Source organism: Natator depressus, chromosome 3 (genome assembly GCF_965152275.1).
Source record: "Natator depressus isolate rNatDep1 chromosome 3, rNatDep2.hap1, whole genome shotgun sequence".
NCBI lineage: Eukaryota > Metazoa > Chordata > Testudines > Cheloniidae > Natator > Natator depressus.
In genome coordinates, this window is record NC_134236.1 from 1,076,853 (window position 1) to 1,215,333 (window position 138,481).

The window sequence follows — 138,481 nt, forward strand, 5'->3', positions numbered from 1 at the left end:
GTACTCCAAAGGAGAATGTTGGCTATGATACCTGGTCATACATAAATCTTTAACTGTCCCGGGACCCCCACCTCCTCCTGGGACTCTCCCTTTCTCCATCCCCCTCCCTGCTGATGTGTTTTTTTGTTTGTCTCTCTCCTCCAGTTGTTGTTTTTTAATAAAAGAATTGTGTTGGTTTGAAAGCAAACCGAGCCCTGCAAAGCAATAGGCAATTTTCTTAAACCTTCCTAGTGCATCATCTGCATCAATCACAATCACCTCCTAGCATTACAAGCACTGCACTCCCGAGCATAGCAACAAATATCAGTGGCTATCAGCTTCAAATTGCTGCCTCAAGGCATCCCTGATCCTTATGGCCCCGCTCTGTGCCCCTCTAATAGCCCTGGTCTCTGGCTGTTCAAACTCAGCCTCCAGGTGCTGAGACTCTGCAGTCCAGCCCTGAGTGAAAATTTCACCCTTCCCTTCACCAATATTATGGAGCGTACAGCACACGGCTATAAGCATAGGAATATTGTCATCAGCCAGGTCCAGCTTCCCATAGAGACAGCACCAGCGGGCCTTTAAATGGCCAAAAGCACACTCAACAGTCATTCTGCACGTGCTCAGCCTGTTGTTGAACTGCTCCTTGCTGCTATTAAGGTGCCCTGTGTATAGCTTCATAAGCTATGGCATTAAGGGGTAGGCGGGGTCTCCCAGGATCACAGTGGGCATTTCAACTTCCCCTATGGTGATCTTCTGGTCCGGGAAGAAAGTCCCTGCTTGCAGCTTCCTGAACAGGACAGTGTTCCGAAAGATGCGTCATGCACCTTTCCGGACCAGTCTGTATTAATGTCCGTGAAATGCCCATGGTGAGCCACAAGCTCCTGGAGAAGCATTGAGAAATACCCCTTCTGATTAATATACTCAGAGGCTAGGTGGTCTGGTGTCAGAATTGGAATATGCATCCCATCTATCGCCCCTCCACAGTTAGGGAAGCCCATTTGTGCAAAGCCATCGACAATGTCACGCACGTTGCCCAGAGTCACAGTCTTTTGGAGCAGGATGCGATTAATGGCCCTGCACGCTTCCATCAACACGACTCTAAAAGTCAACTTTCCCACTCCGAATTGGTTAGCGATCGATCGGTGGCAGTCTGGCATAGCCAGCTTCCACAGTGCAATTGCCACCGGGGCGAGCTCATCACACAGTCCCATGGATGTGGCTTTCCTCATGCGAAAGTTCTGCAGCCACTGCTGTTCTTAATGTTTCCTCTGAATATTGTGGGTGTGCCTCAGTTTCCCCTAGGCAGTTCTTAAGTATGTAGGGGGTGGGAGAAGGGTGTATGATCCTTGCAGAGCCCTAGAGGGCAGGTGTGTGCAGGGGTCTGGACACAGAGAATGGCCGACACCCTGTTTCCTGGCCACTGATGGCCTCGTCCTTCCCCCCTGCAAAGCGAGAGCTAAAGGGTTGGAGAACAAAGGAATCCGGTGACCTCCTGGCCCGGGAAAGGGACAAAGCCCAGAGGAGGAGGGGCTGGAGGGGGAGTCATTTTGCGGCTGGCTGCAGACATGGACTGAAGTGCAGACACGGTTGTCTGGTTCACTGCCCCCCAAAATGGACCCGGCTGAGGGGTCCTGTTCTCTGCACCTACAAGCTCTGTGTTAGACCATGTTCCTGTCGTCTCATAAACCTCTGTTTTACTGGCTGGCTGAGAGTCACGTCTGACTGCGGAGTTGGGGGGCAGGACCCTCTGGCTTCCCCAGGAGCCCCGCCTGAGTGGACTCGCTGGGGGAAGTGCACGGAGGGGCAGAGGAGGCTGAATGCTCCGAGGTCAGACCCAGGAAGGTGGAAGCCGGGTGAGCTGTGTGTCCTGCAGACAGTCTACTCACAGAAAGGAGACTTCCCCAGAGTCCTGACTGGCTTCATGGGGAGCAGTTCCAGAGCATCGTCTGAGGACTCCGTGACAGTAATGGGCCCCGCTTATTGCTTTGAGACATTGATGGTGATTTTAAATGAGTTTTAAGTGTGTTGGCTAGAGAACAGACAAAGTGTTTCCAGGTTATTTTCTGTTTGCTTATTTTGGGCAAGGGAAGTAGGAGCAGAAAAATGAGTGAGAGTGAAGCTACCAAAGAGCTGGAGCTCTACAGATTTCAGGAAAGAAAATGAAAAGATGCACCAGAGACAGGTGGAATTTAGACAATTGCAGATAAAAGAACAGGAAGCAGAAGAAGCCAGACAAAAAGCAGTCTGCAAGAGGGCTATGGAAGCCCAGAAGCAAGTCATGGAGCTACAAGCCAAAGAAGAAGCAGCCAGGCAAAAAGCTGCCCTGGAACTGCAAGCCAAAGAAATGAAGGAGAGAGAAAAAGTGAGACAGCATTGTGACATTCCTCTCTGGTGTTATCTGGACCAGTGATCTGCTAGGTCACTCCAATCCTTGACTCTGGGAGCCAGCCTGACCCTGCTCTGCTGTGAGACCCCCACTCCTGGGCTGGTCACGCACAGCCTCTGGCATGTAAGCTGCTCCCAGCTACTTGCAAGCAAATGACACTAGCCAATATCTCCAGTCCCAGACACAACCCTAGGAACCTCCGTCTTGCAGTGTCCAGTTATGCCTCCTAGACGCAGCAAGCTTATATGACTTGGCCAATTTAACAAAGAAATTGATATATACCAGGCTTGTTATCCCAAGGGGAGCCTCTGACATACTTCAAACCAAACGCACTGCTTCAGGTAGAATAAAAAAAATAATTTATTAACTATAAAGACAGATTTTAAGTGATTATATGTCCAAACCTAACAAGTCAGATCTGGTTAAATGAAATAAAAGCAAAACGCATTCTAAGCTGATCTTATCACTTTCAGTGCCCTTACAAACTTAGATGCTTCTCACCACAGGCTGGCTGGTTGCCCTTCAGCCAGGCTCTCCCCTTTGATCAGCGCTTCAGTCACTTGGTGGTGGTGTCTGTAGATGTAGGTGGAAGCGAGAGAGAGCATGGCAAACATCTCTCCCTTTTATCATGTTCTTTCTTCCCTCTTGGCTTTGCCCCCCCACCCCTCAAAGTCAGGTGAGCATTACCTCATCGCAGTCCCAAACTGACCAAGGGAAGGGGGGTGACTCCCTCGAGAGTCCAACAGATCCTTTATTGCTGCCTAGGCCAGTGTCCTTTGTTCCTGTGAGGTTGGGCTGGGTTTGTCCCATCCATGCCCTGATGAGGTGTGAACTGCCTCTCTGTTCTTGGAGAGTTTTTGCCTGGGCTTGCTTTAAGCCATGAGGATACATTTTCAGCCTCATAACTACATACATGAAACTATAACCTATAACATCACTATAACAACAATGCTCAGTGCATCGTGAGCCTTCCGAAGACACCAGACATGACAAACCTTGCATTGGATACCACACAATCATTTTACAAGGATGAACATGTGGTTGCTGGGTGTTCCCCCAAGGTACAGAGCATCACAAGCATGAACTGGCCTTGTGTGACAGAGTAGGGAGTATTAACCTGGTAATATTGCATGGGAGTTTTACTAGTTTACTGTCTGTATTAACACTAGATGGTGATCGGAAATAAGGGTCTGACTTCACTGAGGGGGTGACACTTGATGGCCAGCATCTAAAGGATGCTGGTTGCCCTGCGTAACCTGAGCCCAAGAGGAGGTTGGGGCCACGTGACACCTGGAGGAGGAGCCGGGGTGTGTGGCTGGGTGAGATGGCTGGAGGGAGTTTCAGTTTGAAGCTGGCTGGGGAGACGGGGGGGAGGCCCAGAACCTTGGTCTGGGCTCCCCACCCCCCAAGATGGACCTGACCGAGGGGTCCTGTTTCCTGTACCTACAAGTTCTGTTTTAGACTGTGTTCCTGTCATCTAATAAACCTTCTGTTTTACTGGCTGGCTGAGAGTCACAGTGAATCACAGGAAGTGTGGGGTGCAGGGCCCTGACTCCCCCCACACTCTGTGACTCCTTGATAGAGAAGTGGAACCAGAACCCAACACCAGGGGGCCCCAGCTCTCCAAAAATCCACAAGTGCGAGTGGGTGTGTCCTGCTTACAGCGAGTCTGGGGACATTGCTGAATATTTCATCACCTCTGAGAGGCTGTGTGCTCCATGAGATTATCATAGAATCATAGAACTGGAAGGGACCTTGAGAGGTCATCTAGTCCCATCCCCTGCACTCAAGGCAGGACTAAGTATTATCTGTTCTAAACCATCCCTGACAGGTGTTTGTCCAACCTGCTCTTAAAAATCCCCAATGAGATTCCACAACCTCCCTAGGCAATTTATTCCAGTGCTGAACCACCCTGACAGTTAGGAAGTTTTTCCTAATCTCCAACCTAAACCGCCCTCACTGCAATTTAAGCCCATTGCTTCTTGTCCTGTCCTCAGAGGTTAACGAGAACAATTTTTCTCCCTCCTCCTTGTAACAACCTTTTATGTACTTGAAAACTGTTATCATGTCCCCTCTCAGACTTCTTTTCTCCAGACTAAGCAAAGCCAGTTTTTTCAATCTTCCCTCATAGGTCATGTTTTCTAGACCTTTAATCATTTTTGTTGCTCTTCTCTGGACTTTCTCCAGTTTGTCCACATCTTTCCTGAAATGTGGCACCCAGAACTGGACACAATATTCCAGTTGAGGCTTAATCAGCGCAGAGTAGAGTGGAAGAATTACTTCTTGTGTTTTGCTTACAATACTCCTGCTAATACATCCCAGAATGATGTTTGCTTTTTTTGCAACAGTGTTACACTGTTGATTCATATTGAGCTTGTGATCCACTATGACCCCCAGATCCCTTCCCACAGTACTCCTTCCTAGGCAGTCATTTCCCATTTTGTATGTATGCAACTGATTGTTCCTTCCTAAGTGGAGTACTTTGCATTTGTCCTTATTGAATTTCATCCCATTAATTTCAGACCAATTCTCCAGTGTGTCAAGATCCTTTTGAATTTTAATCCTATCCTCCAAAGCACTTGCAACCTCTCCCAGTTTGGTATCATCCGTAGACTTTATAAGTGTACTCTCTGTGCCATTATCCAAATCATTTATGAAGATACTGAATAGACCCAGACCCAGGACAGATCCCTGTGGGACTCCACTTGATATGCTTTTCTAGCCTGACTGTGAACCACTAATAACTATTCCCTGGGAATGGTTCTCCAACCAGTTTTGCACCCACCTCATAGCTCCATCTAGGTTGCATTTCCCTAGTTTGTTTATTGGAAGGTCATGCGAGACAGTATCAAAAGCCTTACTAAAGTCAAGATATACCACATCTACCACTTCCTTCCATCTACAAGGCTTGTTACCCTGTCAAAGAAAGCTATCAGGTTGGTTTGACATGATTTGTTCTTGACAAATCCATGCTGACTGTTACTTATCATCCCATTATTTTCTAGGTGTTTGCAAATTGATTGCTTAATTATTTGCTCCATTATCTTTCCAGGTACAGAAGTTAAGCTGACTGGTCTGTAATTCCCCGGAGTAACCATGCTGCTTCTGGTGGGACACAACTCAGAGTATTAATTCAGGACAAATTGCTTAGAGCAGGGCAGTTATAGCCCCAGGCTGAGTTTCCTTTACTATTAAGGCACACCCAACCAGCCAGACAGAGAGGACTTTGGTTTTACCCCACTGGGTAACCAGAAGTCATACAAGCAATTCCCTTAGACACCCATCCTCTCAGCCAGACATTCACCTCCAGGATGCATCTGTCTCTGCTGTGGCCCCTATCCTTGACTGGAAGGATCGAAGATCACAGAGAACACCACCTGCGCTCCCAACTCCCGCACCCTTACTCCCAGAGCCCTGCAGTCCCTTTTGATCCGCTGGGGGTCAGACCTCACAGTATCATTAATGCCCACATGGATGAGTAGCAGGGTTAGTAGTCAGAAGGCTGGATGATCCTTGACAATCCCTCCGTAACATCTCGGTTACGGGGCCCTGGCAGGCAGCATACCTCCCGGGATGCCATGTCAGGGCAACAGATGAGTACCTCCATCCCCCTCAGAAGAGAGTCACCAACCACCACTACCCTACGTTTCCTCCTGGGAGTGGCAGCTGTGATCCTCCCAGACTTGGGGGTACATGGCTTCTCCTCCTCCTCCTCCTCCTCCTCCTCCTGCTCTGGGGGTGATTCCTCATCGCTCGTTGCCAGGGCAGCATAACAGTTCTCCCTCACCATGGGGGGTGGGTTGGGAGTAGGGGGGGAGCACGGGGAAGGGGTTGGAATGGGGGCTGGGAAGAGGTGGGGCAGGGACGGGGCCTCATGAAAGGGGTGGAGTGGGGGCAGGGCCAGGGCAGCGGGGGGGGTCAGTGATGTGGCCCTCAGGCCAATGTACTAGTCCTCATGTGGCCCTCGTGGTCATTTGAGTTTGAGACCCCTGCTCTAGAATGCAGAGGGACATGTGTCCTACAGAGAAGCCCAAAGGAGGGTAGTGGAATCTAGAAACTTCCCTGGGCTCTGTAGCCAGAGGCAGACCCAATTCCAAGAGGGAGGAGGGTGAACCAGTGAACGGACTAATCCGGCTGTTAGCTGTGAGCTCATGGCTGAGTAGGGGCTAGACCCCACTCTAAAGAGCACAGAGATGTGTGCCTTAGAGGGGGGCCCAGAGAAGGAAGTTAGCAAGGGATGTGAGAAAGTACTGGAATGTCTCCTCACTGATTACATGGGAGGGTTTACCCAGGAGAAATTTGCTGGATTGGCACCCATGCTCCCAGGCACCCTACCGGTGGCTCAGGTCTTCAGAGGGAATTGTGTAACTGACCTCCTGGAGGGGAGCCGTCACACAACAGACCTCTCAGGGACAGAGAGAAGAGTCTCAGAGAGTACCCCAATCCAGTTCCCACTTTTGCAAAATGTTGTTCCTGATGCATTTGTGAAAACTAACTCTGTCTCTTTAAGGCAGGATGAGGGTCTTTCTAAGAAATGGTGTGTCAGTGAAAATGCTAATGACCCACCTGACAAAGGGGAGGAGGCAGCCATTTCCCGGGCAAGTAAACTCCTCCCAACAGCTAAGCATAGGTTAGCTGAGTAATGGGAGTGAGAAACACAAAGACACACTGGGCGGGGGGATTCTTCTCATGGGCTTAGCCCTGGAGATGAAATGCAACTCCACAGGGGGAGGGCCAGTAACATGCAAGGTCTCCTTACACCCTTTCCTCACCAACGCCCCAAAGATATGCAAGAATTAAGAACCTGTACTAAAGGGAAGAGAAAACCTGTATCTGAACACATACAATGGTACAGGAAGAGGTTGGAAAATGTAATGAATGCTGAACAAACTGGACTGTCTAAACAGAAGCCATGGTATGATCATCAGACTTGGAAGTGCTGCCCTGTCATGAATTTACTGGTAATTTTATGCCTCTTCATTCATGGGGGGGAGTAGCACTGTATGTAAGGGAGCAGTATGACTGCTCAGAGCTCCGGTACGAAACTGCAGAAAAACCTGAGTGTCTCTGGATTAAGTTTAGAAGTGTGAGTAACAAGAGTGATGTAGTGGTGGGAGTCTGCTATAGATCACCGGACCAGGGGGATGAGGTGGACGAGGCTTTCTTCCGGCAACTCGCAGAAGCTACTAGATCGCACGCCCTGGTTCTCATGGGAGACTTCAATCACCCTGATATCTGCTGGGAGAGCAGTACAGCGGTGCACAGACAATCCAGGAAGTTTTGGAAAGTGTAGGGGACAATTTCCTGGTGCAAGTGCTAGACGAGCCAACTAGGGGGGGAGCTTTTCTTGACCTGCTGCTCACAAACAGGGAAGAATTAGTGGGGGAAGCAAAAGTGGATGGGAATCTGGGAGGCAGTGACCATGAGATGGTCAAGTTCAGGATCCTGACACAGGGAAGAAAGGTAAGCAGCAGGATACGGACCCTGGACTTCAGGAAAGCAGACTTCGACTCCCTCAGGGAGCGGATGGGTAGGATGCCCTGGGGGACTAACATGAAGGCGAAAGGAGTCCAGGAGAGCTGGCTGTATTTCAAGGAATCCCTGTTGAGGTTACAGGGACAAACCATCCCGATGAGTCGAAAGAATAGTAAATATGGCAGGCGACCAGCTTGGCTTAATGGTGAAATCCTAGCGGATATTAAACATAAAAAAGAAGCTTACAAGAAGTGGAAGGTTGGACATATGACCAGGGAAGAGTATAAAAATATTGCTCGGGCATGTAGGAATGAAATCAGGAGGGCCAAATCGCACCTGGAGCTGCAGCTAGCAAGAGATGTCAAGAGTAACAAGAAGGGTTTCTTCAGGTATGTTGGCAACAAGAAGAAAGCCAAGGAAAGTGTGGGCCCCTTACTGAATGAGGGAGGCAACCTAGTGACAGAGGATGTGGAAAAAGCTAACGTGCTCAATGCTTTTTTTGCCTCTGTCTTCACTAACAAGGACAGCTCCCAGACTGCTGCGCTGGGCATCGCAACATGGGGAGTAGATGGCCAGCCCTCTGTGGAGAAAGAGGTGGTTAGGGACTATTTAGAAAAGCTGGACGTGCACAAGTCCATGGGGCCGGACGAGTTGCATCCGAGAGTGCTAAAGGAATTGGCGGATGTGATTGCAGAGCCATTGGCCATTATCTTTGAAAACTCGTGGCGAACGGGGGAAGTCCCAGATGACTGGAAAAAGGCTAATGTAGTGCCAATCTTTAAAAAAGGGAAGAAGGAGGATCCTGGGAACTACAGGCCAGTCAGCCTCACCTCAGTCCCCAGAAAAATCATGGAGCAGGTCCTCAAGGAATCAATCCTGAAGCACTTACACGAGAGGAAAGTGATCAGGAACAGTCAGCATGGATTCACCAAGGGAAGGTCATGCCTGACTAATCTAATCACCTTTTATGATGAGATTATTGATTCTGTGGATGAAAGGAAAGCAGTGGATGTATTGTTTCTTGACTTTAGCAAAGCTTTTGACACGGTCTCCCACAGTATTCTTGTCAGCAAGTTAAAGAAGTATGGGCTGGATGAATGCACTATAAGGTGGGTAGAAAGTTGGCTAGATTGTCGGGCTCAAGGGGTAGTGATCAATGGCTCCATGTCTAGTTGGCAGCCGGTGTCAAGTGGAGTGCCCCAGGGGTCGGTCCTGGGGCCGGTTTTGTTCAATATCTTCATAAATGATCTGGAGGATGGTGTGGATTGCACTCTCAGCAAATTTGCGGATGATACTAAACTGGGAGGAGTGGTAGATACGCTGGAGGGCAGAGATAGGATACAGAGGGACCTAGACAAATTGGAGGATTGGGCCAAAAGAAACCTGATGAGGTTCAATAAGGATAAGTGCAGGGTCCTGCACTTAGGACGGAAGAACCCAATGCACAGCTACAGACTAGGGACCGAATGGCTAGGCAGCAGTTCTGCGGAAAAGGACCTAGAGGTTACAGTGGACGAGAAGCTGGATATGAGTCAGCAGTGTGCCCTTGTAGCCAAGAAGGCCAATGGCATTTTGGGATGTATAAGTAGGGGCATAGCGAGCAGATCGAGGGACGTGATTGTTCCCCTCTATTCGACATTGGTGAGGCCTCATCTGGAGTACTGTGTCCAGTTTTGGGCCCCACACTACAAGAAGGATGTGGATAAATTGGAGAGAGTCCAGCGAAGGGCAACAAAAATGATTAGGGGTCTGGAACACATGACTTATGAGGAGAGGCTGAGGGAACTGGGATTGTTTAGTCTGCGGAAGAGAAGAATGAGGGGGGATTTGATAGCTGCTTTCAACTACCTGAGAGGTGGTTCCAGAGAGGATGGTTCTAGACTATTCTCAGTGGTAGAAGAGGACAGGACAAGGAGTAATGGTCTCAAGTTGCAGTGGGGGAGGTTTAGGTTGGATATTAGGAAAAACTTTTTCACTAGGAGGGTGGTGAAACACTGGAATGCGTTACCTAGGGAGGTGGTAGAATCTCCTTCCTTGGAAGTTTTTAAGGTCAGGCTTGACAAAGCCCTGGCTGGGATGATTTGATTGGGGATTGGTCCTGCTTTGAGCAGGGGGTTGGACTAGATGACCTCCTGAGGTCCCTTCCAACCCTGATATTCTGTGATTCTATGATTCTATGATTCATTATCTATGGGTTGAGACAAAGAATTTGGTAAATCCTTTAAAAATGTGTAACATGCATGATTTTTGGAAGAAACTTTTGTACGGGCTAGGAGTGGTAAGAGGGACATCCTGTAAGAATACTGCTTCTCAGCTAGTACCTGTGAACAGGCTTAGAGCTTGGCACAGCAGAGAAAGCATAACAAATCTAGACTGCTGGGTTGAAGGGAAAATGGAGGCACACCGGCTCATGGCATTGGTGGCTAAATGCCAAGACACCTATGTTCTATAAGGTATTAATATCTACATTGTGTTAACAATGCTGTCCATTCAAAGGCTTTCAGGCAACTTGGAAAAAGAAACCCAGAACTTTGTAAAAACATCTGTGGGTAACACTACATTTTTTGGTAAAACTAAGGGCTTGTCTACACTACCCGACCACCAGACCAGAAGTTACTAGATCGCAGGCCCTGGTTCTCATGGGAGACTTCAATCACCCTGATATCTGCTGGGAGAGCAATACAGTGGTGCACAGACAATCCAGGAAGTTTTGGAAAGTGTAGGGGACAATTTCCTGGTGCAAGTGCTGGAAGAACCAACTAGGGGCAGAGCTCTTCTTGACCTGCTGCTCACAAACCGGGAAGAATTAGTAGGGGAAGCAAAAGTGGATGGGAACCTGGGAGGCAGTGACCATGAGATGGTCAAGTTCAGGATCCTGACACATGGAAGAAAGGAAAGCAGCAGAATACGGACCCTGGACTTCAGAAAAGCAGACTTTGACTCCCTCAGGGAACTGATGGGCAAGATCCCCTGGGAGAATAACATGAGGGGGAAAGGAGTCCAGGAGAGCTGGCTGTATTTTAAAGAATCCTTATTGACGTTACAGGGACAAACCATCCCGGTGAGTCGAAAGAATAGTAAATATGGCAGGCGACCAGCTTGGCTTCACAGTGAAATCCTTGCTGATCTTAAACACAAAAAAGAAGCTTACAAGAAGTGGAAGATTGGACAAATGACCAGGGAAGAGTATAAAAATATTGCTCGGGCATGCAGGAGTGAAATCAGGAAGGCCAAATCACACCTGGAGTTGCAGCTAGCAAGAGATGTTAAGAGTAACAAGAAGGGTTTCTTCAGGTATGTTAGCAACAAGAAGAAAGTCAAGGAGAGTGTGGGCCCCTTACTGAATGAGGGAGGCAAGCTAGTGACAGAGGATGTGGAAAAAGCTAATGTACTCAATGCTTTTTTTGCCTTTGTCTTCAAGAACAAGGTGCGACGTTATTGACTTGAACTGGGATCGTATAGCACATGGTTGCAACCAAGGTCCTGTAGTGGCACCAAATCTTGTATAAAGGGGGGGGCAAATAAGGTGTCTCAGACAAGGTTATGGTTTGCTGGTTATTATTATGCTGTCTATATGTGTGTATCATTTTTGTATTTAAAGTTATAAGTATTGGCTCTGTACTGTCTGAAGTTCAAACTTGTGCTATGCTTCTGGGTGACACCCCAGACAAGTTGGTGTCAGCTCTGCCTAGCCTGCTTGATGGCCCATTAAGATATAGAGGGACCTAGACATATTAGAGGATTGGTCCAAAAGAAATCTGATGAAGTTCAACAAGGACAAGTGCAGAGTCCTGCACTTAGGACGGAAGAACCCCATGCACCGTTACAGACTAGGGACCGAATGGCTCAGCAGCAGTTCTGCAGAAAAGGACCTAGGGGTTACAGTGGATGAGAAGCTGGATATGAGTCAACAGTGTGCCCTTGTTGCCAAGAAAGCTAACAGCATTTTGGGATGTATAAGTAGGAGCATTGACAGCAGATCGAGGGACGTGATCATTCCCCTCTATTCGACATTGGTGAGGCCTCATCTGGAGTACTGTGTCCAGTTTTGGGCCCCACACTACAAGAAGGATGTGGAAAAATTGGGAAACATCCAGCGGAGGGCAACAAAAATGATCAGGGGGCTGGAACACATGACTTACGAGGAGAGGCTGAGGGAACTGGGATTGTTTAGTCTGCAGAAGAGAAGAATGAGGGGGGATTTGATAGCAGCCTTCAACTACCTGAAAGGGGGGTTCCAAAGAGGATGGATTTAGACCGTTCTCAGTGGTAGCAGGTGACAGAACAAGGAGTAATGGTCTCAAGCTGCAGTGGGGGAGGTTTAAGTTGGATATTAGGAAAAACTTTTTCACTAGGAGGATGGTGATGCACTGGAATGTGTTACCTAGGGAGGTGATAGAATCTCCTTCCTTTGAGGTTTTTAAGGTCAGGCTTGACAAAGCCCTGGCTGGGATGATTTAGTTGGGGATTGGTCCTGCTTTGAGCAGGAGGTTGGACTAGATGACCTCCTGAGGTCCCTTCCAACCCTGATATTCTATGAATCTATGAACTGAGAGCAGGGCTCTGTCCTGGGGAGCTGACAGTCTGGCTCGGGCCCATACAGGGCCCCTGGCTCTGCTCTGAGGAGCCCATAAGAATGGCCACACTTGGTCAGACCAAAGGTCCATCCACCCCAGTATCCTGTCTTCCGACAGTGGCCAGTGCCAGGTGCCCCAGAGGGAATGAACAGAACACACAATCACCAAGTGATCCATCCCCAGTCACCCATTCCCAGCTCCTAGCAAACAGAGGCTAGGGACACCATCCCTGCCCATCCTGGCTAATAGCCATTGATAGACCCATCCTCCATAAACTTATCTAGTTCTTTTTTGAACCCTGTTATAGTCTTGGCCTTCATAACATTCTCTGGCAGGAGTTCCACAGGTTGACTGTGCATTGTGAGAAGAAATACTTCCTTTTGTTTGTTTTAAAACTACTGCCTACTAATTTCATTTGGTGGCTCCTAGTTCTTGTGTTATGAGAAGGAGTAAATAACACTTCCTTATTTACTTTCTCCACACGTCATGATTTTATAGATCTCAATCATATCCCCACTTAGTTGTCCCTTTTCCAACCTGAACACTCCCAGACTTATTAATCTCTCCTATATGGAAGCCGTTCCATACACCTAATAATTTTTGTTACCCTTTTCTGTACCTTTTCCAAATTCAATATATCTTTTTTGAGATGGGACGACCACATCTGCATGCAGTATTCAAGGTGTGGGTATAGCATGGATTTATATAGAGGCAACATGATATTTTCTGTCTTATTATCTATCCCTTTCTTAATTATTCCCAACGTCCTGTTCGCTTTTTTGACTGCCGCTGCACATTGAGTGGATGTTTTCAGAGAACTATCCACTGTGACTCCAAGATCTCTTTCTTGAGTGGTAACAGCTAATTTAGACCCCATCACTGTATATATATAGCTGGGATTATGTTTTCCAATGTGCATTGCTTTGCATTGATAAACATTAAATTTCATCTGCCATTTTGCTGCCCAGTCATCCAGTTTTGTGAGTCCCTTTGTAGCTCTTCACAGTCTGCCTGGGACTTAACTATCTTGAGTAGTTTTGTATCATCTGCAAATTTTGCCACCTCACTGTTTACCCCTTTTCCAGATAGTTTATGAATATGTTAAATAGGACTGGGCCCAGAACAGATCCCTGGGGGACAGCACTATTTACCTCTCTCCAGTCTGAAAACTGACCATTTATTCCTACCCTTTGTGTCCTATCTTTTAACCACTTACCAATCCATGAGAGGACCTTCCTTCTTATCCCATGGCAGCTTACTTTGCTTAAGAGTCTTTGGTGAGGGACCTTGTCAAAGGCTTTCTGAAAATCTATGTACACTATATCCACTGGATCCCCCTCGTCCACATGCTTACTGACCCCTCATAATCTGGCTGCAGCCCATACAGAGCACACAGGGCCCCGGGCCCTGCCCTGAGGCCCTTGCAATGGGATACACTGGCTCCTGACTGTGTGGCGTTGCCCTGGGTGGGAGTAGCCTCTCGCTCCCTGCCCACATCTGGCTCCATGCCGCAGACCTACCTATCCCTGGCCACCCCCTCTAGGTCAGAGACTGCGCCCAGCCCTGCCTGCAGAGCCACCCGCGGGTGGGAAGGCCAGGGCCTGGATTCCCTCTGGGAAGCTGTGACCAAGTGGGAATTTTTCATAATGTTTTGTATGGCTATTGTGTGGGCCTCAGTTTCCCCTATGGTTGGTGGTGGGAAAAGGTGGGGAGATCCAGGTGTGACTGATGCCTAGCTGCCTGGGGTCCAGGCCCATGGACAGGCCCAGAAGACAATGGCCACTCATTGCCTGGACAGTTGGCACCCAACTAATGCCAGGGATGCCCCCCTCTGCAGGGCGCCAGCTGGGTGTGACCCACTGGACAATAACGAGCTAAGGAGGGGCCAGGTGACAGTGTTTGCCCAGGAACGAGGACAAAGGACCAAGGAGGGGCCAGGTGGGGTTGTTACCTGGGGGCTGCTGGAAGAAGAGGCTTCTGGGTACTGGGACTACGGAGGGGCCAGAGGGCTCTGGACTGATCCAGATGGACCAGGCGGTAACTTTCTGTTCTCCATGGTAACTAAGGACTTTCTACGCTATGGTCCAAACATCTAATAACCCTCCTGCTGTCACCCCACTGGCTGAGAGTCACTGCAGGGTGTGATGAAGTGGGAACGTTCTTAATGTTCTCTCTGAATAGTGTGTGGGTGCCTCAGTTTCCCCTATGCCTTTCTTAAGTATCCAGGTGGGGGGATCGGGGGTGAGATTGTGTCAGAGCCCTAGGGGGCCAGTGTGATGGTGTCTGCACAGAGAATGGCCGACACCCCGTCTCCTGGCCACTGATGGCCTGGGGCCCTCCCCGGCAAGGTGCCAACTGAAGGAGTTGGGGAACAAAGAGATCAGGTGGCCTCCTGGCCCAGGAAACAGACAAAGGAGAGGAGGGGCTAGAGAGTTTCAGTTTGGAGCTGGCTGGGGAAATGGAGGGAGGCCCAGATGGGGCTCTGGCCTCCCTGGCCCCCAAGACAGACCTGACTGTGGGGTCCTGTTCTCTGTACCTACAAGCTCTGTTTTAGACCATGTTCCTGTCGTCTAATAAACCTCTGTTTTACTGGCTGGCTGAGAGTCACGTCTGACTGTGGGGTTGGGGGGCAGGGCCCTCTGGCTTCCCCAGGATCCCACCTGGGTAGACTTGCTGTGGGAAGCGCACGGAGGGGCAGAGGATGCTGAATGCTCCGAGGTCAGACCCAGGAAGGTGGAAGCTGTGGAAGCTTCTTGCCCTGGAGACAGTCTGCTCCCAGAGAGGAGGCTCCCCCAGAGTCCTGGATGGCTTCAAATGGAGCAGTTCCAGAGCATCGCCTGGGGACTCCATGACACAGGGTACAGAATGTGGGGGTGCACTGCTCCTTCTGTGGGTACAAGTCTCCCTCGTGTCCAGCTCAGGTGGACTCGCTGCTGGGAGCTTGAGGCGTGACCCAGGGATGCTGAAGGCTCTGAGGTTTGGTCGTGGGAGGTGGGGAAGCCAAGGGGGCTCACCCCAGTGAGTGTGTGACCCTGACGGGGCTGACACACTAAAGGGGCCCTCCCAGGGACTAGGCCAGAGCCGTGCAAGAGCACCAGGCCTGGGGATCCGTGACAGACGTCCTTTGCCCCCGGGAGCTGGCAGGGCACGGAGGTAACATTCCTGCTGCAGTGTTGGCAGCAGCAGCGGGGCCCCGAGGGTTGGACCTGGCCACTTGCCCCACACTCACCATGCCACCCGTCAGGCCCACCTCCTGCCGGGATCCAGCTAATGCCACGTGCGAGCTGCCAGGCACCAGCTGCCCCAGCAGTGGCTCTGCAGACTCACCCACACACTCACATCCTGACGAGTTAATGCGCTCACTCTGCCCAGAGCGGAGAGGCCAGAGCGCAGCCTCTGCCCACGCGGGCACTGCCCAGGGCCGCTCCAGCTTAGCATCAGTAGCCCTGCTTCAGGGGAAAACTGAGGCACCCAGCAGAGATATGCTTTGCACGTCCCTGCCCAAGACCTTGTGCGCGGGGTGGGGGGAGGTGTAGCTCTCACACGGCACGGCTGGCCCCAGCGCAACCAGGCTGAGGGTAGCAGGGACTGGCACCCTCCTGCTGGCGCAAACGGCATGAGCATAGCTAGCAACGAGAGCAGAGACGTGGGGCTCCAGCCTGGGCTGGCAACCAGGTGTCTGCCAAGGCTGGTACAGCGACCCAGGCTGCAATGCGAGATCCCCAAGCCCGGAGGGACCCGTGTGGTCACCCGGGGTACGTCCACACAGAGTTCACAGCCCGGGTTCTGGCTGCAGGGCTTCTTCACTGCGGAAGAGATGTTCGGGCACGAGCTGGAGCTCGGGCTCGAGGACCCTATGAGGTGGGAGGGTCCCAGCACTTAGAGCCGAGGGGGCTGACTGGAAACCCCTTGGTGCAGCCCCTCGGGTCAGTGCTGCCCATGCGCGGGTGGCAGCGTGTGATGGGCCGGCCCAGGGGCATTGCCAGGTGGGCGCTCTGTGCTCTGGCCAAGGCCACAGCTGCCCCGTGAGGAGCAGGCTCTGCAGGAAGGCTGCATCCCATCGGCCCTGCCTGCGCTGTGGGTTATGACCATGGGGACCTGCCAGTGCCAAGCCTGGTTGCCGGGGAGCAGCTCCTGCCAGCTGCCCTCGGCTCCTGCGGACCCCATCCCAGCCCCTGGAACAAGGTTCCCCCCGGGAGGCCCCAGCCCCGTCCCCAACAGCAGGGCCACGGCAAGGCCAGTCACTGAGTTTATTTCTCCGGTTCCTTCCCAGCGTGCCTGGGCTCCATAGGCGGTGGCTCAGAAAGGCCCGTGCGGGCAGGGGCTTTCCAACCAGGGGTGCGGCTCAGTCTCCCCCCAGCGCCAGGAGTAGCCATGGGGCATGGCTCAATCACCTCCCAGCACCGCAGGCATCCATGGGCACGGCTTGGTCTATCCCAGGGCCAGTGACCACCATGGGGAGTGGCTCAGTCACCCTGTGGACAGCCATGGGGCAGGAATCAATCTCCCCCTGTGCTGGGGACAGCCATGGGGCATGGCTCAGACCCCCCAGCACCACGTCAGTGGTTCCCTTGCTGAGGCTGCCCAGGGGGGCCAGTTTGATGGTTGCTGTGTGATGTGGCCCCCTGGAGCTCCCCCAAAAGCCACTGCTGAGCAGTCACAGAGGAGGGTGCAACATGGGGGGGGGCCTGCAGCTGGGTAGGGGGAACGGGTCCGGCCCCATGGCCATTTGCTATGGCAGTCGCAGTGGAGGGTGTGGCATGGGGGGCCCTGCGGCTGGGTAGGGGGAATGGGAAGGGGGTCCGGCCCCATGGCCATTCCCTATGGCAGTCGCAGAGGAGGGTGCAACATGGGGGGGGCCCTGCGGCTGGGTGGGGGGAACGGGGAGGGGGAACGGCCCCACGGCCATTCGCTATGGCAGTCGCAGTGGAGGGTGTGGCGCGGGGGGGGCAGGCTGGGTGGAGGGCTCGGGGAGACCGGGCTGGGTGGGGGGCTGGGAGGGGCGCCAGCCCCATGGCCTCACAGCTGGTTCGCCTTCCAGGACAGGTAGGAATTCCAGACGACAGCCACCACCTGCACGACAGCCAGCCTGGGACAGAGGCGGGAGCCGGGTCAGCGACGGGCTAGGCCTGACGCGCACATGGCACAGTGGCCAGGCGAGGCTCTGCCCCTTGCTGGGCAGCCCCCATGCCTCAGGCCAGGCTGCCTTGCAGCTCCCATTAGCCGGGGCGGAGCTGGGCCCTGTGTCCGGGGCTGGCTGGAGGCTCCTGGCCAGGCCCCTTCCTCCCTGGGCAGCGGCTGTGGCCCCAGCAGGGGAAACCCCAAGCTGCACGCCCCACTCGGTGTCCCAGCCCCTGCTGTGCCCCAGCACACAGCCTCCCTGGGCTGGGACAGGGGCAGCCAGGGATATTGGGGCAGTTGGGAGGGATGGCACAGGTGTGGGGGGAAGGTGGGGACGGGGAACCAGAGCAGGTGGGGCAGGCGGTAGGATGACCAGATGCCCTGATTTTATAGGGACAGTCCCGATATTCTGGGCTTTTTCTGATATAGGCGCCTATTGCTCCCCAGCCCCTGTCCCGATTTTTCACACTTCCTATCTACAAAAAGAACAGGAGGACTCGTGGCACCTTAGAGACTAACACATTGATTAGAGCATAAGCTTTTGTGAGCTAGAGCTCACTGCATCGGATGCATTCAGTGGAAAATACAGTGGGGAGATTTATATACACAGAAAACATGAAACAATGGGTGTTACCATACACACTGTAACGAGAGTGATCACTTAAGGTGAGCTATTACCAGCAGGAGAGCGGGGGGGAACCTTTTGTAGTGATAATCAAGGTGGGCCATTTCCAGCAGTTGACAAGAACGTCTGAGGAACAGTGGGGGGTGGGGGAATAAACATGGGGAAATAGTTTTACTTTGTGTAATGACCCATCCACTCCCAGTCTCTATTCAAGCCTAAGTTAATGGTATCCAGTTTGCAAATTAATTCCAATTCAGCAGTCTCTCCTTGGAGTCTGTTTCTGAAGTTTTTTTGTTGAAGAATTGCCACTTTTAGGTCTGTAATCGAGTAACCAGAGAGATTCAAGTGTTCTCCGACTGGTTTTTGAATGTTATAATTCTTGACGTCTGATTTGTGTCCATTGATTCTTTTGCGTAGAGACTGTCCGGTTTGGCCAATGTACATGGCAGAGGGGCATTGCTGGCCCATAATGGCATCTATCACATTGGTAGATGTGCAGGGGAACGAGACCCTGATAGGGTGTCTGATGTCCCTTGAATAGATATGCGGACAGAGTTGGCACAGGGACTTGTTGCAGGGTTTGGTTCCTGGGTTAGTGGTTCTGTTGTGTGGTGTGTGGTTGCCGGTGAGTATTTGCTTCAGGTTGGGGGGCTGTCTGTAGGCAAGGACTGGCCTGTCTCCCAAGATCTGTGAGAGTGATGGGTCGTCCTTCAGGATAGGTTGTAGATCCTTGAGGATGCGTTGGAGGGGTTTTAGTTGGGGCTGAAGGTGACGGCTAGTGGCGTTCTGTTATTTTCTTTGTTAGGCCTGTCCTGTAGTAGGTGACTTCTGGGTACTCTTCTGGCTCTGTCAATCTGTTTCCTCACTTCAGCAGGTGGGTATTGTAGTTGTAAGAATGCTTGATAGAGATCTTGTAGGTGTTTGCCTCTGTCTGAGGGGTTGGAGCAAATGCGGTTGTATCGTAGAGCTTGGCTGTAGACAATGGATCGTGCGGTGTGGTCTGGGTGAAAGCTGGAGGCATGTAGGTGGGAATAGCGGTCAGTAGGTTTCCGGTATAGGGTGGTGTTTATGTGACCATCGCTTATTAGCACCGTAGTGTCCAGGAAGTGGATCTCTTGTGTGGACTGGTTCAGGCTGAGGTTGATGGTGGGATGGAAATTGTTGAAATCATGGTGGAATTCCTCAAGGGCTTCTTTTCCATGGGTCCAGATGATGAAGATGTGCAAGTAGAGTAGGAGCGTTAGGGGACAGGAGCCGAGGAAGCGTTGTTCTAAGTCAGTCATAAAAATGTTGGCATACTGTGGGGCCATGCGGGTACCCATAGCAGTGCCGCTGATTTGAAGGTATACATTGTCCCCAAATGTGAAATAGAATCATAGAATATCAGGGTTGGAAGGGACTTCAGGAGGTCATCTAGTCCAACCCCCTGCTCAAAGCAGGACCAATCCCCAACTAAATCATCCCAGCCAGGGCTTTGTCAAGCCTGACCTTAAAAACCTCAAAGGAAGGAGATTCCACCACCTCCCTAGGGAACACATTCCAGTGCTTCACCATCCTCCTAGTGAAAAAGTTTTTCCTAATATCCAACCTAAACCTCCCCCACTGCATCTTGAGACCATTACTCCTCGTTCTGTCATCTGCTACCACTGAGAACAGTCGAGATCCATCCTCTTTGGAATCCCCTTTCAGGTAGTTGAAAGCAGCTATCAAATCCCCCTTCACTATTCTCTTCTGTAGACTAAATAATCCCAGTTTCCTCAGCCTCTCCTCGTAAGTCATGTGTTCCAGTCCCCTAATCATTTTTGCTGCCCTCCGCTGGACTCTTTCCAATTTTTCCACATCCTTCTTGTAGTGTGGGGCCCAAAACTGGACACAGTACTCCAGATGAGGCCTCACCAATGTCGAATAGAGGGGAATGATCACGTCCCTCGATCTGCTGACAATGCCCCTACTTATACACCCCAAAATGCTATTGGCCTTCTTGGCAACAAGGGCACACTGTTGACTCATACCCAGCTTCTCGTTCACTGTGACCCCTAGGTCCTTTTCTGCAGAACTGCTGCCTAGCCATTCGGTCCCTAGTCTGTAGCGGTGCCTGGGATTCTTCCGTCCTAAGTGCAGGACTCTGCACTTGTCCTTGTTGAACCTCATCAGATTTCTTTTGGCTCAATCCTCTAATTTGTCTAGGTCCCTCTGTATCCTATCCCTACCCTCCAGTGTATCTACCTTTCCTCCCAGTTTAGTGTCATCTGCAAACTTGCTGAGGGTGCAATCCACGCCATCCTCCAGATCACTTATGAAGATTTTGAACAAAACCGGCCCGAGGACCAACCCTTGGGGCACTCCACTTGATACCGGCTGCCAACTAGACATGGAGCCATTGATCACTACCCATTGAGCCCGACAATCTAGCCAACTTTCTATCCACCTTATAGTCCATTCATCCAGCCCATACTTCTTTAACTTGCTGGCAAGAATACTGTGGGAGACCGTGTCAAAAGCTTTGCTAAAGTCAAGGAATAACACTTCCACTACTTTCCTCTCATCCACAGAGCCAGTTATCTCATCATAGAAGGCAATTAGATTAGTCAGGCATGATTTGCCCTTGGTGAATCCATGCTGACTGTTCCTGATCACTTTCCTCTCCTCTAAGTGCTTCAGAATTGATTCCTTGAGGACCTGCTCCATGATTTTTCCAGGGACTGAGGTGAGGCTGACTGGTCTGTAGTTCCCAGGATCCTCCTTCTTCCCTTTTTTAAAGATGGCCACTACATTAGCCTTTTTCCAGTCGTCCGGGACTTCCCCCGATCGCCATGAGTTTTCAAAGATAATGGCCAATGGCTCTGCAATCACATCCGCCAACTCCTTTAGCACCCTCGGATGCAGCGCATCCAGCCCCATGGACTTGTGCTCGTCCAGCTTTTCTAAATAGTCCCGAACCACTTCTTCATTCACAGAGGGCTGGTCACCTCCTCCCCGTGCTGTGCTGCCCAGCGCAGCAGTCTGGGAGCTGATCTTGTTCGTGAAGACAGAGGCAAAAAAAGCATTGAGCACATTAGCTTTTTCCACATCCTCTGTCACGAGGTTGCCTCCCTCATTCAGTAAGGGGCCCACACTTTCCTTAACTTTCTTCTTGTTGCTAACATACCTGAAGAAACCCTTCTTGTTACTCTTAACATCTCTTGCTAGCTGCAACTCCAGGTGTGATTTGGCCTTCCTGATTTCACTCCTGCAAGCCCGAGCAATATTTTTATACTCTTCCCTGGTCATTTGTCCAATCTTCCACTTCTTGTAAGCTTCTTTTTTGTATTTAAGAGCAGCAAGGATTTCACTGTTAAGCCAAGCTGGTCGCCTGCCATATTTACTATTCTTTCTACACATCGGGATGGTTTGTCCCTGTAACCTCAATAAGGATTCTTTAAAATACAGCGAGCTCTCCTGGACTCCTTTCCCCCTCATGTTATTCTCCCAGGGGATCCTGCCCATCAGTTCTCTGAGGGAGTCAAAGTCTGCTTTTCTGAAAGTGGTGTTGGAGAGCTGTGTAGCAGCCTCTTGTTCGTATTCTGACCTATTCATGATGACGACAGCACCTTCTTTGTCAGCCTTTTCGATTATGATGTCAGAGTTGTTTCTGAGGCTGTGGGTGGCATTGTGTTCTGCACAGCTGAAGTTATGGGGCAAGTGATGCTGCTTTTCCACAATTTCAGCCCGTGCGTGTCTGCGGAAGCACTCTATATAGAAGTCCACTCTGTTGTTTCTACCTTCAGGAGGAGTCCACCGAGAATCCTTCTTTTTGCAGTCTTACTTGCGGTACATTGATGACATCTTCATCATCTGGACCCATGGAAAAGAAGCCCTTGAGGAATTCCACCATGATTTCAACAATCTCCATCCCACCATCAACCTCAGCCTGAACCAGTCCACACTAGAGATCCACTTCCTGGACACTATGGTTCTAATAAGCGATGGTCACATAAACACCACCCTATACCGGAAACCTACTGACCGCTATTCCTACCTACATGCCTCCAGCTTTCACCCAGACCACACCACACGATCCACTGTCTACAGCCAAGCTCTACGATACAACCGCATTTGCTCCAACCCTTCAGACAGAGACAGACACCTACAAGGTCTCTATCAAGCATTCTTACAACTACAATACCCACCTGCGGAAGTGAAGAAACAGATTGACAGAGCCAGAAGAGTACCCAGAAGTCACCTACTACAGGACAGGCCCAACAAAGAAAGTAACAGAACGCCACTATTCATCACCTTCAGCCCCCAACTAAAACCCCTCCAACGCATTATTAAGGATCTACAACCTATAGTGAAGGACGACCCATCACTCTCACAGACCTTGGGAGACAGGCCAGTCCTTACTTACAGTCAGTTTCCATGCATCCGATGAAGTGAGCTGTAGCTCATGAAAGCTCATGCTCAAATAAATTTGTTAGTCTCTAAGGTGCCACAAGTCCTCCTTTTCTTTTTGCAAATACAGACTAACATGGCTGCTACTCTGAAACACTTCCTATCTGGTCACCCAACAGGAGGGGAGGAGCAGGGCAGGGGTGGGGCAGGGATGTTGGGGCAGATGGGAGCCATGGCACAGGCAGAGGGCAGGGTAGGGGGGCACTGGGGCACCCAAGAGGGCGGGGGGCAGGGACTGACCTGTGGTTCAGGGGGATGAAGTAGAAGTTGGCAATCTGCACTGCTGGCCAGAGCTGAAAGAGAGAAGACAGGGCAGAGTGAGGGCCCCTTAGGCACATGCTGATGGGGACCCTACAGCCCTGCCTCAGCCCCTCCCTCCAGCCCCCGGCACTGGGGGCACCCACAGGGGTTGGGACACTTGGCTAACTAAAATTCACCCAAGTTCCTGGTGGGTCAATAGATAATAGGGGGAGGGGGAGCCCTGGGCAGCCCCAGTCCCCCCTTGCCCCACGTGGGGCAGGAACGCTGGCTGGCCAGTTGGCAAGGCCCTGGTGCAGGGCACGGCCATGCAGACAGTGGGGTGGGGCCCCCACAGGAGATGCTCTGCCAGCTCATTAGCAAAGTGTGGGTGCGGGGCAGAGGGAAAGCCCCAGCCTGCAGGGCCGGACCTGGAGCACGTCTCTAGGTCAGGGACTTTGAGCACCTTGGGGAACCGGCTCGTGACGCTGGTGCAGCACCCGCACTTACGTAATAGTTGGCGAGCAGGGCATCCAGGTAATCCTGCAGGGAGTGAACAAGGCCAGTTATTCACAGGGTGCCCCCAGCCAGACATCAGGGGACATGGGCTGGGCACACCCCACTGCCTGGCCTGGGCACACAGGCTGCGCATGCCCCATTCTCCTGCCTGGGCATGCGGGGTGGGCACGCCCCACTCCCCCGGCCTGGGCACGCGGGCTGGGCACGCCCCACTCCCCCGGCCTGGGCACGCGGGCTGGGCACGCCCCACTGCCCCGGCCTGGGCACGCGGGCTGGGCACGCCCCACTCCCCCGGCCTGGGCACGCGGGCTGGGCACGCCCCACTCCCCCGGCCTGGGCACGCGGGCTGGGCACACCCCACTGCCCTGGCCTGGGCACGCAGGCTGGGCACGCCCCACTGCCTGGCCTGGGCACACAGGCTGGGCACGCCCCACTCCCCTGGCCTGGGCACACAGGCTGGGCACACCCCACTGCCCTGGGTTGGGCACACAGGCTGGGCACGGCCCACTCCCCTGGCCTGGGCACGTAGGCTGGGTACGCCCCACTGCCCTAGTCTGGGCACACGGGCTGGGCACTCCCCTGGCCTGGGCATGCAGGCTGGGCACGCCCCACTCCCCTGGCCTGGGCACGGGGGCTGAGCACGCCCTACTCTCCTGCCTGGGCACACCGGCTGGGCACACCCCACTGCCCTGGGCTGGGCACGAGGACTGGGCACGCCCCACTGCCCTGGCCTGGGCACGCGGGCTGAGCACGCCCCACTCTCCTGCCTGGGCACGCGGGCTGGGCACGCCCCACTGCCCTGGCCTGGTACCCGTGCGCTCCCAGGCGACCTTTGGCGCGGGCTCAAGGAGAAGCGATGGCTGTGGAGTGCAAAGCTGCTGATGTCACCCTGGCAGGGGGAGGTTCCCCTGTCACTTTTCTGGCTGGGCTTGGAGTGTATTTTTGTCAGGCTATTTATATCCCGGCGTGCGGGCACAGATCAGCCTCCTGCCCCTCGCTGGGCCACACCAGGCTCTGGAGCGGATCCCCCAGGGTGTGTGGGAGGCCGTGTGCCATGCCAGGAACCTGCCCAGTGCTAGGCAGCATTGGGCTGTGCCCCTGCCAGGCCAGCAGCCAAGGCCAGTGCCCGCAGGGAGCTCTTCTGCCCTGGGCAGGGATGCCCAGCAGGGAGCAGTTACGGTCGTGCCAGCCAGGGGGCCCGCAAGCTCCCTGACACACACCAGAAAGCTTGCCCTGGCCCAGGGCTACCAAAGGCCGGACCTTCACATGGGCCCGACGTGGCTGGAGTTCCCGCCAAGCCGGGGTGCTGGGCGGCACAGCCAGGCGGCCAGTGAGGGGCCAGGGCAGGGTAAGCCCTGGGGCAAGGAAGGCCATTTAGGGATGGATCCTCCTGGCCAAGCCCCCTCTGCACCCAGGCGTGCTCACAGCACTGGGCACCGGGCATGCGGCTGCTGAGGGAATGTGCCAGCCAGCAGGAGCAGGGGCCGCGGGCTCAGAGCCCAGCCTGGGAGCGCTGGGAGGAGAGAGGGGAGAGGGGTCCCTCGGTCCCCCCCACACGGAGCTTGGCTCCCTCCAGGCCTCTTTCAGCAACCCCGCCATTGTTGCAGAGGAGGGATGGGGCTCTGCGCCTGGGACCCGGGGCAAGCAGCAGGCACGTGGCCTGGTGCCCCCCGGGCAGCGGCATGGAGCAGCAAGAAGCATTTGCTTCTGAAGGAGGAAGCAGCCCGGGCAGAGTCTCCACGTGCCCTCAGGGCTCCCTGCAGAGGGGCTGGCAGCCCCGCTGGGCCCCATATGCTGGGCAGAGGGGTCCCAGCGGCCCCGCTTGGCTCAGCCAAGAGCCGGAGCATGCTGCCAAGCGGGGGAGCAGCCCCTGCCCGGCGTGGCTGGCCCCGTTCCCGGCGGTGGTGACTCATGGCGGGGGCTGGGCTGCGCGCTGACTCACAGCCGGGGAGCGGCGCAGGGCACTGGGGAAGGGCTGGGGCACCGGCTCGCCGGGTGATTCACACTCGGCCCTTGCTGACTCAGCCGCTTGCGCTGGTCTGAGACCACGGTGTGGACAAGCCACCTGCTAATGGCTTTAGGGAGCTGCCAACGCAGACAGGTTCCCCCACCCCCGCCCCGCCAACAGACGGGGTCTCGGCACCCTCGTGCCACATGGGCCCTCCGGGCGTCTTGCCAGGAGCCGGAGCCCGAAGGAGGTGCCTGCATTGGGCCCCAGCACCAGGGAGACAGGGACACATCCATGTGGGCTGCCCCTCCCCAGCCCAGGCCCCCCCCGCCTCAGCTTCCCCCGCCCGAGCAGCTACCCCGTGACACCCGGCCCCCCAGTGAACCCCCCCGGCTCCTGCCGGGCGCCTCCAGTAACAGCCCCTCCCCCCCAGGAACTGCCTCGGGGCTCCCACCAGGGGGCTCCAGTAACGCCTGCTCCCCATGCTTCCCCGGCCCCCCAGCGAACCCCCCCTGGCTCCTGCCGGGCACCTCCAGTAACAGCCCCTCCCCCCTGCTCCCCCACCCCCCAGCGACTCCTCCGGGGCTCCTGCTAGCCAGCTCCCCCACAGTTTGGGACAGGAAGTGGCGCAAGGGCATTGGGGAGCAGAACACAGCACAAGCTGCGGTCCCCAGGGGCTGTATTGCCCCGGCACAGCTTGGGACTCACCCGTCGGACCTTGGCCCAGCTCTCCTCGGTGGACAGGCCGTTGAGTGCCCCGGCAATGGCCAAGAAACAGCCCAGGAAGCAAGGTGCAAACCCCCCCTGAAAGGGAGCCAGGAGTGAGTGTCCTGCAGCACCCCGCTCAGGCCAGCTCTCTGCACCCAGGCTGGGCCCACTCGATAACTTGGCCTTGCTGAAAACCCGTGGCTCAGCCTGGCCAGTCCCTGGACATCGGCCGGGGGCTCTGGCCTGAGTTCTGAGGGGGCAGGAGGTGAGGGGCTGCACCTCTTTGCCCAAATGCAGCTCCTTGGAGGGCTCCAGCCCAGCCTGCCCCCATCTCTGCGGCAGAACCGCCCCGGGAGACCCCAGCCCCAGCATGCAATGCAGGAGGGCTGCTCCGAACATGGAACAATGCATGCTGGGACCCATTGTTCATGGCGCAGCCAAGGGGAAGGTGTGCCCGCGGCCTGTTCCCACGGCAACGGCCAGGGCTCTTGGGGGTGTACGGCCTGGGAAACACCTTCCTTCGGCTGGCACCAGGCGGGGGCAGGAGAGCCTGCGGGGGATCTGGGGGCGGGAAGCCCCAGGCAGCGCTGGAGCGCAGCCAGGCCCCAGCCCAGGAAATGCATGTGTAAATGCACCCGGCTGCGAGGGCACAGATGTACCCCTCTCCCCATGGGGACCCATCTGCTGCAGCCCCATCCCTCACCCCACCTCCTGGGCACCCACCTCTCGCAGCCCCACCCCCCATTCCCTCTCGGACACTCAACCTCATGTGCCCCCCAGGTACATCCTCTCCGCACACCCAGTCCCCAAAGTCCTTGCCCAGAAACGCTTCCTTCACAGACCTGATCCAGCACCATCTTCTTCAATGCCACCATCCTGGTGTTTCCCGGGATAAGCCGGTCCAGGAGCTGGTACCAGCCTCCCACCACAGGGCCCTGCAGGAGAAAGGGGGTCTGGCACTCTGTACCTCAAAGCAGCACCCTGGAACCCCCATATTCACCCTTGTCATATAATTATATTTTATACAAAGCAGGCCATGTAAGATATCATAGGAAAGATCACGATCTGCTGAAACCCACTGTTCTGTCCAAATACAGATATCGTTCATGTGTAAGAAGTTATGAGATATGCTTATTGTTGTTACTGAAATATGCTGTAAGTTTGCTAGAGACAACACATCCCCACTCAGGAGGATGTTAAACACCCATTAATCAGCAGGGGAATTGTAGACAAGGGATTTACAATGCTGTAAGATGGCTGCCCAAGCATCACCCAACAGGGGATTGCTCAGCTCCGTGACTCAGCAAAGACCACCAGGACATGTCTGGGCTAAAGTTTTCCAGGCACATGGACTGAGGGTATAAAATAAGGGACAGTGGGATCGTGCCTTGGCCTTTCTCCTCCCCCGCCTACACTGGAAGCAACAAGAATGCTGAGAAGACAAAGACTTCAACTGAGGAGACTGGTCCCAGGCTTAAGGGGAAGGCTGTGTATCAAGAACTGTAACATCCAGTGAAGTGAGAAAACTAATTTAGACTGTGTGCTCACCTTTTCTTTTCTCTGGTAACTCTCTCTGACCTTTGGTGCCAACCACTTATAATCACTTAACATCCGCCTGTAGTTAATAAACCTGTTTTAGATTTTACCTTAAACAGTGTGTGTTGCTTGAAGTGTTTAGGAAACCTCAGCTCAGGTTACAAAGGCTAGTGTGTGTCCTCTCCACTTCAAGGTATGGGTGGACCAGATAATGCACTTACACTCATCAGGCTTCTGACCAGGGCAGGATGGTACAGCTCTGAGGTACAAGGCTGGGAGCTGGTGGGGATTCGGCAGGTGCCTTTCTCTGTGTGATTCATGAGTGGCTCTGGGACCATTCATGCAATCTAGCTGGGAGTGGGGCTCCACATGTGGCTGTGCTGAGTAATCACAGTGCCTGGAGGGGGTTGCTGCTTGTCACTAGCAAAGCCTTGTGAGGGACAGCCCAGGCTGGAAAGTTAAGCAGGCAAAGAGCTACTCCAGTCCCAGGATCCCATCACGGGCTCAGCCCAGGAGGGGCCTGCTGTGGTCCCTGGAGCGCCGCCTCCTGGGCTCAGATGGGATTGCAGAGAGCATGGGTTCAAGACTATTGCTTGTGTTCTGCATCCGCCGTGCCCCACACACAGCCAGATGGATGGGCCTTCCCTACACATGCTCCCTACAGTGCGGGGGGAGGGGAAGCTGTCCTGTGCCAGTGCCCCCTGATGGGCATCACAGAGCTCCCAACAGCCAGAAAATGCCTCCCCTGAACCTGCAGGAGGGTCAAGCCACTCTGCCCTGGTGCAGAGGGGAAACCGAAGCACAGGGAATGGAGGAGGCTGTGCATGGCTACACTGCAAGCAAGTGGCTGGGAATGGAGCCCTCGTCTCTCTGAGCACAAGGCCGAGAGCCAACGTGGGAGAGGGCCTGGCGGGCGATGAGAACTCAGGCAGTGATCTGGAGGTGAGAGTGACTGGCCGGTATGGAGGGTCTGCATCCAGACCCTGGGGCTCAGTGTAGGTCCATAGCCTGGCAGGAGATCCACAGGAGAGCCAGCAAAGTCTTATTCATCTGCGGGTGCTGAGGACACAACGACCCCCATGATGGCAAAAGTGGATGGGAACCTGGGAGGCAGTGACCATGAGATGGTCGAGTTCAGGATCCTGACACAAGGAAGAAAGGAAAGCAGCAGAATACAGACCCTGGACTTCAGAAAAGAAGACTTTGACTCCCTCAGGGAACTGAGGGGCAAGATCCCCTGGGAGAATAACATGAGGGGGAAAGGAGTCCAGGAGAGCTGGCTGTACATCTGGAGTACTGTGTCCAGTTTTGGGCCCCACACTACAAGAAGGATGTGGATAAATTGGAGAGAGTCCAGCGAAGGGCAACAAAAATGATTAGGGGTCTAGAGCACATGACTTATGAGGAGAGGCTGAGGGAGCTGGGATTGTTTAGTCTGCAGAAGAGAAGAATGAGGGGGGATTTGATAGCTGCTTTCAACTACCTGAAAGGGGGTTCCAAAGAGGATGGCTCTAGACTGTTCTCAATGGTAGCAGATGACAGAACGAGGAGTAATGGTCTCAAGTTGCAATGGGGGAGGTTTAGATTGGATATTAGGAAAAACTTTTTCACTAAGAGGGTGGTGAAACACTGGAATGCGTTACCTAGGGAGGTGGTAGAATCTCCTTCCTTAGAGGTTTTTAAGGTCAGGCTTGACAAAGCCCTGGCTGGGATGATTTAACTGGGAATTGGTCCTGCTTCGAGCAGGGGGTTGGACTAGATGACCTTCTGGGGTCCCTTCCAACCCTGATATTCTATGATTCTATTTTAAAGAATCCTTATTGAGGTTACAGGGACAAATCGTCCCGATGTGTAGAAAGAATAGTAAATATGGCAGGCGACCAGCTTGGCTTCACAGTGAAATCCTTGCTGATCTTAAATACAAAAAAGAAGCTTACAAGAAGTGGAAGATTGGACAAATGACCAGGGAAGAGTATAAAAATATTGCTCAGGCATGCAGGAGTGAAATTAGAAAGGCCAAATCACACCTGGAGTTGCAGCTAGCAAGAGATGTTAAGAGTAACAAGAAGGATTTCTTCAGGTATGTTGGCAACAAGAAGAAAGTCAAAGAAAGTGTGGGCCCCTTACTAAATGAGGGAGGCAACCTAGTGACAGAGGATGTGGAAAAAGCTAATGTACTCAATGCTTTTTTTGCCTCTGTCTTCACGAACAAGGTCAGCTCCCAGACTGCTGCGCTGGGCAGCACAGCATGGGGAGGAGGTGACCAGCCCTCTGTGAATGAAGAAGTGGTTCGGGACTATTTAGAAAAGCTGGACGAGCACAAGTCCATGGGGCCGGATGCGCTGCATCCAAGGGTGCTAAAGGAGTTGGCAGATGTGATTGCAGAGCCATTGGCCATTATCTTTGAAAACTCATGGCAATCGGGGGAAGTCCCGGACGACTGGAAAAAGGCTAATGTAGTGGCCATCTTTGAAAAAGGGAAGAAGGAGGATCCTGGGAACTACAGACCAGTCAGCCTCACCTCAGTCCCTGGAAAAATCATGGAGCAGGTCCTCAAGGAATCAATTCTGAAGCACTTAGAGGAGAGGAAAGTGATCAGGAACAGTCAGCATGGATTCACCAAGGGAAAGTCATGCCTGACTAATCTAATTGCCTTCTATGACAAGATAACTGGCTCTGTGGATGAGGGGAAAGCGGTGGACGTGTTGTTCCTTGACTTTACCAAAGTTTTTGCCATGGTCTCCCACAGTATTCTTGCCAGCAAGTTAAAGAAGTATGGGCTGGATGAATAGACTATAAGGTGGATAGAAAGCTGGCTAGATTGTTGGGCTCAACAGGTAGTGATCAATGGCTCCATGTCTAGTTGGCAGCCGGTATCAAGTGGAGTGCCCCAAGGGTTGGTCCTCGGGCCGGTTTCGTTCAATATCTTCATAAGTGATCTGGAGGATGGCGTGGATTGCACCGTCAGCAAGTTTGCAGATGACACTAAACTGGGAGGAGTGGTAGATACGCTGGAGGGCAGAGATAGGATACAGAGGGACCTAGACAAATTGGAGGATTGAGCCAAAAGAAATCTGATGAGGTTCAACAAGGACAAGTGCAGAGTCCTGCACTTAGGACAGAAGAATCCCAGGCACCGCTACAGACTAGGGACCGAATGGCTAGGCAGCAGTTCTGCAGAAAAGGACCTAGGGTTTACAGTGGACGAGAAGCTGGATATGTGTCAACAGTGTGCCCTTGTTGCCAAGTTGGCCAATGACATTTTGGGATGTATACGTAGGGGCATTGCCAGCAGATCGAGGGACGTGATCGTTCCCCTCTATTCGACACTGGTGAGGTCTCATCTGGAGTACTGTGTCCAGTTTTGGGCCCACACTACAAGAAGGATGTGGAAAAATTGGAAAGAGTCCAGCGGAGCAAGGGGTTGGACTACATGACCTCCTGAGGTCCCTTCCAACCCTGACATTCTATGGGTCTATGATTCTCCCAAGGCCATAGAATCCCCAACTAAATCATCCCAGCCAGGGCTTTGTCAAGCCTGACCTTAAAAACCTCAAAGGAAGGAGATTCCACCACCTCCCTAGGGAACCCATTCCAGTGCTTCACCACCCTCCTAGTGAAAAAGTTTTTTCTAATATCCAACCTAAATCTCCCCCACTGCAACTTGAGACCATTGCTCCTTGTTCTGTCATCTGCCACCACTGAGAACAGTCTAGATCCATCCTCTTTGGAGCCCCCTTTCAGGTAGTTGAAAGCAGCTATCAAATCCCCCCTCATTCTTCTCTTCTAAGACTAAACATCCCCAGTTCCCTCAGCCTCTCCTCATAAGTCATGTGTTCCACTGCGCTAATCATTTTTTTGCCCTCCGCTGGACACTTTCCAATTTTTCCACATCTTGTTGACACAGAGTGTGGGGGAGTCAGGGCCCTACACCCCTCTTCCTGGGATTCACCGTGACTCTCAGCCAGCCAGTAAAATGGAAGGTTTAGTGGACGACAGGAACACAGTCCCAAACAGAGCTTCTCGGTACCAGAACCCCTCAGATAGGTCCTTCTGGGGAACAGGGAACTTAGACCCCGAGCTTGGGGTTCCCTCTGTTTCCCCAGTCCACTCCCAACTCAAAACCCCCTCCAGCTGACTCACCCAGCCTGTCCCCGGCTCCTCCTCCAGCCTTTGTCCAGCTTCCCAAGCAAAAGGTGTCACCTGGACTCAACCCCCGTCCTGGGCTCAGGTTACAGGCTCAGGTATCCTCCTTCCAGTGAAGCCACCCCCTGCTATCCCATCCCCAATGCAGACAGTCCCAGTAAAACTCCCCTGCAACATTCCCAGGTCAATCCGCCCCACTCCCTTCTGTGTCACATCTCTCCCCCCTTTCATACTGAACTGAGCGGGGTCACTCTGACCAGTGACCTGGGGAAGTTCAGGGCCCCCTCTCTGGGACAATGCATCCACTATCACGTTGGCACTTCCCTTCATATGAACAACGTCCATGACATAATGCTGCAGGAGCAGGCTCCACCTCTGGAGTTTGGCGTTGGCTCCTTTCATGGAGAGTCAGGGGAGAGTGGTCGGTGTACACGGTGAAATGTCGCCCAAATAGATATGGCTCTAGCTTCGTAAGGGCCCACACCATGGCCAGGCACTCCTTCTTGATGGCCGTGTAGTTTTGCTCCCCGGGTAACAACTCCTTGCTCAGGTACACAATGGGGTGTCTCTCCCCCTTTCCATCCTCCTGCATTAATACCACACCCAGCCCCGTGTCTGAGGCATCGGTGAACACCACAAAGGACTTGTCAAAGTCTGGGTTTGCGAGAACTGGGTCACGGACCAGAGCCTCCTTCAGCGCACAGACAGCCTCCTGGCACTGCTCAGTCCAGACCACCTTGTCTGGCTTCCCCTTCTTGCATAGCTCAGTGATGTGGGCGGTGATGGTACTAAAGTGGGGCACAAATCTTAGATAGTACCTGCCATCCCAATAAAGGCTTGGACTTTCTTTTTGGTGTGGGGAGCAGGCCAGTCTCTGATCACCTCCACTTTAGCTGGTTCTGGCTTTAGGTAGCCGCTCCCCACCCAATGGCCCAGGTAAGATACTTCAGCTATCCCCACCTTGCACTTCTCTGCTTTTACAGTCAGCCCAGCCTCCTGGAGTTGGTCCAGCACTTCTCTAACCTGGGACACATGGTCCTCCCAGGTCTGGCCAAAGACACAGATGTCATCAATATACACCATGGCAAAACTCTCCATCCCCCTCAGGAGCTGATCCACCAGGTGCTGGAAGGTGGCCGGCGCTCCCTTGAGGCCGAAAGGCAGGGTCAGGAACTCATAGAGCCCCAGAGGGGTGATAAAGGCCGATTTCAGCCGGGCATCTGCATCCAGCGGCACTTGCCAGTAGCCCTTTGTAAGATCCATGGTGGTAAGGTACCGAGCTCCTCCCAGCTTGTCTAGGAGCTCGTCAGGCCTGTGCATGGGCATCAGATACAGTGATGGCATTGAGCTTCCGATAGTCCACACAGAACCGGATCGACCCGTCCTTTTTGGGGACCAGCACCGCCGGTGAGAACCAAGGGCAGGCAGATGGCTGGATCACCCCCAAAGCCAGCATATCCCGGACCTCTCTTTCCAGGTCCTGAGCAGTTTTCCCTGTGACTCAGAAGGGGGAGCATCTTATCGGCGGGTGCGACCCTGTCTGCACCCGGTGGACAGTCAGATTAGTGCGTCCAGGCTGGTTGGAAAACAGCTGTGTGGACGGATGCAGCACCCCCCTGACCTCAGCTTGCTGAGCAGGGGTTAGCTGATCCGAGAGGGGAATTGCTTCCAGGGGGGAGCCAACTCCTGTCTCAGGGAATAGATCTACTAAAAGGTCATCTCCCTGCTCCTCCCACTGTCCACACACGGCCAACACCACATTCCCCCTGGCATAATATGGCTTCATCATATTCACATGGTACACCCGGTGGTGGTGCGCCCAGTTCGACAGCTCCACCACATAGTTTACCTCATTTAGTTGCTTGACGACCTTGAAAGGGCCCTCCCAGGCGGCCTGTAGTTTGTTCTTTCTCACGGGGATGAGAACCATCACCTGATCCCCGGTGGCATAGGAACGGGCCCGCGCCGTGCGGTCATACCAAACCTTCTGCTTCCTCTGGGCTCTGGCCAGATTCTCCCTGGCCAGGCCCATGAGCTCAGGAAGTCTTTCTCAGAAGGTCAAGACATACTCCACCACTGACTCCCCATCAGGAGTGGCCTTCCCCTCCCATTCGTCTCTCATCAGGTCCAGGGGCCTGTCACGGAGTCCCCAGGCAATGCTCTGGAACTGCTCCCTATGAAGCCAGTCAGGGGTTGTCCCGTTGGTCCCCTCGAGCTGGGCGGTTGGTCCTGACGCCGGATGTTCCCCTTGGGAGGGGGTTCTCCATGTTCCCCCTTTCGGAAGTCCTAGGGTAACTCTCCCTCTGCATCATGGTGGGCCTGTTCCTTTCGGACTCCTCCCTGCCAACCCCTGACCGACTGTTCACAAACTTGTCGGCCAGCTGCCCTTTGCATCGCGGGTCCTCTGGCTTTTTGTCCACCAACCACAGCCTCAGGTCAGATGGGCACTGTTCATACAGTTGCTCCAGTACCATGAGGTCAAGCAGGTCCTCCTTAGTTTGGGCCCCATCTGCCCACTTGTGGGCATATCCCTTCATCCGGAGGGCCAGTTCTAGATATGTGACCTCAGGGGTTTTACACTGACTCTGGAACCTTTTCCAGTACATCTCGGAAGTCAGCCCAAACTCGTGTAGCAGGGCTTTTTTGAACAGTTTATAGACCCCTGTCTCCGCCCCTTTCATTCAGCTGTACATACCCACGGCTTTGGGGTCCAGTAAGCGGGTGAGAAACTGTAGCCTGTCTGCCGGGTCAACCCTGTGCAGCTCGCAGGTGTTCTCAAAGGCAATCAGGAAGTCATCTATGTCCTCCCCCTCCTTACACTGGGCCAGGAAGCATTTATCAAAGCTCCATGCAGTCCTGGGTCCCCCATCACTCACCGCAGCCAGGGGCTCGCTGCTCCTCAGCCTGGCCAACTCCAGCTCGTGCTGTCTCTGCTTTTCTTCATGCTGTCTCTGCTTCTCTTGTTCCTCCCGCTCCTCCTTTAGTTCCTGCTGCCTCAGCTCTAGCTCTTTCAGTTTTATCTCCCTCTCCCATTCCAGCTGCCTCAGCTCCAGAGATGGGGAGCTCCACTGGGAGGATCCCCTGCTGGCTGTGGGGTTCACGGTGCCCTCGGTACTCCTCCCAGCCCTTCCCTGAGGCATAGGTAGGAGGGGTCCCAGGATGCCCTCGGCAGCCATCTGACCACTCCCAGCTGGGACAGACACTGGTGCCCGCCCTGCATCTGCCGGGCTGCTTCCCTCAGAGACAGGGATCGGTTCATTCGAGCGATCCTCCTCCTCCAGCTGGGCAATCAGCTGTTCTTTGGGGCACTTCCCACTGCGCAGCCCCCTCTGCCTGCACAGCTCCACCAGGTCGCTCTTAAGGCGCTTCGCATACATCTTCCTGCTGGCCACTCACGGGCCTGTGCGCTCGCAGCTCCCCACGGTTTCCAGGAGGAACCCCTAGTGTGTCAGCCCTTCTCCAGGTCACCACCTCTCTCCCAGGGTTGAGCCCAGACTCCTCCGCCCCTGAGTCTGCTCACCGCAGTTCTCAGGGGGACCTGCAACAGTCCTTCTCGCTGGTCTCACTCTCCCAGGGGTTAAGCGTAGCTCCTCCGCCCCCCGAAACCGCTCCTCTTCGACTCTTCAACACACCTGGTCCCCGTCAATCCTCCTTCGTTTTACTGCTCCCCAGTCACCTACTGCAGGAAGCGCCGTCCACGGGGTGCAGTAGATCCCACCGCTGCCACCAGTTGTCATGGAGTGCGGGGGAGTCGGGGCCCTGCACCCCCACTTCCTGCGATTCACCGTGACTCTCAGCCAGCCAGTAAAATGGAAGGTTTATTGGACGACAAGAATACAGTCCCACGTTAGGATATAGATATTGTAAAGGCCCAGACTCTAAGAGTTTAGGTGTATTCTTATCATTTGGCTAGTTCTAGAGGTATAAAGAAAAGAATCAAAATCACTGTCTTAGGCTAAGGCCTTTGGCTAAGCAGCAGAGGCAGCCATAAGCTGGGAAGCGACCGGTCACCTCCTCACATTCCACACTAGTCACATTGACAGAAGGTGCTATGGGGCTGTTAGGATACAATCCTGTCCTGATAGTGCCTATCGCCTCCAGAGAAAGGGAAGTGCCTAGAAGATGTAAAAGGAAACTTAGTTTGATAGCGTCCTGTCTGGCAAGAACTCACTTATCCATAGCTGGGATGTGAAATCCTCATTTCTGTGTTGTTCTATCACTGTAGTCCCCATTTCCCCATTGTTTGTCTGTGTAATCTCTGTCTGGTTCTGTGATTGTTCCTGTCTGCTGTATAATTAATTTTGCTGGGTGTAAACTAATTAAGGTGGTGGGATATAATTGGTTACATAATCATGTTACAATATGTTAGGATTGGTTAGTTCAGAACTCAAGTTTTACTACATAGCCTGCAGTCAATCAGGAAGTAAGGGGGGGGAATGGGAACGGAATGGGGGTGGGGAAATTGGAATCATGTTTTGCTAAGGGGGGGAATGAGAACAGGGACACAGGTGTAAGGCTCTGTGGTGTCAGAGCTGGGAAGGGGGACACTAAGGAAGGAAACTGGAATCATGCTTGCTGGAAGTTCACCCCAATCAACATCGAATTGTTTGCACCTTTGGACTTCGGGTATTGTTGCTCTCTGTTCATGCGAGAAGGACCAGGGAAGTAAGCAGGTGAAGGAATAAGCCCCCTAACATCCCAAACAGAGCTTCTTGGTACAACCAGGACGCCTCAGACAGGTCCTTCTGGGGGGCAGGAAGCTTAGACCCTGGCCTTGGGGTTCCCTCCGTTTCCCCAGTCCACTCCCAACTCAAAACCCCCTTCAGCCAACTCACCCAGCCTCCCCCCGGCTCCTCCTCCAGCCTTTGTCCAGCTTCCCGGGCAAAAGGTGTCACCTGGTCCCAACCCCGCTCCTGGCTCAGGTGACAGGCTCAGGTATCGTCCCTCCAGTGAAGCCACTCCCTGCTATCCCATCCCCAATGCAGACAGTCCCAGTAAACCTCCCCTGCGACATTCCCAGGTCAATCCGCCCCACTTCCTGCTCCGTCACACCTTCTTGTAGTGTGGGGCCCAAAACTGGACACAGTACTCCGGATGAGGCCTCACCAGTGTCGAATAGAGGGGAACGATCACGTCCCTCAATCTGCTGGCAATGCCCCTACTTATACAGCCCAAAATGCCGTTAGCCTTCTAGGTGCCCTGAGAACTCATGCTGCAGCCAGGGCTTGGCACAGACCTCCACCCCACAGGCTGGGGGCCACCCAGTGCAGCCAGAGAGCCAGGGGCATCTTCCCTGGGAGCCAGCAGGGCAAGGAGGAACCCTGTGGAGGGTACCAGGCCCTGGCGGCTGCGGCCAATACAGATCCCCAGGGCTCTCGAAACAAACACAAATGGGAGAGACGGAGCTGGATGCCAGGGTGCCAAGGTCCTTTTGTCACTCCATCACTGCCTGCCACTGTGAGCCTTGAGAGAATCCCCAGCTTTCTCTGTGCCTCAGTTTTCCCACCTGAACCTGCCTGAGCTCCTGGCTGGGGAGCAGGGGAGCTTATGCAGTATGTTGAGCTCTCAGGCAGAAGGCAAGGCCAACACTGACCATGAGAGGACAGTGCCCCCAGCTGAGTCCCTGCCCCTCTCCCTGCAGCACAGCGTCCCCAGGGCCTTGGGGCCAGCACAGGCTGAAAGTGAGAGCCTCAGTTTCCCCTGTGTGAGGCACTGTTCCCCAGCAGGTGGGAAGGTCTGGGGGCTCTGGGGCAGGTGAAGACACAGGTGTCGATGGCGCCTGGCAGCCTGGGCCCTTAGGTCCCATCTCCATGCAGCTCTTGAGAAGAGAAGGGCAGATCCATGGCCAGGACGTGGACACCTGGCGCCCAGCAACCCAGAGAGACGGGGATTCCCTGCCTCTCTGCAGGGTGCTGAGCCCCATCCCCCAGCTCGGGAGCAAAGGCTGTGGCGGGGGAGCTCTACGTGTGGGTTGTGGGGAGCAGTTGGAGGCACCCCGGGAGTCTGACAAAGGAGATCAGACAGACGGGGGGGACAGAGCTTGAACCCCAGGGGTCGCTGCAGCTGGGCTGGGCGCCGGCTGCCCAGAACGGACTCTGCTGGAACCTTCACTTCTCTGGGCGACCCCAGGGCTGCCTGCGCCTGTGTGCCAGGCCACGGACACACCCGCCTGTCTGCCCACGCTGGCTGGGCGGAGGCCGAGCTCCGGAGTGAGAACTGCAGGCTGAGTGGGAGCAGCTGGTGGGGGCAGGCGGGGATCTGAGTGCTGGTGACCCTCACCCACCAGCCTTGCTGGGCCCGTCCCTGGGAGCTGCTCCCTCTCCCAGGCTCCTCGGCGCTAGGACTCAAGCCAGGAGCTGTTCAACACAAGGGCATGGGAGCGGCACAGCGGCCAAGTGCCACATACTAGAATTGGCTCCTGGCCGGTTCCGGCACCACTCAGCACTTCGCCCGCCGCGGCGCAGACTGCAGGGCCGGGGACCAGCTCCGAGGGCCAGGGCCTAGGCAGTGAGCAGCCATGGAGCGCCCTCCTGCCCCAGAGGGGTGCTACACTGATGCCCCCTGCCCTGGGCTCTCCCCCCAGCATGGCAGAGTCCCATGGCTGCCAGCCAGGAGGCACTGACAGTCCAAGGAGCCTGCCAGCCGCAGGGGTAGAATTCTGCAGCCGCTGCCTGCTCCCGGCTCTGCTCCTCGCACGCCCGGCGCCAGACCAGCTCCGCATGCTGGCGTGCGCGCAGCCTGCTGCCATGGGTCCCCCGCTCTGCTCCCAAGGGGCCCTGGGGGGGACGGGCAGGGGGCAGCACTTACCACAAAGCAGAAGCCAATGGCCATCATCTTCAGCGTCCTGCGGCTGCTGTGCCCACTCAGGCCCCTTCTCTCCACCAGCTGCTGAGAGATCACGTCTCCGACTCCCACCAGGGACCCTGCACAAAGCAGCCCCCAGCTGGGTCAGGAGCGCGGACCCCTGCTGCCCTCCCCACCCCCTTCCCCAGTGCCCACAGCTGGGTCGGGAGCGCAGACCCCTGCTGCCCCCCCCCCGTGCCCACAGCTGGGTCAGGAGCGCGGACCCCTTCTGCCCTCCCCGCCCCCTTCCCCAGTGCCCACAGCTGGGTCGGGAGTGCAGACCCCTGCTGCCCCCCCCCCCAGCACCCACAGCTGGGTCGGGAGCGCGGAACCCTGCTGCCCCCCCGCCCGCCCCCCCCAGCGCCCCTGGCCCATCCATCCCCGTGTCCCATCTCTGACAGTGGCAGCACCAGATGAGAAGCAGGTCTGCGAATCCCACAGTCACAGAGGTGGGATAATCTGACCCCCCCCACATCTGCTGCTGGTCTCTCAGGGTAGGGCTACTTCACAGTAAACGACCAGCGGCACAACCGCGGCTGGCAGGTCAGCTGGCTCGGGCTGGAGCCCAAACATCTATTATAGCCCCCCAGGCTGAGCCCTGGGAGCCCCAGCCAGCTGAGCGGGGCCAGGGCGGGTCTCTTCCTGCAGTGTAGACACACCCACGTAGCATAAGCCTGAAGCAGGAGGTTTAGTCTCCTTGCCTGACGTTGTATCATTAACCATCACTCTGGATGTTTCTGTGACCCACAGAAAGGTCCAGCCCCTTTCTGAATCCTGCTAATCTTCTTGACCTCAATGACTTGCTGTGGCAGTGAGTTCCACAGATCCCTCATTCAGCTCCTTTCCAAGGTAACAATCCCAGTCTCATCACTCTCTCTGCACAGGACACCTTTCCAGGTCTCCAAACTCCCTCCAGCTCTGCACTATCCTAGGTGAGATGGGGCCTGGCACTGTGCAGTGTCCAGATGGGCTGGCGCCACTGAAGAATATTCTCCATCATCTCTATCCCATCCTTGTGCATCCGGACCTTGCAGTCGTGTTTCTGCCCAGAGCCGAGGTGCCCAGCACACGGCCCTGGTCTGGAGCTTGTGCAGACCCTGGGAGATGAAGGGCCAGTTGAAATGTTTCCCTCCATTACTCTGCATTTACCGACACTGAATTTCATTTGTTGGTGTATGGCCCAGTCCCCTAGCTTGGTTCAATCCCGCTCAGGGCCTTGCAGGCCTCTCTGGTCCTGACGAACCACGAGCTGCCCCTTCCCAGATCATTAACCACCACACGACCCGCGATGGGATCCAGTCCACCCCGTGCTGTCAGCCTTCAGCCACAATGAACACTGGCCGTTTCACCTGTCTCCTAGCCAGGCTCTGCTCTGTGACAGCCCTTGGCCTCTCACCCCCGGATACCTCAGGAGCCCCTACCGCGGGCCCTTGTCCAAGTCTGAAAGGCTGACGTGATCCTGTCAACCAGTTCTCCTTTATCCCGACACTACTGACACACCGGGGGGCACGAAGCAGCGTTCATGGCGGGCCCCTGTCAGTACCTGGCCTGGGCAGGGAAGCGAATGATCCAGCCCAATTCGGGGATGAATCCTGCTCACGTGCTACCTGAGGCATGCTGGGCGTACGCTAAGCCTAAATGTCCAGAAGCGGAGCGGGTGGAGCCTCTCAGAGCCTGACCTGTCGAGGGGTTGCTGCTCTGTTTTACTGATCGTTTCAACAGCTCCCCGGGCTCACCCCGGAGCCTTTTTCAGTACGGATACAACACTGGCTCCTCTCCAGGGCTCTGCAACAGAGCTGCGTTTAACGAGCATTTGGACAATTCTGCTAGCCACTCGTCCACCCCACGCCTCAGCCCTGGGGAATGGAGCAGACAGGCCTGGCCCCTTCTCCTGACCCCTCACTCTCTGACAGCGCCTCGTCTCTCCTAGCAGAACGGAGCAGCTCTGGGACCAGGATGTCCCCCCAGCCTCCTCCCTGCAGACTAATGCAAAGAAATCATCTAGCTTCTCAGCAACTGCCTTCCCTGCTAGCCTGCTCCCTGCAGCCCCAGCCCGCCAGCGCCCCAGCCTGGCTCTGGGCAGGCGTCCTGCGGCTGAGGACCTTTCCCCAAAGAGGCCTCTGTACCAGATGACTAAAGGGTAGCTAATGCAATGCTGACATTTACAAAAACTCTCCAGAGGCGACCCTGACAATTACAGGCCAGTAAAGCTAACTTCAGTACTGGGCAAAATGGTTGGAACATAGTAAAGAACAGATTATCAGACACACAGATGGACATGATTTGTTGGGGAAGAGTCAACCCAGCTTTTGTAAAGGGAAATCCTGCCTCACCAGTCTATTAGAATTCTGTGAGGGGGGTCAACAAGCCTGTGGACAAGGGGGATCCAGTGAATAACTTGGACTTTCAGAAGGCCTTTGACAAGGTCCCTCACCAGAGGCAAAGTAAGCTGTTATGAGATAAGAGGGAAGGTCCTCTCCTGGATCAGTAACTGGTTAAAAGACAGGAAACAAAAAGGTAGGAATTAATGGTCAGTTTTCATAGTGGAGAAAGGTAAAAAGCAGGGTCCCCCAGGGCTCTGTATTGGGACCAGTGCTGTTCAACATATTCATAAACGTTCTGGAAAAGTGGGTAGACAGTGAGGGGGCAAAATCTGCAGATGATACAAAACTACGCAAGATAATTACTTCCCGCAGACTGTGAAGAGCTACAAAGGGATCTCACAAAACTGGGTCACTGGGCAAGAAAATAGCATGTGAAATTCAATGTTGATAAATGCAAAGTAATGCACATTAGAAATGTCACAGAGTGTGGGGGAGTCAGGGCCCTGCACCCCTCTTCCTGGGATTCACCATGACTCTCAGCCAGCCAGTAAAATGGAAGGTTTATTGGACGACAGTAACACAGTCCCAAACAAAGCTTGTAGGTACAACCAGGACCCCTCAGTCAAGTCCTTCTGGAGGGCAGGGAGCTTAGACCCCAGCCTTGGGATTCCCTGCGTTTCACCAGCCAGTCCATACTGAAAACAAACCCCCTCCAGCAGGCTCTCTCCCCCTCCCCCCAGCTCCTCCTCCAGCCTTTGTCCAGTTTCCGGGGCAAAGTTGTCACCGGGCCCCAGCCCCCTCCTGGCTCAGGTTAGTCCCTCAAGTCAAGTCACCCTCTGCTATCCCATCCCCAATGCAGACAGTTCCAGCAAACCTCCCCTGCGACATTCCCAGGTCAAGCCGCCCCACTCCCTGCTGCGTCACAAGAAAACATAATCCCAACTAGACATATATAATGACGGGGTCTAAATTAGCTGTTTCCAATCAAGAAAGATCTTGAAGTCACTGTGGATAGTTCTCTGAAAACATCCACTCAATGTGCAGCGGCAGCCAAAAAAAAAAACAAAACAAAATATTAGGAACCATTACCGATAATAAGACAGAAAATATGTTGCCACTATATAAATCCCTGGGACGCCCACACCAGGAATGTGCGCGCAGACGTGGTCGCCGCATCTCATAAAAGAGATATTGGAATTGGAAAAGGTTCAGAGAAGGGCAATAAAATGATTAGGGGATGGAACAGCTGCCATATGAGGAGAGATTAATAAGACTGGGACTGTTCAGCCTGGCAAACAGACGACTAAGGGGGGGGATATGACAGAGGTCTATAAAATCATGACGGGGGTGGAGAAAGTAACTAAGGAAGTGTGATTTACTCCTCACACCATAAGAACTAGGGGTCACCTAGTGAAATTACTAGGCAGCAGGTTTAAAACGAACACAAGGAAGTATTTCTCCACACAATGCACAGTCAACCTGTGGAACTCCCTGCCAGAAGATGTTGTGAAGGCCAAGACTATAACAAGGTTCAAAAAAGAACTAGATAAATTCATGGAGGATAGGTCCATCGATGGCTATTAGCCAGGATGGGCAGGGATGGTGTCCTTAGCCTCTGTTTGCTAGGAGCTGGGAATGGGTGACAGGGGACGGATCACTTGGTGATTCCCTGTTCTATTCATTCCTTCTGGGGCACCTGGCATGGGCCACTGTGGGAAGACAGGATAGTGGGCTGGATGGACCTTTGGTCTGACCCAGTCTGGTCGTTCTTATGTTCACAGACCCCGTAGCGCCACACTGGGGCAGTGGGCCAGCACTGACTGCTGGGGAGAGCACCCCCTGCTGAGACCCCGCTGCTCCCTGCAGCGCAGTAACCCACAGCATGAGGAAGCAAGTGCAATCAACATCCACACACCCGTGTGGCCCGCTCTGCAGTGAGCACTGCCCATGCGCCGTGGGGCCAGCAGAGCAAAGCAGCCCTGGGGGGCCAGAGCAGGGCTGCTAGTCACAAGGGCTGCCGGGCGGCTCTTGGATGTTGCCCATGTCCCTTTAACACCAGATCCAGGCTCAGGGTCCCAGCGGCTGCGCGTACAGCACCCTCCAAGCTCTGCCTGGCGGTCACCCCGGCACGTCATGGGCAGATCAAAGGCAAACCGTAGCAAGCCCTGCCGCCCCCCAGAGGGGACGAGGGACAGACGTGTGTGTCCGCAAGGCTGGAGGCTCCTGGCGCTCAGACTAACGGCCATACAGGCATTGTTGGACCCAGGCCGGGGGGCTTTTATCGCCGTGCCAACGTACCCCAAGAGCGGCCGGGGGCTCCTGGCTCAAGCCCAGTGGGTGGTGACTCCACCTTCAATGCCGTGGAGCAGCCCTGGAAGGCCTGAGCCAGCGAGGGCTCATTCGTGGCTCAAACACAGCATGGGAGCACACCTCTGCTGGGGACATGCCAGGCCGGAGGCAGTTCTGGCCCCAGACTGCGCAGGTCCCCAGCCTGACTTTGAGGGGGAGCGCTGGTGTTCTCAGGGCCCCCTCTCAGCGCCCCGCTGTGCTCCCCTCCTGCCTGCTGACCCTACAGCAGCCCATGCGCCAACTCCAGCCATGGGCCTGAGCAGCAGCCAGCAGCCTGCGGGTCCCACTCGGGAGTACCCCAAGGGCATGAGCTGGTGGGCAGACTCTGCCCCCTCCCTGCCGTAGCCCCGAGTGCCCAGGTTCCGGAGCCCCTGGGGCCATGCTACCCGGGCTCTGCCGCAGCCTCTGCTGATGTCAGACCGTGCGTCTCCTCTCGCTCAGCTGGCACCGGCTCGCTGAGCTGGGCCAACTGCCGCGCGGGCCCGGAAGAGCCTGCGGCGTCATTTGGCTTCCAAAACCTGAGCCTCTAAAAGAGGTCACTGCCTTTGGCAGCTCGGGACAGGCTCCTTTCCCAGAACTGCTGCTTCTTTCACACCGTCTGCGGCTCAGGCCTGTGCCACGCAGGGAGCGGGCTCCCACTGGCACCATGCGGTTAGTGCCCAGCCCCGAGCCAGCTGCTGAGGCCTGCGGATTGGCGCTAGGGGCATGGACAGCGGCAGATAGGACCCCGGTCCCACGAGTGGGGCCTTAGTGCTCCGTGCAGGCTCCCCAGGGGCTCAGATGGCCAGGCCTGAGGTGGCCTGGCTCAGGCAGCGGCTCCAGGGAGGCTCCTGGCACCAGCTCCACTAACCCAGAGGTTCGGCTCACCCATTCTGTTCTGCCAAAGCAGGAGACTGCCCGGAGAACAGCCCGGAGAGGCACACCCCGCCGCACCAGCAGCAATCGGCACCTGGGGAACAGCTGGGGCAGATGTTTCCTGCCCCTCCCCCTGAAGGACCAGCAAGCCCTCAGCCAGCCGGGCTCTGGCTTTCCCGTGGGCCCTGGAGTAGGCAGAGCAGCCCTTAGCTTCCAGAGAAAGCCACAGGCTCCCTCCAAGGCCTTGTGACATGTGGAGCCAGGGCCCCAGCCGGGGCTGGGGCAGATGGTGGGGAGACAGCCTGCACTGCTGCAGACCTGGGGCCAGGAGCTCGGCTCTGGGCTCCGGCCTCCAGCAGAACCACCCCTTCCCCAGCCCTCCTGGAGCCCCACTGCTCGAGGAGAGACACGCTGGGACTCTCGCAGCCTGGCTGGCTCAAGAACCAGGACGTGTGGAAGGGGAATGGGGAAAGGCCGGCCAGTGGAAGCCTCTCTCACCCTTGTCCCCTGGGCGTGGCACAGAATGAGCCACTCCCGTCCTCGGTGCCTTGTAGCCAGAACCCCAACACAAGGGGACACCACAGTGCCCGGCCAGGCCAGCCCAGGACATGGGGTCCCGGTGCCAGCCCAGGACGTGGGGTCCCGGTGCCAGGCCAGCCCAGCACGTGGGGTCCCAGTGCCAGCCTGGCCCAGGACATGGGGTCATGGTGCTGTCCCCAGCCCCAGGACAAAGCCGTGTGTCACTGATCTGCTGGGGCTGGTCTATGCCCAGACTGTGACCAATCCTTTGGGAGCAACCCCTTTGGGCTCCCTCCCCACTTCCACAGGGGCAGGCCCACGGCCTCCATGATGCTGAGACTGGGCCTTGGGCCCCAGCTACCCCAGTCTGTCTGTGCGGCCCCTGCAGGAGTCTTTTGCAGTGCCCCATCCAGGTGCTCACGGGGTGGATCTGCAGCGACCTAGCCCCTTGGCCAAACACGGGAACCATGGATCAGCCACCTGCCTACCGCATCTGCCAGCCCCTAGCCCTGAGAGGCCAAGGTGGAGCCGTGGGCCAGCCCGGGCAAGCCAGCGCGAGGAGCCAGCCGAGCTGCTGTAGGAACCATCTTGCCTCAGTCTCTGTGTGTCAGACCGAGGTGAGAACTGCTGTGTCTCTGAGGCCAGATGGGGGCCCTGCTCCCAGGTGGAGTCTGCGCTGTGCCCAGCCCGATGGGGGCCCCACTTCCGGGTCGGGCACTGGGTCGGCTGCCCCATCCCACGAGCTGTGGCTCTGACGCAGACCCCCCAGGAGGGGAGCAGCGAAGGTTGAGGCCCTAGGGACCCTTGCAGACCCCCGCCCAGGACTCTCAGGCCAGCCCCCAGCGACACGCAGGCTCTGCAGATGCACCGGGGACTGCACGTCACTCACCCGCCTGAGCCAGCCTGGCACACCAGTAAGAGAGACGCGGTGCCGGCGCATGGACGAGGGATGAGCTGGGCGTGCCGTGGGCGACGGGGAAGCTGGTCCCCCACGGGCGATGCTAAGGGGAGCAGCCAGACTTGTGTGTGTGTCCCTGAGGATGGCCGGGGCGGGAGGCCCAAGTCACAGGAGGGCTTGGGCTAGCAGATCCCACCTGGCTGCGTCTCCCTGGGCAGCGCTTCCGACAGCTCCTTTCCAGCCCTCCATTGATAAATGTGCAGCCATTCAGCGCCGCCCCAGCAGGTTTCATTGATTCATTCCCTAGAGCAGCTGGGCCCCCTGCCCAGCCTGCGGGAGCCGGCCCGACTGGAGTGAGTGACAAAGCATCTCACCCTGCCAGCACCTGCCAAGTGTAATAGGATGAGCAGGTCCCTGTGCCAGGAAGCAGCCTGCGTCCCCGGGGAGATTAGATTAATCTTCCCCCGCGATGACTTCACTTGGGCAGCTGCCATCCCCCGTTAGCGCTCAGGTCCGCTCCCCTCCCCAGGGGCTGGGCCATAACCCCGAGCGATGGCCCAGCCCTAGGAACTCGGCCCAGCACACGGCCTGGAGGCGCAGCAGGCCGGCCTCTCCTGGGCTGCGCACACCCCTGCTCAGGGCATCAGGCCACATACATGGACTAGCAGCACTGATGCAGGCTGGGCCCAGCCTCACTCGAGCACTGCATGCCTGGCACCAAACCCGTGGGGCCACGTGCCAGCCTGCGGCACCCCTGGGGGTCTCCTGAAGGGCAGTGCAGAGAGCAACCAGTGCTGCTTCCTGCCACGTGGGAGCCCGACAGCGGGGGGCCGGGGCCCACAGGCACTGCAGCCTGCCCAGCACTTCCCCAGCTTTGGGCTGTCAGGCCAGGGCTCAGGGACCCCGGAAGCAATGGCCCTGGGGCAGTCCCACATGTCCAGACTGACCCAAGAGCTAGGACTCCCAGGGGCTTCTCGTGTGGCTCGATGGGCTAGCGGGACGGTTCAGGCCATCGGCCGCGGAGCTGGCTTTGGTGCCCTCCTTCCTACCCCAGCAGAGGGTGAGCCAGATGTACAGGGCCCAGCTGGCTGGCCGGGACAGGCTGGCTGGCTGGGGAGGTGGGCAGGCTAGGGCTGGCTAGCTGGCTGACGGGCGGAGCTTGCAGGCTGCTTTTCATCCTCGCCTTGGGACTTTGAAACAGGCCCAAGTCTAAGTAGGCCACAGTGTCTGCGGTTCCTGCGTGCCTCTCCAGCGGCTATTAATCCATAATTACACGATCCATTTACAAATTACACTCCTGCCTCCGAAGGCTCCTGTCCAAGGGCAGGGAGCAGCACGCTGCAGCCACAGGCCCCCGCTCTGCCCTCTGCCTGTGGGGCTCAGCAGAGAGCCCGGGCCGGGGCAGCCAGGAGCTGCTGCTGGCGCTGCGGGACACGCCGCTGTGCACGGAACTGACCCTTTGCTGGGCGTGTCAACAGCCCCCAGGGCCGGGCAGGGCCATCGCCAGGGATTCCGCTTAACATTACGGACAAAACCGGCCTGGCCCCACCCAGAAACCTGGCCGGAGATCTCCCCTCACCAGCACTGGGTCCTGTGAGACTGACAGCGGGACCGCAGCCACCACAGCTCCCCTCCACCCCACAGCACCCTGGCCCACAGCCTCTGCCTCAGTTTCCCACCTTCCCGGGGACAAATGTCTCCTTAGCACCCCACTGGCAGGGTCCTGTCTGCACGTGGCAAACTCCCATAGGCCACCAGTGCCTGGCCCCCAAGCTCAGCAGGGAGGTTACAACAGCACAGCACACGACACCGGCAGTAACCGCTCGTCACCCCACAGCCCAGACGAGTGGATGTAACCCATCGCCCTGGCCCAACGAGCGTCTCTGCTAACGAGCTCTGCTCAGGAATTCTTTCCTCCAGTTCATCAGTAGATGGCAGCAGAGAGCTAATTGCGCCGACTGGCAGAAACCTAAGTGCCCCTTTGTCCCGTAGGCTTCCCCCACCTCCTCCCCTTTTCCCCTCTCTGCCAACGTTCACCCAGTTCACGCAGCTGCCGCTTCCCGCTCTGCCTCCAGGGCCACTCCCTAATGCAGCCGCCTCCTCCTCTGGCCGCCCGCATCACAGCCGCGGAACATGGCAGCAATGACCTTCCGGCCCCACTGCTCATCCCACCGCCCTGGGAGAGCCTGGCGGGTGTCCTTCCCCTGCCGTTTTTTCATTCACCCCTCGGAGGCCCAACCCAGCTCTGCTGGGTAACATTATGGAGAGATGCCGTTAGCGATCGCAGGTCCTTGTGAAATGCTTACTGCTAGCTGTGGTGCAATCCTCTCCATGCTGTGCACACGGCTAGCGCTTGCCCTGGTCTCTCTGGCTAAACAGTCCCTTAGGTACTGCTGCCTGCTTGCTGTGACCCGTCACCGCAGTGCCTGAGCACCTCACACGCGCAGCACTCTAACGCCGCAGCACCCCTGCGAGGTGAGGAAGCCCAGGCCCGTCTTACGAGTAAGGTGCAGTGAGCTGACGTCCCTTGTCCAAGGCCACATGGGGACTTTGTAGCAGAGCTGGAAACTGAACCCGTTTCTTCTGGGTCCCAGACAAGTCGGTGCTCTATGCCCAGCCCCCTCGCCCTGCAGGACACCTGCCTGGGGCCATGACTCTGCAGGGTGTCAGCAGAGCGGGAGGTGCAGATGCCACCACTTCCCACCCGCCCTGGTCCGACCCGCCTGGCCTGCCCCGGCCCACCGCTCCCCATCCACCACTTCCCACGCGCCCTGGTCCGACCCGCCTGGCCTGCCCCGGCCCACCGCTCCCCATCCACCACTTCCCACCCGCCCTGGTCCGACCCGCCTGGCCTGCCCCGGCCCACCGCTCCCCATCCACCACTTCCCACGTGCCCTGGTCTGACCCGCCTGGCCTGCCCCGGCCCACCACTCCCCTACCCGGTCAGCCCGCCCTTCCCCACCCCCTCGGCCTGGTGACCACACTGCTCCCCACCACACACATAGGAGAAAAATAAACCAGGTAGAAAGCAGCTGACCACAGTGGCAGCTGCATAGCATGGGAGATGGAGGGCGGGGAAGCACAGCCACCAGCAGAGACCAGCCAGAGTGGCCAGCACACCCATGCGCAGCTGAGGTCTCTTAGCCAGCTCACACTCGCTCACACCCTCTGGGTGTGCATGTGTGTGTGTGTGTGAGTGTGTGAGCACACTTGCACAGAGCCCTCTGGGGCGCCTCACACTCAGGGTGTGTGCATGTAGTCCTCTGGGGTGCCTCACACTCGCTCGCACGCACACACAGACCCCTCTGGAGCGTCTCACACTCGGGGGTGAGGACGAGTGTGGGTGCCCTCTGCAGCCACGGGCCAGTTGTCTGGGCCCTGCACTCCCCAGCCAGGCTGCTGGGGAACGTGGCGGGTGCTCTGGTGGCTGCCGTGCCCCCCGAAGGAGCCAGGCTAACGGGCCCCACTGACAGCAGCAGCTCTCACACACATCCTGCCGCCTCCCAAAACAGCTGATGGCAGCACAAGGGGTGGGCGGCAGAGCGTCCTTGAGGCCAAGGAGCCATTTGCGGGATTGCGCTGGGTAAACATGGCCCAGCGCCAGGCTCGCGCCAGGATTTATGCCACCTCCCCCCTCAGCAAACAACACGTCACCAACCCTTTTAGGGAGATTAAATCGCTGCATCCCAGGGAAACAGCTGAGCAAAACCACCGCAGGGCAGCACTGCCAGGGGAGCCCAGCCTGCCCCCCAGGAACAGCCCCATGGGCCCCACACAGGCTGCACCTCTGCAGGGCACATGTGCCCGCCAGCCCCCCCCCAGCACATGGCACGGGGGTCTGGCTCATCGCTGGCTGACCGGTGCCCCCAGCCTGGGCACTTTGGCCAAACAAGCCTATGTGTGGTGGTGCATGGCAGGAGCCAGGGGCCAGCCCAGGCGCTGTCGGGGGGGATCTGGCTAGACCTGGGCAGAGCTCTTAGCACCTGCCGTACGTAGCAGCATCCACGGCGCACGAGCCCCATCTGACTGGGGCAGGGAGATGCTGGGGGGGGCCCTAAGGGTCACATGCCCCTCCCCAATCGCCTGGAAGGGGCAAGGGCCCAGCAGCACCCTGGAGTCAGAGCTTGAGTGTGGAATGTAGAGTTCTGTGCTGGGAAAACTTCCACCCTTGGTGCAGAGCATTTGTGTATAAACAGAGGCAGGGTGATTAAGATAAGAAAAGGCTGGTCATTAAATTAAATTAAGGATCCTGAGTTGATCCTGAAAGCATTCCCAGGCCCTCCAGTTAAAAGACAGGAAACAAAGGGCAGGAATAATGGTCCATTTTCAGAATGGAGAGAGGTAAATAGTGGTGTCCCCAGGGGTCTGCACTGGGACCAGGGCTGCTCAGCATACTCATGAATGGTCCTCAAAAAGGGGCGAACAGTGAGGGGGCAAGTTTGCAGATGCTACGAAACTACTCAAGATAGTTAAGTCCCAGGCGGCCTGCAAAGAGCTACAAAGGGACTCACAGAATTGGGTGACTTGGCAACAAAATAGCAGGTGAAATTCAATGTTAAATGCAAAGTAATGCACATGGCAAAATCCAATCCGAACTGGTGGGCCCCCCACTACAGAAGGGATGTGGACAAACTGGAGAGAGTCCAGCGAAGGGCAACAAAAATGATTAGGGGGCTGGGGCACATGACTTCTGAGGAGAGGCTGAGGGAACTGGGGATGTTTAGTCTTCAGAAGAGAAGAATGAGGGGGGATTTGATAGCTGCTTTCAACTACCTGAAAGGGGGCTCCAAAGAGGATGGAGCTCGGCTGTTCTCAGTGGTGGCAGATGACAGAACAAGGAGCAACGGTCTCAAGTTGCAGTGGGGGAGGTCTAGGTTGGATACAGGCAGGGAGTCCTTGGACTGACGACACAACTGGTTCCTGAAAATTGCATCTTAAGTCAAAAGATCGTAACTCGGAACCGATTTCCCATAGGAACCAGTGTTATAACTGGGTCATGGAACCAAGGCCCAATACGCTATTTTAACCAAAATAACCCAGACTTTGTACTCAATCAATTGTACACGAGTAATATAGCTACAGCAATGTGTTTATATTGTAAATAGCAATCATGCTGACATAAAACAATCACACAATAAGCTAAACATACATAAAGAAATATAGTACAGGCAGTCCAGTACAGACTTACGACACAATTGGTTCCTGGGCATTGCTGATCCTGTCATTTGATTTGTAGTTTAAGAAGCCTATGAAAGGAATGAAGAAGGAGATGGGACACCTTCTTCTGAGCTCATGGGTGGGTCTAATTGGGTGGGGTTTTTGAGGTGATTTGGAAGGACTAAAAGTAAGTGTCTGTAGTGGGGCGGCTGCCCCACTCCTGCAGAACAGGGGGTTAAAAGCAGCCCTGGAGAGGGCTGCAGCTGGAAATGGAGTGAGAACAGTTGGGGGAAGCTGAGGGAGTAGCTGACCACAGGTGTGGCCAGCAAATTCTGATAAGAGGGCTGGGGGCCAGGAGTTGAAGGAGTCTCACTCTAGCCCTGTATCTTGAGCTCTCAGGCAGAAGGCAAGGCCAACACTGACCATGAGAGGACAGTGCCCCCAGCTCAGTCCCTGCCCCTCTCCCTGCAGCACAGCGCCCCCAGGTCAAGGGCTAGCTGCCTGGGAACAAGGTACCTGAAGCGGAGCAGGGCTGCAGAAGGGCAAAGGGAGCTGGGGAGCTCCAGCCTGGTAAACCCCCAGGCCGCAGGCCTTGAAGGCCTACGAAAGGTACTGGGGCTGCAGAGGGGCAGCCTGGAAATAGGGTGGGGGTACTGCTAGGGCAGAACCCTGAGGGAAAGGGCACCAGGGTCCAGGAGGGACACGGGGCCAGCACAGGTTAGACACCGGCCTACAGAGGGTGCTCGGTACGCTGGAAAAGAGCTAGTTCCCCGATGAGCAGTAGGAGGTGCCGCACTGGTGAGTCTTCGACCTGACTACAGTGTCCAAGGAAGTGTGAAAGATGTTCTCCTCTTTTCCTGTACATGTTGGATATGCTCCTATTCACAGATGCACTACACTCAATGTTGGGGTCGTGTTCCTCAAACAAGGACATGGCAGCTTCCAAATGTTGAAATGCCTCAGCCAAGACTTTTGTTGTCAAGACTTTACGAGGAGGAGTCTCTTCAACAGTGGGTGCATCTTCTTCTGCCACTTTTTGCTTTTCCAAAGCAATGAGGTCCTCATTAGTTAATTCTTCAGAATGTGATGCCAGCAACTCATCAACATCCTCGGGTGCAATGTCTAAGTTGAGTTCTTTGCCCATTTCAGCAACAGTGTTGGTCACCTCCCCAACAGTGTTTGTGAATCCTTGGAAGTCCGACACAAAATCAGGTCACAATTTTCTCCATAACACCATTCAAACTGGATTGTTTGACTACATTCCATGCCTCACCAGTGTTCTTAACTGCATGGTAAATGCTGAAGGCCTTCCAGAATTCTTTCAGAGTTGATCCACCTTCCTCTCATTTGCCCTGATGGCCTGGGTGTCACAGAGTCACCGGGCGATGCTCTGGAACTACTCCATACGAAGCTGTCACGGAATGCCCGGGCGATGCTCTGGAACTGCTTTGTTCCTTTCCCGGGCCAGGAGGGCACCGGATTCCTTTGTTCTCCAACCCTTTAGCTCTCACCTTGCAGGGTGGAAGGGCCCAGGCCATCAGTTGCCAGGAAACAGGGTGTCGGCCATCCTCTGTGTCCAGACCCCTGCACACACCTGCCCTCTAGGGCTCTGCAGTGATCATACACCCTTTCCCCACCACCTAGATACTTAAGAACTGCATAGGGAAAACTGAGGCACCCCCACAATATTCGGAGGAAACATTAAGAACAGTCCCACTTCGTCACAGAAGCCAGTCAGGACTCTGGGGGAGCCTCCTCTCTGTGAGCAGACTGTCTCCAGGGCAAGAAGCTCACACAGCTTCAACCTTTCTGGGTCTGACCTCGGAGCATTCAGCATCTCCTCTTTACACCGTGCACTTCCCGCAGCAAGTCCACACCTGCGGGGCTCCTGGGGAAGCCAGAGGGCCCTGTACCCTAATTCTGTAGTCAGATGGGACTCTTAGCCAGCCAGTAAAACAGAAGGTTTATTAGAAGACAGGAACATGGTCTAAAATAGAGCTTGTAGGTACAGAGAACAGGACCCCTCAGTCAGGTCCGTCTTCGGGGCCAGGGAGGCCAGAGCCCCATCTGGGCCTCCCTCCATTTCCCCAGCCAGCTCCAAACTGAAACTCTCCCACCCCTCCTCCAGCCTTTGTCTCTTTCCCAGGCCACGAGGCCACCTGATCTCTTTGTTCTCCAACACCTTCAGTTGGCACCTTGCAGAGGAGGCGGCCAGGCCATCAGTGGCCAGGAGACAGGGTGTCGGCCATTCTCTGTGCAGACACCTTCACACTGGGCTCTGCAACAATCACCCAGCTTATCCCACCACCTAGATACTTAAGAACTTCATAGGGGAAACTGAGGCACTCACACAGTATTCAGAGAAACATTAAGAACATTCCCACTTCGTCACACTGGGATAGTGGGCCTTGAAGGATGCAATTACCCTCTGGTCCATTGGTTGCAACAGTGAGGTGGTGTTGGGGGGCAGAAACACCACTTTGATGTCAGGATGCAGGTCATCAAGGATGGTTGGATGACCAGGAGCATTGTCAAGGATTAACAATGCGTTAAATGCAAGATGGTTTTTGCTGCAATAATCCCCGACGCTTGGCATAAAATGATGATTAAACCAATCTTCAAAAATGTTCCGATTGACCCATGCCTTAGGATCGGATTTCCATATCGCTGGGAGAAACGCCTTGGACTATCCCTTGAAAGCCCTGGGGTTTTCCGAATGGTATCCAAGCAAAGGGTTAAGTTTGAAGTCAACTGCAGCATTTGCACCGAGGAAAAGAGTGAGCCTCTCTTTAGCAGCTTTGTCCCCTGGCACGGATTTCTCCTCTTTGGCCATGTCGGCTCTCGGTGGCATTTTTTTCCCCAAAAGAGCCTAGTTTCATCAACATTCAAAACTTGCTGAGCACAATCCTCCCCAGCCCCCTTCAATGCTCTCAGCCATTGTTTCAGGAAAAACACAAGCTGCCTCCCCATCAGCTGCTTCACCTGAGCCCTTGATGTTGTGCAAATTGGCCCTGGCTTTAAACCGCATAAACCAGCCCCTACTGGCATTAAAAGGCTCAGCATTGGAACTCTCCCCCTGTTGTATCTTTAGATCATCGTAAAGACTCCCGGCCTTCTCCTGAATTCGGCCTGAACTCACCAGAGCCCAGCATTCATTTTGATCTTCCAGCCAAACAGTTAACAGTTTCTCAACCTGGACGATAAGTCCAACGTGTGGCTTAGTTATCACAGTTGATTGCATAGGAGCCGAGCCCTTAACATGTTCCTGAATTCATACCTTGTCTTTCAGGAGGGTCATGATAGTTGTTCGGGGGATATCCAAAGCTTTACCAATTTCAGTTGGCATCTCACCTTTCTTGGACCTGTTAATTATTTCCATTTTTGTTTCCATAGTACTTGTTCTACGTTTCGTAGAAGAAGAAACATCACTTGCACCAGATTTTCGCTTTTCTGCCATTATTATGGGCAAAGAAACACTAACTTTTAAGGAAGTGTGGCAGCACAAAGGATCAACGTGTAAAGATGGCGTCGGGACGGCTACGGAGTTCTTGAGCCAGGGAGATGGGCGGCGCAGAATGCCAGTGCGTGCATGAACTCGTGCGCTGGCGTGGTGTTGCGCCAGCTCACGCATCGTAAAGTCAAAATTGGTGTCAGAAAGTCAAAGCAGGGTGTCCATGTATAAACGGCATCGGTGCCACTCGTCGTAACGCGAACGTCGTAAAGTCGAGGACTGCCTGTATTAGGACAAACTTTTTCACTAGGAGGGTGATGAAGCACTGGAATGCGTTACCTAGGGAGGGGGTGGAATCTCCTTCCTTGGAAGTTTTTAAGGTCAGGCTTGACAAAGCCCTGGCTGGGATGATTTAGTTGGGGATCGGTCCTGCTTTGAGCAGGGGGTTGGACTAGATGACCTCCTGAGGTCCCTTCCAACCCTGACCTTCCATGATTCTATACATACAAAATGATGGTGCCTAAATTAGCTGTTATCCACCAAGAAAGAGCTCCTGGACTCATTTTCAGTACTTTGGAAGCACTATCTTTCCAGAGCACTGCAGAGGTATAAGAATCCTTCTCATTGTGGCTGTATCATCCAGAACTCATTCGCCAGCTTCAGAAGACTTAAAAATTATCTCCAGGAACCAATGGGACAGAAGCACCTGAATAATGTAGCTGTCCTTCACGTGCAGGCCACATGGGGGGACATGTGCCCCCCCTTAGCTGGTGCTCCACTTTGTGTCCCTCCAACGTGTTGCCCCTGCCGGGCACTACATGTGGGTGAGAGCCAGCCCTGCCCCTCACAGCCATGTCAGCCAAAGGGGGCAGGGAGGGGAAGCAGGTCGCAGAGCAGGTCAGTAGGAGAGCTGGGGTAGAACACAGGGCTCCCTACCCCTGCACCTCACTGCCTCTGCCACGTGATGGGCTAGTGCCAGGAGCAGGGTGGAGCCGCTTTGCTGACTCACCCTGACAGCCAGAGCAGGAGGGGCTCACGGGGCCCCACTCAGGACACAGGCTGGCTGGCTGGCGCTTCGCACTGCCAGAGCTAGGAGAGGAGAAAAAAGCAGGCGGAAAGCCCCAGGGATGCTCAGAGAACAGCAAGCACAGGCCTGACTCACAGCTGCATTTTGTCACCGTGCTACAGGCTGGGGATCCAGCCATGCCCAGCCAGCAGGCGGCCCTGGGCAGCAGGCTCTAGCTTAGAGACGCCATGAGGGCTTGTTTGGAGGACGCTGCTAGGAGCCAGCTCCTCTTCAGCCCATTAGAACAGGGCTCTCGTCCCAGCGCTGCAGATGAGCGGGAGTGGACCTGACGGTCTAGGAATGCCTCCTAACTCTGCACCCGGATGGGCAGCCGAGTCACCCACATCCTTTGGGGTTCATGCCCCGGGAGTTACACAGTGAGCCAGAAGGCAGCGAGTCAAACAGGCTCAGTCACGGGGGCTTCAAACCCAGCCCACTGGAAATGTCTGCCGGGTCCAAGGGCTGGTCCCTCTAGCCAGAGAGCAGCTGGGCTGCAGCATCACCTTCACCGCTGGCCCTGTGCTGCCTTGCAGCGCCCACCCCCAGGCACGCCCCTGGTCCCGCTCCCCGCCAGACTCACCTTGCCTGCACAGCAGCAAGAGGCAGGACCCTGTGCTGCCCCAAAGCCTGGCACCTGGCCAGCCTTGCCCTCAACGCAGGTGAAAGCCAGGGGACGGGCGCCGGAGACCCCAAGGCTGAAACAGCTGGAGCGGGAGCAGACCCTGTCTCTGTGCTAACATGGCTCCCGTCACCCAGCTCCCCCCAGCGAATGTGCCCTGCCAATAACTGGTGTTGGGGGAGGGGGTGCTGCTGTCCGGCCAGGCTCTGGCCCGAACCCTCCTGGAGCCGGGAGGCCACAAGCCCAGGCACGAGAGCAGGAAATGCACAAAGACCCCCCGGCCGGGCACAACAAACTGCCAACCCCAGGTGCTGGGGGAGCATGGCACCAGGTATCACAGCCAACACCCCGGCCCCAACTCTCCTCCTGGGAAAGGAAAATATTTGGGAAAACGCAGGACCCCGACGTTGCATCAGGAAACCCCCCGCGAGCCCCGGCCGGGACGGCTGAGCAGCAGACACAGTGCTGCTGGAAGGTCGCGGTCCTAGCCCAGCACTCCGAGCACATCAGGATCCCTCCTCGCTAACGCCTCAGACATCACGGCCACGGCCCAGTGCAGCCTGTCCCCACTCAGCCTAGTCCCTCGCCTACCATCGAAGGGCTGCTCCCTGAGGCCAGCTCCACTGCCCACCCGTGACATTTCTAACAGGCTTTCGGTGCTCCCCCCGGCTGCCCCCATGCGTGGGGGGGGCTCCTAGCCCCTCCCTGCCCCCCCATTCACTTTGCCACGAGGCCTCCAGAGACCCAGCAGCCGGGCTGGCGGTGTGCAAAGACACTGCCCAGCTGTCCGTCTGTCTGTCTCTTGGGCCTCACTTGTGCAGTGCCCACAGCGGGTCCTGGGCGCTCCGGTAACACTAATGAGGAGCCCGCCCCAGGGGGCAGCTGCTGCTCTCCCAGGTCTTGTGGTCGGCCCCTGCCCCTTGGCGCTCTGAGCCCCGGGCTCCCACTGGCTCCGTGGCCTAGGAGACAGGAGGGAGCCTTTCGCCCCCCAGGATCGCTGCCAATGCAGCCTCAGCAGGGGGCAGTCGTACATCTGAAGGCCATAAGGGGCAACTGTGACCGGCCTGCCTGCTCTCCTGCATGGCCCAGGCCAGGGAGCCTCCTGCAGCAGCCCTGGGTCCAGCCCAGCCCTGCTGGCGAGCCAGAGCTGAGGCCGGATGTAAAGACCCCAAGTGCTGGAATTACCCCCACGGTGAGACCTCTGCGCCTTCTTTCCGTCTGGAGTTCTCTAGCTCCGTGCTTCTCGACCCGGGGGGGACGTGCACCCTGGGGGTACCCAGCGCTCGCCAGCGGGTACTTGAACTCCTTTAGATATCGCCATGGTCTTACAACAGGCTACATAAAAAGCACTAGCCAAGTCAGCTCAAACTAACATTTCCTCTAGCCAGTGACTTGTTTCTACTGCTCTACGGACACTAGACACTGACCGTAAGTACGGGAGTTCTGTTCCAGTTGGTTATTGTTCCGTGGTGACAGTGAGAGATCGGTAATTTGTCAGTAACAGTGTGGCTGGGACACTCCTGGATTTTTATGTCTGATTTTATTAGCAAGTGGTTTGTAAGTGAGGTGAACCTTGGGGTACACGAGACAAACCAGCCTGGGGAGAGGGGCACAGTCGTCTGGAAAGATTGCGAGCCGCTGGCCCTTGTTCTGCCTCTGGCTGCTAGGCTGCAGCGCCCTCTCCCCACGTAGGTACAAAATCACCCCCTAGCCATCTCGTGGGTAAGCTACCCAGCCTGTGCTTGTCCAGTTCATGCCCGCTGCCTCCACACAGACCAGGCCGCTGTGGGCAGAGGGGCACATCACACCTTAGCCTCGAGTCCAGAGATGCCCCCCCACTCCTGCCACGAGGCGGAAAACCCTCTCCAGCCTGGGCATCCAGCAGACCCAACCCCCTGCCACACACCACCTGCTCCACCAAACAGGCAACAGGGCACGGAGCATCCTGCTCACCACACCGGCGGGTCCGTCACTGCTCAGGGAGCTGCCAAGATCTGCACTAAAGCAGGGACTGAGTCTTCTTACGCATGAACAACCAAGCCCCCCATGGCCTCTTGTGCGCCGGGTGGGGAGGAGGGGTCGTCTGAGAGGTTACAGGCCCTGCCTGGTCTGTGCGAGGTCAGCCCACTGAGCTGACCTTGGCAGCAGGGGAGGGCCCGGGGGCAGGAATCTGAGCGGCTGTGCTGACTGGGTAAGAAGGGGCAGTCTGGTTCCAAGTCCACTTTCTGGCCCCATCGGCTGTTGCAGAGCCGCAAAGAGATGCCCCCCTGATGCCCCAGGTGGCTTTGGCCAATGGCCTGGTGTCAGCGTCTTGCCCCAAGCCCTGCTCCTGCTCCACGGCACAAAGGGGTTAATCCAGGGTGGCCAGGGAACCCTGCGCCCGGTGCCAGTAACACCCAAGCTTGTCCCAGGCACACAGCCTCACTCTGCTCCCTGCTGGAGCCCCCTGGTGCTCCGAGCCAGCTGCCAGGGTGGGTGCCTGCCCCCCCAGCGCCAGGCTGCCCCTCCGCTAGCCCACTCGGGGCTCCTGGAGCCTGGCCCTTATCGTCCTCCAGTTCCTCATACTCACGCAAGGTCCCTGCCCCCAGACTTGGCAGGGACTGGGGACCCAGGGCTGCAGCTCTGGGCAGGAGCCTGTTTCTCTGCAGGGGCTGCCCGTCTCGACCCCACTCGGGGCAGACCCAGGAGCAGCAGGAGGGCTGGTGAAAGGGGCCAGGGCTGCTCTCCCAGGTGGGCACAGATCCAGAGCCAAGCTGAAGGCACAGCACTGCGTAAAGGGGAACAGAGAGCTCCAGGGACCAGCCTGGCAGATCTCCGGGTGGGACAGTGCCCAGCCTAGCCAGGCTGTCTTGGGCCTAGCTCAGAACAGTCTTGTGCACATAGTCTGGGCCACCCAGCCTGCCTCAGGGCCGAGCCCGAGCCCGCCCGGCGCACATCCCTGGGGAGCTGCAGGACAGGAGTGACCCCTGTAGATAGCTGCAGCCCCAGCACAGCAGCTGAGCTCTGAGGAAGGGCAGGGGAGAGCAGGCAGTGCCTGGCCTCTCCCAGACGGAGCCAGAGACCCCCTTAGACGCCAGAGACCCCTTTAGACGTGAGCTCAGCCCTGGAGGGCGCCTCAACCTGAGCGTGTGCTGCCCTCTCCTGGCTGCAGCCCGACAGCTCAGGCCTGGCCTGGGGTGCCTAAGGGAGGAACAGTGGGGTGCTGGGGCTGGCAGGGAGGGGACACCTGTGACTGGCCAAAGCTGCTGCCCACCTCAGCGCCCCGCCCCTGCCACTCAAGCAGGGGTGGGGGGAATGCGAATCCGCCAAGGCCAAACACCCACCAGAAGGTGACTCCCTGCCCTGCTCACTGACAGGCCGGCAGCCCCGGCGCATGCAGCTGGGGGCTCCTGCCCTGCAACCTCCCCACCCCAGAGCATGGCCAGGCCCCACTGGGCACGGCACACCCAGCGCTCCAACGCGGGCTGGCCTCCAACCCCCAGCCCAGCGCAGCCTCCGGCAGAGCACTTCCAGCGCCCCAGCCCCACGTCTGCACCCACAGCAACACCCCACACACAGAGACACCCGCATGCATCCCCACACCAGCAACACACAAACGCACGTGCAGATAAATCTCTGCATTAAGCGTCTTCGCAGAACTTTCATATGACTTTGTATTATGCCTCTTCATATAACCTTGTATTATCTTTTCATATATAACCTCTATTTTCATACAACTTTGTATCTAGTCCTTTGGTATAGGAACTTGGCATCAAACCCTTATATAGAAACTTTGTATTGAGCCTTGGTATAATGTGATAGCCCCTAAGGATAGTTAAATTAGAAGAAACGTCTTTTCGCTAGGAGTAGAATAAGATCTCCCCCCTTTTAATCAATTGCCCTGTTGAATGAAGGAGGTGTGAATGAGTAAGGCGTGGAAGGCAGCACCTCCAGACCACTGCAACGGGTGGAGAGGGGATGGAAGCCAGACCCCAAAACAATGAAACTTGTCAAGTGGGCTCGCTAAAGATCAGACGTACTGACGGCCTTGGGGGTGAGAAGCGAGCACCCTCTTCTGAAAACACCCTCTTTGAAAATAAACATGGCAGCATGAAGACAACACCCAGAAGGAGGCGCCACAGGTGACCAGCTGACACAGACACAGATTTGGAATCTGGGGTAGATTTGCATGAGAGGGAAGCAGCTATAAATGTGAGCTGTCCTGCAGGGGACCCCGGGTCTCGTCTTCTCAACATCGGAGCATCGACCCAGATCGGCAGAAGCCCGGCTCCACCCCTCCCGCGTCTAACTCACCTGGCCAGTGAAGTTAAGGGGAGCAACTAGTTGGTAACAGTAACAAGCAGAGTGTGCTTCTGTGTGAGCGCAGGAGTGTGATATGGACCATACGCCTACGGCACAGCGCTGATTGATACATGGGTCACCAATAAATGCGGCGCTTTGCCTTATTCCCCCGAAAAGATCCTGTGCAGTACTTTAAGTACAACACACACACACGCACACACATGCACAGAGACACGCGCAGACACACGTCCCCCCCCAAAGTCACACACACGCGCGCGCAGACACACGTCCCCACCCAAAGTCACACACACACACACGCAAACACGGACACACGTACGCACAGAGACACATGCACACCACCCCACCCACAGCAAGACACGCACACACACAGACAGATGCACACGCAAACATCCCCACCCACAGCAACACACACACGGCCACAAGCTCCACCCACTTCCCCACAGAGCAGCTGCATGGGAAGGGGACACCCCTGCCCTGAAGCCAGGCTCCTTCTCAGGGCTCACCCTCCCCATAGCCCCTGACCAGCGCATTCTGCTCTGGGGCAGCGGGAGCCTTTGCCCCCTACCTACATGTAAGGGAACTGGATGGGCTCCAACGGGTAAGGGTGATGCCAGCCTCCCCCGCTGTCCTGTCTGCCGCCAGCGGCCACTGCCAGGGGCCCCAGAGGGAATGAACAGAACAGGGAATCATCAAGTGATCCATCCCCTGTCGTCCATTCCCAGCTTCCAGCAAACAGAGGCTAGGGACACCATCCCTGCCCAGTCATGATTTTATAGACCTCTATCATATCCCCCCTTAGTCATCTCTTTTCCAAACTGAAAAGTCCCAGTCTTATTAATCTCTCCTCATACGGAAGCTGCTCCAAACCCCTAATAATTTTTGTTGCCCTTTTCTGAACCTTTTCCAAGTCCAAAATATCTTTTTTGAGATGGGGCAACCACATCTGCACACAGTATTCAAGATGTGGACATCCCATGGATTTATATAGAGGCAATATGATATTTTCTGTTTTCTTATCTATCCCTTTCTTAACAATTCCCAACGTTCTGTTTGCTTTTTTGACTGCCGCTGCACATCGAGTGGATGTTTTCAGAGAACTATCTACAGTGACTCCGAGATCTCTTTCTTGAGTGGTAACAGCTAATTTAGACCCCATCATTGTATATGTATAGCTGAGATTATGTTTTTCCACTGTGCATTACTCTGCATTTACCAACATTGAATTTCACCTGCCATTTTGTAGCCCAGTTACCCAGTTTTGTGAGATCCCTTTGTAGCTCTTCATAGTCTGCCTGGGACTTAACTATCTTGAGTAGTTTTGTATCATCTGCAAATTTTGCCACCTCACTGTTTACCCCTTTTTCCAGATCATCTATGAATAGGTTGAATAGGACTGGGCCCAGAATAGACCCCTGGGGGACACCACTATTTACCTTTCTCCAGTCTGAAAACTGACTGTTTATTCCTACCCTTTGTTTCTTGTCTTTTAACCAGCTACCAATCCATGAGAGGACCTTCCCTCTTATCCCATGACTCCTTACTTTGCTTAAGGGCCTTTGGTGAGGGACCTTGTCAAAGGCTTTCTGGAAATCTAAGAACACTATATCCACTGGATCCCCCTTGTCCACATGCTCCCTCAAAGAATTCTAGCAGATTGGTGAGGCATGATTTCCCTTCACAAAAACCATGTTGACTCTTCCCCAACATATCATGTTCATCTATATGTCTGACAATTCTGTTCTTTACTATAGTTTCAACCAGTTTGCCCAGCAGTGAAGTCAGGCTTACCGGCCTGTAACTGCCTCTGGAGCCCTTAAACTGAACACTCCTGGTCTTTTTAATCTCTCCTCATATGGAAGCTGTTCCATTCCCCCAATCATTTTTGTTGCCTCTCTCTTTATTTTTCCAATTCTAATGTATCGTTTTTGAGATGGGGCGACCAGAACTGCCTGCAGTATTCAAGGTGGATTCCTAGAGTGACATTATGTTATTCATTGTCTTATTATCTATCCCTTTCCAACAGTTCCTAACATTGTTCTCTTTTTTGACTGCCGCTGCACACTGAGTGGATATTTTCAGAGAATTAACCATAAGGACTCCAAGTAAGCCTGTAATTGCCAGGATCGCCTCTGATAGTAGCGCATCTTAATTAATTAGCCTCTTACAGTTTGTTTGGCAACTTCCACCTTCTCTGTATGTATATATATATCTTCTTACTCTATGTTCCATTCTACGCATCCGATGAAGTGAGCTGTAGCTCACGAAAGCTTATGCTCTAATAAATTTGTTAGTCTCTAAGGTGCCACAAGTCCTCCTGTTCTTTTTGCGGATACAGACTAACACAGCTGCTCCTCTGAAACCTTTTTAAAAATTGGCATCACATTAGCTCCCAGTCATCTGGTCCAGAGGCTGATTTAAGCGATAGGTTACACACCTCAGCTGGCAGTTCTGCAATTTCATATTTGAGTTCCTTCAGAACCCTTGGGTGATACCTTCTGGTCCTGGGGACGTACTGCTGTGTAATTTCTCAATTTGTTCCCAGACCTCCTCTGCTAACACCACAGTCTGGGACAGTTCCTCAGATTTGTCATGTAAACAGACTGGCTCAGGTGTGGGGATCCTTAGGGAGGGTGGGGGGCCCAGCACCTGCAGGAGGCTTGTGAGCCTACTGAAAGGGTCCCTGGGCCCCCCACCCTCCCCAATACAGCCCAGCAGTCACCGCTGAAGCTGCAGTCAGGGCTGGGCTGGGTGAGTGACAGACGCGCACAGGACAGACATGTGTGTGAGCCATGCATACCTGCAGCCCCTCCCGAGGCTGGCTCACATGTCAGACTTGGAACTAGCACCTTCCCCAGCAACCCCAAGCAGAGGGGAGGCACGGGGGGAGGCCCTGGCTCACTTGCTGGCGAGGGGACATCCCAAATGGCTGCTCCTAGCCATCCACCAGCTTTGCTCTCGGCCCCGAAGCAGCAACTCTGCACGTTCAGCCAGGTCCTGGTAATACCAGGGCATCAAGGGTAAGGAGCTGGGCCAGCCCAGCCTAGGTAGGCCTCTTGCCTGCCCGTGCCCCTGGCTACGGCCAGCTGCCCAGCAGCAGCACTCAGCCTGTCCCCCTGCCCACCTCTCAAGCCCCTGGGGCGCAGCATTCTCTGTCCCCAGACCCGAGCGCAGACAGCAGCTAGAAGGATCCCAGCTCCGGAGCATGAGACCCAGCTCACTCCACGCACCTTTGCCTCACTCCACCCTGCAGTTCCCGGGCCTGAGGCCTGCCCCGTGCTCAGCCTCATAGCAACTCTCCTCCGAGAAAGCCCCAGGCAGAGCCACTCGAAGGAACAGCCAGAGGCTCTTACCAGCTGTGAGGATCTGCACCTTCCAGGGGTGCTGGGCCATGAGCCGCTGGTACGACCTCCACAGCGCTGCCATCCCGCCTGTAGCCAGCTGGATAAGAGAAGACAGAGGTAAGTCACACTGCCCTGTTCCCCCTCCTCGCCCAGCAGTCCCCTCTGCAGCCTTCCCAGTGGCCGGCATGGCAAGTGAGAGACTGCGTCTGTTTAATGGTGGCACAGACTCCCAGGGCAGGAAGTGGAGGAGAATCAGCCCCCGGCCAGTGTGAGAGCGCCTAGGGCAGGGCCCACATGTACACCAGGTCAGGCTTCAGTCCTGTGTCCTCCTGTAGGCCAGTGCTCACAGCACCACACTGGGCACGGGTGGGTAACTGCCCCACGACACACTCATCTCCAGCACCACCTGCTCCCGCAGCCCAGTGCCAAGCAGACCCAAACCAAGGGTGGAGAGCTGAGATATCCATGCCAAGGTGCCAGGTCACACACTTGGGGACTAACAACCAGAATCCCTGCTCTAAGCTGGGGACGTCTCCCTTGGAAGCAATGGAGGAGGAGAGACCAGGGTGTAGGGGTTGAGCACAGGGGGACTAGGAGCCGCCAGCGTGATGCGGCCGTGAAAAAGGCTAACACAGTCCTAGGGTGCATCAGGCGAGGGATTTCCCGGAGAGACGGGGCAGTGTTAGTACCGTTATACCAGGCACTGGTGAGCCCTCAGCTGGAGCACTGTGGGCAGGGCTGCTCTGCCACGGGGAAGGACGATGAATTCAGACTGGAAGAGGTGCAGAGAAGGGCGACGAGGCTGATCGGAGGAATGGAGAACCTGCCTTACGGGAGGAGACTCAACGACCTCGGCTTGTTTAGCCTGACCAGACGCAGGCCGAGGGGAGATGGGATTGCTCTCTCCAAATCCATCCCAGGGATAAACACCGGACTGGGAGAGGGGTTATTGAAGCAAAGCGCCCATGTGGGCACAGGAACACATGGCTAGAGACTAGCCATCAGCAGGTTCAGACTTGCAATTAGATGGAGGTTTCTCACCACCAGAGGAGTGAAGTTCTGGAGCAGCCGCCCAAGGGGAGCAGTGGGGGAAAACCCCGAACTGGCTTCCAGCCTGAGTGTGATCATTTTATGGAGGGGGTGGTGTGATGGGGCTGCCTACGATGGTATGGAGCTGATCTGCGACCGCTAGCAGGAAATCTCCCCAACAGCCAGTGATGGGGCACCGGGAGGGAAGGGCTCCGAATTGCTGCAGAGAATTCTTTCCCAGGTGTCTGGCTAGTGGGTCTCACCCACATGCCCAGGGTCTAACTGATCCCCAGATTTGGGGCTTAGAAGGAATTTTCCCCGGGTCAGATTGGCAGAGACCTGGGGTGGGGGGGGCAGGGGGGAGGTTCGCGTCCCTCTGCAGCCTGGGGCCCAGGTCACTCGCTGGTTTGAAGTTGTGTGAATGGTGGAGTCTCTGTCACGTGAAGTCTTTAAACCATGATTTGAGGACGTCAGTGACTCAGCCAGAGGCTCTGGATCTACCACAGGGTGGGGGGGGTGAGGTTCTGTGGCCTGCCATATGCAGGAGGTCAGGCTAGATGATCACAACTGGCCCGTCTGGCCCTAAAGTCTCTGAGTCCAAAAGCTGTGGCTGCAGGCAACAAATCCACCCAGCGAGGCACTTGCCCAGGCCGGCTGCCCTGGCTGCTGGGAAGCCTCTAGCAGAGATTTAATGAGAGCCGAAATGCCCTTCGCTGGTCTCTCCTCACTCCCCTCCCTGCCTGCGTGCCCCAGTGCTGGGGGCTGGGCGGGGGCAGGAGGAGAAGCCAAGGAAGAGGATTTTCTTTTCAAGCTCTTAATGGGAAAGTGTCCGGTGACTGGCCTTAAACTGCACCCCCTTCCTGAAGCTCGTTACATGGGCCCAGCACAGACGCCTCTCACCCCCGGATGAAGGGCTGGCCCTAGGCGGTGTGGGGTTGCCAGACTTCACCTGGTCTCTCCTCTCTGAGAGCGCCAGCGCCTACCAGGAAGAGGTCAGGCCCCTCGTGCCTGGCGCATGCTGAGCCCAGTGCTGGGCCCCCTGGCGCTCTGGGGCAGGTGCTGCCCCATCTCCTGCACAGACACACCCAGCGCCCCGGCCCGCTGTCACTGGCCGAGGACACACGAGGGAAGCGGGGCCACTGGGAGGAGGCACTTTCTGAGCTGTCCCGGTCTCTGGGCAGCTACGGGACCCCAGGGAGGGGTGCAGACTCGGGGCGTTGGGGCCAGTCCTGCTCCCCGGCGCTGGGGTGCTGCGCTCAGCTCCCAGGACCTCATTCCCAGCTGGACCCCCCAGCTCACGGGAAGCTCGGAGACCAGCCCCCCCCCCCGGAGTGCCGCCCCCCAAGCTGTGACAGCCCCCCCATGTGACCTGACCCCACCCCCCCAGCTGTGACAGCTCCCCTGTGACCTGACACCACCCCCTACTGCCCCCTGTGACTTGACCCCACACCCCAGCTGTGACAGCCCCCCATGTGACCTGACCCCCCAGCTGACAGCCCCTCATGACCTGACTCCCCCCCGTGACCTGACCCCCCCATGACCTGACCCCACCCCCCAGCTGTGACAGCCCCCTGTGACCTGACCCCACTCCCTACTGCCCTGTGACCTGACCCCCCCACTGCCTCCTGTGACCCCACCCCCCAGCTGTGACAGCCCCCCATGTGACCTGACCCCCCCCACGTGACCTGACCCCACCCCACCCCCCAGCTGTGACAGCCCCCCATGTGACCTGACCCCCCCCATGTGACCTGACCCCACCCCCCCAGCTGTGACAGCTCCCCTGTGACCTGACACCACCCCCTACTGCCCCCTGTGACTTGACCCCACCCCCAGCTGTGACAGCCCCCCATGTGACCTGACCCCCCAGCTGACAGCCCCCCATGACCTGACTCCCGCCCGTGACCTGACCCCCCCATGACCTGACCCCACTGTGACAGCCCCCTGTGACCTGACCCCCCCACTGCCTCCTGTGACCCCACCCCCCAGCTGTGACAGCCCCCCATGTGACCTGACCCCCCCACGTGACCTGACCCCACCCCACCCCCCAGCTGTGACAGCCCCCGGTGACCTGACCCCCCCCACTGCCCCCTGTGACCCCACCCCCCAGCTGTGACAGCCCCCCGTGACCTGACCCCCCCACGTGACCTGACCCCACCCCTACTGCCCCTGTGACCTGACCTCCCCACGTGACCTGACCCCCCCCAGCTGTGCCTGCGCCCCACGTGACCCCGCCCCGCTGACACCCCCGGGGTCCCCTGGTGAGAACAACGCCCGGTGACGTCATTAACACCGCCCATCCCCCCCGTACCTGTGCCACCGCCTCCAGCCCGCCCCTCCGCAGCCTATTGGCGCAGCGGGAAGTAACGTCCACGCACACTTCCGGTTACTCAGGCCCAAGAGCCCGATGACTTCCGGTCACATGCACAAGTGGGCGGGCCTTATACATCACGTGACACTCAGGGACCGGAGCTCCGCCCCCACCTGCTGGGGGGGCCCGTGACCCTCTGACGCTCCCCCCCCGCCGGGCTCCGGATCTGGCCGCGGGGCGGGACCCCGGGTGGGGGGAGCCAGGGCTGGTCCCCCCCCGGCAGCGTCACCCCCCCGGGGGGGCCGAGCCGCTCCGCCGCCTGCCCTGGGGACCCCCCGCCGGCCCCGCCCCGAGCCGGGCCCCGGCCCCCCGCCGCCCCGAGCCCTGCGGGGCCGGGAGCCGCCCTGGGAGAAGGCGGGGGGCGTAGCGAGCTCCGGGGGGCGGTTACGGGGGACGTGGGGGAATTTGCAGGGCAGGAGCAGGCGGGGGGGTGGGGGGGGGGTTGCAGGGCAGGAGCAGGCAGTGGTGGGGGGGGTTTGCAGGGCAGGAGCAGGCGGGGGGGTGGGGGGGGTTGCAGGGCAGGAGCAGGCAGTGGTGGGGGGGGTTTGCAGGGCAGGAGCAGGCGGGGGGGTGGGGGGAGTTTGCAGGGCAAGAGCAGGCAGTGGTGGGGGGGGTTTGCAGGGCAGGAGCAGGCGGGGGGGTGGGGGGGGGTTGCAGGGCAGGAGCAGGCAGTGGTGGGGGGGGTTTGCAGGGCAGGAGCAGGCGGGGGGGTGGGGGGGGTTGCAGGGCAGGAGCAGGCAGTGGTGGGGGGGGTTTGCAGGGCAGGAGCAGGCGGGGGGGGTGGGGGGAGTTTGCAGGGCAAGAGCAGGCAGTGGTGGGGGGGGTTTGCAGGGCAGGAGCAGGCGGGGGGGTGGGGGGGGTTGCAGGGCAGGAGCAGGCAGGGGTGGGGGGGGTTTGCAGGGCAGGAGCAGGCGGGGGGGTAGGGGGAGTTTGCAGGGCAGGAGCAGGTGGGGGTTGTGGAAAGTTACAGGGCAGGAGCAGACGTAGGCGAGGATCACTGGCAGGAGCTACCGGCACCCAAGCCTCACTGCTCGACTGGCACGGGGCCTGGGACTCCTGCACTCTGGGTTCAGAGACGTTGCTCGGGGGCTGCCCTGGCCCCCTGTGGTACTGCTGGGCTGGGGGTCCTGTGGTGGATGTAACCCCATATCACCGCAACCTGCCCCTTCACCCTGGTGCTTTTCTCCATCCATCCCTCTGTGAATAACTATTTCCCTAGCCCCTGCCCCTTGTACTCCACAGGGGGGCGCATTCACCCCAGGGCCTTTTCTTGGCCAGAGCCAGCGGCCACGTGAGCAGCCACGAGGTTACCCACAGCACTCGTGGCATCGTACTCAGCCCGGGCACGGCAGGCTCCAGCCGCAGGAACACGCCTGAGGGGGCAGCGTGCGAGCGCCACCCCGCAGCGGCTGCTCTGGACAGAGGACACGGGCCGAGGGTGCATCCAGCTCAGTTTATTCAAACCAAGGAAAGCCGGTCAGTTCACAGTGGCGTGTGTAGAGAAGTCGCTCTACAGGTGCCCCTTGCCCCCTTGCTATGGGGCCAGCAGTGCCCAGGGTGGAACACGCTCTGCCCCTGCACTGTGCTCGAGGCCAGAGTCACACCCAGGGACACAGCACTGGGGGGGACTAAACTCCTGCTACAACAGGCTGGGGCTGCTCGGCAAGTGGAGGAAAGGGGGAGGGAGAGAGACCTGGAGAAAAGAGCTCCCCACCCCCTTCTCCATGACCCCTGTCACTGGCGAGCCACAGCCTTGGGGGCTGAAGCAGGAGGGGCAGAGGAGGCCGAAAGGGGCTCGGGGTAGCTGGGGGCAGAGGGCACGCCCATGCTGGGAAGGGAGATGGTCCCAGGCCGGGCTAGGAACCGTCACAATGAACCGTGGCCGAGGAGGGCTGGGGAGCAGCCATCGCCAGAGACCCCTGTGGGGAGCCAGCCCCAGCCCCCGCGACAGGTACCAGGCAAGCCAGCAGGCGCCACCCCAACCCAGATACCAAGGAGCTTGCGAGCCCCAGAGTCTGGGAAGGGGATGGGGCGCCCCTGAGGTTTTAATGCCCCAGGGCAGTACACCCCACACCACTCCCTCCCCACAGCACATGCAGGCTAATCTGCCCCCTGGAATGATAAAAGTATGACCTGTTCTGAGCCTCAGCCAGCCAGCTGGCACGCTGCTGCCCCTGCCCAGCCCCAGCTGCCCTGGCATGGAGTGGGTCAGCAGGAGGCCTTGCTCAGTGCAGGCCCTGCTGCCAGGGGGGGAGTGGAGGGGGGGGGGGGGAGGAGCTGGGTCCGTCCGTGAGTCAGTCCGTCCATCGCTAACCAGGTCTGGAGCACTGGGGTTCCTGCCGCAGCTGCACTGCCCAGGCTGGGGGCTCTAGTATCTGCCCAGCACCGTGGCCAGCAGTGCCATCCGGATGTACATGCCGTTCTCAGCCTGGCGGAAATACGCTGCTCGGGGGTCCGAGTCCACCTCCACACTAGGGAGCAAGGGAAGAGTCACTGCTAGGCGCTTGGAAGCCCCCGCTGGGGTGAAGGGACCCTGGAGCCACAACCCCCAGCCCGGAGCCCCTCACCTGATCTCATTGACGCGAGGCAGCGGGTGCATGACCACCATCCTCTTCTTGGCTCTGGTCATAATGTGCGGGGTGAGGATAAACTGCCCGAAGCACTGGCCGGGGGGAGAGGCTGTTAGCACCCCAAGGATGGGCAGGACCATGGGCATCACTGCTCCTGCCTGGCATAGCCACCCTACCACCCCCAGGGCCTTGCCACCTCACTCCCCCCACCTGGTTGCCCTCCTGGGGTCCACGTGCCTGGCCACCCCCCACCCCTCCAAAACCTGGTCACCCTACTGCCCCTGGGACTCCCCACCTGGTCACCCTACTGCCCCCGAGGGCCTTGCACCCCACCCCGCAACCTGTTCACCCCACACCCTGCCCTGCCACCCCTGGGGCCCGGTCACCCCCAGGGCACTGTTACACTGCTCCACACTTTGCAATCCCCTGGACAGCAGTGAAGGGGGCCTAGAGACACAGCAAGGCTCCTGCAGCCAAGCCCCTAAACCTCGAGGCCTTGCCAGGGCCAGAGCAGCTCGCAGGCTGCCCGGGCAGCGGCCGCACTTACTGCCTCATACTCCTGCACGGAGTCGAATCGCTCCTTCTGGATGCGGGTGACATACAGCACGTCCGTGTCAGGGAGAGCCTCCTCGATGCTGTCGAACTCCTCCTGGGGAGGGCAGGGCGTTAGCGCGGGGCGGGGGCACTGCTGGGCGCAGGGGCGGGGTCCCCGGCACGCAGTGGCTCACCTGCTTGATGCCCTTGGAGGCCACGAAGTGGATGATGTCGGCGGGCATGCCGAGGTCGCGGGGCGTGACGTAGCGCAGGTTGACGCGGTACTGCGTCAGGAGGCAGGCCAGCGAGTGCACGGTGCGCCCGTGCTTCAGGTCCCCCACCATGGTGATCTGGGGAGAGACAGCGGCACGCTGGAGCCCGGCCAGCAGGGGGCGGCCCGCGCAGCCACCCGCTCACAGGGCTGCCGGCGACTCCCGGCGGGGTCCGGGGCCAGCGTCAGAGCCGAGACCCAGCGCAGCGACGGCCCCCGCTCCCCCGGCTGCACAGGCCTGAGCCCCCAGCCTGGGGCCCTGGAGCCAGGGCCGAGACGCGGCGCAGCGTGGGGGCGCCCGGCCCGGCCCCCTTACCGTCATGCCGTTGACGGTGCCCAGCTCCTCGCGGATGGTGAAGATGTCCAGCAGGGCCTGCGTGGGGTGCTCCCCGACGCCGTCCCCGGCATTGATCACCGGCTTCCGGCAGTGCTTGGCAGCCAGCTGCGAACGACACACGGGCTGGGCACAGGGGGGCCGGCTCACACCCAGCCCCCCGCCCCCGCCCCACGGGGCCGAGCACAGCCACAACCCAGCCCCCTGCCCCTGCCTCACGGGGCCGAGCGCAGCCACAACCCAGCCCCTGCCTCACGGGGCCGAGCGCAGCCACAACCCAGCCCCCCGCCCCACGGGGCCGAGCACAGCCACAACCCAGGCCCCCGCCCCAGGGGGCCGAGCGCAGCCACAACCCAGGCCCCCGCCCCCGCCCCACGGGGCCGAGCGCAGCCACAACCCAGCCCCCTGCCCCCGCCCCACGGGGCTGACCCCTGGGGCCCCTCACCTCCACAGCCCCCGGCCGGGGGTGGCGGAGCACCAGCACATCAGCGTAACAGCACATGGTCTGCACCGAGTCGGCCAGGGACTCGCCCTTCTGGGCCGAGGACGTGGACTCAGACAAGGCCAGGACGGAGCCCCCCAGGCGGTACATGGCCGCCGCGAAGGAGCTGCTGGTCCTGGTGCTCACCTCGTAGAACATGGAGGCCATGACCTTCCCCTGCAGGGGAGGAGAGACCATGAGCATGGCGAGGCCCCAATCCCCCCCATGCCAGTGCTCCGATCCCCCCAGCTCCCTATCCTCCACCCCAGCCCCCATCACGGCAGGGTCCTGATCCCAGCTTTCCCCCCACAGTGGGACCCCAATCCCCCCCAGCACCCACCCCGATCCTGCCCCGCAGTGAGGCCAGGATCCCCTTCCCTGCCTTTTCCAGCCCTGCCCAGATCCCTCCCCCTGCAGTGCCCAGCCGGCCCCAGCTCACCTTGAGGATGTCCAGGCTCCGCTCCTTCTGCACCAGCATGCGCAGGCTGTGTGCCACGTTAAAGAGGTGGGACATCTGGAACGAGACAGCCTTCAGCCGGGGGCCGCACGCACTCTGCCCCCCCAGGCCCTGCCCCAGCCCCTCTGCTCCCAGGGGAGAGACCCCCGCCGCCCCTCGCTGCACGGTACCTGCTCCTTGGTGAACTGCTTGACGGAAAGGACGTGCTGCCCAACGAGCGGGTGCAGCAGCGGGGAGGTCTGCGGGTGGGGTGCGCTTGGGGGCGACGTCTGTCTGGGCAGCAGCCCCGGCGGGTAGCAGCAGCTGTCCTGGGTCACCGCCAGATCTGCAGCACCAAGCGCAGGCATCAGCAAGCGCCAGGGCCATGGGGCGGGAGGCAGACATCCCCTACCTCTGCCCCATGGCACAGCCTGGGGCTCCCACCCACACCCCCATCCCAGAGCATGGCCCGCAGCTCCCACCTGCCCAGCTCCTGGGGCCTCCTCCGCTCCGCCAAGCCAGGGGGTGGCCCCGGCCAGTGGGGAGCTGCATGGGGCAGTCACCAATTGCAGCCTGGTGTGGGGGAGGGGGCCTTGTGACGCCCGAAGCACATTCCCAGGGACAGCAACAGCTGCCCTGACCCCCCGAGAGCAGCATCTGGCGACCCACGCAGGTCCCTGGGCAGAGATGTTTCAGACCATCTCTCCCTGGCCCTAGAGGCCCCAGCCTGGCACCACCCCGCTGGACCTCGGTCCCCAGACCCCACGCGGGACGGGACAAACCTGGCTCAGTGGCCTTCTTGGTGGCCTTTTCTCTCACGTCCTCAGCTGGCGACAGGCGTGCGGGAACACACAACACGGTTAGACACGCCGGCCACGAGTGCCGCACCACCCGGCCCCTGGGGAGGCTGCTCCGCACACAGACAGGCCGACAAGGGGCAGGGAGGCTCCCAGGGGCCCCACCCTTCTCTAGCCAGCGGGAGGGGGGCGGGCGTCCTGGCGACGCCGAAGCCTGCGTGCTCTGGCCCAGCTGGCTCCATGCAGGACACTGTGTGTGTGTCAACAGGAGGAGCCGCCCAGCCTCCCTGCCGGGGGGACACCCACACAGGGGCTGGCACAGTGCTGAGGGCCCCTCCTCGCGGTCCAGGGAGGGGAGTCTGCGAGGTACCGGGGGCAGAGCTCGATCAGGGACGTGGGCACAACGAACTGCCCCGTCTCTGCCACCTCCCCCTGGATCCCGTGGGAGCAGGAACGGCTGCAGCATGAAGAGGTGGCTCTGGGGGGTGACCACCCCCCTCCCATGGACACCCTGGGGCTGGGGGGGCAGATGGGACACGCACACTCATTGGTTGCTGCTCAAGTCACTCCGGGCAGGCCCCACCCCAGCACATTCCATGTGGCTGCAGGGGAGGGGCTGGGATGAGCCACCGGCTGGCTGGATTCACACAGGGGCCCTCAGCCCTCTGCCGAGCAAGGGCCCTGGGGCCGGGGAAACGCCTGGCCCCGCATGTGCCTCACCTGGAAGGCCGGGGTCCGAGGCCCGGTGGATGCGGGGCGGCAGGTGGAAGCGCCCGTCTCCCATGGGCCCCGCTCGCCGGGGGCTGGACGCTCGGCTACGCAGGGTCTCACTCTGCACCGTGTGCCGGGGGCGCTCCGGAGTCTGCAACGCCATGGGACGGTGGGGAGGGGTCAGCTCTGCTAGCACTGGGAACGCCCCCCCGGCACCGCCCCACCTCTCCCACCCCAGCCCCCCTCCTTTCCCGCACTGCCAGACCACCCAACCCCATGTGCGGCGCCCTCCCGGGGCCCTGGCCATTCCGCCCCCCACGCCTTGGCACACGGTGCCGCCAGGCCCGTGCCCATCACCATGCTGACAGGATCAGGGCACCGGCAGGCTCCTCCCTTGCACAGGGAGATGGTGAATGACAGCCAGGCAGCCCCCGCCCCCCTGTACCTTCAGAGTCTCCTTGGCTGGGGCAGGAGGTGGCACGGTCACTGCCCCCGTGGGCCATTTCCTCACGTCCTGGCCGTAGCCAGGGGGCACCAGCACCTGCAGGATGCAGACACTCAGTGGGGAGGGAGCCGAGAGCTGGGCTGAGATGGGGGGAGCGGGGGGTCGGGCTCTGCACCAGCTAGCTCGCCCCCCCACTCGGCAGCCCAGCCCAGTGTCTCAGGTCACCCCAGAGGCCTCCCGCCCTTACCTGCCCATCGATGTAGGCAACCTCCCCACGCAGGATCACCTTCCGCACCGTCCCCTTCACCTTTGTGCCCTCAAACGGCGTCCACTGGCACTTGCTGAAGGCCGTGTGGCTGGGGACGATCCACTCGTGCTCCAGGTCCACCTGGCCGGGGGGCAGAGCAGGTCAGGCTGGGGTGGGGAGCAGGCCCAGAGACAGTGGGTGGCACGTCAGGGTCGGGTCCGGGCTCTGGCTGGGAGCTCGCAGGCGCTCATGTCTGGCAGCTGTTCAGGGTGGGGCTGGGCCCAGGGAAGGCGGGCAGAACATTGGGGCCAGGCCCAGGAGGGCGGGTGGGGTGGGGCGGGGCAGGTGGCGGGGCAGGGGGGCAGCTGCACTAGGCCAGGCCCAGGCTCCGGCTGGGCACTCATGTCTGGCTGCTGTTCGACAGGGCCCAGCCATTTGCTCCTCAGCTCCCCCAGGGCCCGGCTATGCCAGCCCAGCACCGTTCCCATGGGGCACAACCCCCCATTGGGCACGCCTCCCCCCGCCCTCACCTCGATGTAGGTGTCGTCCTGCACAGGCAGGGAGAAGATCTTGCGGGGGTTCTCGTAGAGGCGCTTGACCACGTCCTCGATGGCGAGGCGCCCCTCGGAGACGGCCGTCAGCAGCAGGGGCAGCATGGTCTCCAGGCCGGGGTAGCCCGGGGGGGGCTCCTTCCCTTGCTTCTCCTCCACCGTGTGGGGGGCTACGGGCACAAAGGCGGTGCTCAGGGGGCCCGGTCCCTCCTTCCCACTCTGCTGCCCCCCAGGGAGGGCTCCACGGGGCAAGGCTGAGGGAGCTGGGAACCCCCTGCAGGGCCAGCTCCCCCAGTGCCCGGAGGCACCCAGAGGCGAGAGGGGCCAGCCAGGCCTCTGCCCAGATATCCACCTGCTCCATCAGCATCAGCTGGGAGGGACCAACGGACTCACTTGGTACCGGCCCAAGGCGCCAGATCCCATTTCCCACCCCTAGAGCGGGGACAGGCCCCGTGTCCCATTCCCCACCCCCCCGAGCCAGTCCCTGCCCTGGAGCCAGATGGGAGCCGGTGCCCCCTAGCAGGGACAGGCCCTGGATCCCAGGTCCCACGGGTACCAGGACGCTCCAGCTCGTGCCAGGGCCCCCCCTCACCATGGTCTGTGGCGAAGCAGTCGATGGTGTCCATGTTCTCCCACAGCGCCTCCAGGTCCTCACGGGTGCCCAGCATGGGCCGCACCTGCGCACGCCCCTCCCCGATGCGTCCTATGTCATCCTGGCACAGGAAGAGGTGGTGCGGCGCCACCTCACAAGTCACCTGGATGCCCTTCTGCTTGGCGGCCTTGATGATCAGGATCTGCAGGCCCAAGCTGAGGGTGAGACACCGTCCCCCCATCCCAGACCGCGCTCCTCCCTGCACAGACTCCCTGTGACAAAGCTGGGGATTTTCTTAGTGTTTTGCATGAACACTGTGTGCCTCAGTTTCTCTGGGCGCTGCGTGTGTAACGAGGGAGTGGAAGGGGGGGGTTGCGGAGGACCAGGTGTAACCTCGCCTAGCAGCCAGGACCCCGGACACAGTCTGGAACTTGGGGACCCAGCCCAGCTTGGGAGCCAGCCGGTCTGGCCAGCAGGAGGACCATGGGCTGAGGAGAGAGGGGCCGGGACCGGTCCCAGCCAGTGAGGGGGCAAAGGAGGAGGAGAGGAGGCTCAGGCGGCCTGTTTACCTGGGACCGAAGACAAAGGACAGGGGAGGAGCTGTTGGGGGAGGGGATATAGGGGGCTCAGCTGGAAGGAGGGGAGGGGGGGACTGGGGGGGAGAGAGCAGCCTGAGCCGCCCAGGAGGCAGGAAAGAGCTAGATGTTCTGTGCTGAGACTGGCCAGGCCCAAGGCCCCTGAGACTGGCCTGGGCTGGGCTCAGAAGCTCAATAAACCTCCAGTGTGACGCTGGCTGAGAGTCACTGCAGGCTACAGATCTGGGGGGGCAGGGGAGGGATTCCTCCCTTGGGGTGGAGGCCCCGGGGGCCCGGAGCAAGGGGGCTCCCTGAGGGGCCCATGGCAGAGCCAGGCGTGCTGGAGGCGCAGGGCCAGAGGGCCTAGCCTCGGCAAGAGCGTGCGACCTACCCGGAAGGCTGTCACGCTGATGGGGTTACTCCCAGGGGCCACACAGAGCCGAGAGAAAGCACGAGTCCTGTGAGTCCATGACACCCCCCCATGCCCCCTGCGCAGCCCCCACAGGGCCCAGGCCAAGGGGAAACACCGTCCCCCCGTGCCCCATCTGCGCTGCAGCCCACGCTACGCCAGGCGCACTGCCTTTCGCTCAACTTTTGTCCCTGGCACCTCCGCCGGCGTTTGCCATTTCCACACGAGCAAACACGGGGGGGTCCCAGCGTCTCTGCAGCGAGTGGGGAGTCGCTAGAAAACCCGCCCAGCCAGCGCCGAGAGCTCTTTGGGGCTTTCCCCAGGCCCGGGCTACACAAGGACATTGGGTCGGTTTAACTCTGTCACGAGGGGTGTAATACCCCCCCCAAGTGGGGCAGAGAAACACCCCCTCCATCTCGCCATTGAGTTGCTGGGGGCAGACTGCTGAGCCCGGGGGGGCACCGGCACGGGAGCGCTGCAGCCGCACAGCCGGGGCTTCGCGGGGCAGACGAGGAGCCATGGCACAGGGCAGAGGGATGTTTCTGGGAGCTCACAAAATTCACACTGAGGTTCGTTGTGCTGCTAAGACCTGCCTTTGCCTAGAACCTCCCCCGGCCCCCCAGCACAGGGGATGACGCTGCCTCCCACCCTGCCTGCAGCCCAGAGCCAGGTCGCCCCACCTCCTCCTTGCGAGCCACGTGGCAGATGTGCACGGGGCGCTGGTACAGCTGGGCCACCATGAGAATCGCCGCCACCGTCTGCTTCTCCGCGTGCGCCACGATGGGCAGGTGCCTCGGCCACTGCTCGAAGTGCTGTGGGGGGAGAGCAGTGCTGGGGGCACCAACAGCTGTACCGGGGGAGGGGCAGAGCCTGGCATGGGGTGGGGGGGACAGGACAGACGGACAGTGATGCTGGGGGGACGGGGCAGAGCACAGCAGGTGGGGTGAGGGGAGAACCACAGGACAGACGGACAGCAGGGGAGGGTTGGGGGGCAGAGCACAGCACGTTGGGGGCAGGGAGGGGACAGGACAGACGGACAGCGGTGCCGGGGGAGGGTTGGGGGGCAGAGCACAGCACAGCACATGGAGGCCCGGGGGGGCAGGACAGACAGACAGCGATGCCGGGGGAGGGTTGGGGGGCAGAGCACAGCACGTCGGGGGCAGGGAGGGGGCAGGACAGACGGACAGCAGTGCCAGGGGAGGGTCGGGGGGCACAGCACAGCACATGGGAAGGGGGGCAGGACAGACGGGCTGCAATGCAGGCTGGGGGAGGAGGGCGTCCCCACTGCAGATGCAGAGGGCAGGCTGGGCCCTCAGCCCCCGGTGGGCGCTGTGCACCCTGCCCAGGCTGGCGCCAGCAACATCGCTGGACAGACAGCGACACTGGGGGGGCGGGGAGGGGGGCAGCCCTTCCCCAGCCCGTCCTGCAGACCCACCTCCATCCACAGCGAGACATTGTCCATCTTGAGCTCGGAGAAGGTGTCATTCAGGTACATCTTGAGCCCAGCGGCTGCGCCAGCCACGGGGCCCAAGGAGCCGGCGTTGTCCGACGCGGCCCCCAGGTACAGGGCGAAGTCACAGCGCGCGCGCCCCTCCGCCAGCTGCAGGGAGACAGGCTCAGACAGGCCCGCGACAGGGGTGCCAAGCCGGGCCAGCACGTGGATCCCCCCCCCACGCCCCCGGCCAGGCCTGCAGCCCCAGCTCAGGCGCCACCCCCAGATCCTCCAGCAGCCGCAGGGCCCGTGCTGCCTATGCAGTCCCCAAGGGGCTGAGGCTGGCCTGGCGCAAAGCGGGTGCTGCCAGCTCCGTGCCCGGGAGCGTCTCTGAGTGGAGCCGGCCAGGGCGGGGAGGGTGTGTGGGCTGGGGCATCAGGGGGGACTCGGCGCGGCCGAGGGAGGGGCCTCTGCGTGGCAGCTTTTGGGGGAGCTGGGGGGGGGTCTCTTTGCGGCAGCCCTGGGGAGTATGAGGGGGCTGCCAAGGCGGGGGGGGGGGCTCTGCACAGCAGCTCGGGGGGGGCAGGGGCATTCACCTTCTGCACCAGGGCAAAGGAGCTGGCGTCAACAACGGCAGGGCGGGTGTTGGGCATGGCGCACACCATGGTGACGCCCCCCGCCAGGGCGGCCGCTGTGCCCGAGGCGAAGTCCTCCTTGTGGGTGCCGCCCGGCTCCCGCAGGTGTACGTGCACGTCGATCAGCCCTGGGGGGGAGAGGGATCAGAGCAGGGGCCACAGAGCCCCCGGCCGCAGCCTCAGGAGTCAACGGGGGCAGGCCAAGGGGCAGCGTGAAGCCAGACAGTCCTGCTTCTCTCGGCTTTGTCCGCTGGCTGTATGGTCGCCCCCTCGCACACACCGTACGCGGGAGGTCATGCCGGCGGAGGGGGGGGGTCTCGGCGTGTTTCACGCCACCCTGCAAGCACCAGAATGCCCGGTACCCGGGGTGCGTTAGTACCACCCCAGGTAACTGTGCCTGCGGGAGCCCGAGCCCGGCCAGGCTGGCTTTGACCCCCCACTCCACGGCGCAGGGACGCGGTGGGGATCCCAGGGGGCCAAGCAGCCCAGCGACCGAGCGCACAGGGCTCTGCGGCAACACCAGCCAGCAGCACCCCAGGGCAGGACAGGCCTGAATCTGCCGGAGCCGACAGGTGGGGCCCAGTCCCCGGCCCACAGGGCCCTGGCTGCGCAGATGCTTCAGGCCAGGGACCCTCACTGACTGGGGGGGCGCAGACACCTCCCCACCCTGCCTGGATTTACCCAGGATCTGAAGGGCCCTGCCCAGAGCCACCACATCTCCCTGCTAGAAGGGGAGACACACACCTTCCTGCCCCTCCCCTCTGCTTCCCTGCCAGGGGCAGAGCCCCCAGCCCCCCCTCCTCTTGCCGGGAGCCCCGGTACCTGGCAGGCGGATGAGCGTCTGGGAGGTCATGCAGTCCACGTGCATCTTCAGCGGGGGGGCCGTCCCGATCTGGCCCAGGGCCTGCGGGGGAGGCAGCTCAGCTGGGGAGAGCGGAGACCCAGCCAAGCGGGGCGGGGGGCTGGGACAGGACAGCTAGCTCTGGGGCTGGGCTTCCCTGGAGCAGCACCCAGGCGCCCGTGCTGCCCTTTCCCCAGGGCCCAGAGCCCCACAGCTCCCTGGAGCCAGGACACGCTCCCCTGGGCAACCGGTGCCTCTCCAGGAGCCCCTAGGCCAGGCAGCCTCCCCCCACCAGTGTCGTGCCCGCACATGGCCAGGCCACTCCTCACCAGCAGCCAGGCAGCCCCTTCCTGGCCAGTCCCTGCCCCCAAACAGCCAGGCAGCCCCCGCACCAGCGGCAAGGCAGCCCCCTCCTGGCCAGTCCCTGCCCCCAAACAGCCAGGCAGCCCCCCCACCAGCCAATCCCCTCCACCACACACCCTCCCCAGCTGGCCAGCCCCCACGCCACCTCCACGAAGAGCTTGGTGCACTTGATGTCGATGATGAGGGGCACGGAGTAGTCGACGGCCAGGCGCCGGGTGCGGTAGCCCTTGGTGACGAAGGACGAGAGCCGGCGCCCCCCGGCGTTGCGCATGGAGAGGTTAATGACCAGCTCAAAGTGGTTCTCGGCCAAGTAGTCCATGATGCTGCGCTGTGTCTCCTTGGCCCCGACCTCGCTGCTGTCCGCCTCCTCGAAGTGCCAGTCCACGGCCATCACCTGCCCAGAGGGCACAAGAGCCCCACTCCTGTGACCTGGGCATGAACCGGGGCAGGGGTGGCCCTGCTCCCGGGGTCCAGCCCAGACTGGGGGCGGGGAAAGCGGTTCCTCACTCCAGGGACCCGGGGATGGATGTGGGGGGGCAGAGGAGGGGTGGCCCTGCTCCCGGGGTCCAGCCCAGACTGGGAGAAGGGCGGGCGGTTTCCTAGCTCCAGGAACCTGGGGACGAACCGGGGGGCAAGGGAATGGTGGCCCTGCTCCCAGGACCCAGCACGGAAGGGATGTCACCCCATGCCAGCAGCCTGGGCACTGGCCCCACTAGCCCACGCCTCTGATGCAGGTCCAGCAGCCTGGGACACAGGCCAGGGAGCCTCACCCCAACCTGAAACCTGCCCCCCAGCCGCGCGGCTTCAGGAGTGGCTGGGGCCCCCCTCATTGCAGATCCCCCACCCGCCCTGTGCCGGGCACGGCAGCACAGACTGCCCCGGACCGCTACCTTGATGCCGTGCTCGGTGTAGAAGTCGGCGGTGCCCAGGCTGGCGTACAGGTTGTAGCCCAGGCTCTCCAGCGTCCGCACTGTGGGCAGCAGCTCGCTCTTGTTCTGCAACAGCCACAAGAGGGGTCAGAGCAGGCCAGGCCTGGGCAGCCCAGCACCCCCTTCCCCAGGACCCCTCCATCTGCAGGACCCTGCTGTACTGAGCCGTCACTCAGAGTGGGGATTCCTGGGCCTGCTCGCAGCCTAGAGGGCTGGGACACAGTGGGAATTATTAAAGCTTTTTGGGGTCCAGTGCGTGCCTCAGTTTCCCGTGTGCAGCACTGTTTCCCAACAGGTGGGAAGGTCTGGGGGCTCTGGGGGCAGGCAAAGACGCAGGTGTGGATGGCGCCTGGCGGCCTGGACCCTTAGGTCCCATCTCCATGCAGCTCTTGAGAAGAGAAGGGCAGATCCATGGCCGGGATGTGGACACCTGGCAACCAACCACCATGGATGGTCCCACCCCTCTGCAGGGGGCTGAGCTGCATCCCCCCACTTGGGAACAAAGGCCTGGGGTGGGGTTAAGTGTGGGCTGTGGGGAGCACTCAGGGGCACCCTGGAGTCTGACAAAGAAGATCGGACAGATGCAGGGACAGAGCTTGAACCCTGGGGGTCTCTGCAGCTGGACTGGGCGCCGGCTGCCCAGAACAGACTCTGCTGGAACCACTTCTCTGGGCGACCCCAGGGCTGCCTGTGCCGTGTGCCAGGCCACGATACACCCGCCTGTCTGCCCGCGCTGGCTGGGTATCCCCGCAGAAACTGGGGGGGGGGGCTGCTCCCCCAGATGGGACACGTCTCCCCCAGGGTCTGTCCGAGACTCGCTGCCCGGAGCTCCCGGGGTGGGGCAGGGGGCTGCAGCCCCAGGGGCCCAGTCTCAGGAGGCGGCGAGGCCGCGTGGCTCACCCTGGGGGAAGAGTGAGACCCCGGGGGGTCTGGGTCACTGAAGGACTCCTCCCAGAGACTGTTCCCAGGCTGGGGCATAGCCCAGCCCCGAGGGTCCATGACAGAGGTTCCTGCCTGTCACCAGTGTGACAAGGGACCTGGACCAAGTCAGTCTGTGAGAAGCCAGCCTAGAGCAAGGTGCAGGGCTTGGGCCTCCCTGCCCAGGAGCAGCCTGCTTCGTCTCCCACTGCTTTTGGCTGCTGCATGTTAGTGTTCTGGATTCTCAGAGCAAGTCACGCTGCGTTGCAGCCATGCAGCGAGAGAATTTAACTTTCGCATCCAGCGTCTCCGAGCACATGCCACGGCCCTGCCCCGTCCTCACCTTGTAGCTGCCGATGGTCAGCAGAATGTTCTTCTTGGGGATCTTGAAGCCAGTGCTCAGCATGGCTTTCAGGTAGGCCTCGCAGCGGTTCTCCCCAAAGCAGGCCACCTCACCCGTGCTGGTCATCTCCACGCCCAGCACCACGTCTGCCCCCGCCAGCCGCGAGAAGGAGAACTGGGGAACCTGGGGGTGCAGAGGGGGCAGGGTGAGGCTCAGCAAGCCAGACAGCCAAGGCCACCCCATCCACCGCTCCCCACCCACTCACCTTGACACCGACGACCCCAGTGCCTGTCATCAGCCCCACCGACTCCACCTCCTCGCCCATGATCACCTGGGTGGCCAGGGCCACCATGTCCACCCCCAGCGTCTTGGAGACAAAGGGGAAGGAGCGGGAGACGCGCACGTTGCACTCGATCACCTTCAGCTGGTCGTCCTGCAGAAAGACGGGAGTGTGGGGTGACCCATCCCGGAGCCCATTCCCAATGCCTGGTGAACCAAACCAGCCCTGCCCATCCTGGCTAACAGCCCCTGCCGGACCTATCCTCCAGGATCAGAACGGCCAGGCGGGTCAGAGCAAAGGTCCCTCTAGCCCACTCCCCTGTCTTCCCAGTGGCCAGTGCAGGTACCCCAAAGGGAACGAACCGAGCAGGGAATCAGCAAGCGAGATATATGGAGCACCAGGGCTCTGCCCCGGCTTGCTTCACCCTTCCCAGGGCACTGAGCACCCAGAGAGGCAGGGCAGGGCCAGGCCCCCATAGACCCCAGCACGCTGCTCCCGCTCTCCCACCGCATCCAGGGCCCAGGCCCCATGGGCCTGCCCCAGGCAACTCTGGCCTGGATGTGACACGGGCCTGGCTGCAGGAGACGCTGCAGAGCCCAACGCTATCAGCCGGGGAAGGGGTGCGGCCCCCCACAATGACCCCATGACCCAGGGCATTGAGGCTGACTGCTCCCCGGGTCCCTGCTGCCCGCCGGCTTGCCCCCACCCCCCGGCAGTACCTTGGCGATGAGCTGCAGGTTGAAGGGCCCCGTGACCTGCAGCTCCTGCCCAATGGCGTGCACAATGGCCTGGATCCGCTCCAGGGTCTTGGGCGTGATGTCCTGGGGCGGCGTCACCAGCGTGGCGTCCCCCGAGTGCACGCCCGCGTTCTCCACGTGCTCCGAGATGGCGATGGCCACCACCGTGCCATCGCAGGCCACAGCGTCCACGTCGATCTCCTGGGGGGGGGATGACCGGACCCCTGAGTGCCCCCAGCCCCCACTGCACCAGAGTGCACCCGCCCCAGCCTGCTCTCCCCGCCGGTACTGCCCTCCTCACTCCAACCCCCCCATGCACAGACCGCACCAGCGTGCGCCCCCCAGCCAATACCACCCCCACCACCCCCTACTGCACAGGTCACACCAGAGAGTGTGCCCCAACCCAGCCCCTGCCTGCGTTCCCCAGCCCCCTCCCTGCCGGTACCATCCCCCACACACACACACCCAGCCCAGCCCTGCCCTCCGTACCATTACGATCCCCACCCCCCAGTACCCCCCACTGCACAGACCACACCGAGTGCCCCCCCCAGCGCCCCTCCCTGCCGGTGCCACCCCCACACCCCAGTGCCCCTCCCTGCCGGTGCCACCCCCACACCCCAGTGCCCCCCAGCGCCACCTCACCCACCCAGCCCCCCACTGCAAACCTGAGTGATCCCCACCTGCCAGGCAGCGCCTGACCCCCACCCCTCCAGGCTCTACCCAGTCCCCGCAGCACAAAGAGCCAGACAGGCACCCTGCCCGGGCTGGAGCCGGAGCCCAGCAGCTCCAGAGGGGACAGTCGGGCGTCCCCCTCAGCGTGACCTGGGACCGGGCCCCGGGGGAGCCGAGGGGGGTGTGCCAGCCCCACACCCCAGGGCGAAGCTCTGCCAGCGGCTGCCCAGGAGGCGGCCCCTTGCGGCCAACCCCCCCACGGAGCCGGGGCCCACACCGACCTTAGCCTCCTGGATGAACTTGGAAATGACGACGGGCTGCTCCTTGGACACGGCCACAGCGCTGCACAGGAACTTCTCCAGGTCGCCGTCGGAGTAGGCCACGTTCATGGCGGCCCCGCTCAGCACGTAGGAGGGGCGCACCACGCACGGGTAGCCCACCTTGCAGCAGAACTGCTGGGCCGACTGCGGGCAGAGAGACGGGCTGGGCAACCCCTCCGCCGCCCCACGGCGCGCGCGGGGCACGGGCCCGGGCCACCCCTCCGCCGCCCCGCGGGGCCGGGGCCGGGGCCACCCCTCCGCCGCCCCGGGGCCGGGGCCCGGGCCGGGCAACCCCTCCGCCGCCCCACGGCATGCTTGGGGCAAGTAACCCCACCCTGCCCCATGGCATGTGCAGGGGGCACTGGGCAGCCCCTTCCCCGTTCGCCCCTCAACACACACACACACACACACACACACACAGAGCCCCCGCGGGGAGGAGGCCTGGCAGCCCCTCCCACCACACACCCCGGGGGGGTAACGGCCCCACTCACCTCCATGTCGGAGAGCTCCTTCCAGAGGGGCTGGCTGATGCCGATGGTGTCCAGCAGGCGGGAGAACTTGAACCGGTTCTCGGCCGAGTCGATGGCCTCGGGGGAGGTCCCCAGGATGCGGCACTGCTGCCGGTGCAGGGCCATGGCAATGTTGTTGGGCAGCTGCCCCCCCATGGACAGGATCACGCCCTCGGGGCTCTCCAGCTCGTAGATATCCATCACCACCTGCCGGGGCCAGGGGGCCGTGCAGCCAGCGGGCGGGGAGCCGGGGCAGGCCTCCTGGCTGCACAGCCCCCTCCCGGCTCGCCAACCCCCCCGGCTGCACGGGCCCACCAACGGCATAGGCCCCTCCCGGCTGCCCCCTGCCCCCAAAGGCACCAGCCTCAGATGGCACAGGCACCCGGCCAGGCAGGCCCCTCCCAGCAGCACGGGGCCCCCCACTGCACGGCAGTCCGGCCAGCAGAGGCATCAGGGCTTCATGGGGCGCTCCCCCCAGCCACCTGGGCCCCCGGCACGCACCCGGCCTGGCCCCGGCTGTGCCCACCCCGCGGGCGGCTCACCTCGAAGGAGATCTCGTCGAAGTAGAGGCGGTCGCACATGTCGTAGTCGGTGCTCACGGTCTCCGGGTTGTAGTTCACCATGATGGTCTTGAAGCCCATCTGCAAGAGAGGGGAGCCCTGAGCCGGCGAGGCCAGCCTGGGGGCAGGGTGCGAGGAGCCCAGGGCCAGCCCGCCCTGCCCCCTGACCTTGCGCAGCTCCTGGATGCAGCCCACGGCGCACCAGTCGAACTCCACGCTGCTGCCGATGCGGTAGACGCCGGAGCCGATCACCATGACGTGGGGCTCGCGGAAGGCCAGGTCGTGCTCCGTCCCGTTGTACGTCAGGTAGAGGTAGTTGGTCTGCGCCGGCCACTCTGCCGCCACCGTGTCGATCTGCTTCACCACGGGCAGGATCTTCAGGTCGTGCCGCGTCTTCCTCACGGCCAGCTCCGTGCTGCAGGGAGGGCAGGGCTGAGAGCAGGCAGAGACAGCCCCCCACCGCCCCACCGCACAGGGCAGCCCAGAGAGACGACGGAGCCCGGCACGCACGGCCGGGGCAGCAACTCTCTCATTTCTGAACACCAGACGTTGCAGCAGGAGCCCCGCCCCCTATGCCCCCCCAGGGCCCCTCCAGCCCTCGCCCTCCCACTCACTCCGCTCTAGGGCCCTCCACGCCCATGCTCCTCCAGGCCCCGGCCCCCCCCACTGCTCTCTCCCTTCCCCCCTTCCACTCTCCATCCCCTGCCCCCCCCTCAGTGGGCTCCCTCTGCTGCTGGCCGAGCAGGGGCTGGCGCCGGTTGATGACCCAGCACCACCACCCCCACGACCGGTTTGGTGTCCGGTCAGTACACTGGAGCAGATACCGGACAGGTCCCCTTTCGACCGGACACCCGGCACCCAGCGGATCCTGCCAAGCAGGCCGCAGCGCAGCCTGGGAGCTGTCGGCTGCCATCAGCTTGTGCCCACTCAGAGAAGCAGCTGCTGGAGGTCGCCACCATGCCCTGCCCCCTCCCTCAGTGCCAGGCTGACTCCCGCTGCCCTGCCCCGGGCATTACCTGAGCACGGCCAAGGCCACCTGCTTGTCGGAGAAGCCCAGCTGCTTGGCTTTCTTGAGCACGTCGGGGGGCATGGGGCTCTGCCCCTCGCGGTACGACTCCAGCCGCACCGCGTGGTCCGTGATGTTCTTCATCTTGTGCAGGAACCAGCGGTCGATCTTGGTCAGCTCGTAGAGCCGCTCAATGGGGTAGCCGGCTCGCAGGGCGGCCGCCAGCACGAAGATCCGTTTGTCAGTGGGCGTCTCTAGCTCCTGCCGGGAGGGAGCAGCTCCGTCAGGATCCAGGAGAGACCCCAGCCCTGATGGGGGGCCCAGCCCGGGACCCCAGGGCACTCGGGACAGCACGGGGAGCCGCTCAGGCAGCATCAGCTGGAGACATGCCTCCTGCCCCCAGAGCTCACGGGAGCGCCCCGCGCCCCAGAGAGCCCCCCCAGCGCCCCCACTCACCACATCGGAGGCTGGCTTCACGGTGTGGTCAAAGCCTACGCAGTTCTCATCCACCATGCGCAGCGCCTTCTGGAAGGCCTCCTCGAAGTTCCGCCCGATGGCCATGACCTCCCCTGCGGGAGGAGAGGGGACAGAGTGAGCGGCCAGGGCCCGGCCTCTGCAAGGGGGCAGTCCTCAGCAAGCTGCCCCCCAGCAGGAAGGGAGGGAAGCCCCCAAGGCACCGCCCGAGCCGGAAAGGCCGCGGGGAAGGCGCCCTGGGTCAGGGGGTGGGGTCCCAGGAGGCCCTGGCGTCTCTGGGTCCGCGGGGCCTGCTGTACCACGCACCCACGCTCTTCATGGAGCTGCCGATCTTGGTGCTGACGCGCAGGAACTTGCTGAGGTCCCAGCGCGGGATCTTCACCACGCAGTAATCCAGGCTGGGCTCAAAGTTGGCCGTGGTGGAATTGGTGACAGAGTTCCTGTGGGGTTGGGGACAGAGCAGGTTCAGCAGCCAGCCCCCACCAGCGGGCACCCAAGGGGCCAGACACCCAGGATGGGGCAAACCCCCGGGGGGAAAAGGGAGATGGAGGCCTCACTGGGGGAGGGGCAGGGCAACTAAGCCCGGGGACCCAGGATGACTCTCCGGGAGACGGGTCCAGCAGGGGTAGCCCAACGGCTGGTACCATCTGAAGCTGGACTGGTCAAAGCCCCAGGAGAGGGAACTTACCAAGCCCGGGGCTTTAGGGGGGGACACGGTCTGGAAGGGGCAGTGACTGCCTGAGGCGTGTCCCCCGCTGCCTGGTTGACCCTCCCAGCACCCCCTGAGGAGGCCTGGACCCATGGCCTGGCTACAGTGGCTCACGGCCCGGCTGCTGCCCTGCTCACAGGCCAGGTGAGCAGCGCCCACCCCGCAGGCCGGGAGCCTTCTGGAGTCTGCACCACGCCCTGCCAGGGGACGTCACGCTCAGCAGCTGGCCCACAGGCCCCACCCCAAAGCCATTACCTGAGGACGGGCAGGGGGATGCCCAGAGCCAGTTTGGCTGCCACATAGGCCAGTGGGTAGCCGGTCGCCTTGCTGGCCAAGGCGGAGCTCCGCGAGAGCCGGGCGTTTACCTCAATGATGTAATACTGCGGGCGAAGAGAAGGGCATGAGATGCTGCTACAGCTGGCCAGACCCCGGCTCCTCCCGCTGCCCTCCATCTGCGGTGCCGGGCAAGGGCACAGAGCAGGGGCACTGGAATGGGGGGAGGGTCAGGGGGCTATGCCCTCCCTCTTTTTACCGGCAAGGAGCAGTGATGGGGGAGGGCCTCAGGGGAAGGGGTGGCCCGGGGGCAGGGCCTCAGTTCAGGCACCAATGGCCCCCACTTTTAGGAAGTTTCGGCTGCTCCTGGCACAGAGCCGGGCCAAGGATGCTGGGGCGCTCTGCCAGAGCGGGGCGGTGCACGGGCAGCCGGCTGGGGCAGGGAAGGTGGGGCTGTCCCAGAATGCCGTGCTCCAGGCGATGCATGCTGGGGCCCGCTGGCCAGCTCTCACCTGCTCCGACTCGGGGTTCAGCGCGTACTGGATGTTGCACTCGCCCACGATGCCCAGGTGCTGGACCACCTTGATGGCCGTGTGGCGCAGCACGTTGTACTCTCGGTCGTTCAGCGTCTGGCTGGGAGCCACCACGATGGACTCGCCCGTGTGAATGCCCAGCGGGTCCAGGTTCTCCATGTTACAGACCTGCCGGAGGGAGCGTTTCACCCCACTGCCCCTTGCTGCGGGGAGGCTGCCCGCCCGCCCCAGCCTGGTGTAGACTGGGCCAGAGACGCGGGGCCCCAGCCCCAGGCTGGTCTCCAAGGGCCGCTGGCCGCAGGGCGCGAGCAGCCCAGTGCGCTCTGGGGCCTTTGCCTTCCTCTGACGCCCACAGCCCCAGCACGCTGGGCATGGGGGGCGCTGCAAGGGGCAGGGCGGCTCCCCAGCCCAGGGGCGTCTGTAACCCTGAGCTCCCCGCTGGGCGCATTAGGGACGCGCCAACTCCCTCCCCACCGCAGCGCCCCCCTCCTTACGGTGATGCAGTTGTTGTAGGCGTCGCGCACCACCTCGTACTCGATCTCCTTCCAGCCCTTCAGGGACTTGTCCACCAGCACCTGGGAGGTGTGCGCGAAGGCCTGGCTCACCAGCGCCGTCAGCTCCTCCTTGCTGTTGGCGAAGCCGGAGCCCAGGCCCCCGAGGGCGTAGGCCGAGCGCACCAGCACCGGGTAGCCCAGCCTCGAGGCCGCAGCCTGAGCCTGCCAGGACCAGAACCAAGGAGTCAGGGGGGCCGACTAGGGCTCGGGGCCGGGCCACACAGGGCAGCAGCAGGGCGAGGGCTGCACTGTGGGGGAGCAAGGGGCACTGGGGATGGGGGAACAGTGAGGGTGGGGGCTGTGCTGCAGGGGGGGAGAGGTGCTCTGGGAGGATGGGGGAGCAGAGGGTGTCAGGGTTCTGCTATGGGGGGGACAGAGAAGCCAGTGGCAGTGGGGGGGTCTTGGGACGGTGGGGGGGATGGGGGAGCCAATGGCGGGGGGGGCGGGGGGCCGTGAGTCTGCTCAGCTGGACTCGCTAGGCAGAGCTCACAGGGTGAGGCAGGAGCCCAGGGGCTCGCAGACATTGGGGAGCTGGCCCCGAAGGGACAGGGGGACCCCCTGGGGGCTGGCTCACTGGAGGGTTCCTCCGAGGGACTGTCTGAAAGCTGGAGCACAGCAGGGATCCTGGGGATCCCCAGCAACCGCCCCTCCAGGGAGGGACCCCCCGTACCTGCTCCAAGGAGGAGGCCGCCTCACTGGGTGCCACGTGCTCGTTGATCTCCTCCATCTTCTCCACAAAGACCTTGCGATCCTCCGTCATCTCGATGGAGGCCATGGGCGTGCCCAGCACCTGCACCCGGTACCGGGCCAGTACCCCGCCCTGGGTCAGTGCCACCCCACAGTTCAGCGCTGTCTGGCCCCCGAAGGTCAGCAGGATGCCATCCGGCCGCTCGTTCTTTATCACCTGGGTGCAAGGGAGGGGCTGTGATTGGGGGCCCGGCCCAGAGCCAGCATCCCCCCCAGCCCCCTGACTCAGGGGCAGCTCCTCATGGGCGGTGTGCCAAATGGTTTTCAGGGAGCTGCGGACTCCTGGCCACACCCTGCGCCCCACAGGGCGGCTCCCATCAGCCCCAGGCTAGTGCACAAGTCTCCCCACGAGGCTGGGGCTCACCTGCGTGACGTACTCCGGCGTGATGGGCAGGAAGTACACCTTGTCGGCCAGCCCCTTGGAGGTCTGCACCGTGGCGATGTTGGGGTTGATCAGCACCGTCTGGATGTTCTCCTCCTTCAGCGCTTTGATGGCCTGGCCAGGGGGGAGGAGAGCACCATGACAGCCCATAGTATCCCTCCCCCGTATCCCTCTGCCCCTTCACGCCAACCCTCCTGCCCCCTTATCCCTCCGCCACCCTGTGCCCCTTCACACCAACGCTCCTGCCGCCACATCCCTCCGCCACCCTCTGCCCCTTCGCACCACCCTTCCTGTCCCATAACCCTCCGACACCCTCTGCCCCTTCGCACCACCCTTCCTGTCCCATAACCCTCCGACACCCTCTGCCCCAACCCTCCCGCCCCATATCGCTCCGCCACTCTCTGCCCCAACACCAGGTCTCTCTGCCCTCCAGCCCCAACCCACATCCCTCCACCACCCTCTGCCCCTTCCCCCAACTTTCTGCCCCGTATCCCTCCGCCCCATATCCCTCCATCACCCTCTGCCCCTTCCACCAACTTTCCGCCCTGTATCCCTCTGCCCCTTCCCCCCCAACCCTCCGCCCCGTATCTCTCCACCACCCGCCCCAACCTTCCGCCCATATCCCTCCGCCACCCTCTGCCCCTTCACCCCAATCCTTCTGTCCCAATATCCTTCCGCCACCTTCTGCCCCTTCGCACCTATCCCCTCTCCCCCCTTTGCACTAACCCCGTGACACACTGTACCTCAAAATAACCCCCTCCAACCCCCACGGTTCACCACTTGTATACGATTGTGTGTGTGGCACAAATCATGCCTCGTGAGGTATCCTTTGAGAAGACCTGATCTGTTGAGCGTCACTCTCCTGCTAATACGTGGGTATCAGCATCATCTATGAAGTTGTGAAATCCGCTCAGTTACTGACCCGTGTTGTGAGTCTGGGGAAGGGACGCTGACTAGCCCCTGACAAACAAAGGGACTGAACGCAGGTGTTGAGAAACTCAACTGCTTAATCAGGTTTCAGAGGAGCAGCCGTGTTAGTCTGTATCCGCAAAAAGAACAGGAGGACTTGTGCCACCTTAGAGACTAACACATTTATTTGAGCATAAGCATTAGATGCATCCGATGAAGTGAGCTGTAGCTCACGAAAGCTCATGCTCAAATCTGTTAGTCTCTAAGGTGCCACAGGGAATCTCTGCCCAGGCCACCTGACCCCGGAAAGGCAAAGAGCTAATGCTGAACTGGGGGGAGGGGTCCCGGGCCGAAAGGAGACATCTCAGCGTACGGTGAAGCAGCTTGTTTGTTCTGCTCTTCCAATGACTCGCCTTGGCAAAGCGTGAGAACTAGATCGCAGCTCTGGCTTTTATTCCTGTTGTAACCACTTCCGACCTTTTAGGCCCATACTGCTCATAATCGCTTCCCCGCTATCGGGCCCCAGTTAATACACTTGGTTCAACGTTTGATCAAAAACAGCGTGAGCAGAGGAATATCCATTGCTCTGTGACGGACTAATTCATGCGCCCGCATTGAGCAGTGGAGATGCACATTTCTGGGGTGCAAGGCTAGACGGGTTTATGGGTGTCTCCCCGTATACTGGTCATGAGTGGCACTTCACTAGGGAGCCTCTCCATGCAGATGGCTCGAGAGCAAAGCCTGGAGGGGCTGCTGGTCACTAGCTGAGCAGTGCTAGAACCGGCCTGGGCTAGAGGGTTAAGGGGACACAGCAGTTCCAGTCTAGCTTGTACTCTGGGGGGTGTCACAGCCCCCCCACCCCCTTTGCTCTCATATCCCTCTGCCACCCTCTCACTCTGCAGCCCCACTGTGTCCCTGCACCACCTCTCCGTGCCTGGGGCCCAAGCAAGGCCGTGACCCAGGGGCTGGGAGCAGCCAGGGGACTCACCTGCGAGCCCGAGTAGTCGAACTCCCCGGCCTGCCCAATGGAGAGGCCCCCCGAGCCCAGGATAAGCACCTTGCGGGGCCGGGCTGTGTCCCCATCCGCCGGGGGCTCCTTGTAGGCCAGCCACTCCCGCAGTCTCTCACGCACTGGGGAGAAAAGCCAGGCCCGGCTGCCGTTAGCCTGGCTAGTGGATCGGGCGCATCCTCAGCATGGCCAAGGCTCGGGCCACGCTCCCACTGTGGACACCCAGCTTGGGCAGCACCCAGCCTCCCTCCAGGCCCCTCGCGCTGGGCTCTCCCCCCTGCTAGCATCACCACACCCCCTGATGGTGCCACCCAGCGGGGAAGAGGGGGCAGACATGCCTCAGCCTGAGACTAGTGCTTCTGATGAGGCGGAGAGGCCAGGAACCTCCATGGAGCTGGGTCTGGCTCCCCGGGGCAAGCAGCCCAGGGGAGCATCTGGTGCCTTTGCCCATGGCATCACGAGGGGCTCAGAAAGACATTCCCTAGAGGTGCCCATGTGGCTCCAGTCACTTCCAGAGGCCCCTCATCTGGAGCCTGCCCTTGCCTCAGAGGGTGGCATGGCATAGCAACACCCATGGGGGCAGCACCCTCCCCGCACTGCTCCGACACGAACCACCCGAGACCGGCTGGGCCGCAAAGCCCGGGGGAGTCTCCTCCCAGGGCACAGCCCGTGGGCCAGCACCCAGCTCAGAGCACCGAGGGCACTGACCAGCCACAGCCGCCCCCCAGAGCCAGGCCAAGCTCCCACCTGTTCTGGAGTTCTGGCTGCCCGTGCTCAGGTCCCGCACAGTCTCCAGGAAGACATCAAAGAGGCCCACGAGGTCTGTGGGGCCAGCCCGGTGCTCTGGGTGAAACTGAACGCTGCAAGGGAATAAGAGTTCCAGCCCGGGTCAGACATGCACCGCCCCATCCCCCCGCCCCCCTGGGCCAGACACGCACCACCCCGCCCTTGCTAAAACCCTGCCACGCGGCACCAGACCCAGGGCACCCCAAGCCATGCCACAACCAGCCCCCTCTGTTCTCTGACATCGCTGGGGGTCTGGCACAGCTGGGCCTGACACCTTCCCCTGGGGCACCCTGGGTCCCCCCCGGCACTCCCACCTGAAGAAGGGCTGGGTGTCATGCACCAGGCCCTCGTTGGAGTGGTCGTTGGCGTTGGTGAAGAGCGCGGCCCAGCCCGGGGGCAGGCTGCCCGGCTCCACTGCGAAGCCGTGGTTCTGTGAGGTGATGAAGCAGCGCCGGGAGTCCTCGTGGATGCAGGGCTGGTTGTGGCCTCGGTTCCCATACCTGGGGGCGGGAGGGGAGGGGTCAGCGAGGGCCCAGGCCCCACCAGGAGCTGCGGAGATGCGGCCCCTGCCCTAGGGAGCTCACAACTAGCTGGCGACAGCCCCCTGCCCTCAGGAATGGGCAGCTCGCCCGAGGCTCCGCCCAGGGAGCAAGGGGCGCGATGGAGCCTCCCCCCGCCGAGTGACCCCACGGGCTGGGTACAGTGCCCGGGGCAGACCGGAGACGGCGCTCCGTGCCAGAGTCTGGTGCTGCGCCAGCTCTCCCCCGGGATGCCCTATTCCTACATCCGGGACACGGACAGCGCTGTTACACAAAACCGGCCCCACAACAGACCCCTGCGGAAGCCCACGGGAGACAGCCCCCCTCCCCCCCCGCCATCCGACACCCTTCCGTTCACAGGGACTCGCTGCCCAGCTCTGCCTCCGTGTACGGCAGCTCTGCCGAGCCCACCTTGCTCCAGCAGCCCCAGCTGGCACGAGCAGGGGAGCTCCACGCCGGGCGCGCTGTGGGGCGCGGGCAGGGCTGCCTGCGGGGCCCAACCCCCACACACTCACTTCATCTTGTAGGTCTTGGCGCCGATGGCCAGCGCGAGCAGCTGGTGCCCCAGGCAGATCCCGAAGACGGGCTTGGGCTGGGGCTCGCCCAGCAGCCGGCGCAGGCTGGCGATGGTCTTCTGGCACGAGAGTGGGTCCCCGGGCCCATTGCTGATGAACAGCCCGTCAAACTCTGCAGGGACAGGACGGGTCAGCAGCAGGGCAGCACCCATGGCCCCCGCAGCCTCCCCGATATCCCAGCTCCCGCCTTCCCCCGTGGCACCGCAGCCCCCGCCCCCACCTTCCCCTGCAGCACCCCAGCCCCTGCCTGAGCAGCTCCCTGCCCCTTCAGCACCAGGGGCCCCCCCCTCAGCCATCCTCAGCACCCCACGCATGCCGGGCACGCCGCCCTGGTACCCCGCACTGGGCACAACACTCTCAGCTGCTCCCACTGATGCCCCCCCACCAGAGCCCCTCACCTGCGCTGTCCAGGGGGTGGTCCCAGGGCACCACGGTCACAGCCGCCCCCCGCTGGCACAGGCACCGGATCTGGTTGTACTTCAGGCCACAATCCACAGCTGTGATCCTGACCGAGCCGCCAGGGTTGAACACTCTGGGCTCCTGCGGGGAGATGGGACAAAGGAGGCCAGTGGCAGGCCAGCCAAGAGCCCCGCAGCAACCACTGCCCGCGCAGCTCCCTGCCCCACCCCGGAGCTGAGGGGAGAAGGGGATGGGGTGAGGGGAGGAGCCCAGTGTCACAGATCCACGGGACAGATACTACGCCCCAGCTTGGGAACAGTCTCTTATGGGACCCCCTCAATGGGCCAGAGCCCCCAGGGTCCCACTCTTCCTGAGGGTCGGCCACGCGGCCTCACTGGCTCCAGCCCCCGGCTTGGCACCGGAGCTGAGCCTGCGTGACCCAGACGCCTGGGAGAGACCTGCCCACCCCTCAGGGACACCCAGCCAGGACTTGCAGCGACACCACCGGGCGCTTTGCAAACCAAGCAGGGTTTATTCGCCGCCCGGAAGCAGCATCGGCAGGTCTCAGCTTAGCCTGGAGAAACCAAGGTTAGAACTGGTCCATTCTGGTCCAGCCAGAGCCACCCGCCAGCCAAACGGGAGTGATTCCGCTTGGGGCTCCGTCTCTCCCTCGGACACCTGCTTCAGTGCCCGCTTCCTCCGGCATCCCCCTCTTCAGTCCCTGCCTGGCCTGGTCTGCACTAGGAACGTCCCTGGGCGGAGCGGCGTCTCTCGGGGCGTGGAAAACCCAGAGACGCAGCTCTGCCGACCCAGCCGCCCGCGCAGACAGCGAAAGGCTTCTCCTGTCAGCCTCCCTCCCTGCCAGCCAGCACTGGGTTTGCAATGGTGCCCAGTGGTGCCCGGGCCAGACTCAGAAGGGCCCTGGCCCCCAGACCGGGGCCCTGGCCCACACTGAAACCCTGCCCCCGCTCAGCCCCTTTCGTGGCCCCATCCACCCCACTGCTCTCCACCACCAACCCCCCACCCCCACAAGCAGCAGGCAGGGCCTCGGGGCGCAGCACGGCGGGGCAGAGGGAGGGGACCGAGACCCACACGAGGTCAATCCGGCCCTGCTCCTGCCTGTCGGGCAGTGGCTTGGCCAGACCGAGGGAAAAGCACCACCCCGTGTGGAGCACAGACACTCCCTCAGCCCTTCCTTCTCTCCCGGGGGGCCTTTACTCAGGCGCCCGCTGGGGGGTGGGGGGGACCTTCCTCCAGGGCCATGCGTGTCCAGGTCACCGGGGCTTTCCAGCGTCTCCTACGGCGGGTTCCCCGCAGCCACGGGGTCACTTGCAGCACGTGCCAGCGGACCCCATTCACCACGGCCCAGCCAGCCAGGCGACGCCCCCCTCGCGTCCCGCGTGGCCCCAGGAGCCAACATGACGCACCCCGCAGGGGAACGGCGGACACATCTGTACCAGCGCAGCCACCGAGGGGTGGGGGGCTTCGTCCAACACCCGGTAACACCCTCCCCCCACAACAAGCGCCATACCTCGGCCACGGCCGGTCCCAGCGCAGGCCAGCCCTGAGCGAGGCCGGCAAACGTTACAGAAAACCGCCACATCGTCACCCCCGGCGGGGGAAGTCCTTGGCTCCTACACTGGACACCCCACGCCCCCCAGGAAGTGCCCCCAGGCTAGGCTCAGCCCTGCCCCATCCATCGCCTTCCCCCGGCCAGCCCAGTGCCCCAAGACCCAGCCCCATGCAGGGAGGGGCGACGGGGCGGGCCCAGCTGTACCTTCAATGACACCTCCTGCACCAGGTGCCGCTTGTTGGGGTCCTCGAAGGGCAGGCTCCTCTCTTGGCACCCATCCAGCACCAGCCTGCCCAGCAGCGTCCCCTTCTCCCGGATCCTCTTCGTCAGAGCCCTGGTGTCCACCCCTGCCAGGGATCCCAGCGTGAGCGCCAGAGCCCTCCCCAGCCGGGAGCCCCTCCTCCCACCACCCCCTGCCCCAGCTCCCCAGCCGGGAGCCCCTCCTCCCACCGCCCCCTGCCCCAGCCTGGCCCCTCCTCCAGCCGGGAGCCCCTGCCTCCTGTCCCCAGCCCCCCTCCTCCTCTAACCTAGAGCCCCTGCCCCCTCACCATCCACCCCAAAGCTCCCATCTCACCCCCTTCCCAGCCCCCAGCCTCCCCCCCGGCTCAGCCCCAGCCCTCGCCCCCTCCTGCTCCCCACCTTCCAGCCCGGGAATGTTCTGCTCCTTCAGCCACTGGTCCAGCGAGCACGCGGCGCTCCAGTGGCTGGGGATCTGCGAGCACTCGCCCACGATCAGCGCCGACACGTGGATCTTGCTGGACTCGAACCACTGTGGGCACAGAGAGGGCTGAGCTAGGTGGGTGCCAAGGCGAGCTCTGCAGGACCCCAGCAAATGCCCAAGCATGCAGGGGGCTGCCCCATCCCAGGCAAGGGCTGCCGTGACCGAGTACTCCCTGTCACCCACAGGCCCCACTCCCGCCTCGCAGGGGGCCGCCAGCTGGAGTGAGCGCCCCGGGGAGGGAGAACACCGCGTCACCGGGGGGCTCCCACCCACCTGCCCCTGCACGCTGGCCACGGCAGCCTCGGGGAACCCCTCCCCACGCCTGGCACACGACAGAGATGCAGGCTGGCCCTAGCCCCCTGCCAGAGGGCGCTCTGGATGCGGGGCTGCCCCAGGCCTGTGTTCTGTCTTGCTGGCCCCATGGGAGACGGGCAGGGCCCTGCTGCCGCAGAGCTGCAAGGCAGACAGCCATGGGCGGGGACTTGGGCTGCCTGGGGCAGCCCATTCCAGGCAGGCACCTCACAGGATGCGGCAGGGCCTTCCCCCGGGGCCCCAGCCTCTCCTGAGCAGCAGGCTGCTCTGGGCCCCAGCACAGCACGGGCACAGGGCGCCCACAAGCCCCACCCGCCGGGCTCAGTTGCCACAGCACCGCTCCCCCCCGGCAAGACGCTAGCCACCCGCCTGTCCCGGGAGAGTCCGGGGCCTCGCCAGCCCCCAGCCCCACCACTCAGCGCAGGGGAAGTCGGCTGTGCCGGCCGCCACGGGGCCCCTGTGGGAATCAGGACTGCTCTGCCCTATGGCTGTGGGCGTGGCTGCCCGGTCCTCAGCAACTTCCACCCGCCCCGCAGCTTCATCCGGGCACCTGCAGCAGCCCCCAGGTGCCAACCGCCCCCGCAACCGTCCCCGCGCCCCACCCCTGGCCCGGCGCTCACCCGGCTGAGGCCGTACTGGTCGGGCTCATCCTGTGGGACGCCGTAGTTCCCAATCAGAGGGTAGGTCAGCACCAGGATCTGGGATTTGTAGGAGGGGTCTGTCAAGGCCTCGAGGTAACCCACCATGCCGGTCTGGAAGACTGCAGCCCAGGGGAGGAAGGAGAAACTGCACTCAGCACAGCACGGCTCTGCCAAGGGGGCAGGGCCCCGGAGCATGGCACTGCGCCCCCCCGGCCGTATTGGCACAGCACGGCTCCGCCAGGGGGGCAGGGCCCTGGAGCACAGCACCGCACCGCACCCCCCCCCGGCCCTATTGGCACAACACAGCTCTGCCAGGGGGGCAGGGCCCCGGAGCACGGCACCGCACCCCCCTCCGGTCCTATTGGCCCAGCACGGCTCTGCCAGGGGGGCAGGGCCCCGGAGCACGGCACCGCACCCCCCTCCGGTCCTATTGGCACAGCACGGCTCTGCCAGGGTGGGCAAGGCCCCGGAGCCTGGCACCGCACCCCCCTCCAGCCCTATTGGCACAGCATGGCTCTGCCAGGGGGCAGGGCCCCGGAGCATGGCACCGCACCCCCCTCCGGCCCTATTGGCACAGCACGGCTCTGCCAGGGGGGCAGGGCCCCGGAGCATGGCACCGCACCCCCCTCCGGCCCTATTGGCACAGCACGGCTCTGCCAGGGGGCAGGGCCCCGGAGCATGGCACCGCACCCCCCTCCGGCCCTATTGGCACAGCACGGCTCTGCCAGGGGGGCAGGGCCCCGGAGCATGGCACCGCACCCCCCTCCGGCCCTATTGGCACAGCACGGCTCTGCCAGGTGGCAGGGCCCCGGAGCATGGCACCGCACCCCCCTCCGGCCCTATTGGCACAGCACGGCTCTGCCAGGGGGGCAGGGCCCCGGAGCATGGCACCGCACCCCCCTCCGGTCCTATTGGCACAGCACGGCTCTGCCGGGGGGCAGGGCCCCAGAGCATGGCACCGCACCCCCTCCGGCCCTATTGGCACAGCACGGCTCTGCCGGGGGGGCAGGGCCCCAGAGCATGGCACCGCACCCCCTCCGGCCCTATTGGCACAGCACGGCTCTGCCGGGGGGCAGGGCCCCAGAGCATGGCACCGCACCCCCTCCGGCCCTATTGGCACAGCACGGCTCTGCCGGGGGGCAGGGCCCCAGAGCATGGCACCGCACCCCCTCCGGCCCTATTGGCACAGCACGGCTCTGCCGGGGGGGCAGGGCCCCAGAGCATGGCACCGCACCCCCTCCGGCCCTATTGGCACAGCACGGCTCTGCCAGGGGGGCAGGGCCCCAGAGCATGGCACCGCACCCCCTCCGGCCCTATTGGCACAGCACGGCTCTGCCGGGGGGCAGGGCCCCAGAGCATGGCACCGCACCCCCTCCGGCCCTATTGGCACAGCACGGCTCTGCCAGGGTGGGAACAGCAAACAAAGCGTCCCCAGCGACTGGAAGATGCTGCCAAAGGCTGCAGCCTGGCACCAGGAACCCCCTCCCCTGGGCTCTAGAGCAGCCCCCTCCGCTGGGCACCCTGCCCCAGGCACGGGGCACCCCCGCACCCGGCCTGGGGAGAGGAGAGACCCTGCGACGCTGGGGCACACTGCAGTGCTGGGGGGAGCAGTGCGGGCCTGGGCACAGGATCGGATGGAGCCTTTCCCACCCCCCGCCCCCCCAGGCTCCGCCGGGGCCTGCCCCCCATTCCCTACCCGCCACCGGGCCTGCCCCCCATTCCCTTCCCCCCACCGGCTCCGCCGGGGCCTGCCCCCCATTCCCTTCCCCCCACCGGCCCTGCCCCCTATCCCCTTCCCCCGACCGGATCTGCCGGGGCCTGCCCCCCATTCCCTTCCCCCCACCGGCCCTGCCCTTCCCCCGACCGGCTCTGCCGGGGCCTGCCCCCCACCGGCTCTGCCCCCCATTCCCGCATCCCCCCGGGCTCCGCCAGGCCGCCCCCGCCCCACTCACCCACTTCCCCGGCGGCGGAGCGCGCAGCCCCGAAGGGGCGGCCCCGCAGCACGGCCCCGTCCTGCAGCACCAGGCAGCCCATGGCGGGGCCGGGCACGTGGGCGCGGGGCGGGGAGGCCGCGGCGGCTGCGGGGACACGGCGCCGCGTGCGGGGACTACGCCGGCCTGCGCGGGAGGGGCCGGATGCGGACTGGGCGAGCCCGCCCCGAGCGAGCCCCGCCCCGGCTCCGAGCTCCCGAGCCCGCCCCGAGCGAGCCCCGCCCCGGCTCCGAGACCCCGAGCCCGCCCCGAGCGAGCCCCGCCCCGGCTCCGAGCCGCCGAGCCCGCCCCGAGCGAGCCCTGCCCCGGCTCCGAGCTCCCGAGCCCGCCCCGAGCGAGCCCCGCCCCGGCTCCGAGACCCCGAGCCCGCCCCGAGCGAGCCCCGCCCCCGGCTCCGAGCCGCCGAGCCCGCCCCGAGCGAGCCCCGCCCCGGCTCCGAGCTCCCGAGCCCGCCCCGAGCGAGCCCCGCCCCGGCTCCGAGACCCCCTCCCAGCGAGCCCCGCCCCGGCTCCGAGCTCCCGAGCCCGCCCCACCCGAGCGAGCCCCGCCCCCGGCTCCGAGACCCCGAGCCCGCCCCCCAGCGAGCCCCGACCCCGCCTCCGAGCCCCGGAGCCCCCCCCACCCGAGCGAGCCCCGCCCCCGGCTCCGAGACCCCGAGCCCGCCCCCCAGCGAGCCCCGACCCCGCCTCCGAGCCCCCGAGCCCGCCCCGAGCGAGCCCCGCCCCGGCTCCGAGCTCGCCTCGACGGGCACGGCGGGAGTTCCCAGGGCCCGCGGGCGAGGCCGCGCTGCTTTGCCGGTGCCCAGTGGTGCCGGGGGAGCCGGCGGGTCCCTGCCTTGCTGGCTCTGCCCTCCGCCAACTCTCTATTCAGACCAGACACCCCTGCCCGCCCCTCCTCCGAGAGCCACCCGCCATCCCCCCATCGCTCGCCCTCCCCCCCTCACTGGCTTATTTTCACCCCGCTGGCTCAGCTGGGGGTGCAGGCTGTGGGGTGGGGCCAGAAGTGAGGGGTTCAGGATGCGGGAGGGGGCTCCAGGCTGGGGCTGAGGGTTGGGGTGCAGAGGGGGGTGAGGGCTCTGCTGTGGGGCTGTGGATGAGGGATTTGGGGTGCGGGAGGGGGCTCCAGGCTGGGGCTGAGGGTTAGGGTGCGGAGGGAGGTGGGGGCTCTGGCTGGCGCTGCGGGCTCTGGTGTGGGGCTGTGGATGAGGGATTTGGGGTGCGGAGGGGGCTCCAGGCTGGGGCTGAGGGGTTCGGAGTGTGGAAGGGGGCTCCAGGCTGGGGCTGAGGGGTTCGGAGTGCGGAAGGGGGCTCCAGGCTGGGGCTGAGGGTTGGGGTGCGGAGGGGGGTGAGGGGTCTGGTGTGGGGCTGTGGATGAGGGATTTGGGGTGCGGGAGGGGGCTCCAGGCCGGGCCTGAGGGTTGGGGTGCGGAGGGGGGTGAGGGCTCTGGTGTGGGGCTGTGGATGAGGCATTTGGGGTGTGGGAGGGGGCTCCAGGCTGGGGCTGAGGGGTTCGGAGTGCGGAAGGGGGCTCCAGGCTGGGCAGTGGGCATCCCCTGGCAGGCCCGTCGGGGCCGGTGCGTTACAGCGTCTCCCAGAGGCTCTCAGCAGCCTAGGGCTGGACGGGCCCTCCAGAGGCATCTGCTCCTGTCCCCCACAGCGAGGCAGGACCACGGACTGTCTGACCAGCCCTGATGGGGGGGTGTCCAGCCGGCTCTGGGGAACCTCCAGTGGGGACGGGGGCTCCACGGCCTCCCTGGGCAATCCGTCCCACTGCGTGACCCCCCGGGCAGGACGCTTTTCCTGGGGTCCAACCGAAACCGCCCTGGCTGCAAGTGAGCCCATGGCCTTTGATCCTGTCCTCAGTGGTTAAGGAGAACAGCTTATCCTCCTCTTCACAGTGTAACCACACACCTCCTGGCGTGGTGCTGGGGCACCCAGAGCACTGGAGAGTAATGAGTCTGCCACAGCTTTTAGCTCATGCAGTAGAGCAGAGGTGGGCAAACGACGGCCCACAGGCCACATCCAGCCCTCAGGACCATCTTGCCCAGCCCTTGAGCTCCTGGCCGGGGAGGCTACCCTTGGCCCCTCCCCTGCAGCTACACCACTGCATGGGCAGTGCGGCTGGCTCCGGGCGGCAGGACCGCGAGCTCCTGCTGCTCTCAGCTGCATGGTAAGGGGGCGGGTGTTGGATAGGGGCAGGGGGTCCTGGGGGGCAGTTGGGTGGGGCAGAGGTTCTGGGGAGGGGGTGGTCGGGGATGGGGAACGGGAGGGGTGGATAGGGGGTGGGGTCCCGGGGGGGTGGTTAGGGGTGGGGGGTCCCAGGAGGGGGGGGGGTGGATGGGTCAGGGGTTCTGAGGGGGGCAGTCAGGGTGTGGGAAGTGGGAGGGGGTAGATAGGGGCAGGGGCCAGACTGTTTGGGGAGGCACAGCATTCTCTGCCCGGCCCTCCATATAGTTTCGCACCCCGATGTGGCCCTCGGGCCAAAAAGTTTGCCCACCCCTGCTGTAGAGGCTCATGCATTTAGCTGCAGAAGTCCTAGGTTCAATCCCACCCACTGGCATCTGTTGGCATTACAAAAACTTCTTACACACTTTAAATCTGTTACCATGCCACCCTCCGTCATCTCCAGATGAAACAAACCCAATGTTTTCAATCTTCCCCCAGAGGTCATGGGTTTGAGACCTTTAATGGGTTTTGTTGCTCTTCTCTGGACTTTCTCCAACTTCTCCAGATCTTTTCTGTAGTGTGCCCACAACTGGACACAATACTCCAGCCTTATCAGCATGGAGAGGCGAGGAAGAATTACTTCCCACGTTTCGCTTACAACACTCCTGCTAACAATCCCAGAACAGTGTTTGCTTCTTTCGCAACAGTATTGCATTGTAGACTCATACTTCGTTTGCGAGCCACTCTAAGCCTTCGATTCTCTGCTGCAGTGCCCCTTCCTAAGCAGTCCTGCCCCATTTTTTGGCTGTACATGCTATTTTTTTCCCCAGGTCATTTATGGTAAAGATTTTATTGTGCACATCGAAACACCACCCATCTACCAGGAGAAAGAAAACCAATACAATTACATTGAAGATGGGAGAGCATGCAGAGGGACTGCTGCAAGAAGCCAGCTTTCTCTTTCTTCCCTTGACCAAATGCTGGGGGGAAATGCAAACACAGCCCCCCCACCACAAATGATGCAGTCCAGTTCTACTCTCTTATACCAAAAGAAGGGGCCAGCAACGCCTACCAGCCACGAGGTGAGACAGCATTTTTGGACAGGCCATCTTCCAACTTGCATGGCGAGAGCCAAAGGGAGTGGTCCAAGAGGCTGCAAAAGCAGAAAGTGCAATAATAATGGGTGATTTCAACTATCCTCATAATGACTGAGTAAATGTTATCTCAGGGCGTGTCGCAGAGAGAACATTTCTAGATCCCATAAAGGCCTGTTTCTTGGAGCAGCCTGTCCTGCAACCCCTAAGGGATGAGGCAATTCTTGATTTAGTCCTAAGTAGAGCACAGGATCTGGACCAAGAAGTGACTATAACTGAACTACGAGGTAAAAGCAACCACAATGTAATTAAATTTAACCTCCTTGTATTGTAAATAATATAAAAACTCCAGCATGGTAACACTTCACTTGGAAAAGGGGAACAATACAAAACTTAGGAAGGGTACAGGGAGTCCGGCGGCACCTTAAAGGCTAACAGATTTATTTGGGCACAAGCTTTCGTGGGTAAAAAAGGTTTTTTACGAAAGCTTGTGCCCAAATAAATCTGTTAGTCTTTAAGGTGCCACCGGACTCCCTGTGGTTTTTGTGGATACAGACTAACGCGGCTGCCCCCTGTTACTTAGGAAGGCTGTTAGAGGTAAAAAGGCACTGTTCACAAGGGTTACTTGCCGGCAAGCAGCTTGGGGACTGTTTACAAACGCCGTAGCACCGGCTCAGACTAAGTGTGGACCCCAAATCAGCAAAGACAATGAGAGGACCAAAAGAACGCGACCATGGCTTAACAGATGGGTAGTAGAGGCCAAAAAAAGAGCATCCTTTCAAGCCTGGAAGTCAAATCCTAGTGAGGCTAATAAGAAGGAAAGAAAACTCTGGCAGGTAAGTTGGAAAGTACAGTACGGCAGGCCACGAAGGAACTTGCTAAAGACAAAAAACTAACAGTAAGATTTTTTTTAAGTATAGGCAGTGGGGCCACTAGACGACGAAGGTGTTAGAGGAGCACTCAAGGACGACAAGGCCATTACAGGGAAGTGAAATTAATTCTTTGCAGCAGTCTTCACTGCAGAGGATGTGGGGGAGATTCCCCACATCAGAGCTGTTCTTTCTGGGTGACACATCTGAAGTACAGCCCCACACGTGTCAGTAGAAGAGATTATAGATTACTAAATTAGACACTAATTTAGTTGCAAGGACCAGATGGGATTCACCTCAGAATTTGACAGGAACTCAAATCTGAAATTGTAGGGCTACCAGCTGTGGTGTGTAACCAAACACTGAAACTCACATCTGTCCCAGATGACTGGGAAGGTAGCTAATGTAACGCCAGTTTGAAAAAAGAACTCCAGAGATGATCTTGACAATTACAGGCGGGTAAATCTAACTTCAGTTTAAGGCAGATTGGGAGAAATTATATTACAGAACAGAATTATCAGGCACACAGATTAACACGATTTGCTGGGGAAGAGTCAACACAGCTTTGTAAAGGGGAATTGTGCCCCAGCAACCTAGTAAAAATTTTTGTGAGTGTCAGCAAAAATGGAAACAAGGACCCTCAGCAAAGACTTTTAAGGCAACTAAATAGAATCATAGAAGATCAGGGTTGGAAGGGACCTCAGGAGGTCATCTAGTCCAACCCCCTGCTCAAAGCAGGACCAATCCCCAACTAAATCATCCCAGCCAGGGCTTTGTCAAGCCTGACCTTAAAAACCTCTAAGGAAGGAGATTCCACCACCTCCCTAGGGAACACATTCCAGTGCATCACCACCCTCCTAGTGAAATAGTGTTTCCTAATATACAACTGATGTTATTGACATAAACTGTAACCGTATAGAGCATTGTTGCAGCCACTGTTATATATTTGCAGCAAATATTGTACAAAAGTTGTCATGTGAGGTGTCTATGACAAGGTGATGGTTTGCTGGTTAGGATTATGCCATCTGTTTGTGTGTATCTTTTTTGTATGTGAAGTTATGAATATTGGCAATGTACTTGTATCTCAAATGTATTTGATTCCAAGGAGCCTCAGTGAAGCATTTGGTCAGCTTCTTGAGAAAGGACTGTTCTCAGTAAGTGCCCAATCAAGAAACACTTAACTGACAATGGACTCTGGGAGATGCCAATCCACATCTGAGGTTTCCTGGGAACCTTCAAACTAACATGTAAACAATAGCGTTGGCCTGCAAACTGAGTCATGCATGGACATGTGACTTGCCCATGTGACTCCAAGCTCCATCTTGCTGCTGTGATTTTCCACAGTAAGAACAAAGGGGTCCTTCCACATGGCAGAGAATATAAAAGACCCTGGAATCCCCTCCATTTTGTCTTCGATACTGCTTCTTACCTCTGGAGGGACTTGGCTACCCTGAAGCTTTGAACCAAGGACTGAATGACCCCTCCCAGCTGGGGATGTTCTCCAGAGACTTGATTTGAACCTGCCGTTTATTCCATCACTGCTGCAAGCCTGAGCCAAGAACTTTGCCATTGCTGTGTGTCATTGATTCCATTTAACCAATTCTAGCTCTCGTCTCTATCTTTTTCATTTTATGAATAAACCTTTAGATTTTAGATTCTAAAGGATTGGCAACAGTGTGATTTGTGGGTAAGATTTGTATATTGACCTGGGTCTGGGGCTTGGTCCTTTGGGATCGAGAGAATCTTTTCTCTTTTACTGGGTGTGACAAAGTGGGGGATTTTCTTGTTTTTTCCTTGTTTTCCAATGGTTTGCATGCAGAGGGGGTGAGACTCAGTTTCCCTGGGTGTTACGTGTTTAACGAGGTGATGGGAGAGGGAGTTTGATGGGACACAGGACCGGCGAGGGAACTTGGGACCCCAGCCAATGGCCTGGAGAATGGAGACCCCAGTGACTGGTGACCTGGCGACCAGGAGGCCCAGCTCAGGAGTCCCAGCCGGTTCTGGCCAGCGGGAGGACAATGGGCTGCGAAGAGGGGACCCCGGTGACCTGACCAGCCGGTTTCAGCCAGAGGGGCCAGAGGACAGAAGAGGGGAGAGGAGACCCAGGCAACCCTGTTTACCTGGAGAGAAGACAATGGACAATAATAGTGGGGGGATTTCAATTATCCCCATATGGACATGTCACCTCAGGACGAAATACAGAGACAAAATTTCTTAATACTTTCAATGACTGCTTCTTGGAGCGGCTGGTACAGGAACCCACAAGGGGAGAGGCAACTCTCGATCTAGTCCTGAGTGGAGCGCAGGATCTGGTCCAAGAGGTAACTATAACAGGACCACTTGGAAATAGTGACCATAATATAATAACATTTAACATTCCTGTGGTGGGAAGAACACCGCAACAGCCCAGCACTGTGGCCTTTAATTTCAGAAAGGGGAACTATGCAAAAACGAGGAGGTTAGTTACACAGAAATTAAAAGGTACAGTGACTAGAGTGAAATCCCTGCAAGCTGCATGGACACTTTTCAAGGACACCATAATAGAGGCCTCAACTTAAATGTATACTCCAAATTAAAAAACACAGTAAAAGAACTAAAAAAGCCACCGTGGCTTAACAACCATGTAAAAGAAGCAGTGAGAGATAAAAGGCATCTTTTAAAAAGTGGAAGTCAAATCCTAGTGAGGTAAATAGAAGGGAGCATCAACACTGACAAATTAAGTGTAAAAACGTAATAAGAAAAGCCAAAAAGGAGTTTGAAGAATAGCTAGCCAAAAACTCAAAAGGTAATAACAAAACGTTTTTCAAGTACTTCAGAAGCAGGAAGCCTGCTAAACAACCAGGGGGACCCCTGGACGATCAAGATACAAAAGGAGCACTTAAAGACGATAAAGTCATCGCAGAGAAACTAAATGAATTCTTTGCTTCAGTCTTCACGGCTGAGGATGTGAGGGAGATTCCCAAACCTGAGCCGTCTTTTGTAGGTGACAAATCTGAGGAATTGTCACAGATTGGCGCGTCACTAGAGGAGGTTTTGGAATTAATTGAGAAACTGAACAGTAACAAGTCACCGGGCCCAGATGGCATCACCCAAGAGCTCTGAAAGAACTCGAATGTGAAACTGCGGAACTATTAACGATGGTTTGTAACCTGTCCTTTACATCAGCTTCTGCACCCAGTGACTGGGAGATAGCGAATGTAATGCCAATATTTAAGAAGGGCTCGACAGGTGATCCCAGCAATTACAGACCGGTGAGTCTAACGTCAGTACTGGGCAAATTAGTTGAGACAATAGTAAAGAATAAAATTGTCAGAGACACAGAAGAACATAAATTGCTGCGCAAAAGTCAACATGGTTTCTGTAAAGGGAGATCATGTCTTACTGATCTATTCAGGCTCTTTGAAGGGGTCAACCAACATGTGGCCAAGGGGGATCCAGTGGACATAGTGTACTTAGATTTCCAAAAAGCCTTTGACAAGGTCCCTCACCAAAGGCTCTTACATAAATTAAGTTGTCATCGGATAAGAGGGAAGATCCTTTCATGGATTGAGAACTGGTTAAAAGACAGGGAACAAAGGGTAGGAATAAATGGTAAATTTTCGGAATGGAGGGGGTAACTAGTGATGTTCCCCAAGTGTCAGTCCTAGGACCAATCCTATTCAACTTATTCATAAATGATCTGGAGAAAGGGGTAAACGGTGAGGTGGTGAAGTTTGCAGACGATACTAAACTGCTCAAGATAGTTAAGACCAAAGCAGACTGTGAAGAACTTCAAAAAGATCTCACAAAACTAAGTGATTGGGCAACAAAATGGCAAATGAAATTTAATGTGGATAAATGTAAAGTAATGCACATTGGAAAAAATAACCCCAACTATACATACAATATGATGGGGGCTAATTTAGCTACAACTAATCAGGAAAAAGATCTTGTCGTCATCGTGGATAGTTCTCTGAAGACGTCCACGCAGTGTGCAGCAGCAGTCAAAAAAGCAAACAGGATGTTAGGAATCATTAAAAAAGGGATAGAGAATAAGACGGAGAATATCATATTGCCTCTATATAAATCCATGGTACGCCCACAGATGTGATCCCCTCATCTCAAAAAAGATAGACTGGCATTAGAAAAGGTTCAGAAAAGGGCAACTAAAATGATTAGGGGTTTGGAACGGGTCCCATATCAGGAGAGATTAAAGAGGCTAGGACTTTGCAGCTTGGAAAAGAGGAGACTAAGGGGGGATAGGATAGAGGTCTATAAAATCATGAGTGGGGTGGAGAAAGTGAATAAGGAAAAGTTATTTACTTGTTCCCATAATAAAAGAACTAGGGGCCACCAAATGAAATTAATGGGTAGCAGGTTTAAAACAAATTAAAGGAAGTTCTTCTTCACTCAGAGCACAGTCAACCTGTGGAACTCCTTGCCTGAGGAAGTTGTGAAGGCTAGGACTATAACAGGGTTTAAAAGAGAACTGGATAAATTCAGGGAGGTTAAGTCCATTAATGGCTATTAGCCAGGATGGGTAAGGAATGGTGTCCCTAGCCTCTGTTTGTCCGAGGGTGGAGATGGATGGCAGGAGAGAGATCACTAGACCATTCCCTGTTCTGTTCACTCCCGCTGGGGCACCTGGCATGAGCCAGAGTCGGCAGACAGGATACTGGGCTCGATGAATCTTTGGTCTGACCCCATCAGGCCGTTCTTATGAGAGAGGTCCCATGCCTGCCAGGGCCGGAGACGTGCGCTGGGCTGGGGGCAGCAGCATGGGGTGGGGGGAGCTGGGCCGGCGCTCGCTGGAGGGGAGAATTCTGCCAAGGCCGGAGCTCCTGCCTGGGGCGGGGGCTGCCCACGGCCGGGGAGCGGCCCCGCAGCTGAGGCAGCATCTGCATTGAAGCTCTGCAGTGGGCCAGCTTTCTACAGGTGAGCGCCAGCCTGGTCCCTTTCCTGCCCTGGGGCTGCAGTGCGGGCGGGGGCGTGGATGCGCGTTCATGTCTCCCTGCCTGGGCCGGGAAGCTGAGGATCCAGCCAGCGGCCTGCATGCGGGGGTGAAGCCTGGGCCCGTGCCGCCAGCCCCATGCCGCACATGCACGAAGAGGAAATGCCGTGCGCAGGGAAATGTGGATGCGGGATTCCTAGCAGATGTTTCCACTTCCACAGCTGGGTGGCCTGGAGCCTGCCTCCTGGAGAGGTGCCTTGGCCCAGCCCTGCCGCTCCTGGGGAGCAGGGTGACCGCGGGAGCTGCTGGCCCCCATTCTCCTGGAGGGGCCAAGAGCTGGGCCTTGCCCAGCCCCCCAGTGTGAAATTGCCACAGGCTCCTGGCCGTCGGGCCATGCTGCCAGGCCAGCTCTCTTGGTGGACTGGCGGGCACAGCCTGCTGCTGGGCACTGCCCATTGGACTCTCTTCCCAGGTGTAGGATTCATAAAGGTTTATGCGCTTGGCAACATTCAGGGCACACCCGGAGTGTTGTGTAGGAGCAGTGCACACACAGCTCCTTTCAAGGGCATCAACCTTGGAATCTCGCCAAGATGACATGAACCGTGGGAAGCCTCCCAGGACTGGGCTCAAGGCCCGAGAGCAAGGAATGCGGTAGACAGAAATTGGTAAATAAGAATGTTAAACAAAGCCAGTGTATTCCTTTTATCTGTTGGAGAATGTAATGCGCGGGGGGAGAGAGAGAGAATAAAGGGGAAGCTGACAGGGAGAAGCCCGTTAGCAGAGACCAGCCTGCTTGCTTGCTAAAAGCTGTGTTCTGTCTTGTCATTGAACCGCCACACCAGGGGTCGGGCAGGGGCTGAGCCGGGTTTCCCAGAGAGCTAGCACGATACAGGGCCTTGCTTTCTGTGTAGCGGGTCCATGGCACATCAGCTGAGTGGGCCCGTGGGGCAGAGCCAGGCCCTTTGCAACAGCCAGCAGTGGAGCGGGGGGCTGACGGGTGTCCCAGGGCAGGGGGCCCAGCTGCCATCGTGTCTGGGGAGAAGTTCTCAGCCTGGGGTTTCGTGCTACTTAGAAGCATCAAGAAATGCCAAGTGCAGCCAGTCCTGGCACCTGCTCCAGGAGCTTGCAGCACTGAGCGCCCTGGGCAGAGCCCCCGTGCCTGCCCCCCACATTGTGGGGTGGCACAAGGGAGGGCCCCAGAGACCATGACTGGGGCCAGGAGCCCAGGGGCTTCACCCTCCCTGTGTGACACAGGGTGGGGTCCCCCCAGGCTGGGCTCAGGGGCTCCCTGATCCACGGCCTGGTTCTGCAGAGAAAGCGGGACCGGGGCTGCCCGGCACCTGGATCAGGCAGGTGCCGGAGTCAGAGAGACACTGGCTGGGCAGGGAGCAGCACAGGCCTCCTCTGCCCAGTGCACAGATGCCCCACATGCCAGGGGTTACGAGGGCAGCGGTGATGGGGGAGGGCTCCTTCCCTGCCCCAGCCAAGGGGCTTCCTGGCCAGCAGGTGGGCTGAGAGTGAGGGGATCCCAGCACTGGCCCAGCCTCCCTGTCGGTGCTGTGGGGGGGCGAGCAGCGCAGCCCTGGGAGTGGGGTCCAACGACTGAAGCCCAGGGGGCTGAGTGGGGGGCCGGCTGCAGTTACGGGAGAGTCAAAGCGTGGCCAAGCCTAGCCCCACTGCAACTGCTACAGGCCCGGCGTGGGGAGAACAGGCCCCGTCCGTGCTGCCCTCTGCCCCACCGTCTGCCCTCTGCAGGGCCCAACACCAGCCTCAGAGCCCCCGGCTGCCTTTGGCAACCTACGGGCAGGAGGAGAGGGCGACGGGTGCGTTTCTGGGACCGGGACCCCACTTATAAAGGGGGCTGAGGCCCCAACTCCTAGCACGGCTGCCCGAGGGCCAGGTGCCTCCCAGCCCGGTGCACCGAGGGCCAGGAATGGGCAGGGGATGTGGCAAACCCACAGAGCTCCAGGAGGAGCCTGGTGGAGGGAAGGACCTGCCCTGACCTGTGGGGCTGCAGGACTTTTCCCACTGAAAGCCTTGACAGCTGTGCTCTAAGCAGCCACTTCCCAGCAACACCCAGAACACACGTGCCCAGCCAAGCTCATAGCTCACCACTCCCACCCCACGGACGTTTCACCCGGGGGCCGGGCAGGAGCCACTCGTTGCTCGCTGTTCAGCCGATCACTGAGCATATCCCCTTTGTGGGCCCCCCGGGGGCAAAGAACCACAGCATGGGGAGTTTGGTCCCCAGAGCAAGAGGCCAGCCGGGGCAATGGGGCATGGCATGGCATGGTGGGGCTGTCCCCGCTCCACCCAGCCCAGCGCAAGGGCACTGTCTACGAACCGGCAGTTGCCAGACGCACCCTGGCCCACCCGGCCCTGTGCTGCCAGCCTGCCCCTTCCCCTTGGGGGTGGGCCCAGGCCGTGCCATACAGCCCCCGACTCCCGATGCCCAGGGTCCCCCGGAACTGCTATGCCCAGCAGCTCCCCACACAGACCCTCCACCACTGCCCCCCAAGAGACCCCCCCCACTGGCCAGCAGCCCCCCCCCCACGCCTCTGGAGACCCACTCCCTCACACCCTGCCCCCTGGCCACACTCACCGGCCCTGCTGGAAGGTGGCAGTGTCTGCCAGGCTGAGCTGGCAGCGCGGCCGGGGCCGGGCCAGGGCCAGGGCGGGGAATCGCTCCGGCCTCTCAGGAGTGGCGGGACTAGCCGGGTAGGGAGCACACACCGTACGTGTGCAGTGGTTAGACAGGAAACAGCAAGGAACTGGACTGGGATTGAGTGGAGCTGTACGTGTCGTGTGTGTGCCACAGGACTGTACGTTGGAGAGAGTTATGTGGGAAGTGGAGGTTTTAAGTGGGCTTTTAGAGGAAATGGAATGGAAAGGCAGCAAAACGTGGGATCCCAGCTTTTTAAACAATCCTCCGACAACACACCAAAAAAGCTCATGTCTAGTTACTCATTCAAAATGAGAAGAAAGGCGCAGCAAGATTTCGTCATAAATGAAGTAAACTCCTAAAGATTTCAGAACACAACGGCTCTGAGGAGACACAAGGGACGCAACACAGAGTCCACCTTGTCACAGAGAAACACAGTTAGACTAGTTTCAGAGTAACAGCCGTGTTAGTCTGTATTCGCAAAAAGAACAGGAGGACTTGTGGCACCTTAGAGACTAACCAATTTATTGGAGCAGAAGCTTTCGTGAGCTACAGCTCACTTCATCGGATGCAGTTAGACTAGTCCTCTTTTGACCCAGCATAGTCTCCCCAAACAGAAGGGCACTGTTCCTGGAGAGGGTTTTTCTTGTTGGCGTAGGCCATCCACCTCCCCGAAAGGCTGGAGCGAGGTGGACAGAAGAATTCTTCCGCCCACAGCCCGGACTTATGTTCCCCGTGCAGACTAGACCTGAGGGTTGGTGCGTGATGAACAGTTAAGTCAAAATAGCTCCGTCCATCAGGGGTGTGTAAAAGGGAAACCCGCTCCTGGGCGACACAGCTACACCGACCTAACCCCCAGCATAGCTAAGGGCATTCGGGGAGGCGGTGGGCCTAAAGCGACGGAAAGACCTCCTCCACCATGGGGGTGTGCCGGCCTAGTCTCCGTAGCACAGACAGGGTTGCCAACCCAAGAGGAAGAACAGAGAGCAAAAGCCAAGGCGGCCCTAGGGCAGGGGGTGAGCCTGCACGTTGGACAAGGGGACCAGGTGAGCCCAGCATTTCCGACAGGCCGCCCTCCCGTCAGAGGAGGAAGAGCCCAAGAAGGAGGGAAGGGCGAAAAGCTGCAAGCAGGGAAAGAGACAGAGCAGCCAGGCAGCTCCCCATAAGGCAAAAGAAGGCACTGGTCCAAGGCCCCCAAAGGCAGACTCGAGAGCAGGCCAGATCCAAAGTCCCAGGGAAGGAGAGGACAGGATTAAAGAAGCCAGCAGCGAAAGCACAGAGTGTTATAAGCCGAGGTCTCCGAGCTCTGCTCTCCTTGTTGCACCGAAGGAAAACCCAGGCGGGTACTCGGCAGAGCAGAGCTGCCAGCGACAAACCCGACACTGACACACAACGACAACGCCCCCCCCCCCGCTGTTCTGTCTTTCACCGCAGGCCAGGGGAGAGCGCGAACGCAGTCCCCCACTACCACAAATTATGCAGTCGAGTTTCCCGCATTTGGGGAAATCGCAGGGGTCAGCACACCCGCAGTGCAATGGATGAGCCTCGCCCTGGGAAAACCACCTTCGTGATCATGGTGTCTCCCCTGCCAGGTAAGTATGAGTTGCTCGTTCCCAGCCGCCGCCCGCCCTCGCTCGCCCCGCACTCTCAACCCACGGTGGGGCCCGCCGCGCCACGCCCGCCGGCCCCGCCCACGCCGGCCCCCACTGCCGCGACCTGCCCCCACGTGTCCCCGGGGCCCCCGCCGAGCCCCGCCGAGCCCCGGCTGCCAAATTCGGGCCCCGCTCGGCAGCCGGCTCGCGCTCCCATAAGGCTCTGCTCGCACACAGATCTGCATACGTGCTCACGCGGCTCCGCCCCCTCCCGGGCCCCTCCCCCTGCCTGCCCGGGCCGGGCGCTCTGCCCTGGCCCGCCCCGGCTCCCCCGCGCGCCGAGCCCCGCGGCCGGCCCCTCCCCCCCAGGCGCCCTGGCCCAAGGGCCGCCCGGTCCGGCCGGGCCCGCTCCCCGCGGCGGGGGGGCCGAGCCGCCCCCGGCCTCAGTAAGGCGCCAGAGCCCGGCGGCCCTAGAGCCGTAGCCGGCCCGCCCCGGGTCCAGGCTCCCGGAGAGACCCGGGCACAGCCGGGATCGGGGCCCCGCCTCTGCCGGGCGGGGGGGGGGGGAGACGCCGCGTCTCGCTTCCCCCCCCAGAGGATGGTGGGAGACCCCAGGGACCCCCCCGTCCACTGACCCCCCCGGCGCTGGGTGCGATACAGGAGTGACCCCCCGGAGGTAAATGTCTCTTCACTGGGGAGGCGAGGGAAGAAGGATCCAAGCCATGCAGTCAGTTCTGGGAGGTGCCCGCAGGAGAGCGGCTGACGAGCAAACAGGGACTAGACGAAGAAAGCAGCTGTTTAACTGACCTGCCAACAATGAGAAAGGAAAAGCTGCAGGAGCAGCCTTGCAACTCAGAGGCCTAAGAATAAGAGGTTACTAATCGCTAACCAAAGAGTTACAAATGACTCAAAACCATCCGCTTAGTACAAACCAAATGTTAACACAGCCCACCGCACCTTGCTTCGCTGCTCTTCGACCACGAGATTCCCCCCACCGGGAGGTCCACCGTCCCTGGGGTCAGTACTGCAGCAACAGGGCGATGTGTGCTGTGGATGGAGCAAGCTGCTATTCCATCTCCCAATTCCAAAAATCAGCTGAATAGATAGTCCTCGGATAGAGGACGTAGCCACTACTAAAGTGATAAGGACAGATTTAAAATTTATATTCAAGCTAATGTTAAAATGATCTAAAATACAGGTTAATAAAAACATTTCTAGTCCTCTGTGTCTAATGCTTAAATTATCCAAAAATAGCAAGTTTGGTTTAAAAGGTCCTAAAAGGCCCATCATCCATAGTCTGATACCTGGTGAAATCTAAGGACAGAACACACACCAGTGTGGGGATTGAGCCCTGCTTCTTCATGGTCTGCCCTGAGGTTGGCACTCCCAGCCACGAGCTACTGCAGACGGCTGGAGCCCTCTGATGGAGCACTAGCTGGTTAGCAGATAGGACACAACGGATAGGAATAGATAGTTTTCACAATGGAAAGGGGTAAATCACAGGCTTCCAAAGTATGAGACGAGAGGACAGACCTTAGGGCTGGTCAGTTTAGACAAGAGATGACTAAGGAGGGTGTGACAGAACAGGAAGTGGGGCGGATTGACCTGGGGATGTCGCAGGGGAGGTTTACTGGGACTGTCTGCATTGGGGATGGGATAGCAGGGGGTGGCTTCACTGGAGGGATGATACCTGAGCCTGTCACCTGAGCCCAGGAGGGGGGTGGGGCCAGGTGACACCTTCTGCCTGGAGAAAGAACAGTAGGACTTGTGGCACCTTAGCCCTGGTCTACACTAGGACTTTAGGTCGAATTTAGCAGCGTTAAATCGATGTAAACCTGCACCCGTCCACACGATGAAGCCCTTTATTTCGACTTAAAGGGCTCTTACAATCGATTTCCTTACTCCACCCCTGACAAGTGGATTAGCACTTAAATCGGCCTTGCCGGCTCGAATTTGGGGTACTGTGGACACAATTCAACAGTATTGGCCTCTGGGAGCTATCCCAGAGTGCTCCATTTTAACCGCTCTGGACAGCACTCTTGTCATAAATATAAAGGGAAGGGTAAACCCCTTTAAAATCCCTCCTGGCCAGAGGAAATCTCCTCTCACCTGTAAAGGGTTAAGAAGCTAAAGGTAACCTCGCTGGCACCTGACCAAAATGACCAATGAGGAGACAAGATACTTTCAAAAGCTGGGAGGAGGGAGAGAAACAAAGGGTATGTGTGTCTGTCTATATTCTGTCTTTGCCAGGGATAGACCAGGAATGAAGCCTTAGAACTTTTAGTAAGTAATCTAGCTAGGTACGTGTTAGATTATGATTTCTTTAAATGGCTGAGAAAAGAATTGTGCTGAATAGAATAACTATTTCTGTCTGTGTATCTTTTTTGTAACTTAAGGTTTTTGCCTAGAGGGGTTCTCTATGTTTTGAATCTAATTACCCTGTAAGGTATCTACCATCCTGACTTTACAGGGGGGATTTTTTTTTTATTTCTATTTACTTCTATTTCTATTAAAAGTCTTTTTGTAAGAAAACTGAATGCTTTTTCATTGTTCTCAGATCCAAGGGTTTGGGTCTGTGGTCACCTATGCAAATTGGTGAGGCTTTTTATCCAACATTTCCCTGGAAAGGGGGGGTGCAAGTGTTGGGAGGATTGTTCATTGTTCTTAAGATCCAAGGGTCTGGGTCTGTAGTCACCTAGGCAAATTGGTGAGGCTTTTTACCAAACCTTGTCCAGGAAGTGGGGTGCAAGGTTTTGGGAAGTATTTTGGGGGGAAAGACGTGTCCAAACAGCTCTTCCCCAGTAACCAGTATTTGTTTGGTGGTGGTAGCGGCCAATCCAAGGACAAAAGGGTGGAATATTTTGTACCTTGGGGAAGTTTTGACCTAAACTGGTAAAGATAAGCTTAGGAGGTTTTTCATGCAGGTCCCCACATCTGTACCCTAGAGTTCAGAGTGGGGGAGGAACCTTGACAACTCTCAACTCAGATGCACGATTGTTTGCCGTTGCTCTGACGCAGGGAGGGGCGACTGAGGACACGGCTTACAGGGTTGGCTTCAGGGAGCTAAAATCAACAAAGGAGGTGGCTTTACATCAAGGAGTATTTCAGGCAGGACTTCACGGAGGGTTCCAATAAGTAATGGTGCACCTAAGTTATTGTTCTTATTGGAACAAGGAGGTTAGTCTGGCCTCTGATTGATACATGGCTAGATTTACCTTGCTGCACCTTCTCTGTGAGTGACTGCAGTGTGACCTAGAGAAATGAGTCCCCTAGACGGGGGGGGGGGGGGAAGCAAACGAGTACAAAACAAATCTGGTCTATTTCTTGTTTTGATACACTCCATCTATCTTTTACATCTTTGGCTGGCAGCAGACAGTGCAGAAGGACTGCATGCCATCCACATCTCATGGCTGCCCGGCAGAAGATGGTGCAGTAGGACTGTTAGCCATCCTCATCTCTTGCCTGCCTGGCAGAAGATGGTACAATACGACTGCTAGCAATCCATATTGCCTACCTGCTCACCATAAGACGGTTCAGTAGGACTGACTGCAGGACTAAAGAGAATGACCTGGTCAAGTCACTCCAAATTTAGTCCCTGCGCCCATGTCTGCCCAGGCGCTCCCGGCCGACGTGGCCAGGAGCACCTCGGACACGACGAGGACGGCTACCAGTCGTATTGTACCGTCTGCTGCCAGAAGGCAAGGGGTTGCTGCTACTGTGTAGCAATGCCGTACCGCGTCTGCCAGCACCCAGGAGACATACGGTGATGGTTACCTGAGCGGGCTCCATGCTTGCCGTGGTATGGCGTCTGCACAGGTAACTCAGGAAAAGAGGCGCGAAACGATTGTCTGCCCTTGCCTTCACAGAGGGAGGGAGGGAACGGGGGCCTGACGATATGTACCCAGAACTACCCGCGACAATGTTTTAGCCCCATCAGGCATTGGGATCTCAACCCAGAATTCCAATGGGCAGCGGAGACTGCGGGAACTGTGGGATAGCTACCCACAGTGCAACGCTCCGGAAGTCAACGCTAGCCTCGGTACTGTGGAAGCACTCCGTCGAGTTAATGCACTTCTGTGGGGACACACACACTCGAATATATAAAACCGATTTCTAAAAAACCGACTTCTATAAATTCGACCTATTTCCGTAGTGTAGACATACCCTTAGAGACTAACACATTTATTTGAGCATAAGGTTTCGTGAGCTACAGCACCTGGGAAACTGGACAAAGGCTGGAGGAGGAGCCGGGGTGTGTGGCTGGGTGAGACAGCTGGAGGGGGTTTCAGTTTGGAGATGGCTGGGGAAAGAGAGGAAGGCCCAGAACTGGGGTCTGGCCTCCCTGTCCCCCAAGATGGACCTGACTGAGGGGTCCTGGTTTCTATAACTACAAGCTCTGTTTTGGACTGTGTTCCTGTCGTCTAATAAGCCTTCTGTGTTACTGGCTGGCTGAGAGTCATGGCGAATCGCAGGAAGTGGGGGTGCAGGGCCCTGACTCCCCCACACTTCGTGACAACTAGGGATACGATACAGCACTGGTTCTCAACCGGTCATCTGCCAAAAGAAACCTTGCCTTAACCCACCTCCAACTCACCTCAGCGGGCCACTGAGCCCGTTTGCCTGGTTTGCGGGGGGAGGGTCACAACAAAAAATCGCAGTATCGCTGCAGAAGAGAGATCTCCCTGCCATCGGTGAGGATTGCCTCACAGCCACTGACCCCACGAGCAGGCAGCAGCTAGCCAAGGAGACAAGACACTGCTCTGCCCTGTTACATTAGCGGGGGGAGGGGGAGCAGGGGACCCCGTGTGCTACCCCTGCTTCACGTCTGGATGGGGATCCACAGGGCTGTGTATTTAATTTTAGAGGCCCCTGGTAAAAAAAGGGTTGAGAACTATAAAAGCATGAATGAGGTGGCTAAAATGAAGAGCGAAGTGTTATTTACCCTGTCCCACAATACAGTAAAGGTGGGGGGGACCCACCTGACGAAATTAACATGCAGAACTCCCTGAGGGCGAAAAGTATCACTGGGTTCCACAGAGCATGAGATAAGTTAATAGAGACTAGGTCCATCAAGAGTTATTAGTGAAGTGGGTCAGTGATGCAATCCCATGCTTGAGGCAAGCCCTAAATCTGGGACTACACAGAGACCAGGAGTGGAAGATGAGGGTGGATCACTTCAAATTGTCCTGTTCTGTACACTCCACTGGGCTAGACGGACCATTGGTCTGACCCACTCTGGCCTTCTTACAGGAAATCATGGGGGTGAAAGAATTAATTGCTAATGAGCTGTGCTGCCTAAGGTCATCTAGAATAACCAGTATGAATACCCTTTTTGTACCATTAAATATTAACACAGAAAACATGGGGATTCGTTATTCTAATTCCTTCATTTGGGAATAAATTTATGCATGAAAAAAATGAAACATGAAAATATATCTGAAATTTATTTTCTACATTATACAAGCCTTGCCTTGGCAAATCATTAATGCCAAAAAAGTATGAAACCAAACCAATAGATCAGTGGTTCCCAAACGTCAACAACCTGTGAACCCCTTTCACTAAAATGTCAAGTCTTGCGAACCCCCTCCTAAAAACGAATATTTCCAGGGATTTTCTCCTTTACCTGAGTATAAATTAGAAAAGCAGTGATCTTGGAAATATAAAATTTGTTTTTATGACATGCTTATTGCATACCATTTATTATTAATTGTTATTCATCATTACAGTATTTTTATTATGTTATGAAAACGGCAACACTCTTCCAAGAGCTCACTTTCGTAGCTTGTATCACTTGGAATAAGCCTGTTACAGGACAAGGCTCCTACGTTTCCTCCAGGAGTATCAGATGTGAAGCAGCAGGAAGGGGTTTAAGAAGCCAACTCAAAGAGTTCCCCCTACACAAGCACTCAGGTCTTGAGCAGTCCAGGGAATCAGCGCACGTGACAACGAAGCTTAAACTTGTTCTTCAGAATAATTTTAAAAACAACACTAGCTGCCTATTCAATTTTAAAAACAGCAAAAATATCCACCTCCCTTTCCATTTCTTCTAAGGAGTCTTGAAGTTTAGATCTCCTCAGTGCGATAGAGATGCTTGCTTTGACCTGCTCAGCTCTTGGAAGTCCCAGGGCCCCGGGCTGCTGGCCCCGGGCTGCCCGGGGTCCCTACGGACAGCTCTGTCCGCCATGAGGGAATTTTCCCCAAGAACCCCCGTCACATTTCACAAAGCTCAGGCTGGGAACCCCTTAGCTCGATGAATACAAAATACCCCCTCGCCGGAGAAGGCCTTACGAGCACAAGCCCGAAACGACTGTCAAGTGCAGGCTTCAGAACTCCGGTTTCCTTTCGACAACAGACGCGGCACGCCGTGAAGAGCAGAGCCTGCTCCTCTCACGCCCAGGGAGAGCAGCCCCACCGAAGCGACGTCTCGGAACCTGGGGTAGAAACTCGCAACTGCTCCTCTCCGCGGAACCCTTCGCTGCGGAGCGAAAGATCGACACGGGCTGCAGGAAAACCAGAGCCCGTGAAACGCGCCGGGGAGGCGCTGCCAGGGCCCCAGCGCGTTTTACCAAAGTCACGGTGAGGAGGCGGCCGGCCCGCGACTCCTCCCGCTCGCAGAGGAAATGTCACTGACCCGCTTCAGATCCTGAGTTTGCTCATCGGAACCGGGGACACTGGGAGCAAAACGAGCCCCTGGCCCCCTGCAGTGACACGGGCCGGGCAGGGACTAGGCAGGGGGTCACTGGTGCCTCGCACCCCCCTCGGGGGGAGGTCACTGGGGGGTCCCTGGGGTCTCGCACCATCCTCGGGGGGAGGTCACTGGGGGGTCCCTGGGGTCTCGCACCATCCTCGGGGGGGTCACTGGGGGGGTCACTGGTGTCTCGCACCCACCTCTGCGGGGGGGGGGGAAGCGAGACGCGGCGTCTCCCCCCCCGCCCGGCAGAGGCGGGGCCCCGATCCCGGCTGTGCCCGGGTCTCTCCGGGAGCCTGGACCCGGGGCGGGCCGGCTACGGCTCTAGGGCCGCCGGGCTCTGGCGCCTTACTGAGGCCGGGGGCGGCTCGGCCCCCCCGCCGCGGGGAGCGGGCCCGGCCGGACCGGGCGGCCCTTGGGCCAGGGCGCCTGGGGGGGAGGGGCCGGCCGCGGGGCTCGGCGCGCGGGGGAGCCGGGGCGGGCCAGGGCAGAGCGCCCGGCCCGGGCAGGCAGGGGGAGGGGCCCGGGAGGGGGCGGAGCCGCGTGAGCACGTATGCAGATCTGTGTGCGAGCAGAGCCTTATGGGAGCGCGAGCCGGCTGCCGAGCGGGGCCCGAATTTGGCAGCCGGGGCTCGGCGGGGCTCGGCGGGGGCCCCGGGGACACGTGGGGGCAGGTCGCGGCAGTGGGGGCCGGCGTGGGCGGGGCCGGCGGGCGTGGCGCGGCGGGCCCCACCGTGGGTTGAGAGTGCGGGGCGAGCGAGGGCGGGCGGCGGCTGGGAACGAGCAACTCATACTTACCTGGCAGGGGAGACACCATGATCACGAAGGTGGTTTTCCCAGGGCGAGGCTCATCCATTGCACTGCGGGTGTGCTGACCCCTGCGATTTCCCCAAATGCGGGAAACTCGACTGCATAATTTGTGGTAGTGGGGGACTGCGTTCGCGCTCTCCCCTGGCCTGCGGTGAAAGACAGAACAGCGGGGGGGGGGGCGTTGTCGTTGTGTGTCAGTGTCGGGTTTGTCGCTGGCAGCTCTGCTCTGCCGAGTACCCGCCTGGGTTTTCCTTCGGTGCAACAAGGAGAGCAGAGCTCGGAGACCTCGGCTTATAACACTCTGTGCTTTCGCTGCTGGCTTCTTTAATCCTGTCCTCTCCTTCCCTGGGACTTTGGATCTGGCCTGCTCTCGAGTCTGCCTTTGGGGGCCTTGGACCAGTGCCTTCTTTTGCCTTATGGGGAGCTGCCTGGCTGCTCTGTCTCTTTCCCTGCTTGCAGCTTTTCGCCCTTCCCTCCTTCTTGGGCTCTTCCTCCTCTGACGGGAGGGCGGCCTGTCGGAAATGCTGGGCTCACCTGGTCCCCTTGTCCAACGTGCAGGCTCACCCCCTGCCCTAGGGCCGCCTTGGCTTTTGCTCTCTGTTCTTCCTCTTGGGTTGGCAACCCTGTCTGTGCTACGGAGACTAGGCCGGCACACCCCCATGGTGGAGGAGGTCTTTCCGTCGCTTTAGGCCCACCGCCTCCCCGAATGCCCTTAGCTATGCTGGGGGTTAGGTCGGTGTAGCTGTGTCGCCCAGGAGCGGGTTTCCCTTTTACACACCCCTGATGGACGGAGCTATTTTGACTTAACTGTTCATCACGCACCAACCCTCAGGTCTAGTCTGCACGGGGAACATAAGTCCGGGCTGTGGGCGGAAGAATTCTTCTGTCCACCTCGCTCCAGCCTTTCGGGGAGGTGGATGGCCTACGCCAACAAGAAAAACCCTCTCCAGGAACAGTGCCCTTCTGTTTGGGGAGACTATGCTGGGTCAAAAGAGGACTAGTCTAACTGCATCCGATGAAGTGAGCTGTAGCTCACGAAAGCTTCTGCTCCAATAAATTGGTTAGTCTCTAAGGTGCCACAAGTCCTCCTGTTCTTTTTGCGAATACAGACTAACACGGCTGTTACTCTGAAACTAGTCTAACTGTGTTTCTCTGTGACAAGGTGGACTCTGTGTTGCGTCCCTTGTGTCTCCTCAGAGCCGTTGTGTTCTGAAATCTTTAGGAGTTTACTTCATTTATGACGAAATCTTGCTGCGCCTTTCTTCTCATTTTGAATGAGTAACTAGACATGAGCTTTTTTGGTGTGTTGTCAGAGGATTGTTTAAAAAGCTGGGATCCCACGTTTTGCTGCCTTTCCATTCCATTTCCTCTAAAAGCCCACTTAAAACCTCCACTTCCCCCATAACTCTCTCCAATGTACAGTCCTGTGGCACACACACGACACGTACAGCTCCACTCAATCCCAGTCCAGTTCCTTGCTGTTTCCTGTCGAACCACTGCACACGTACGGTGTGTGCTCCCTACCCGGCTAGTCCCGCCACTCCTGAGAGGCCGGAGCGATTCCCCGCCCTGGCCCTGGACCGGCCCCGGCCGCGCTGCCAGCTCAGCCTGGCAGACACCACCACCTTCCAGCAGGGCCGGTGAGTGTGGCCAGGGGGCAGGGTGTGAGGGAGTGGGTCTCCGGAGGCATGGGGGGGGGCTGCTGGCCAGTGGGGGGGTCTCTTGGGGGGCAGTGGTGGAGGGTCTGTGTGGGGAGCTGCTGGGCATAGCAGTTCCGGGGGACGCTGGGCATTGGGAGTCGGGAGCTGTGTGGCACGGCCTGGGCCCACCCCCGAGGGGAAGGGGCAGGCTGGCAGCACAGGGCCGGGTGGGCCAGTGTGCGTCTGGCAACTGCCGGTTCGTAGACAGTGCCCTTGGGCTGGGCTGGGTGGAGCGGGGACAGCCCCACCATGCCATGCCCCATTGCCCCGGCTGGCCTCTTGCTCTGGGGACCAAACTCCCCATGCTGTGGTTCTTTGTCCCCGGGGGGCCCACAAAGGGGATCTGCTCAGTGATCGGCTGAGCAGCGAGCAACGAGTGGCTCCTGCCCGGCCCCCGGGTGAAACGTCCGTGGGGTGGGAGTGGTGAGCTATGAGCTTGGCTGGGCACGTGTGTTCTGGGTGTTGCTGGGAAGTGGCTGCTTAGAGCACAGCTGTCAAGGCTTTCAGTGGGAAAAGGTCCTGCAGCCCCACAGGTCAGGGCAGGTCCTTCCCTCGACCAGGCTCCTCCTGGAGCCCTGTGGGTTTGCCACATCCCCTGCCCATTCCTGGCCCTCGGTGCACCGGGCTGGGAGGCACCTGGCCCTCGGGCAGCCGTGCCAGGAGTTGGGGCCTCAGCCCCCTTTATAAGTGGGGTCCCGGTCCCAGAAACGCACCCGTTGCCCTCTCCTCCTGCCCGTAGGTTGCCAAAGGCAGCCGGGGGCTCTGAGGCTGGTGCTGGGCCCTGCAGAGGGCAGACGGTGGGGCAGAGGGCAGCACGGACAGGGCCTGTTCTCCCCACGCTGGGCCTGTAGCAGTTGCAGTGGGGCTAGGCTTGGCCACGCTTTGACTCTCCCGTAGCTGCAGCCGGCCCCCCACTCAGCCCCCTGGGCTTCAGTCGTTGGACCCCACTCCCAGGGCTGCGCTGCTCGCCCCCCCACAGCACCGACAGGGAGGCTGGGCCAGTGCTGGGATCCCCTCACTCTCAGCCCACCTGCTGGCCAGGAAGCCCCTTGGCTGGGGCAGGGAAGGAGCCCTCCCCCATCGCCGCTGCCCTCGTAACCCCTGGCACCGCTGGCATGTGGGGCACCTGTGCACTGGGCAGAGACGGCCTGTGCTGCTCCCTGCCCAGCCAGTGTCTCTGACTCCGGCATCTGCCTGATCCAGGTGCCGGGCAGCCCCGGTCCCGCTTTCTCTGCAGAACCAGGCTGTGGATCAGGGAGCCCCTGAGCCCAGCCTGGGGGGACCCCACCCTGTGTCACACAGGGAGGGTGAAGCCCCTGGGCTCCTGGCCCCAGTCATGGTCTCTGGGGCCCTCCCTTGTGCCACCCCACAATGTGGGGGGCAGGCACGGGGGCTCTGCCCAGGGCGCTCAGTGCTGCAAGCTCCCAGAGCAGGTGCCAGGACTGGCTGCACTTGGCATTTCTTGATGCTTCTAAGTAGCACGAAACCCCAGGCTGAGAACTTCTCCCCAGACACGATGGCAGCTGGGCCCCCTGCCCTGGGACACCCGTCAGCCCCCCGCTCCACTGCTGGCTGTTGCAAAGGGCCTGGCTCTGCCCCACGGGCCCACTCAGCTGATGTGCCATGGACCCGCTACACAGAAAGCAAGGCCCTGTATCGTGCTAGCTCTCTGGGAAACCCGGCTCAGCCCCTGCCCGACCCCTGGGAAGAGAGTCCAATGGGCAGTGCCCAGCAGCAGGCTGTGCCCGCCAGTCCACCAAGAGAGCTGGCCTGGCAGCATGGCCCGACGGCCAGGAGCTTGTGGCAATTTCACACTGGGGGGCAGGGCAAGGCCCAGCTCTTGGCCCCTCCAGGAGAATGGGGGCCAGCAGCTCCCGCGGTCACCCTGCTCCCCAGGAGCGGCAGGGCTGGGCCAAGGCACCTCTCCAGGAGGCAGGCTCCAGGCCACCCAGCTGTGGAAGTGGAAACATCTGCTAGGAATCCCGCGTCCACATTTCCCTGCGCACGGCATTTCCTCTTCGTGCATGTGCGGCATGGGGCTGGTGGCACGGGCCCAGGCTTCACCCCCGCATGCAGGCCGCTGGCTGGATCCTCAGCTTCCCGGCCCAGGCAGGGAGACATGAACGCGCATCCACGCCCCCGCCCGCACTGCAGCCCCAGGGCAGGAAATGGACCAGGCCGGCGCTCACCTGTAGAAAGCTGGCCCACTGCAGAGCTTCAATGCAGATGCTGCCTCAGCTGCGGCCGTGGGCAGCCCCCGCCCCAGGCAGGAGCTCCGGCCTTGGCAGAATTCTCCCCTCCAGCGAGTGCCAGCCACACCGCACATTAGGGCATCGTAACAGCAGTGCCGGGGCGGGGGGACTTCACATCCCTGGGTCTACCGAGCGCATTGCCTCGCGCCAACCTGGCCGGAGAACAGGGCGCTAAGGGACTGGCAGAAACTGTCCCCCAGCAGGAAAGGGCCCGAGAGGCCAGAGCAGCTCCACTGACTGGGGGGTTTCCCTGCTCTCAGCAGAGCAGCGGAGGGGAAACCCCAGGTGAGAACAAAGGCCTGGGGCGGGCTGGGCTCTGGCAGGCATGGGAGCTCTCTCCCAGGGGAGCTGCTCAAGGAAGGGAGGCAGAGACAGAGCCTGGAAATGGGGTTCACTGCAGCTTGGTCAGCCTTTAATCCTCATTTCCCTGGTGACCCCAGGGCTGCCTGTGCCAGGTGCCAGGCCACAGATACACCCGCCTGTCTGCCCACACTGGCTGGGTGTCCCTGCAGACGCTGGGGGGGTGCTGCTCCCCCAGATGGTACACGTCTCCCCAGAGTCTGTCCCAGACTCACTGCCCGGAGCTCCTGGGGTGGGGTAGGGGGGCTGCAGTCCCAGGGACCCAGTCTTAGGAGGAGGTGAGGCCGCGTGGCTCACCCTGGGAGAAGAGTGAGACCCCGGGGGCTCTGGCCCACTGAAGGGCTCCTCCCAGAGACCGTTCCCAGGCTGGGGCATAGCACAGCCCTGTGGGTCCGAAACTTGGGGCGGAGGGTTTCAGACCCAGAAGCCTCCACTCCACAGGGGACCTTGCAGGCCAGCGCCCACGTCCTGCTCAGAGAAGATCTGTGCTCGGGGAGCAGGCTGCTCCCCAGCCGCAGGCTCCAAGTGGGTGTGACCTGCGCAGAGCACCCTGCAGGAGACTCACCTTGAGGGGGCAGGGCAGTGAGATTGGGGGACCCTAGGGGTGGTCTGGGGAGGGGCGAGGCGGGGTGCCCAGTGCAGGCTGGGGCCGGGTCTCCTCCACTGGCACAGAACGAGGGGGTGCAGGCAACCAGCACAGACCGTTCCAGGGCGCTGCCCCCCAGAGTCCATCGGCAGGTGAAGCGAGGGAGCCAGCACAGCGAGCTCAGTGGCTGGGGAGAAGCCCCAGCGCAGGCCCCCCAGCCCAGTCTCCGCCCTTCCGCCGTCCTCCAGGAGGGGCTCAGGAGGCCTTGGCTTTTCGGCGCTGGGTGCCCCAGGCCAGCAGGGACAGGGTGGTCGTCACAGCTCCCAGGATCCCATAGAAGAGCAGCATGGGAAAGGTGCCCTGCAAAGCAAAGCCGGCGGGTGAGAATGGCTGGGGTGCGGGGGAGAGAAGTCTGAGTGTCTGCTCCCCCCGCCCAGCACGCGTCTCCGGCCCTGGGGCCAGCCCAGAGGAGATTCCAGCCCTGGCTCGAGCTGCAGCAGCTCTTGCATTCGCTCAGGATCCTGGCATGCAGCCAGCTGGAGTCCTGCGGCCTCCCAGCCACCCCCACCATGGCACTCTTTCAGCGAACGCTATGCCCTGAGCCCCCCACTGCCGGAGAGCGCCAGACGCTATGGGGAGAGTCTGGATGGCCCCAGCCCCGGGGATCCCAGTGCTGCACCCTCCACACATCTCCCCACAAGCGGAGATGGGCACCTGCCCGACACATGGCCCAAGCCCCCCGGCCCCTCACCTCGCGCAGACACTTGTAGCCGTGGTAGCTCCCGGCGCACAGGCACTGGACGAGCCCAGGGCCGTCGGGGCTACACAGGGAGTTCTCTGGGCACAGCCAGGCTGAGCAGAACCAGACAAGACACAAGGTTGGAACCGGGGCTGGGCCGAGACCCCCATGCCGCAGCGGGGAGCAACGCGCTGACAGTGTGGGGAAAGCCCAGCTCCTGGGGCTGGGCAGCCAGGGGTGCCCTTGCGGTAGTCCCTGCCTCAGCGAGGTTCAGGGCACTGGGGGTGGGAGAACAGGCCCAGCCTGGTGGGGGAGGGCAGAGCCAGGCTGCTGAGGGCAGGGGCGGTGCTGGGCCCAGGCCGGGCGGGAGGAGCCCGGGGCAGGGAGGCGCGGGCAGGGTGGGCGGGGCTGGGCCCAGGCCGGGCGGGAGGAGCCCGGGGCAGGGAGGCGCGGGCAGGGTGGGCGGGGCTGGGCCCAGGCCGGGCGGGAGGAGCCCGGGGCAGGGTCTGTATTTCTGTTACATGTTCCATGGCAGGTGGTGGCGAGGGAGCCCTGCCCTGGACACCTGCCCGGGGTCCTGGCCCTGGTGCCTCCCAGTTCAGCTGCCATGGGCTCTTCCAGCCTGGGGCCTCAGGGCAGCAGTCATGGGGGCCCTCACCCCAGCACCTTTCCAAGCCCCCCCAACCCATCCTGTGGCCCTCCCCACTCCTTCCTGGGCCCCCCAGTACTGAGCCCCTCTCTCCCCTGCACTGTACCAAGCTCCCCCGAGCTGTTGCAGGGGTTCCTCTGCCCCTGGCAGGTTCGGCTGTCCCCGCGGGTGGTGATGCGGTCCCAGGCCATGCTCCCTCCAGGGCACTCCAGGGCAAGCGGCAAGGATCTGGACAAGAGACAGTCAGAGGTGGGGGCAGAGCACCCAACCACGTGCTCACAGGAGCAGGGCTGCTCTGAGCCCCTTTCCCCAAGTCTCCCTGCTGAGCCCCTATCCCTGCCCCCCTTTTCCTCCCAGCAGGACATCACTGGTGCCCTCCTTGCCCCCAGGCCACAGGGCTGCAGGCCCTGCAGCACAGCACTCACATGCTCTGCAGCCTGGTGAAGCCCTGGAAGGAGGCGTTGGGGATGTTCTCCAGGGGGTTCTCTGTCAGGTCACTGCAAACAGATGGATCCCTCAGCATTAACCCTCCGCTCCCCCCGCTGCGCCCAGGGCCTGCCCAGCACCCTGGGAGAACATGCGCACTCAGGCCTTCCCCCAGCCTCGGCTGAGCACTTTCCCTGGGGCTGGGGTCCCGCTCTGCCCCCACCCTGTTGTGAGGCCTCAGGCGAGTCTCTGCCCTGCCTGGGTCTGTCTTGTCTCGTCTCGTCTCCCCTCCCACCCCACCCGGCCCAGTCAGACTGGGACCATCCATCCCAGCAAGACTAGTGCCCGGCACAATGGGACTCTCTAGGTCCGGGGTGAGGCCGTAACAAGGGCTGGGCGAGCAGGCGCACCAGGCCACCCCCCAACTCCTGGGGAGGATCCCCCAGCATTCCTGTGCCTTCACTCCTGGGGGGGGGAGGGGGTGTTGCACTGCAGGGACCTCCATAGTTAACAGAGGGGGAAGGGAGCATAACACACCCCCAGAGGGCACAGCTCCCACACCCAGGAGCACAGAGACCAGCATTCAGAGCAGCCAGCTGGGCAGGAGGGATGGGAGGCCGGGGCAGGAGTCAGGCACAAAGCTATTCCCCCAGCAGAGGGGGGCCTGGCTGGGGGAGCACCGAGGAGGGGCTGGGTGCTTCACTGCTCTCCAGCAGGGAAATGGGGCAGGGGCCGTCCCCCCAGCGAGTGCAGAACAAGCTCAGGCTCGTGCTGAGAGGGGACGGTCTAGTCCCCCCTCGCCCTTCTCCAGCAGTCTGTGGGGGATGGTGATGGAGCAGGTCCCGAGCCAGAGGAGCACAGAAGGTCTGGGGTTTGCACCCAGCCTCTCCCCGGCAAGGAGCTCCCTCCCCACCCCTCGCTCTAGAGCTTGAATTCCCAGGCCTCCCTACAGCCCCGTTGGACTCACATGACAACAGCAGCGCTGGCATCCGGGAACCCAGCACAGAGGAGCGTCAGGGAGCAGTTGCCCAGATCCAGCCTGGGGAGAGCAGAACTGTCAGAGGTACTGGGAGCCGCAGTGCACCCCCACAAATGCTATCCCCTCCCCCATCCTTTCCTTCTCCCACCTGCCCTGCATATGACTCCATACACCCCGCCCCACCCCTTCCTTCTCCATGCACCCCAAGGCCTCCCTCTCCCCACCCCCACATTTCCCCTGTCCAAGGCAGTCACAAGGCCGGAGGGTCTGAGCTGGGCAGGGCTGGCTCCATGAAGGGCTTTGCTGCCTTTCACACTCGGGGGTAGGGGGCTCCTACTGGCAACAGCAGATTCTGGGCTCTCCCGACCTGCACTTGGTTCTTCTGGGATGCAGAGACCCAGGTGGTGTCGCCTATGGGAGCTGCTCCCTGCCCCCCAGGAACTCAGCAGATGTAGGAGTGAGGCACCCCCCTGCCCAAGTCTGCGCCTCTCCTACATATCTCACAACCAGCCGCCCCTTCAGCCTGGCAGCAGAGACCCACTGGGGCCCAGGCGCTGCCAACGCCCAGAGCGTGACCTCTGGGGCAGACGTCCTGGCTGCCCCATTGCTGGCTGCTCACCCTGGTCTCGCTCGCTTGGGGGCCGCGCGTGCCCAGGGCCCGCTGCCCTGCCAGGCACAGGGGCGCCCCGCTCGCTCACTCACCCCACGATGGCACCCGGCTCCGGGCCAAGGCAGCAGCGTCCCCGCAGCTCCAAGGCCGGGTGCGCCCCGCAGTAACTGGCCACGCTGGAGCTGTTCCGCGCCGGGCCCGGGCAGCAGCCGCACACCTGGGGGGGGAGGGCAGGGGGAGTCAGGGGCTGAGCAGCCCCCCAAACTCTCCAGCCACCCCTGCGCTGCCTGGCCCCGCTGCGGGGCCGATCCCAGCCCGCATCTGCCTGAGCTCAGCCCGGCCCCGCGCAGCGTCCGGCCAGAGCGCGGTGCCCCCGACATGACCGGACCGGGCCGACCGGGCAGGGTCCGGCCAGACACCGGGTCCCCGGACCGGACCAAGCCCCCCCCGCCAGCAGGGTCCGGCCAGAACCCGGGTCCCCGGACCGGGCCAAGCCCCCCCCCGCCGGCAGGGTCCGGCCAGACACCCGGGTCCCCGGACCGGGCCAAGCCCCCCCCCCCGCCGGCAGGGTCCGGCCAGACACCCGGGTCCCCGGACCGGGCCAAGCCCCCCCCCCCGCCGGCAGGGTCCGGCCAGAACCCGGGTCCCCGGACCGGGCCAAGCCCCCCCCCCGCCGGCAGGGTCCGGCCAGACACCCGGGTCCCCGGACCGGACCGGACCGGACCGGACCGGGCCGGGCCGGGCCGGGCCGGGCCGGGCCGGGCCAAGCCCCCCCCGCCGGCAGGGTCCGGCCAGACACCCGGGCCGGGCCCCCGCCCTCACCGGGCTCCGCCCGCCCGCGCCGCCCCGCCAGGCCGCCAGCCCGAGCAGCAGCCGCAGGACCCAGGCGCGGGGCTCAGGCCCGCTCGCCCCCGGCCGCCCCATCTCCCGTTCGGCAGCGACACGTGACGCGACCGCGGGTCATGTGACGCGGGCTGCCCCTCTGGCGTCACATGATCGCAGCCGGAGCGTCACGTGGCACCACCCGCCAGGCTCCGAAGACGCCGGCCCCGCCCCCAGATCCTGAGCCCCGCCCCCAGGCTCCGCCCCGCATGGCCCCGCCCTCGCCTCCCCGCGGCAGGCTCCGCCTAGGGGCGGGGTCTCGCCACGTGACCCTGCCGCAGCCCCGAGAGCCAGAAGATGGGCCCCCCCGAGCCCCCCCAAGTGTGACCCGAGCCCAGTGAGCCTAGCTCTGCCCCCATTGTGACCCCCCTCCCCACACAGAGCCCCTCCCTGTACCCCCAGCCCTGCCCCCCAGTGACCCCCACTCAGACCCCTCCCTGTACCCCCAGCCCTGCCCCCCAGCGACCCCCACTCAGACCCCTCCCTGTACCCCCAGCCCTGCCCCCCAGTGACCCCCACTCAGACCCCTCCCTGTACCCCCAGCCCTGCCCCCCAGTGACCCCCACTCAGACCCCTCCCTGTACCCCCAGCGACCCCCACTCAGACCCCTCCCTGTACCCGCAGCCCTGCCCCCCAGCGACCCCCACTCAGACCCCTCCCTGTACCCCCAGGCCTGCCCTCCAGTGACCCCCACTCAGAGCCCCTCCCTGTACCCCCATCGACCCCCACTCAGAGCCCTCCCTGTACCCCCAGCCCTGCCCCCCCATGACCCCCACTCAGACCCCTCCCTGTACCCCCCAGCCCTGCCCCCAGTGACCCCCCATTCAGAGCCCCTCCCTGTACCCCCCACCCCTGCCCTCCCCTTGTGATCCCCCTCCCCACTCAGACCCCTCCCTGTACCCCCAGGCCTGCCCCCCAGTGACCCCCACTCAGACCCCTCCCTGTACCCCCAGGCCTGCCCCCCTGTGACCCCCACTCAGACCCCTCCCTGTACCCCCAGGCCTGCCCCCCCAGTGACCCCCACTCAGACCCCTCCCTGTACCCCCAGGCCTGCCCCCCTAGTGACCCCCACTCAGAGCCCCTCCCTGTACCCCCCAGCCCTGCCCTCCAGTGACCCCCACTCAGACCCCTCCCTGTACCCCCAGCCCTGCCCCCCAGCGACCCCCACTCAGACCCCTCTCTGTACCCCCAGCCCTGCCCCCCAGTGACCCCCACTCAGACCCCTCCCTGTACCCCCAGGCCTGCCCCCCTGTGACCCCCACTCAGACCCCTCCCTGTACCTGCAGCCCTGCCCCCCAGCGACCCACACTCAGAGCCCCTCCCTGTACCCCCCAGCCCTGCCCTCCAGTGACCCCCACTCAGAGCCCCTCCCTGTACCCCCCAGCCCTGCCCTCCAGTGACCCCCACTCAGACCCCTCCCTGTACCCCCAGCCCTGCCCCCCAGCGACCCCCACTCAGACCCCTCTCTGTACCCCCAGCCCTGCCCCCCAGTGACCCCCACTCAGACCCCTCCCTGTACCCCCAGGCCTGCCCCCCTGTGACCCCCACTCAGACCCCTCCCTGTACCTGCAGCCCTGCCCCCCAGCGACCCACACTCAGAGCCCCTCCCTGTACCCCCCAGCCCTGCCCTCCAGTGACCCCCACTCAGAGCCCCTCCCTGTACCCCCAGTCCTGCCCCCCCAGTGACCCCCACTCAGACCCCTCCCTGTACCCCCAGCGACCCCCACTCAGAGCCCTCCCTGTACCCCCAGCCCTGCCCCCCCGTGACTCCCACTCAGACCCCTCCCTGTACCCCAGCCCTGCCCCCCAGCGACCCCCACTCAGAACCCTCCCTGTACCCCCAGCCGTGCCCCCCAGCGACCCCCACTCAGAGCCCCTCCCTGTACCCCCCACCCCTGCCCTCCCCTTGTGACCCCCCTCCCCACTCAGACCCCTCCCTGTACCCCTTGTGACCCCTCTGCCCCCTCATGACCCCCACTCAGAGCCTCTCCCTGTACCCCCAGCCCTGCCCTCCTCTTGTGACCCCCTTGTGACCCCCTGCCCCCTGTGACCCCCACTCAGAGCCCCTCCCTGTAACCCCCAGCCCTGCCCTCCCCTTTTGATCCCCCTCCCCAGAGCCCCATTCCCCTAAGTGTGACCCCCCGAGCCCCTCCCTCCCCAATGACCCCCACTCAGAGCCCCTCCCTGTAACCCCGTGAACCCCCCAGCCTTGCCCTCCCCATGTGACCCCCCTGCCCAGAGCCCCGTTCCCCTTAAGAGTGACCCCCCCGAGCCCCTCCTTCCCCGTGTGATCCCCGTGACAGTCTATACCATGATCTTCACCACTTTTACAAGACTATGATAAATTTAGTACAAAATTGCCTGGCGAGGTCTCATTTGGAAACTCATAATCTGCTGAACAATATTGTCCCGGTAAAATGTGTGTATCCACATTGTATGTAAGGGGTACAAGATTCTCCTGTATAACACTGCTGTAACGTACTCCAGAGTTAGAAAGGGAGGCCCAAACTAGTCAAGAAGCCCTTGAGGAATTCCACCATGATTTCAACAATTTCCATCCCACCATCAACCTCAGCCTGGTCCAGTCCACACAAGAGATCCACTTCCTGGACACTACAGTGCTAATAAACGATGGTCACATCAACACCACCCTATACCGGAAACCTACTGACCGCTATTCCTACCTACATGCCTCCAGCTTTCACCCTGACCACACCACACGATCCATCGTCTACAGCCAAGCTCTGTGATACAACCGCATTTGCTCCAACCCCTCAGACAGAGACAAACACCTACAAGATCTCTATCAAGCATTCTTACAACTACAATACCCACCTGCGGAAGTGAAGAAACTGATTGACAGAGCCAGGAGAATACCCAGAAGTCACCTACTACAGGACAAGCCTAACAAAGAAAATAACAGAACACCACTAGCCGTCACCTTCAGCCCCAACTAAAACCCCTCCAACGCATCATCAAGGATCTACAACCTATCCTGAAGGACAACCCATCACTCTCACAGATCTTGGGAGACAGGCCAGTCCTTGCTTACAGACAGCCCCCCAACCTGAAGCAAATACTCACCAGCAACCACACACCACACAACAGAACCACTAACCCAGGAATCTATCCTTGCAACAAAGCCCGTTGCCAACTGTGCCCACATATCTATTCAGGGGACACCATCACAGGGCCTAACAACATCAGCCACACTATCAGAGGCTCGTTCACCTGCACATCCACCAATGTGATAGATGCCATCATGTGCCAGCAATGCCCCTCTGCCATGTACATTGGTCAAACTGGACAGTCTCTACGTAAAAGAATAAATGGACACAAATCAGATGTTAAGAATTATAACATTCATAAACCAGTCGGAGAACACTTCAATCTCTCTGGTCACGCAATCACAGACATGAGGGTCGCTATCTTAAAGCAAAAAAACTTCAAATCCAGACTCCAGCGAGAAACTGCTGAATTGGAATTCATTTGCAAATTGGATACTATTAATTTGGGCTTGAATAGAGACTGGGAGTGGCTAAGTCATTATGCAAGGTAGCCTATCTCCCCTTGTTTTTTTCCTACAAACCCCCCCCAAGACGTTCTGGTTAAACTTGGATTATTGCTGTGCACATTGTAAGATGAGCTATTGCCAGCAGGAGAGTGAGTTTGTGTGTGTGGTTTTTGGAGGGGTGTGTGTGTGGGGGGGGGGGGGTGGTGGTGAGAAAACCTGGATTAGTGCTGGAAATGACCCACCTTGATTATCATGCGCATTATAAAGAGAGGTTTCAAAGAGGGATGGGCTATTACCAGCAGGAGAGTGAGTTTGTATGTGTGTCTGTGGGGGGGGGGGAAGGGTGAGAAAACCTGGATTTGTGCTGGAAATGGCCCTCCTTGATGATCACTTTAGATAAGCTGTTACGAGCAGGACAGTGGGGTGGGAGGAAGTTTTGTTTCATGGTCTCTGTGTGTATATAATGTCTTCTGCAGTTTCCACAATATGCTATGCATCCGATGAAGTGAGCTGTAGCTCACGAAAGCTCATGCTCAAATAAACTGGTTAGTCTCTAAGGTGCCACAAGTCCTCCTTTTCTTTTTTCTTTTTACGAAAGACACACTGGCACCTCAGCCAGATGTTAATGGACCATCAGCTGCTTAAAGGGCCATTCTCTGGCAGGGGGAAGGTGTGAGCAAGACAGTTACATTTCATCACAAGGAGGGTTCAAACCTCACAAGAGACTGTTTGTCCCCAGGACTCAGCAAGGATGTTTCCAACACGAGACGTTGAATTATAAAGAGGGGCAGAAAACGCTTGACCTCACGCTCCTCCTTCGTCTCTGCTGATGACGTCGAGGACTCTCCCAGATGGCGGGCGGGGGAGTCCTGGCTGGAGGCTTTTCAGCCCGTACAGGCTGCTCTCAGCTTCTGGGGAGAAAAACCTTTCGCTTGTGAGTTCACAGAGTTGTTCAGCTCGGCATTAACTCGCGTTTTAGCTTTTTATTTCCTTTGTAACCAATCCGGACTTCCATGCCTCATTAGCTGCAGTTACTTCAAATCTGTCTGTTCCTCCTGAGGCCGCTGAACTCGTGTCCAACCAGTGCGTTTGGGTGACAGGCATGGGAGACTCCGTCGGGGACAACGGAGCTGGGGCCTGTCGTTTCCATTGATGACATGACGGACTTGAGCCGGCCTTGTCCGGCAAGGTGCTGGGCAGTACAAGACGCACGTTTCCGGGGGAAAGTCTGGGACTGGAGAGTCTGCTGCGGTTCTTCTCCGTGCTGGTAGCACTCAGTGCTGTGTACCTGGGAGCAAGACACGTGCTGGAGGCTGGGTGGTAGCTGGCCAGGGGTGGCTGTTCCCCCCCAAAGCGGTGTAAAAGGCACCCCAGGCTGGAGAACCGAGGGGACACAGCTGTTCACAGTGCAGACTGTCCCCTGGGAAACGTCACGCCCCCATGCCCAGAACCCTGCTCTCCCAAGAGTGACCCCGAGCCCCTCCCTCCCCATGTGACCCCCCCCACCGCAGAACTCCGCTCCCCCGAGCATGACCACCCAGAGTCCCTCCTCTCAGTGTGACCCCCTGCCCAGAGCCCTGCTTTCCTGAGTGTGACCCCCCCGAGCCCCTCCCTCCCCATGTGACCCCCCCACCCCAGAGCACCACCCGGTCTTGCTCCCAGGTACACAGCACTGAGTGCTACCAGCACGGAGAAGAACCGCAGCAGACTCTCCAGTCTGGAATCAATGACACACAGTCTCCATGGCAAAGTGCTTGGCTCAGGCTTGCAGCAGTGATGGAATAAACGGCAGGCTCAGATCAAGTCTCTGGAGAACATCCCCAGCTGGGAGGGGTCCTTCGGTCCTTGGTTCAAAGCTTCAGTGTAGCAAAGTCCCTCCAGAGTGTGAAGCAGGATTAAAGACCAGGTGGAGACGAGGCATCAGCCTTTTATAGTCTCCTCCAGGTGTAAGAACCCCTCTTTGTTCTTACTGTGGAAAATTACAGCAAAGTGGAGTTTGGAGTCACACGGGCAAGTCCCGGCACACTTTGCTGGGTCCCCAGGCGTGTCTGCCTTCTCTCAGAGGGTCAGTTGTGTCGCTGATGGTCCTTAATGGGCCATCCAGCAGGCTAGGCAGAGCTGACCCCAACTTGTCTGGGGTGTCCCCCGGAAGCAGAGCACAAGTTTGAACTACAGACAGGACAGAGCCAATATTCGTAACTTCCACCACGAAATGATACCCCCATCCAGACAGCACGATTCTAACCAGCCAACCATCACCTCTCCATAGACCCCTTACACGACAACCTCTGTACAACATGTGCTGCAAATATAGAACAGTGCTCGCAACAGTGATCGATACAGGTACAGATTATGTCAATAACCTCACGCGGCCTCACTGCCTCCTGACACTGGGCCCCTGGGCCTGCAGCCCCCCAGGAGCTCTGGGCAGCGAGTCTGGGACAGACCCTGGGCAAGACTTGTACAATCTGGGGAAGCAGCACCCCCGCCCCCCCCACCAGCGTCTGCGGGGACACCCAGCCAGCGCGGGCAGACAGGAGGGTGTATCCGTGGCCTGGCACACAGCACAGGCAGTCCTGGGGTAGCCCAGAGAAAAGAAAGTTACAGCAGAGTTCATCCTGGTTAGCACAGAGCCCTGTCCCTCTAACCCCTCTTTGTCCCAGTTTGTGGGCCCCCAATAAGCCCTCAGCAGCCAACTCTTAGCCACCCCCCTCACCCTCACCTCCCCAGTATTTTGTTCGCAAGCTGGGCAAACACAATGGCTTAAACTGGGGCAACAATTTGGTTCCCTGTGGAATTGGCATCCTGGGGTCTTTCCCCATTTACTCCTTGGGGGGGCACTTGCCCCTCGGCTTCTCCAGCTCCAGGTCATGCTTGCACTGCTTCTGGCCAACTCATTCCCTCTCTAGTCTGCTAGTCTCTGTGGCTGGAGCTCCAATTCCCAGTGCTTCAAATCCCAGTCACTGGTACAAGGACCCTGCTCAGTTCAGTCTGGAAGCAGGAAAAGATGTGACAAAGTTTATAACATTTCTATGAAGACTACGCGTGCCTCAGTTTCCCCAGTGTGCTCCATTGTCACTTGGCGGGAGGAGTCTGCTTTCAGCAGAGGCTCAGAGACACTGGTGTGAATGGTGTCCAGCTGTCTGGGGCCTTAGGTCCCATCTCAGTGGAGGATCTGAGAAGACAATGGCAGATCCAATCACCGGGACTTTGGTATCTCTGGGTTTCCTAAGGAGAGGTGGGGAAGTCGCTGTCCCTCTGGGCCATCTTGGTTGCTAGGTATCAAAGTCCCGGTGACCGGCCTTGTCCATGGCCTCCCGGTGCTCCGTGGGTGTGGGGCTTAGGCACACACACGCTTCATACAAACATGACGAAAAATTCCCCCTGGGTCACATCTCTCCCCACTTTGAGACTGAACGGAGCAGGGTCATTTCCACCAGGGACCTGGCCCCCGTCAACAGAGCTGAAGAAGTGGGGATTGGAGCTGCATGGGGAACTGGGTCTTGAGGCCCTGGCTGCTCTCTCTGCCCCTGCCCTGCTGCTGCTTCCGTCACTCTCCGAGCCTCTTGGAGCCCTGCTTGATTCTCGCACGGACCGTCCTCCAGCTGTGCGACCAGCTGCCCCTTGCTGAGCTGCCCCTCACGTAAGGTCTCTCCCTGCACAGGCTTGCGACCTCCCTCTCAGGGAGATGGTTTTCTTGCTGTTTCCTTTAACTAGCCTTGTTTTACAGCCCCACACCACTTCCTGCAAAGTACTTCTTGTGCATTCAGCATCCCACCTCTGCCATCACGTGTGTATTAGCCTGCCCAGAGAGCAAACAGATCTTCCCCCCCACTAGGTAACAATGGTGCTTAGAGGGGAAACTGAGGCACACATAGGCTTCATACAAATATTACAAAAATATTCCAACTTCATCATACACACTCCACCTCAGAACAGGTGCACTGCCCTCCCCATGTGTGACCCCCCACCGCAGAGCAGGAGCACTGCCTACCCCATGTGTGACCCCTGCCCACCTCAGAACAGATGAACTTTCCTCCTCACATATGACCCCCCCCAACCCAGAGCAGGAGCACTGCCCTCCGTCTGTGTGACCCCTGGCACAGGAGAGCTGCCCTCCCACTAAGTCACCTCTGTTCCGACTCCTGCTCCCGTGTGGCTGCCTGGCGCTGCACCCCTTCCACCCCCCAGGATCCCACCAAGCGTGCTCACACCCACACGCTTGCACACACACTCGTGCACGCGCTCGCTCCCATGCACGCTCACTTGTTCCTAGATGCTTGTGCACACATTCACTGGTCATATGCTCTTTGCCTCTGTTATTTCCTGACCCTGGGTCACTGCCCCTTGTTTTCCCTCCTGCAGCTCGGATGGCAGGTTAACGAATGCAGCATTCCCTCCCTGCCCTTTGGACCTGCCTGCAGGCTGCGGCCCTGTTTGCCTGGGCTGCAGAGAGCTGCCATTCTGGTTAAAATGTAATGATGACATTGGGTGTTAAACTCCTCTCTGAGCCCGAGCCAGGCCTGCCCAGCCCCTTGTCCCTCCCAGGAACTCACTGCTTAGAAAGGTTTCAGAGTAACAGCCGTGTTAGTCTGTATCCACAAAAAGAACAGGAGGACTTGTGGCACCTTAGAGACTAACCAATTTATTGGAGCATAAGCTTTTGTGAGCATCCAATGAAGTGAGCTGTAGCTCACGAAAGCTTATGCTCCAATAAATTGGTTAGTCTCTAAGGTGCCACAAGTCCTGCTTAGAAAGAGCAGGAGGGAAACGGACTTTGCTCTCTGATGCAACGGGAGATCTCACGCCATCCCAGCCTGCCCGTCCTTGGCTGTGGGGGGCGAATTGCTGTGCTAAGGACTCTGAACTAACAGCCCTGCCGGGGGGTGGGGGTGGGGGACACACCCTGGAATGGCTGGGGCCCTGCAGCTCCCAGCCAGACTGGCCTCCAGTGCTGCCCTTGCTGTGTGTGACCCCAGCCCCGGGTCAGCGGGAGGGGGCAGAAGGGGAGGGACATCGTCCAGGGCAGGGAGATTGCTGCCCTGCATTCCCTTGGCAGCACACTCAGGGGTCCCGGATGCTATCCAGGCCCCAGGGCCCAACACACCATTAGCAGAGCGGGCAGAAGGAGGTGCTGGGCTGACGTGTGGCCCTGGGGGGCAAAACACAGGGAGGAAGATCAGCCTGGCATAGAATCATAGAATCATAGAATATCAGGGTTTGGAAGGGACCCCAGAAGGTCATCTAGTCCAACCCCCTGCTCGAAGCAGGACCAATTCCCAGTTAAATCATCCCAGCCAGGGCTTTGTCAAGCCTGACCTTAAAAACCTCTAAGGAAGGAGATTCTACCACCTCCCTAGGTAACGCATTCCAGTGTTTCACCACCCTCTTAGTGAAAAAGTTTTTCCTAATATCCAATCTAAACCTCCCCCATTGCAACTTGAGACCATTACTCCTCGTTCTGTCATCTGCTACCATTGAGAACAGTCTAGAGCCATCCTCTTTGGAACCCCCTTTCAGGTAGTTGAAAGCAGCTATCAAATCCCCCCTCATTCTTCTCTTCTGCAGACTAAACAATCCCAGCTCCCTCAGCCTCTCCTCATAAGTCATGTGCTCTAGACCCCTAATCATTTTTGTTGCCCTTCGCTGGACTCTCTCCAATTTATCCACATCCTTCTTGTAGTGTGGGGCCCAAAACTGGACACAGTACTCCAGATGAGGCCTCACCAGTGTCGAACAGAGGGGAACGATCACGTCCCTCGATCTGCTCGCTATGCCCCTACTTATACATCCCAAAATGCCATTGGCCTTCTTGGCAACAAGGGCACACTGTTGACTCATATCCAGCTTCTCGTCCACTGTCACCCCTAGGTCCTTTTCTGCAGAACTGCTGCCTAGCCATTCGGTCCCTAGTCTGTAGCGGTGCATTGGATTCTTCCATCCTAAGTGTAGGACCCTGCACTTATCCTTATTGAACCTCATCAGATTTCTTTTGGCCCAATCCTCCAATTTGTCTAGGTCCTTCTGTATCCTATCCCTCCCCTCCAGCGTATCTACCACTCCTCCCAGTTTAGTATCATCCGCAAATTTGCTGAGAGTGCAATCCACACCATCCTCCAGATCATTTATGAAGATATTGAACAAAACCGGCCCCAGGACTGACCCCTGGGGCACTCCACTTGACACCGGCTGCCAACTAGACATGGAGCCATTGATCACTATGGCAGTTAAGGAGCAGCTCCCCTGCCGCCCCCAGGTGAGTCGCTCAGTGGTCTCTGGGTCACAGCTCCCCTCTGTAACCTGGAGCCGGTGCCCTACTGCTTAGGCAGGCCAAGGGTGTGGCATCGCAGCCCGTACTCCTCCGAGTAATCTTAGGGTGATACGTTACGGCACGACTGGGCAAGCCAGGGCATGGGAGACGTCACTGGAAAGGTTCTGAGTCACTGAATACGATTATCCTATTTGTAGGTGTGTACCCTTTTGATATCTGAATTAGGAATGTTGTCTATGCATCTATTACAAATGACAGGTTTCAGA

The 138,481-nt window shown here is 59.5% G+C and overlaps 3 protein-coding genes and 3 non-coding genes across 7 annotated transcripts; 1 reads left to right on the forward strand and 5 right to left on the reverse strand.

Moving 5' to 3' along the window:
- Positions 1-17,376: 17,376 nt before the first annotated feature.
- Positions 17,377-66,884, reverse strand: MPV17 (mitochondrial inner membrane protein MPV17). The gene is made up of 8 exons (XM_074947266.1): positions 66,753-66,884; positions 63,425-63,512; positions 38,499-38,614; positions 26,852-26,944; positions 26,010-26,105; positions 23,345-23,377; positions 22,838-22,890; positions 17,377-17,509 (listed from the first exon to the last, which is right to left on the reverse strand). The coding sequence occupies exons 2-8, from the start codon at positions 63,495-63,497 to the stop codon at positions 17,440-17,442; spliced, it is 534 nt and encodes a 177-aa protein (XP_074803367.1). The 5' UTR covers positions 63,498-63,512; positions 66,753-66,884; the 3' UTR covers positions 17,377-17,439.
- Positions 66,885-68,246: 1,362 nt separating this feature from the next.
- On the reverse strand, positions 68,247-101,726 carry CAD (carbamoyl-phosphate synthetase 2, aspartate transcarbamylase, and dihydroorotase). 2 transcript variants are annotated; one of them, XM_074947265.1, is made up of 44 exons: positions 101,675-101,726; positions 96,426-96,565; positions 95,412-95,541; positions 94,977-95,119; positions 93,199-93,340; positions 92,741-92,912; positions 92,001-92,186; positions 91,648-91,760; positions 90,880-91,022; positions 88,965-89,096; positions 88,524-88,757; positions 87,794-88,015; positions 87,279-87,467; positions 86,749-86,873; positions 86,091-86,224; positions 85,767-85,879; positions 85,321-85,571; positions 84,473-84,719; positions 84,287-84,385; positions 83,727-83,951; positions 83,197-83,379; positions 82,226-82,444; positions 81,492-81,659; positions 81,227-81,409; positions 79,927-80,031; positions 79,182-79,430; positions 78,655-78,736; positions 77,794-77,960; positions 77,201-77,365; positions 76,446-76,577; positions 74,782-74,983; positions 74,169-74,359; positions 73,639-73,779; positions 73,392-73,487; positions 72,956-73,097; positions 72,221-72,265; positions 71,630-71,784; positions 71,442-71,516; positions 70,967-71,179; positions 70,504-70,629; positions 70,111-70,266; positions 69,930-70,031; positions 69,380-69,474; positions 68,247-69,283 (listed from the first exon to the last, which is right to left on the reverse strand). In XM_074947265.1, exons 1-44 carry the CDS (start codon positions 101,709-101,711, stop codon positions 69,181-69,183), a joined length of 6,672 nt encoding a protein of 2,223 aa, XP_074803366.1. In that variant the 5' UTR covers positions 101,712-101,726; the 3' UTR covers positions 68,247-69,180. The 2 variants fall into 2 exon arrangements, with proteins under 2 accessions (XP_074803366.1, XP_074803365.1); XM_074947264.1 differs by lacking the exon at positions 101,675-101,726 and adding an exon at positions 98,399-98,522.
- A 9,867-nt stretch (positions 101,727-111,593) lies between these two features.
- LOC141985620 (U1 spliceosomal RNA) lies at positions 111,594-111,757 on the reverse strand. Its single transcript, XR_012638977.1, has one exon. It is a non-coding gene; the product is annotated as a U1 spliceosomal RNA (small nuclear RNA).
- A 988-nt stretch (positions 111,758-112,745) lies between these two features.
- On the reverse strand, positions 112,746-112,936 carry LOC141985606 (U2 spliceosomal RNA). The gene has a single exon (XR_012638968.1). It is a non-coding gene; the product is annotated as a U2 spliceosomal RNA (small nuclear RNA).
- Positions 112,937-119,227: 6,291 nt separating this feature from the next.
- On the forward strand, positions 119,228-119,391 carry LOC141985631 (U1 spliceosomal RNA). The gene has a single exon (XR_012638988.1). It is a non-coding gene; the product is annotated as a U1 spliceosomal RNA (small nuclear RNA).
- A 3,833-nt stretch (positions 119,392-123,224) lies between these two features.
- Positions 123,225-128,472, reverse strand: ATRAID (all-trans retinoic acid induced differentiation factor). Its single transcript, XM_074946930.1, has 7 exons — positions 128,371-128,472; positions 127,641-127,765; positions 126,927-126,998; positions 125,959-126,030; positions 125,640-125,761; positions 124,897-124,997; positions 123,225-124,505 (listed from the first exon to the last, which is right to left on the reverse strand). Exons 1-7 carry the CDS (start codon positions 128,470-128,472, stop codon positions 124,401-124,403), a joined length of 699 nt encoding a protein of 232 aa, XP_074803031.1. The 3' UTR covers positions 123,225-124,400.
- Positions 128,473-138,481: the final 10,009 nt, after the last annotated feature.

Excerpts from the sequence above, each read along its gene's own strand:
- MPV17 (XM_074947266.1), bottom strand. The coding sequence starts at position 63,497 with ATGGCAGCGCTGTGGAGGTCGTACCAGCGGCTCATGGCCCAGCACCCC. Across the intron at positions 26,106-26,851 it reads AGAAGATGGTGCTGGATCAG|GGGGGGTTTGCACCTTGCTT; the intron begins GTCTGTGAAGGA and ends GCTCCCTTTCAG. Across the intron at positions 23,378-26,009 it reads GCTGGGCCAAGGTCCGACGG|GATTACCTGGATGCCCTGCT; the intron begins GTGAGTCCCAAG and ends CACTCCCTGCAG.
- CAD (XM_074947264.1), bottom strand. The coding sequence starts at position 98,480 with ATGGGCTGCCTGGTGCTGCAGGACGGGGCCGTGCTGCGGGGCCGCCCC. Across the intron at positions 91,023-91,647 it reads CAGCCAGAACTCCAGAACAG|TGCGTGAGAGACTGCGGGAG; the intron begins GTGGGAGCTTGG and ends TTTTCTCCCCAG. Across the intron at positions 87,468-87,793 it reads CCTACAACAACTGCATCACC|GTCTGTAACATGGAGAACCT; the intron begins GTAAGGAGGGGG and ends TCCCTCCGGCAG.
- ATRAID (XM_074946930.1), bottom strand. The coding sequence starts at position 128,472 with ATGGGGCGGCCGGGGGCGAGCGGGCCTGAGCCCCGCGCCTGGGTCCTG. Across the intron at positions 127,766-128,370 it reads GCGCGGGCGGGCGGAGCCCG|GTGTGCGGCTGCTGCCCGGG; the intron begins GTGAGGGCGGGG and ends CTCCCCCCCCAG. Across the intron at positions 125,762-125,958 it reads TTCACCAGGCTGCAGAGCAT|ATCCTTGCCGCTTGCCCTGG; the intron begins GTGAGTGCTGTG and ends TCTCTTGTCCAG.